At 47.5% G+C, this 143,412-nt stretch overlaps 2 protein-coding genes and 2 long non-coding RNA genes across 5 annotated transcripts; all 4 read right to left on the bottom strand.

Annotated features, from left to right (window-relative positions):
• Positions 1-22,401: 22,401 nt before the first annotated feature.
• Positions 22,402-129,807, bottom strand: LOC136639112 (tripartite motif-containing protein 10-like). Its single transcript, XM_066613131.1, has 6 exons — positions 129,748-129,807; positions 126,321-126,775; positions 125,787-125,882; positions 125,105-125,335; positions 123,421-123,443; positions 22,402-22,534 (listed from the first exon to the last, which is right to left on the bottom strand). The coding sequence occupies exons 2-6, from the start codon at positions 126,729-126,731 to the stop codon at positions 22,402-22,404; spliced, it is 894 nt and encodes a 297-aa protein (XP_066469228.1). The 5' UTR covers positions 126,732-126,775; positions 129,748-129,807.
• LOC136639306 (uncharacterized) lies at positions 24,031-26,283 on the bottom strand. Its single transcript, XR_010793667.1, has 3 exons — positions 26,104-26,283; positions 25,578-25,673; positions 24,031-24,063 (listed from the first exon to the last, which is right to left on the bottom strand). It is a non-coding gene; the product is annotated as an uncharacterized lncRNA (long non-coding RNA).
• LOC136641377 (uncharacterized) lies at positions 48,700-79,546 on the bottom strand. 2 transcript variants are annotated; one of them, XR_010793864.1, is made up of 4 exons: positions 79,412-79,546; positions 52,703-52,860; positions 50,371-50,478; positions 48,700-50,218 (listed from the first exon to the last, which is right to left on the bottom strand). It is a non-coding gene; the product is annotated as an uncharacterized lncRNA (long non-coding RNA). The 2 variants fall into 2 exon arrangements; XR_010793865.1 differs by lacking the exon at positions 79,412-79,546 and adding an exon at positions 56,344-56,948.
• LOC136641959 (tripartite motif-containing protein 10-like) lies at positions 100,050-111,908 on the bottom strand. The gene is made up of 7 exons (XM_066618098.1): positions 111,519-111,908; positions 110,977-111,072; positions 108,484-108,714; positions 106,627-106,649; positions 102,489-102,604; positions 100,524-100,858; positions 100,050-100,491 (listed from the first exon to the last, which is right to left on the bottom strand). Exons 1-7 carry the CDS (start codon positions 111,906-111,908, stop codon positions 100,312-100,314), a joined length of 1,371 nt encoding a protein of 456 aa, XP_066474195.1. The 3' UTR covers positions 100,050-100,311.
• Positions 129,808-143,412: the final 13,605 nt, after the last annotated feature.

The following is a 143,412-nucleotide window of genomic DNA, read 5'->3' as shown; positions in this document are numbered from 1 at the left end:
CCCCCCCCACTCATTCACTACCAAAATGCCCTAGCAAAAATCAGGAATGTGTGAGACCAATCTGTTGCACTAACAAGTTCCGAAACTGCATTGGATGTGTTTGAGTATATACATAGGAAGCCTAGCAAAGCAAGAGCCGGTTGTGTAGCTCTTCTATTTGCCTTAACCCAGAGTATGGGGACTTTCCATCCTATCGTGCGGGTGAAAACTTAGTTTCCATCTGCAGATCATTTCCCCCTCAAAGAACCAAAGAAGAGAAGCCAGACCTGGAAGAGTAAGTTCCTCTTGAGTAGCCTCAGTCGGCCGCTCTGACTCAGGGCCTTCTGCAGAAATGCACAGTTCCTGCTCACCTCTTGACTGAAACAGCCCGGTCAGTTATAGGCTGCACAAGTTTGTTAAGACTCCTTTTGATTATGAGGATATTTTCTGTTGTATCTTTAGTGGATTTCTTGCTAAATAGCACTGACTTCCTGAGAAATCAGTCAAGTGAAACAGAAGAAGGTATATAATCTTCTGATTAGCTTAACCCTTTGCTCCCAGGCCTTGCTGATGGATGCGAGAGGCTGCATCTCTGTTATGGTATTTTGTGTTTTAATATATGTGGTGGTGGTGGTGGTGGTGGTGGTGGAGGAGGAGGAGGAGGAGGAGGAGGAGGAGGAGAAGGAGAAGAAGAAGGAGAGGAGAAGAAGAAGAAGAAGAAGAAGAAGAAGAAGGGCCCCTTATGCTACAGACCCTGCACTCACTTTATCCAGCCCATCACTCAGTCCACTCAGATTGAGTTTTAAGTTCTTTCCAGTTGCTGCTCCCTCCTTAAACTGTGAAGGGAAAATAGGTCCAGGAGAAAGTCCACCTTCTGAATCATTACTGACAGCCCTGGAAATGATGGGTTGATCACGAGCAATGTGGAGAAGTTCTTCCCCTCTCTCGCATGCAGAATTCGCAACTGCAGCATCGACGAGAAATAGCCACCCAGAGCAGGAGACCTGCCAAAGAACATCAGAACGGAATGCCCACGAGCTGAGCCTGAGTGCTGCCAGGGGCTTCGGCTTCTGGCTGGGACTTGCAAAGTGCTTTTGGCTTCCTCGGAGCAAGTCCCAGCGTGGTCTTCCCTTCAGTTGTGATGCTTGCGGCCCAGTCTGAGGTTGGGCGTGCTGATGCCTCCACAATAAGCTCTGCAGCACCAGCTCCCGGCCTTGGTCCGCGAGCATCACTGCTGCTGCCACCGCCATGATGAGCACCAACTGAAGCGGCTGCCATTTGGTTGCGGCACTCTGTTGGTGAATAAATGAGGGTGTGGACACAAAATAAAGCACCCCTGTTACAGCTAATTTGAAATGTCTCCGGCAAATTGGCTTCCCAGCTTCTTTCTGACTCCCAGAGGAGCCCTGTGGAAATGCCAGCAGCCCAGAGGTTTGCCAGGGGTTTGTTCAGCATTTTTAACCAGCAGAAGAAATCCCAGTGAAAATGAATGTCATTTTTCCAGACGCATCTCATGCTCAGACTTTCCCTGTCCCATTTGTCCGATTTCCCTGCAAGGCAACATCCTCAGCTCTTTCCACCCAAGTCCTGTGAGTGGGGCCCTGTCTCCTGGGCTCTAGACCTGGGGCCCCAGGCAGCTGAGATGAAGCCAACCCTCTTCTGGGGGCTTCTCCTGGTATCTGCCTCCTGCAGGAACCTGAGCCAATAAGCAGGCACCAAATGCAGAATGGGAGAAGCTGCTATGGTCCACCCAGCAGGACTGAATCCCCTAATAGAGACCTGCTTCTGATCCCAAAACAGGCCCCTTACTAGAAAGCAACATGAATCATTGTGAATAAGTAGAGCCCTGTGTTCTTGCTAACTGTGCAGGGCTGTTTTCAATCTCAGAAGTGCTTCTTTGCTCTCCTACAACTCCTGAGGGCTGCAGCTTGTCTCCAAGCCAAGACTGCGTACATCAGGTTTCTTAAGAGAGGAGCAAAATAAAAAATTGCCCAAATTCAAACATTGTTTGACTGCCACAGGCATATCTAGATTACCAGATACATTACCCTGGCAGGATACCACAAATTCTGCACTGAAATCCTAGCCAGGGGTGCGTGGCCATCAGGGGATGTCCTTGCAGAAACCCCTGCTGGAGTAAACACAAGATTATTTTCTTAATGGTATGCATTGAAAAGAAATGATTAATTAATATTCAACGGCTGAAAAAACTTTTACTTTCGTTTTCCTAGCAAGAGGCCTGGAATCAAGCCTGGATTTAATCCATAAATTCTTTCTCTTCTTGAGACAGCTTGCTCCCTGAACGTTTCCTCTTTTTCCTTCCTTAACATTCTTAATTGTTATATTGACAGTTGCTTCTTCCATCTCCTGTCTCATTTCAAAATACTCCACTTCTTTAATTTCACCCGACATTTGATCCATTCTTTTTTCTTGTCTATTATTTGTGATCTGTTCCTGCATGCTTATCAGGGAGGAGTGTGTTTGCTTCATTTGTTCAGATACTTTCCTGACCTGTTGTTCCATTTCTCTTCTAAAATCCATCAAGAAATCCATTAATAAGGTCTGGCTTTTACAAACATCCTTTACATTTTTAAATGCCATTTTAGTCAATTTGAAAAACAACAGAATGAAGAAAAAGAAAGAAATAGAGAGAGGGACTAAGAAATTCAAGAGATTTAAGAAGAAAAAGAAGAAATGGAAGGAGCAGTGGGAGGAGTAAGAAGGAACACTGATAAGACAGAGAACAAAGCAAGCGCTAAGACAGAAAGTTAAAATGGCTGAACAACAAGTAGATCTTTTTTTTCTTTTTAATTATATTAAATCAAAGTAGATGTAAATGAAAATTTGAAATATAAGTATTGTGAAAATTAAGTGGTATTAAGATAAATAAGGGTTATTTTTTTAAAAGAGAAGTTATATAAAATAATTGATAGATGGTATTTTATTTTAGAGGAAATAGTAAAAGTGTAGTCTGAACTATTAAATAAATGTTGGATGAGTAAAGAATTGAGGGAATTTTTTTATTATGTGGGGTGGAATGGCAAAAAAATAAAGAAATTTTGGAAAATGATATATAACATAAGAGATACTGAAGTCTGTATTACCATTTCAATTGGAGATATTCCTCTTAAATGTGATGTTAGAAATTAAGAATCAGATAAGAAAAACCTTATTTTAAATATTAGTTTCAGTTTCAGTAGACCTTTATTGGCATAAAATACAGAGAAAGAACAAAACAAAACAAAAATATACAAAGACACCACAACATAGACATCAGTCTTTTCCTCACATACTGCCCAGAGTTCCAGAGCTCTGCCTGGCAATTACCCCAGATAAAAAGGCAGCGACCCTATCAAGGGTCTCAGAGTCAGATGTGGAAAGGAGAGACTGAAGCATGATTGAGTCCTCCCAGCCCTGCATCCTAGTTAGCAAAGGGCCTAGATATTTCTTGCGTGAGACATCATGAAGTGGGCAGTAGAAAAGGGTATGTGTTATGGTCTCAATACAATCCCTACCACACTTGCATTTCCTCTCCGAGTAGGGAATACCACTGAACCTGCCCGATAACACGGCTGATGGAAGAGCATTACATCTTGCAAGTGTGAATGCTCTCCGAGCCTGTGGGCACTCCAGGTGATAAAAGAAGGAGGCCAGTTTCCCGAAACTGATTGGAACATGGAGATAGAGTGGAGAGCATGTGGTTCTGGCGGCACTAAACAGCTCTTGTTGTTCGATGTCAAGAATTCTTTCTTTGACGATTCTGTAAGCAGCATCACAACCAATCATGCCTAGCTCTGCAGTGTCCAGCTCTATTGACTTGAGCTTGGTTAGAAGATCAGTGATCTCTAATGGCAGGACTGAATCCGACAATAATTGGAGCATTAGACCAGAGGAGGTAGGGTTAAATAAAGTCCTAAACCAAAATTTCAGTAATCTAAGCCAAGCAGTCGTCTTTAGCCGAATTAACCCCACCTCAAGACACAGAACCGAGTAGGGAACGCACCTGGGTAAACCCAAAATCTTCCGCAGAAAGGAGGCTTGAATGCGTTCTAATGGTTGGGTAATAGCCTTATACCAGACGGGAGAGCCATAAAGGACCAGGGAAAGAATCTTTCCCTTAAACGCCTCCAGAGCAGCTGGAACATAACCATTGCCGCAGGTAAAAAAGAAACGGGAAATAGCTGAGGACTCCAGTTTGGATGCGTTCTGCACTGCCTTACGATGAAAAGCCCAAGTGAGCCTGTAATGGAAGTTGATTCCCAGGTACTTGAAATGCTTAACCTGCTCCATTTTATTGCCATTACAAGACCACTTAAAAGCCTTCCATCTATTGGCAAATATCATTATCTTAGATTTAGCATAGTTGATTTGCAATTTGTTGAACAGAAGATACTCTTCAGTGCGATTCAGCAGACGTTTTAGGCCAATCCTAGTACGGGATATCAGTACTGCATCATCCGCATACAGAAGTAGCGGCACTTGGCTTGCGCCAAGCTTCGGGCAATGGCTATCTACTTCCTTCAGGGATGGGGCAAAGTCATTTAGAAACAGATTGAAAAGCATGGGGGACAAGACACAGCCCTGTTTGACCCCTTTGTTGGTAGCGATGGAATGAGTTAGATTCCCACTCCAGGAGCATCTAACCCTGCATGAAGTATTTAGATGGAGGGACCTAATCAGCAGCAACAATCTTTTATCAATCCCCATGTTTTCCAACTTGGACCAAAGAAGCTCCCTATCCACAGAATCGAAGGCACCTTTCAGATCAAGGAAGGCTACATAAAGGCGAACCTTGCATATCCTAACCTGCTTATGGGCCAAATGAGATAGGATCAAGCAATTGTCCAAAGTTGATTTGCCCCGACAGAAGCCAGATTGCTCGGGGCCTAAGATGCCTTGCGAAGTAACCCAGAGAGTAAGTTTATTGCATAGATATTTAGCATAAATCTTACCTATTACAGAAAGCAAACTAACGGGCCGAAAATTTCCTGGTGTGGTAGGGTCACCCTTTTTATGGATAGGAATAACTGTCGCTGTAAGCCAGACATTAGGCAATAGGCCAGAACTGTCAATCACTGTAAAGACGTGGGCAAGTAACTGGGCCCACCATTCCCGATCGCCTTTTAAAAGCTCAGGTGGTATTTCATCTGGACCTGCAGCCTTCCCTGGCTTCAACTGCATAATTAGTTCTTTAATTTCCTCAGGGGTCACAGGAGGCCAGATAGGCAGATCCACAGAGGTAAAGTCAGGGTAGGCATCTGGGGATTTGCTCTTATCGTAAAAAATGTCTGTGAAGTGTTGAACCCATGTAGATGATGGAATAATAGCAGGGTCGTATGTTTCTGATCTACACGAACCTGCTACAACCGCCCAAAATTGTTTATTATTTTTTGGTTGAATTGCTTGATGCAGCTTGAAAACAAACCTTTTCTTTTTCTCTGTCAATAAAACACTTAGTTGTTTTTTAAGGATAGAGTATTTAACCAAACACTCATTGTACTTTCTAAAATCTAAATAAGAAGCCCTAATACACACCTTAAGATTCCTACATTCACTGTCAAACCAATCCTTTTTGTCAAATGCACCACAGGATTTAACCAACTTAGGCTTCGTACTCAAAACCTTAAAAACGTGACCAATAAAACCTTCAAAGGATTTTATTTGAACAAGGGGATCCGGATCCTGTAGAATGGCCGATAAAAAATCTCTGCTTGCTGGTTCCGTACTTAGACGATGGAAATTTGGGGAAAGGGCGCTGTTAGCCACAATTTTATACCTACACTCTGGATTTGTATCCATCTCAGCTTGTGATGGAACACTCCCAGAATGGAGGTCAAGGACCAAGATTAAAGGTAGATGGTCACTAAGGGTTAGGTCCCCAATGGCAAAATCTTTCACATGATGTTTCATTTTAGTGGAAACTAAAATGTAATCCACAACACTGGCACCACGAGAGGATACAAAAGTAAATTCATCAGCGTTGGGGAACTCTCTTAGACCATTGAGCCAGATCATGTTAGAGCTGATGGAAAACTTAGCAAGGGCCATACCATTAGCATTATAGTATGCATCTTTGGACCGCCTGCTTAGTGCGCAAATGGGGGGGAGGGAGCTGTCATCAACCACATCCCAGGCTCTGCGAAAGATATCTGCTGAATTTCCCACCCTGGCATTTAAATCGCCCAGCAAAAGAATTTCAGCATGGGGGTGGGCCCTCTTAAGGTCATTCATACATGATGATAGATCATTCCAGAGCTGGGTCCTTTGTAAACTATTAAGCAAAGGAGGGATATAAGTGTTGATGCAGATTAAGTCAATGTCTGCAAAAGACACCCTCAGTGCTTGTATCTTGCAACAGCCTGGAATGATGTCTAGAGGGCATGACTTAAACTGCTTCAGTACAAGGCTGGCTAAACCCACCAAAGGACGACCATTAGAGGTGGATTTAGTTGCAGGTACTACAAAAGCCTTGTAGCCAGGAATATACAGATGGTCCAAAGCCCATGTCTCCTGCAACAGAATAATGTCAAAGGTTCTAAGATAGCTTAAGAAGCCACTGTCATTTTTCTTATTCTTCCACCCTGCAATGTTCCAGGAAAGAATTTTTAGTTGGGAAGAAGTAGCAGGGGCTGGAGAAGCATTAATTAGTCAATCTTTGCTTCCTGATGGACACTCAGCACCAGAAGGATGATGAGACATGCAGCTACTCAGGGATAAGTTGGTCACTGGAGATGGTGTAAAATCCCTGGAATAAGGGATGAGAATTGCCTCAGTGGCTACTTCTAAAGCAGATTGATGAGCAGATGCTGGCACTGGAAGGGTCAGAGAATGGATTTCATAGGTCGAAGTTTCCGTATTATAATTGAGAAGTTCTGCTTTAACCCTGTCCAGGGATCTGATAATATTTATTTGTTCTGGTCTTGTGAGTTCCTTAAAGGCGCTGATGGCACCCTCCACAATGTCATCCCCCTCCAGCTGTAATTCCATTATCAGATCTTTAGCCACCAATGCAGGAGGATCTGCCCTAGGGCCTTGTTCCGTTGACAAGGGGCCTTTGGGGGCTGGGAGCGCCCTTGCAATGAGTGAATGGTCGTCAGTAGGTAAATGCATTGGGAGGGCAGTAGTAATTGAGTTAGCTGAACCTGAATTTTGGTCATTCACTTCTATGTCCCCAAGGAACCTGGAGGGTAGGTGGGAGCCAGGAATCTTTGGCAAAGCTTTACAGGACACAAGAGCTGATTCCAATTCCTCATCGCAGGGAGCAGCAGATGTTGCCCCTGATGGTACCCCATCCAGGGCTTTAGATAAGGAGTTCATGTTAGGCTGTGATGAGCTTGGGGAAGATGACAAGACCTGGGCTGAGTCTCTAGGCAATTGTTGGATAGCCACAACATGATGCAGGACCTCCTCCGAGTTAGTTGAATGGCACTGCAAACCCACTCCATTGAGATAGTCCACCTCACTGGCCGATTCATTCATCAGCACAGGCTTAAAGGCTTCAGAAGGAGAGCTATCCATAGACTTATCTGCTCCGGTTAGGGGGGGTATGCAGACAGAGGGTGACTGAGCTCCCATCATCTCAGATATCAACGAAGAATGTGCCTGGTCTGGTGCTTGAGGTTCGGTGCCAGCGCCAGAAGGCTGGACCTGCCATTTGCTATTAGAAGCTGCACCAGTTGAACAGCCAATTGTTGAATTAACTGGCTGGGAGAAAGCAAAAGCCTGTGGCTTGTGCAGTGAAGACTTCAAGTGAAGCAAAGCATTTCCCAGAGAGTCAGTGGCAGCCCTTAACTCATTAGCACAAGGCAGCACCAAGGGGCTTGAATCAGGAGAAAAGCAATTGGCAACTCCCACGCTCTGGGTACGATTATCTCTCCTCCAGCGACTGGGCACAGAGCCAGCCTGCACAAGGCTGGATGGAAGGAGAAGAGGGGGAGGCTGCATTTTGTACCTTGGGAGCAGAGGTTTAATAATCAAGTCGGTAAACACCCTCCGCAAGAAAATGCCAAAGGACCGAAGAAACAAACTCTTCCCATGCAGCTGGCCTGGGATCCAAGAAGTGCCAAACTTCAAAAGAAGCTGGGTCCAGTTTGGAGACTGGGGAATCCAAGGGAGTTTTATGATTTCCTGCAGATCAACACAGTCAGCCTGAGATGGATCAAGGTATAATAATCTGCATAGAGAGTCTTTTGACCTCAGTTTATTGGCCCAGCGCCCCTTATGAATGGGAGAGTCCTGGAATTCCAGCAGTATCTGATTTTTCAACAAACAATAGGCAGCTTCTCCACAATCCAGATTCTCACGCAGCCCCAGCAGTTCAGCTTCCCCTGGCTTGTTAAAGTTCAGACCCAAAGCTTGAGCAGAGAGGGAAGGTAAAGGCGGTTGAATGGCCTTGTGAAGTGAGTCCAGCTGGGCAAGAATAGTATTAAGCTGTTTACATACAAAAAGGAGCGTGTTTCCAATGATAATATTGTAATCGCCCAACAAGGTCAAGAAGCAGTTACTGGGATCGTTCTGCTGAGATAATGACTGCTTATCCTGTGGAGAGGGAGCTGAAAGGGTGGGTGAGGGAGGGCAGGCTGACGCTGTGCCAGTATGACTGAGGGGAGACTGATAATTCCTCTCTGCCTCTGATTTGGAAACATGAAGAGCTGCATATCTGTTGGGAGAAGCGAGGTTCATGAGCTCACCTACTGTGTCTGACCATGCTGGGAGATCCTCCAGATGTAGCTGCTTGGCTGACTTGGTAGGAGAGTTGCCCTGTCCAGGGGAGTGTTTATGCCTTCTCCTCTTCCCCATTGAAGCAGCTTTTTAAAATCCAGTGTAATCCAAAGACAAGGGTGCAAACTGGAAACAACTGGTAGTGTTGCTTTGCTCTACCAGGACTCAGGAAGCATCCAGAGGAGGAAAAAGAATCAAAGGATCCAACTAAAGAGAAATATCAGGGCATAAAGCAGGAGCACAGTAGCAGGGATCCTACCAGGTGGCCATCTTCCTTTTAAATATTAGTTTAGTGGCATGAAGATTGTATGAGTAAAAGTTTGAAGCCTTTTTATAATTGGATAGATAATTTTAGAGAAAAAATATTGATTGTTTAGTAAAATTATTAATTAGTAGATTAATAAATATGATAATTTTTGTATTCATGAATAATTTAGTTTGGACTAGTGTATGTTGTAATCGATGGCCAATACCCTCATGTGTAACCTGTGTAGTCCCAGCCCTAAGTTTATCCAATGTTCCTTACCTGTATCTGTAATAAATAAATAAAGTATTGCAAAAAAAAAAAAAGAAAAAAAGGGGGATATCAACAGATGATAGATAGATAGATAGATAGATAGATAGATAGATAGATAGATAGATAGATAGATAGATAGAGGGCTTTTTTTCTAATAGAACGCACCAGAACTGTGTTCCGGCACCTTTTCTATGCAGACTCCATGCCTTTTTGAACTGGGACAGAGTCCTTCCCGCCCCCCCTCGCCCCGCGCTGATTCTGCTCCTCTTTGGGGCCTGCAACGAGGCTGCACGGCGCTGCTCCGCTTCCCCATATCCACCCCATCCCCAACCCCGGGCGAGGAGGGGATCGCGCGCGCCTCCCCTCTCCTCTCCGCTCCGCTGTCCCCGCGCTCAGCTCTCACCTTTTTCTTGGCATGCAGCAGGCGCGTCAGCGCAGAGAGCTCCTGGCGCAGCTGCGGAGTGCACTGGGGGGCGGCGAGGGGAGGCTGCGAAGGTCTCCGCGAGGGATGCGCTGCCGCCACCTTCCCCAGCTCCATGAGGAATCCTCACAGAGCTCGGGCTGCCAGGGGAGCACAGCACCCAGCAGGCAAGGTGGGAGCGCAGGGAAGCCCCGAGCCTGCCTGGAGATGCCCAGCCTTCGGGGTGCGCTGCTCGCCTCCCTCCAGCTCTGCTTGGGCTTCCCCACCTCTGCACCCCCTTCCCTGGCCTGGCTTCAGCACCCTGGGGATGGGGCTGTCATCGTCCAGGGCTCCCCCTTGCCTTCCCTTCCCTTGCCCTCCCCTCCCCCCTGGTGGCTGGGACAAAACTTGGGGGGGGGGGAAGAAAGGGGCGACAACATTATGGATAGAGGGGATCATAGAGGGATGTTCTTTTCCCTCTCACACAACACCACAACCAGGGGATAACCATCAAAATTGGGAGAGTTCAGACAGACTAAAGAAAATATTAATCGGGGGAACCCCTTGCTACATGATAAGGGGGAGACATTATGGATGGGGTGGATAGAGGGATGTTCTTTCCCCTCTCACACAACACCACAATCAGGGCACATCCATTAAAATTGAGTGTCAGGAGACTTAGGACAGACTAACGAAAATATTAATTGGTGGAACTCCTTGCCACATGATAAGGGGGAAGACATTACACATGGGATGCATAGAGTGGATAGGGGGCATGCTCTTTTCCCTCTCTAACAACACCATAACCAGGGGACATCCATTAAAATGGAGCATTGGGAGAGTTAGGACAACCTAAAGAAAATATTAATCCCTGGAACTCCTTGCCACATGATAAAGGGGAAGACATTATGCATGGGATGGATAGAGTGGATAGGGGGTGTTCTTTTTCCTCTCACACGACACCATAACCAGGGGACATCTATTAAGTGTCAGGAGAGTTAGGCAGAATAAAGAAAATATTAATTGGTGGAAATCCATGCCACATTATAAGGGGAAAGAAATTATGCTTGGGATGGATGGAGTGGATAGGGGGATGTTATTTTCCTTCTCACACAACACCATAACCAGGGGCAGCCATTAAAACTGAGCATTGAGAGAGTTAGGACAGATTAAAGAAATTATTAATCAGTGGAACACCTTGCCACACAACAGTGGGAAAGACATTATGCATGCGATGGATAGGGGGAAGTTCTTTTCTCTCTCATCCAACGCCACAACCAGGGGACATTCACTCACACTGAATGTTGGGAGAGTTAGAACAGACCAAAGAATATTGTTCTTACCCAGCGTGTCATTAACCTTGGGAACTCCTTGCCACAGGATGTGGTTATAGTGTCTGACCTTAATGCCTTTAAAAGGGGACTGGGCAAATTTCTGGATGGAAAGTCCATCACAGGTTACAAGCCATGATGGCTATGTGCAACCTTCTGATTTTTGAAGTGAGCTACCTCAGAATTCCAGATGTAAGGGAGTGGCACTGGGATGCAGGTCTCTTGATGTCTTGTGTGCTCCCTGAGGCATCTGGTGGGCCACTGGTTGGTACAGGAAGCTGGATTAGATGGGCCTTTGGCCTGATTCAGTGGGGTTCTTCTGATGTTCTTATGCCACTCTTGGGAGATGGTGGTGCCTAGGATGAGCCTTTCATGTGGGAATGTGAGAAAAGGGGACACCTATTATGCTTGCTGGGACTGTTGCATACTGGTAGAAGGTGTACCTCTTCAAAAGAAGAGAAATTCAATTGACCTGGAGCCCTAGCTTGCCTCCTCTGTACGTGTTAATCACATGTTGTCTAGTTGTATCTTATTACTTATTTCTCCAATAAAAAATGGTTTATAAATAAATAAATAAATAAATAAATAAATAAATAAATAAATAAATAAATAAAGATTAACAAGTTGTGAGTTCCTGCACGTTTTTTTTACAATAAAAGTGATAGATAGATAGATAGATAGATAGATAGATAGATAGATAGATAGATAGATAGATAGATAGATAGATAGATAGATAGATAGATAGATAGATAGATAGATAGATAGATAGATAGATATTGGAAGGTCTACAAATAGAGACTCACCAAACTGATCAGCAGAACCCACCTGACCTTGTCTTCTTCTTCCAGAAGTTTGGGATGAGGCAAAGCTCTGAGCTGCAAGCCTTATATACCCCCCTGCAGGTGGGATGAACCAGGGGTCCTGCCAAGCTGTGTGTTGCAAGGTGATTGCCTCATTCTAGGTAGACTAATTCACTGGATGGACACCAAGTCGCTCACTTTTTTGGTGAGTCAAAATGTGACAAGTCTGATGCTTGGCCCAAGTTCTCCATGCCAAAAGGTGGAGGAAACTCAACTGTACCGTCTCACCCAGGCTGGAAGACGTTTGAGGTCTGTTTTGCAATTCAAGTCAGATGACCAGCGTCCTTGAGACTGGCACCACGTAGGAATTTTTGCAGGTCCCTGCTCTAGCCCTGCTTGCAGCAGGGTCCACACCAAAATCCTACCCCTCCTCCCTGGTCCACACCATACCTGGACAAGCAGCTGAGCTGTCTAATAGGAACAAACTCAAAAAACCCCAAAGAAAAGTAGCCATCCATAGCAAGTGAAATAACCTTTGATTGAGGCCAAGAAAAGACAGAGAGAGAGAGAGAGAGAGAGAGAGAGAGAGAGAGAGAGAGAGAGAGAGAGAGGGAGGGAGGGAGGGAGGGAGGGAGAGGAGGAAGGCTGAGACCTGAGATCAAAATAGGAACACATGTTTGTATATATATACACACACCCTTTCCTGGGAGTAAGTCTGCTTCCACACCATGAGACTTGCTTCTGAGTAGACCTGCATAGGATTATATTAAAAGGCAAGACTCAGACAGGGAAGAAAATGCACAGCCAGTTCCGAAACCAACCAGATTTCTGAACTGGGGCTGTGCAGGAATAGAAGCACAGGCAGACCCTGACGCTCATCCAAGTCTTGGCAGGGCAAGAATGACAAATGGGGAGGTCTGAGGAAGGGGAGCTAAAGGAGAGGGAAGCCAAAAGAAAGGCAAGAGGGAGAAAGGCAAAGGGAATGAGTCTGCTCCCCTTCTTTTGCTCAAGTTTGCGTTCACCTGGCGAGCAGAAAGGAAAAAAAAACCAGGTGTCTCTTTTGCCAGGCATTGGGGGGTTTGCACAAAATAATTGTACGTTTCCTACATGCTTTGGAAGGCAGAAAGGGGCACTCTAATCGGTCAGGCAGGCCAGAAGGAAGGAAGGGGTATCTGGGGGTGTAAATGTAGGGCTAGAGGCAGAGTTCTTTAAAAGACTGGAAGGGGCAAGAGTCTCCCTGAGCCAGGAAGATGTGTCTGTACCATTGGCCTCCAGACCGCCTGAAATTGGAGGACAGAGGGAACCCAGCACAGATTGACTCTCTTGATAATCACTGAGCATCAGGAAATTACTCTTTTAATAAGGAGAATATTCCCTCCCTCATCACCTTGATCCAAAAGCCAATTAACGGGGTATACAGTGGACTGTGTGAAATGGCAGTGCCAACGCCTCGCATAAGTGAAGACCACCCACACATCTTCAGCTTGCCTTGGCAGAGATGGGCTGCATCACTCCTGAATGTATGTCCATGAGTTTCCAATGCTTCTGGATGTGGAAAGGTGCCCTTGCCAACTTGATCAGTTTCTCAGCAAGTAGTCCTGACTTGACCCACCTTCCTGCTTCCTCAATGAAATGAACAAGGAAACTGCCCAGTGCTGCTCCCCTCCCCTCCTTGGCAAGGGCACATTTTCTGCCTGTCCCAGTGTCACTCAAGGCAAGAAGACCATCTCTGCCCCTGATTGGGTGCTTGGAGGGAGGGAGGGGGGAGAGTCCAACCTGCTTCAATATTCAGTCTCTCTCTCCAGGGAACTCTGGTCCCTGCATTTCTGTGTCAGGGCTGGCGGGGAGATGGGACGCTGCTCAGGGTGGCTTTTATCTCACCCAGGGTGGGCACATTGGCCACAGAACAGCTGTGCTCGCTGTATCACTATGGAACATGGTATAGTATCACTATGGAACATGGGAGCACTGGGGTATTGTTGCTGCATGTGGACTATGACAAGGAAGAAGAGGAGAGTCTCAGAGTCTTCAGGTTGGCGCAGGGCAGTACTGACTAGTGATTAGCACACTGACATCCTTCATGCTTCCCCCAGTCGCCAATGTTTGCACACACAGCTGAGTGGGGGAAATTTATAGTAGATTGTGCCTGCTGGCAGCAGCCTAGGTTTTCAGACCAGGCAGATGAAGGCTGCTAGGTACCCACCATCCCAGAAAGGATGTAACAACAGGGGCCCCTATCAGTTTGAGGAGATTTGTCAGTCTTCTGTATGTCCGAACCAGGAAACAGACAGCCATGGTTGAAAATACAATCCATTTATGGAAAGATTAAACAGGGTTTTAAAAAGGCCATTGGGGAAGTGAGGGATGCGAAGGGTTCGATGAACAGCAGTCATTCTCAACCAGTGATACGGGCAGCACCAATGGTATTTAAGGTGGTGCCTACTGGACCCCTGGATGAATGAAGGGGGAAGAGGTCCATCGCCTTTATTTTTCTCCACCTGTCCTTTCTTTTCCCTCTTTTTTCAGGCCATTCAGGGGTCTGTATCCATGGTAGATGTGTGGGTTCAGAAGAGACCAGTTTGATGGGCTGGATCCATGGCAGGGGTGTGGGTTCAGAAGAGACCATTGTTTAAAAACAACATAATAAATTGTCATACTTCATTATAATAATTATTATTCCTAATAATTTAGCACACCAAAGATTCAATGCAAGTTCAGCTTTAATGAGAAGGAAAGGGCAGGGGGCTGGAAATTATCCTTTAGCCCCAGGAGGAATAAGCAAAGCAAGACAGTCCTGGTGAGGAACTCCTTATTTACTCAGTGAAGTCTACATTCTTCATCTCCAAGGAGTTATTAAGCAGGATCCCTTCAGAAGTGGGAGTAGCAGAGAACAAGGGTATAGGAGGGAACATAGGTGACATTTGGACCCAGAGGTAAAAGATAAAGATAATTGGATCTGTGTCATGGTGGCCATTTCCTACTTGTTCAAAATTGCATTTGCCTCTCCAGAGGTCACCCAGATCTTAGTGGCATTTCTAGAAAATTCCTGATCATTTCCTCTTCAGTGCCAAGGGGTCTTGAGGGTGTTTGATGCAAGAAAGGCATCAAAACAGGGGCTGATGGTGGGCCCTCCTGGAAAGTCTCCCGGACAGACGCAGCAAGGCTTCCAGTTGTTTTTGCAAGACCCCCGTCAGGGTCAGTGCTGGGAGATGAGCCCCTTCCCACTGCTGGCCTGGAGGCATCCGCTAGAACGGTGTAGAATCGGTCACGATCAGCCATGCTCTGGGTGTTGGCCTGAGCCTGAAACAGACCATCAGGGAAGAGCTGTTTCAATGGGGACAATGAAAGCCCAACTCCTTGTCCGTGGCTGAACCCAGCAGGTCAAAGGACTCCTGGTTGCTAGACCAGAAGCACCCCAAAAGCTGAGCGATTGGAGTCTGGGCCTGATGACATCACAAGAAGACCACCAAGCCTTGAGCATGGGGCAGGAGGGTCTGCGACCAGGACGGGACTGAACTGGAGGGTGAAGGTGTGCAGGAGTTGCCCATTTCGCATTAAGGCCATTAACAGCTGGAGAAACATTTGGGTCAAATGGGCAGCCCTCCCTGATATCCCCCAATGGGGAGTTGATGCTTTTTTTGCTGGGGGCATTCCAAGTTGTAAGCAGGTCTTCCACTCAAGCCACCCCCCACACACCAGACTCTTAGTATCGGCCCCAACTCCATACGAAGAAGGAGCCATTTGATCCCGTCTCACCTTCAACCCATTTGGGAGCTCCTTGGTGTTCAGCCTGCTCATCTCACCCTGGCTGGAGAAACGAGGAGGAGTTCATATTTCTATATCTCTAACAACAAATTTTTTGAAGTGTTTGAAGAGAATTTCCAGTGCTTCTTCAAACATGTTGAGCTGGTCGGGAACTAGTGCCTTCAAAACCAGTGGTGGCTTCTAAAACTTTACACCTTTTCATGTATACCCATACATACATACAGACATACATCCTGGTGCCCTCCCTGTGAGCTAGCTGGCTCACAGCTAGCAGAGAGAACTGGTCCAGGGATGGTTACCAGGGAGGTGGCCGGCTGGATGAGGGTGGGAGCTGACTTACACCGGAGGGGATGACAACAGGGACGGCTCCAAGGCTTCCACCACCACCGAGACCACTGAAGCCTCCACCAAGTCTGCCTTGGCCAGGTTCAGCTAAGCAGCCAAAGCCTGTTTGGGCACCAACGTTTCCACCTAAATTCAGTGTCTGTTGGCAGTGAGCCCCATGGACTATGGTGGGGCTGGCTTCCAGGTAGACGTGCTTGGGCCGCAGTCCCATTGGGCTTGCCTGGGAGAAGGCCTCATTGACTATGGTGGGACTTGCTTCTGAGTGGACATGCATAGCATAGAGCTCTCAGGTGCTCTCTGACTGGGTGCAGGTGCAGGGATGATTGCCATGCTGGGGCTTAAAGAATGGTGAGCTGCCTTATCTTCAGGCTTGCATTCCCTTTGGGTCCCCCCTTTGCCTCTCTCTTTACCAGGGGCCTCTGTCTCCCTGGCTGGGGGGGTGACAGTCCTCTGCTCAGTCCCTGCTGCTCACTGGGTGACATTCAGACAAACATAGTGGTTCTACTGGTACTACTGGACCAACCTGGATTGGCCAAGCAGAAGTAGACAGACCAAGTGGTCTGACTCAGTATGTGGCAGCTCCTAGTTTCGCTCTGCTGGGTGGCGTCTGAGCTTGTGGGCAGCCTCTGGTGTGTTTGTCTGGGTTTTAGACAACTATAGGGGGTGGTTGCCCCCTCTCCTGTTTGTGTTTGACTAGGCCTAAGAAAACTCAGAAGTTGGGAGGAAGGCTCCCAAGCCCCCTGCCCCTTGCATACTGGAGCTCACTTTTTCCTCTGAGGTTGGTAATGAAACAGGGGAGGTGATGGCTCTTATGGCCCAAGCTGAGATGATTATGAAGAGGAGGCTGCCTGCAGGGCTGGAAAAGGGAAGGTGTGGGGCGTCCAATGAAGGTCCACAAAGAGGCCGGACAAGCCCCAACTAGACTGAGGCTCAAGAGCACCAGATGGCCAATGAAGGCCCAGGAGAACAAACATATTAAACGTACTTTAATATGCCGCCCTGGGTCCCTTTTAGGGAGAAGGGCGGGATGCAAATAAAGTTTATTATTTATTATTATTACTTCCTGATGTAAGACTGAATTTACAATGACCCACCTGTAGTTTCCCAGATCCCCCCTGCTTCCTTTTTTAAAGATTGGTGTGACATTAGCTGTCCTCCAGTCCTCTGGCACAGCGGCCCTTTTAACAAACAAGTAGCACATTTTTCTCAAAATTTCTGCAAATTCTTTCATTCTTCTTGAGTTGGTGCCTTCTGCATCTGGTGACTTACTGATATTTAGTTTGTCAAATGTCTGAAACGTCTTCTCCTTTACCCTCTATCTGACTTACAGGCCAATCCTATGCTTCCCTATCACCAAAAATGGCCACCGCTGTATCCAGTGGTCTCCTGGGGGTTTCATGGGGGTAAGGAAACAACTTTCACTTACTGTATATTGAGCAATGGCAGCCCCAATGGGTCTTCCTGGATCTGCACCCACTATTGAGGGGGCCTTTTGGGCAGCAGTATCTGCCCAAGGTCTTCTGCCATGAAGACAGATGCAAATACAGAGGTCCTCCTGAGCTGGAAGGTGGCTATGCTGGTATTAGTCCCACAACATGCTCTGGATGGGAGTCCTCCTGGACCCACAACTGTCCCTGGATGCTCAGGTGGCAGCTGTGGCCAGGGGGGCTTTTGCCCAGCTTCAGCAGGTGCGCCGACTGCAGCCCTACCTGTGCCAGTTGGACCTGGCCTTGGTGGTCCATGCCCTAGTGACATCTTGGTTAGACTACTGTAATGCCCTCGACATGGGGCTGCCCCTGAAAACGGTTCAGAAGTTGCAGCTGGTGAAGAATGCAGAAGCTTGGTTGGTGGCTGGGGCTCGGCATGTGGAATCTGCTATGCCATTGCTCCAGGGGCTTCACTGGCTGCCCAGTCCTTTCCAAGGTGCTGTTTAAAGCTCTGTAAGGCATAGGATCAGGCTACCTCAGGGACTGCCTGCCTTTCCCCACACATTCCTGCGCATCCCCTGTGGTCATCAGAGAGGGCTCTTCTCAGGATACCGCTGCCATCTGAAGCCAGAGGGATGGAGGCAAGCTGCAGAGCCTTCTCAGATGTGGCACCACAGCTCTGGAACCAGCTGCCAGAAGATCTGAGAGCAGCTTCTTCAGTACATGGTTTCCGGCAGGGTTTGACGACTTCTCTGTTTCACCTGCCTTTGGGGAGGGAGGTGCTCCTTAGGGACCCCTTAATTTTTTTGGCCTTTATGCTGCTTTATATTTATATTATATATAAATATATGGCCTTTGGCCTTTATGCTGCTTTATATATATATATATATATATATATATATATATATATATATATATATATATATATTTCTCAGGCAGGGAAAACCACCAAACGAAACCAGGGAACATGGCGTTGGCTTTGCGGTCAGAAATACCCTGCTGAAATCCATCATCCCACCTACTGTGGGAAGTGAAAGAATTTTTTCCCTGCAGCTCCAGTCATCAGCACGACCTATCACTCTCATCAGTGCTTATGCACCGACTCTGTCGTCTCCAGCAGAAGCCAAAGACAAATTCTATGATGACCTGGCCACCACTGTCAAGAAAATCCCTGTAAAAGAGCCATTGTTCATCCTCGGCGATTTCAATGCTAGAGTTGGTGCTGATAACAGTTCATGGCCCACTTGCTTAGGTCAGTTTGGCACTGGGAGGATGAACGAAAATGGCCAACGCCTGCTAGAGTTTTGCTGTCATCACGGTCTCTGTGTCAGCAACACATTCTTCAACACAAAGCCCCAACATAGAGTCTCTTGGAGACATCCAAGATCAAAGCACTGGCACCAGCTCGACCTGATCCTCACCAGACGCTCCAGCCTTCCCAGCATCAAGATCACACGCAGTTATCATGGTGCTGCCTGCGACACTGACCACTCCCTGGTGTGCAGCAGAGTGAAACTGCAAACAAAGCGACTGTATCACACGAAAAAGGAAGGAAGACCTCGCATTGATACCAGCAAGACCCGGGATCAGAGAAAAGTGGAGGAATTTGCACAAGCGCTCGAGGAATCTCTTCCAGGCCCGGCCGACGCAAACGCATCCAACAGATGGGAACATTTCAAGAATACCGTTTACAACACCGCCTTGTCCATATTCGGCAAGAAGACCAACAAGGCAGCAGACTGGTTTGAAGCCCACTCTGAGGAGTTAACACCAGTCATTGAGGAAAAGAGGAGCGCTCATGCAGCATACAAGGCCTGTCCCAGTGAGCGCAACCTGCAGGTCCTCCGAACTGCTCGCAGCAAAGTCCAACAGACTGCCAGGAGATGTGCTAACGACTACTGGCTCCAGCTCTGTTCCGAGATACAGATAGCAGCTGACACGGGCAACATCAAGGGGATGTATGATGGTATCAAGCAGGCCCTAGGTCCAACACAGAAGAAAATTGCCCCTCTGAAGTCTGCCACAGGCGAGGTCATCCAGGATCGGGCGCAGCAGATGGAACGCTGGGTGCAGCACTACTCTGAGCTATATTCCAGAGAAAATGTAGTCACCGAAGAAGCACTGAACAACATTGAGTGCCTGCCTGTGCTGGAAGAGCTTGACAGTGAACCAACCCTAGAAGAACTTCACGTGGCCCTGGACTCCCTTGCCTTTGGCAAGGCACCTGGAAAAGACAGCATGCCTGCTGAAGTCCTAAAATGCTGCAAAGAGATCATCATCACTGAGCTGCATGAAATCCTCTGTCTCTGCTGGAGAGAAGGTGGAGTACCTCAAGACATGAGGGATGCAAACATCATCACGCTGTACAACAACAAAGGTGACAGGGGTGACTGCAACAACTACTGTGGCATCTCTCTCCTTAGCGTTGTAGGAAAGCTGTTTGCCCGAGTTGTACTAAAGAGGCTCCAGGTACTTGCAGAGAGCGTCTATCCTAGAATCGCAGTGTGGATTCCGAGCCAACAGGTCCACCACTGATATGGTATTCTCCCTTAGACAACTGCAGGAGAAATGCAGGGAACAACAACAGCCACTCTTTATAGCCTTCATAGATCTCACAAAGGCTTTCGACCTGGTCAGCAGAGACGGCCTCTTCAAGATTCTCCCCAAGATTGGATGTCCACCCAGGCTCCTCAGCATCATCAGATCTTTCCACAAGGACATGAAGGGCACTGTTGTCTTCGATGGCTCCACATCAGACCCTTTTGACATCCGAAGCGGAGTGAAGCAGGGCTGTGTTCTTGCACCAACCTTGTTTGGGATCTTCTTCGCTGTCCTGCTGAAGCAGGCCTTTGGAACTGCAACAGAAGGCATCTATCTCCGGACCAGATCAGACGGAAAGCTCTTCAACCTCTCCAGACTGAGAGCAAAATCCAAAGTCCAGCTGAAATGTCTGCGTGACTTCCTCTTTGCCAACGATGCAGCTGTCACTACCCACTCTGCCAAAGATCTCCAGCAGCTCATGGATCGTTTTAGCAAGGCCTGCCAAGATTTTGGACTGACAATCAGCCTGAAGAAAACACAGGTCATGGTTCAGGATGTGGACTCACCTCCCTGCATTACAATCTCTGAGCATGAACTGGAGGTTGTCCATGACTTTGTGTACCTTGGCTCAACGATCTCCGACACTCATTCTCTCGATACCGAGCTAAACAAGCGCATCGGTAAAGCAGCTACCACGTTTTCCAGACTCACAAAGAGAGTCTGGTCCAACAAGAAGCTGACGGAACATACCAAGATCCAGGTCTACAGAGCTTGCGTCCTGAGTACACTTCTGTACTGCAGCGAGTCATGGACTCTTCGCTCACAACAGGAGAGGAAACTGAGCGCTTTCCACATGCGCTGCCTCCGACGCATCCTCGGCATCACCTGGCAGGACAAAGTTCCAAACAACACAGTCCTGGAACGTGCTGGAATCCCTAGCATGTATTCACTGCTGAAACAGAGATGCCTGCGTTGGCTTGGTCATGTCGTGAGAATGGATGATGGCCGGATCCCAAAGGATCTCCTCTATGGAGAACTCGTGCAAGGAAAGCGCCCTACAGGTAGACCACAGCTGCGATACAAGGACATCTGCAAGAGGGATCTGAAGGCCTTAGGGATGCACCTCAACAAGTGGGAAACCCTGGCCTCTGAGCGGCCCGCTTGGAGGCAGGCTGTGCAGCATGGCCTTTCCCAGTTTGAAGAGACACTTTGCCAACAGTCTGAGGCTAAGAGGCAAAGAAGGAAGGCCCATAGCCAGGGAGACAGACCAGGGACAGACTGCACTTGCTCCCGGTGTGGAAAGGATTGTCACTCCCGGATTGGCCTTTTCAGCCACACTAGACGCTGTGCCAGAACCACCTTTCAGAGCGCGATACCATAGTCTTTCGAGACTGAAGGTTGCCAATACAATACTATATGCTGCTTTATATTATTTATTTCCTATCTGCTCATTTATTCTTGTTGTTTAAATTGTTTAATGGTTTTTGATCTTAATAATTTATTTTGACAGTCTTTTGTATTTACGCTTCACTGTAAACCAGTTTGGATGTTTAGAAGAGCGGTATAAAAATCTTTTAAACAAATATATAAATAAATAACTCATTCATTTAATTTCTCTGCCACCCCATGTCCCCTTTTATCTCCCCTTTCCCTGCTTCACCACCCAGCAGGCCAACCACTTTTCTGGCAGATTTCCTGCTTCTATCAGATTTGAAAAGGTGTTTATTATTCTCCTTAACGCTGTTGGCCATTCACTCCTCAAAGTATTTCTTGGCCTCTCATATCAACATCTTACATTTCTTTTGCAAGAGTTTGCAATCCTTTTCATTCTCCTCATTAGGGCATGACTTCCATTTCCAGACGGAAGCTTCCCAGCCTCTCTACCTTAGCCATGCTGGCATCCTCCTGCATTTAGTCGAGCCCTTCTTTTCCAGTATACGTTTCATCTGGGCCTCTATCACTACCGTTTTAAACAGACTGTATTCACACTGGAGATACTGGTCTCTTTTTACCTTCTCTTCCATTTTCTTTCTAACTAGTATCCTCAATTAAGGGAAGTCCGCCCTTTGGAATTCAAGGGCTTTTGTGCTGGATTTGCTTGGCAGTCTCCCCCCACCATGCATGGTAGAGTGGCTTATCCTAGGCTACCTTGGGTGTGTGATTGGGAGAAATTGGTCCAATTGGCTTGAAGCTGGTCCAATTGGCTTGAAGCCATCCCTGCCTCAAGGAATGACTGACTTCATGCTATGGGTCAGAGCTTATGGATTGAAGTCTTGCATGTTGGATGATCAGGAGGAGAGAGAGCAAGAGGAAGCCAATTAGGGACACAGATGAGGGGGACAAAGTCAAGGTCTGAGTGAGACAAGGAGCCTCTGAGTCACCTGCTTCCAGGACAATACGCTGCCCCCAGTGTCCTGCAAGTGACATTACACCCATTTCCCAATAGGGGTTTTTGTTTGACACTCACTGATGATTGTTGAGTCCATTTTCTAGGATTCCCCCCCCCCCGTTCCTGTCAGCCCTCACACCATGGCAAGTCCTGTCCAAACCTGCCCAATATATGCATTGTTGCACATCATTCTTGATTACCTGGGAATTGCTCCATGACACCCACCAGCAGCTGTTTTACATCATAGAATTCCCTGATTCTGCAGGTCAGCTCAGGAGGAAAAGCCACGGGATTCCCAGATGCTTCCTTCTTCTCATACCTAATGTGGAGGAGGAAAATATCTGATCTCATAATCCATCCAATTGGAATTCCTGACTGGAGTAAAAGGACAGCACGGAGGAGAAGAGCAGGAAGCCTGGAGGCAGGACAAGAGCAGATGGGGCGTGTTCAGGAGAGGAGGCTTCTCTAGCTATGGCAAGGCAAATGGATAGAAAATACGGCCCGTACCAGTGTAGCTGAGCAAAGGGGACAGAGGTCTGGCATGTTCAAGTGGAACGTTGTAAAGAGAGGCCCTGAGTGGAACACTGGAAGGTGGAGATTCCTGCATTCTCTCCCCAAGAGCCATGAAAGAGCTACGTCCTTCACAGACCATTCCCAGCATCAGGTGACAAGGAGGGAAATGAGTGGGATCCATGTACCTCTGCAAGGTCCTTCTAATATCCTGTGGGGGTAAAGAGAAGAAAAATAGATCAGAGCCTGCCCAGGCAAGTCAGTTTTTTCACACCCTGCACAGAGACCTGCTCTCTAGAGTTCCATGTAGAGTTGGCAGTGATCCATCTTGCACTGATGGATATCAGTGAGCCAATCCAAGGGCAACCCCAGAGGCATTCTGAGGGCCAGGGAAGTTGCGGATGTCTTTCTAAGTGCCAGAAATAGTCACTTCAGGGAAAGCTGCAGGTGGCTTATTTGGCTCTTAATAAGTGACTATTTGGCTCTTAAGTGACTATTATTTGGCTCTTAAGTGACTATTAATAGTCACTTCAGGGAAAGCTGCAGGGGGAGGCAGTGTGTGCGGGGGATGGCACCTCCAGCTGGGGGGTGGCACCCCTGAAAGTGTAATCCCAGTTACCACAGTGGCTATGAACACCTCTGAGGAAAGGGGTCTGCTGGAGCTTTCCTTGGTGTTGTTGAAACCAAGTCGCTCTGGTCCATGCTTCCTAGTCACTCTTATCTTCCTCAGAGGGAAACTGAGATATGTGCAGGCTTCTAGCATTATGCATTCCAGATGCCCTATGACTCTCTCTGCACAGACACCAGATGATGTGCACTGGAACACCACAGAAGCCCATTAGTGGGGTGTTAGGGTAGCAGGACAGAACTGAGCAGAATGGGGAGAGATCAGTTGTCAGGAAGGAGACATGAGAACAGATTCCAAGATCTTTGGGACCTCCAGGCCTCAGTGAAATAAAATGAACTTCCTTGTTTCCTGTTCATAAGAGAGGTCTTTGTCTGCACCACACACCGAGTCCCTTCATTCTTGTGTAGGCCAAGGAAGCACAGAGCAGTTGCTTTCCTTCCCCTGGTGAGGAACCTGGGCTATTTCTACCACCCTCTCACCTGCAGGAGTTCACTTGCTGGCTGCTGGGATTTCTCCTCCATCTGCTGGATGAGATCTTCAAGAGAGGACAGTTCCTCCTTGAGTATGGCCATGTGCTCCTCTCTTCTGGTTGCAATTTCTTTCTCCAGCTCTTCCAACTGCGAGAGGAGAGACATCTTTTGATCTTCCAGAAACTGGTGCATTTGGTTGAAAGCAGCCACTGTGCTTGTCTTCTTCTCTTCTATTTGGCCCTAAAACAGGCAGATGTAAAGCGGAGAAAAGGAGAGAAATGTCAGGAATATTGTCAGCCTTTGCGGGGAGGTGGGGGGAAATCTCTAGTCAGAAACATGGCAGGAAGAGATTCTCAAGGAGCTGGAGGGAAGTGGACCTGACATGACTAGGGAGTTCTGTTGTCTCTTCTGTCTTTTCTATGACAGTGGACAGTGAACAAATATCAGGAATGTTGTCAGTCCATCACCGCCACATAATAGGTAAGTGAGTTGGTTCACCTATGGCTCAAACCTATCTATACAGTGCACCATTATAGTAGTGGTCAGGAGGCTGCACACTGCTGATAGACCCCACAGATTAGCCATTGACATGCTAGGAATGGATCGAAACCGGAATCAGGCTGGGGTGGGGGCAAATCAAGTGCAGATCTCAACCGCACTGACATATATACCAAATCCAGAACCCCTGTGCCAGCCCAGACATGCCCACAGAAGGCTCTTCAAGATTCCTTTGAGAAGTCCCATTGGGGATCAGGTGGTGGCCAAGGAGGTAAGTAAAATCTTCCTTAATTTACCTTTCCTGGCCAGCTGGGTCCCCACGCGGGCACTGTGTCAGAGAGGAGAAAAGGAGAGAAATGTCAGGAATATCGTCAGCCTTTGCAGGGAGGTGGTGGGAAATCTCTAGTCAGAAACATGGCAGAAAGAGATTCTCGAGGAGCTGGAGGGAAGTGGACCTGCCATGACTGGGTGGTTCTGTTGTCTCTTCTGTCTTTTCTATGACAGTGGACAGTGAACAAATGTCAGGAATATTGTCGGCCTTTGGAAGTAGGTGGTGGGAGATCTCTGGTCAGAAGCATGTTGGGAAGCTGGAGGAGCTGGAGGGAGGCGGATCTGCCAGGGTCTCCTCCATCACTGTACCGTCACCACCGCCAGGTAACATGCGAGTGAATTGGTCCTCCTATGGCCCAGTCCTACCCATGCAGTGCAGCATTGCAGCAGGGCCCAGAAGGCTGCACTCGCCACAGATCGGCCACTAACAGAGTTCTGCTGGTGCTAGGGATGTGTCGAAGCAGAGATCAGGGGAAAATCGGACATATGTACCAAATCCAGAACCCCTGTTCCAGCCCCAGAAGGCTCTTCAAGACTCCTTTGAGGAGTGCTGTTGGGGATCAGGTGGTGGGCAAGGAAGTAAGTAAAATTGTCCCTTATTTATCTTTCCCAGCCAGCTTGGTCTCCACCCGGACACTGTGCAAGCAGCCTGGCACCATTCAGGCCAGCCCAAAATAGGGTTGGGCTGCTAATATTTGGCTCAGGACTGATGAGAGGGCCAGCCCTGCAAGGAAGGCACTTCTGACTTCTTGCAGGGATCAAAAAACTGTGAGCAGCACAAAACAGACAAGACTCCACCTTGAGAACGGCCTTTCACAAACATTTTTGGAGACATGAGGCTCTTTTGACTCTTCCGTGTTTCATGCTGCAGGTTTACAGAGATGGCTTCTAGTGGCTCTCACTTCCAGTGCAACAGGGACACTTACGAGCAGGTCTCGGCTTTCCTCTTCTGTTCCTGCTTGACTTGCCAGAATTCTCTCTCTCTCCTTCCTCAGGACTTCCAGGCGGCTGCACAACTGGTCCTGAAGCAAAGAGAAAAGAAAAGTTTCTGGTTGGTCTATCTTTTATCTTTTGGGGGTGGGGTTACTACATAATGTTGCTCCATAAGCATGAGAAAGCAGTTGCTGTCTCTCCTGGCCTCCCATCTCAGTGCATTCCACAGGTCTCTGGGCTTACAAGGAATTTTACATGAGCACAAACAGATTGAATGGACTCTAAGATCCAAGTGCAATTTGTGTTGAGCCCTTCCTGAGGTGAAGGGAAAGAATATCCTTCACCCTTCCCTTGTGTCCAACCCAACATCAGGACTGCTGCTTTTAGAGCAGTGTCGTATCCTAGAGCAGGCAAACCCTTTTCCTGCTCTGGGGCTTAAGCACTTCCCTCAATGGCTTCTCTCCAAAGCAAGCTGCATGTTACACCCATCATTAATCCTGAAGGTTTGAAACCACTTACCTTGAATTCCCTGGCAGCCTCTTCCACAAGAAGGACTGTATTCGATTGATGTTCTGGGGATCCCTCACAAATCAACTCCTTGTCTTCCTTGCAGAACAGATGGAGATTTTCCTGGTGTCTCACACATAAATCCTCTTTTCCCAGATTGAGGGATAGACATTTAATTTTTTCTACTACATTTGCCAGTTTGGCCGGAAATTCCCTTTCTTGATTCTGGCTTTGCAGAGGGGACACTCCAAGTCCCCCAGATCTTCCCACACCTCACAGTAGTTGGTGATGCAGCCCCTGCAGAAGTTGTGACCGCAGTCCAGGGTCACCAGGTCTGTCAGGTACTCCATGCAGATGGGACACTTGAGTTCCTCCTCTACCTCCATGGTTGGTGAGGCTGAGGCCATGGCTGATGAAGACTCCAGGGATGAATTCAGGCAGCTTCTGAGACCTGTACAGCAGGTGGGTGTGGGTGAGCGACAGAAGAAATACCATATGGGGAATTTCACAGGCTGCACATTGCAGAAGATCTGTGAATTTTCCACTGTGGTGCCCAGTTTGTGGGACTAATAACTAGACGTGTTTGTTTTTGTTGATAACAACATAAATGCACAAAACACCACATTGTGGTCTTTAAGAGATCCAAATAAAAAGAGAAAACGCCTTATTTTAGTGTTTAAGGTATTTTCCAAAAAAGAGAGATTAGTTTTCCAGTAAGAAATCACACCATGGCCGTGTCTGCTGACACTATATCACTTACTGAGTACACTTTTAAAGCATTTAAAAATAATAAATTGAGAACTTTGTAGGAGAATGTGGAATAAAAACATAAAATCGCTTTCTGGGACAAAGCAAACAAAGGAGGTCCTTTGTTGATGCCATCCTGTTCAATAAAGACAGAAGTCTTGCTTGTCTGACAAACTGCATAAGAAGCACAGAAAGGACACCATAGAACTGAATCCCGCCTGCTGGGAGAAAGGCAGAAAGGGAGGCTGGTGCCTCAGGACTCTGGGTCTGACCCTGCGGGATCATCCGCCCTACTATGATCCTCACAATAGCCCCAAGAGGACTAAACTGAAGGGTCAGCCAGGGAGCTTCACGTGCGACTGGGGATGGGAACCTCGACTCCAGCACTTGATCCTCTGTACCAGTTTCTTAACCAGTGGCACACATACCAGTGGTGGTGCTTGAGGTGGTGACAAGTGGAATGCACAGAATCCCCGGACACCCACCACCCGGCATTGAGATCAGCAACGTAATGTCTCAAGCAGTGGTAGGAGGTTTGGGTCAGTGGGCAGAGCTCCAGAGCGCACTTTTCACAAACTTGAGAAAGCCTCCCACCCACGCTAAGCCTCTTCCTGGTGTTTGTCACATTCCTGGTGTTTGTCACATTGCATCTGCCCTCCCAACTCAGAAGAACCTGGTTATGATATTAATTCCAGTGGGCCTTCCCAAAGGTGGACCATGCAAAGTGGTGCAGTGGGGGACAAACGTTGAGGAATGCTACTCTGTTCCAGTGTTCTTCAACCTGTGGGAAGCAACCCCAATGGGGTCGTGAAGCTTCATATGGGGTTGTGGCAACCTTTCAAAACCTGCCTCTTACAATGGTCGGAGCAACCTGCGGGAGGGCCTGGAACGGCACCAGCATGCTCACAAATTACCAGACCTGGAAGGGGTGGGATGAGATGCTGCAGTCAGTGGCTTCATTTCAGGACAGGGGACTACTGGGAGGGGATGGCCAGAGCAGGTGGCTTCCTCACTGAAGGATAAGCTTCCACTGTCCCAGGGGGAGAAAGAGGGAAGGAGCCTGTTAAAGCTGGGCAGGCACCTGCAATCCTGGCCACGACTACCTTCTGTGGTCCCTGACATCAGGCAGTGCAGAAGGCGGTGCAGAGCCAAGCAGCTGGCAAGAGAATAGTCTGGAAGTGACGCGAAGCTGGAAGGTGAGGACTGGCTGCTGAGAGGTGGGTTGCCAGCCTCATATTCATTCATTCATTCATTCATTCATTCATTCATTCATTCATTGGGGGACATGACGTGAAAAAGATTGAAGACCACTGGCCCTTGTTACATACACCTTCTTTCCCGAACACGTGTGTAGTTCAAATGGACTTCATCGTGGTTTCAGAGCTGGGCAGAACCCCTCCCCTGCTCTGCGAAAGGGGAATGTGCCAGAGGACTGGAGGATAGCAAATATCACATCGATTTTTAGGGGAAGGAAAGGATTTTTAGGGGGATCTGGGAAATTACAGGTTGGTCATCAAAACATCCGTTCCAGACAAGATGGTACAATGCCTCATCAAAGATAGAATCTCAAAACACATAGACAAATAAGCCTTGCTGAGGGAGAATCAGCAGGGCTAAGTCTTGACTGATGAAAGCTCCACAGTCAGGGAATTAGAAGGCAGGTCCTATTCTGAATTAGGAACTGGTTGAAGACCAGGAAGCAGAGAGTGGGTGTCAATGGGCATTTTTCACAATGGGGAGAGGTGAAAAGCGGAGTGCCCCAAGGATCTGTTGCGGACTGGTGCTTTTCAACCTATTCATAAATGACCTGGAGACAGGGTTCAGCAGCAAGGTGGCCAAGTCTGCAGATGACACCAAACTTTTCTGAGTGGTGAAGACCAGAAGAGATTGTGAAGAGCTCCAGAAGGATCTCTCCAAACTGGGAGACTGGGCAGCAAAATAGCAGATGCGTTTCAATGTCAGTAAGTGTAAAGTCATGCACATTGGGGCAAAAAATCCAAACTTTACATATAGGCTAATGGGTTCTGAGCTGTCTGTGACAGATCAGGAGAGACATCTTGGTTTTAGAGGCAAGCTGCCTCTGATTGCCAGTTGCATGGGAGGGCACCGGGACGCACATTGTGTCTGTTGTCTTGGGTGCTCCCTGGGGCATCCAGTGGGCCACTGTTAGATACAGGAAGCTGGACTAGATGAGCCTTTAGCCTGATCCAGCGGGGCTTCTTCTCCTTAAATAGTGCTACTGTGTTTCTTTTTCTTCTACCTCAGCAAAGTCCTCATTTGCTCTTTCTACTTCTAATGCAGGAACATCCAAGGACTGGCTTTCACCATCTCCCTAATTACTATGCGGTAACTTTGAAACAAACCCTGGTGAAACAAACTTGCCTGGTCTTTTGTTTTCCTCTTTTTCTTTTCTGTGCTCCAGACTTATATTTGTGCAACACCACACTGTTAATTTCACCTTTGAACCTTGCCAAAACACATGCAGACATGATCCAAGGCCACATTTTCTATCTAGACACACACTAAACTATGACAAGAGGTGGAGGTGACTATAGGAGCCTGGGAATTATGTGAACTACCTCTGGGACCTAGAAGTTCTGGCCTGAAGGCGTAAGTTGTACCTTCCTGTGATTGAATTGCACTAATACACACTGATGCTTACGGAGCAGACCTGGGCTGCATTTCCACTATAGATTTCATCCACTTTCTACTTCCCGAATGCAGGGTGACCAGATACAATGGAGGGCAGCGTGTCTACACCTTGTATACAAGAGGGAATTTTGGTAGGTGCAGTTCAACATGGAAGGGCTTTTAAAGCTACACTGGTCAAAATGCCCTCTTCTCTGTCCTCCATCATATCTGGTCACCCTTGTTGGGAAAATGTGGGTTAACCCGGAATAGATGGGCATGTGAGAGAGGTAGAGATTTACTCCAAGACGAGAACTGCACTGTGCTCAGGTGAACAACAAGAGATGGGAGAATTTCTTATCCAGAAAAAAAGATTTTAAGAACTTTAGCACAGAAAAGAGCAGAAAAACAGGACAGTAGATTAGATACAATCTCAAAAGAGGGTCTCAGCTATGCTGGCTACAAGCTGTCCTCTGCATTGCCTTCCCTCCAGCAGCTGCCCGGGATGAAGCTGTAGAACAGGCAAGCAGAGCCAGGAAGAGAGTGGTGCAGCTCAGGCAGTGAGGAGCCTTGCTGAAAGGCTGGAGTGGAAGCTGGATCTCAGGTTCTTTCTCTCAAGGTGGAAAGTATATCAGCTCTTTAGGACCCTAGTTCAGCTCTCTCGTCCAGATCTGCCACTCAACAGCTCCTCAGGCTGGACCTGAGGACCTTTTATAGGCCTTGCAAGGCCTCTTGCTGAACCTGAGAAACCCAGTCTTCAGTCAGGTCTGGGACTGAATGCAGTTACTGGTTAGTGCACAAGCTCTAGAACTCTTTCCGAACACCCTGCCCGAATGCGTTCTGGGGCCAGTAGTTTGTGGAGGTATCTGAGAGCTGTTAGGGCTCCCCTTAACAAATGGCAGTCTCTAGAAAACATTGGGGGAACAGACGTGCATTGGAAGTGGTAAAGCAACCCGGAATAAATTTCTTTTGCACTGTCCAGTTTGTGTTGTCATGACCCTGGCCCCCTGGAGGCCCAGGCCCCAGGGATTTTGCCCCTCTGCCCCCCTCCTCCTCAGGCCTGCCACTGCCCCAAGAGAAGAGCCAGGGAAGCGGCTTGTTAAGGGAAGCGGCTTGCACCTGCAGTCTCAGCCACAGCCATCTCCTGTGACCCCTGACGTGGGGAGCCAGCAGCTGGCAAGAGGGCAGACTGGAAATGAAGTGCCGCTGAGGCTGGGCGGGGCAGTGCTGGTTGCTGCGAGGTGGTTGCCATTCTCCTGTGTGTTTATTGGGTGCTGTGGCACAAAAAAGTTTCAAGACCACTGGCCCTCTCTTTGAAGGCAAAGCAATGGAAGAACATACTCTTGCTTGACTGTGTTGGTGGGGAGAAATCAGCACATGACTTGACGTTCAGTCTAAGAACTGAAGAAGTTACTGAGAACTGAGAGCAGGAAGATCTTCACAACCCTCCCTGTCCTTCTCCCTGGTCCAGCCCTCTCTGCAACCCGCCCTCTTCAATCCCCTGCCCATAAATCCTGGATCATTCTCTCCTTCTTTACGGGCAAGCACAGGTTGAGGCAAATTCTTACTTTTGCCGTGAATAGTTCCAGCATTACAGGAAAGGGCAGTTTCAGGTCTCCTGGCAGCAGGCACCCCACACTCCTGACACTCCCTTTGGCTTCTTCTGGGAGAAAGAGCTGCCGCTTCCTCGTCACGCCTGCCAATGCATGTCAGTGCATCATAAGTTAGGACAAACCATTTGATAGATAAGCCACATTTCCTCACACATGTAATAAACTTATGAGTCCAAAGTCTGATCAGAAGCTAATAATATACGGCATTGCCCCCACTGTAGACCATCTGTGGCACACCAGTGTTCCACAGCACAGTGGTTGAAAATTGCTGGTCTGAAGTGTACACAATTCACAGAACAACAAAGCGCTGAAAATGCTTGTCTGTTTCTCAGCAAGGACATCCATGAAAAGACTAGGAGCCCATCTGTGTTACCTACGAAGGCCACTGATGCTGCAATCCGATGAACACTTACCTGTTGTACTCAGTGGGACTTACTTCTCAGCAGACATCCACAGGACTGTGTTACACTTTTCAGATAAAGTGCTTTCCCCACTTGGCAGAGCACAGGGGGATAGAGGAACAAGGGGAAAAGGGCGTTTCAAAGGTTGAAGGGCAACGAGATGCAAGAGGTATAGTCGGTTGCTCTTATTTTGAAGATCTAAAATGTAAGTTGTATGAACTCTTAGGATGCATAACAGCAGCAATACGAGCTGAAGCTGTTTTCTGAGTGATACTCCTGGAGAGTTTGGAAACCACAGCTCTACCTGCTCACGCAGAGGCACTGCAAGGCAGGGGAGGGCAGGGCGGGACAGGGGAAAGCATGTTCCCCTGACTTGGCAGAGCATAGGGGGATAGAGGAACATGGGAAAAAGGACATTGCAGAGGCCCAAGAGTGACAAGATGCAAGTCAGTTGCTCTTCTTTTGTAGATTTAAAATGTTATTATAATTATTATACAGTATTTATATACCGCTTTTCAACAAAAAAAGTTCACAAAGTGGTTTACAGAGAAAAATCAAGTCTCCAGTGGCTCCCTGTCCCCAAAGGGCTCATCATCTAAACAGCTGCAGAAGAACAGCAGCAGGCAGCCACTAGAAGAGCCACTGCTGGGCTGAGGTGGGCCAGTTACTCTCCCCCTGCAAAAAGAGGAGCACCCACTTGAAAAAGAGCCTCTTACCCGGTTAGCAGGAGCACCACACGGACTCTTATGATGCATAACAGCAGCTGTGGCGTCACCAGGGTCCGCATCACACGTGTGGGAGGCCTGCGCGTCACCCCATGCAGTGGGCACGGCAACGTCCCAGGTGGAGGGTGTGGTGATGTACCATCGCCCCGCCCCCACTGGTCTTCTGGCTGTGCCTTTCGCTAGAACACAGATATTTCAATGGGGTTTGTTTCACTGCATTCTGCATGGAACAACGCATTGATTGATATATAACATGATGGTCTTATTCTTACAAACGGTGATTTTAGTGATTTCGGTCACTTGTGGTGTCACACACACACACACACACACACACCTGGGTGTCAGCTTACTAACAACTTTCTGCAGCAGTTCTCAAACTTTTAATACCAGGACCCACTTTTTAGAATGACAATCTGTCCAGGACCCATTGGAAGTGATGTCATGGCCAGAAGTGACATCATCAAGCAAATTAAAATAATTATAAATAATTAAAGTAAAATAAATAAGGGGGAGTCAGCACTGTTCCACCAAGTGAATTTTCTCTGTATCCTGCCTGCAAAACCCCTCCCATGATGTGTACGTGAAACCTCCTGATTTTAGAAATGGGCTATGTCAGAATGCCAATGCAAGGGAGGGCACCAGGATGCAGTTCTCTTGTTATCTAGTGTGCTCCCAGGGGCATTTGGTGGGCCGCTGTGAGATACCGGAAGGTGGACAAGATGGGCCTATGTGACAAGATGGGCCTATGGCCTGATCTAGTGGGGCTGTTCTTATGACATAAGGGCAATGCAGCTCCTAGGTAAGGAAAGAAACATTCCCTTACTTTGGGGAGGCCTCTGTGAGTGCCACCCAACTGCAGGATACAGCAAACATCCCATTGCCACTACTACGCTAGTACTGGAAAGTGGGTTAGGATTTGGGTCTAGGGGAGGTTGAAGGGCATACTTTCTGCTCAATTCTGTCCTGCTACCATCATGCCCCTCCCATTGGGCTTCTGGGGAGGTCCAGTGCAGCCTCATTGTCCACTGTCTGGTGGCTGCGCAGGGAAAGAGAGTCCCAGGGCATCTGGAATGCATGTGCTGGAAGCCTGATAATGGAGGGCAGTCCCTGCCTGGGTAATCGCCCCCACCCCGGAAGACAAGGGTGAATGGAAGCATGGGTCAGAGTGTCTGCCCTGGACTGCTGGTCAGCAAAGAATTTTTAAGGGGGGAGGGTCATATCTCCAGTTGAGCAAGGGAGAGGGGCATGACAGGGGAGCAGTTTCTTCTCCACTCTCCAGCAAATGATGCCCTCTGTCTCTCTTCCTTCTCATATATGGTATCAATACCACCAATGGAAAGCTGCAGCAGAGCCCTCCCCTCAGTGTGTTTCTAGCCACTGTGGGGCTTTTGGCCACACCTTCAAGGGTGCTGTTCCCCCACCTGGAGATGCTGTCTTCTGCACCCACTGCCTCACCCTCTCCCCCACGGTGGTGCTCCAAGGGCCAGAGAGGGTGCTTGTGACGTCCCTGGAAGTGAAAGTGATTTTCAGCACTGAGAAGGCTGTGCACGGCTTCCCAAACCCTCAGAATGCTTTTGGGGGGAGACCAGATAGGTGTGCTGATACTATCGGTGCCCAACTGAGTACCGCTAGGAGGGCAGTGCGGAGAGAGTGGATGGCATCATGGCACCGCCCCCCAAGCTTGGTGCCCGGAGGTGCCACCTTGTCAGGTATGCCACCCCTCCTGTTTTATAGTGATTGGGACCCCCAGGCTGTGGACAGAGCCTGGGGCTGTTAGCTGGGTCTAATAAGACATCAGGTAGTGTGGTACAGAATTGATGGATCAGGACGAGCAGAAGCAACCCAAAATATTTCTTGACCCAGCACATCCTTCATCTGTGGAGCTGCCCCCTCAGTCTCTGAGTGGAGCGTTCAAGGCAGATCACTGCCAACTGGACTGTGGAGGATGAGAGAGCATCTCTGTGCTGCGCCTGAAAAGACTGACTTGCCTGTGGCAGGCACTGAGGTCTTTTTCTCTTCTTTTCCCCCCAGGATAAGAGGACATTGCAGAGGTGTGTGGAGTCCACTCATTTCTCTTCCATTTGCACACCCATCAAGGCTGCCAGACCTCTCTTCCCTCACCTGCACAGGTGCTTCTGTACCTCCTGAATTTTATATCTTTTTATACTGCCTTAGCGACAGAAGCCTCCTACCCAGAGCATCCCCAGGTCTTCCCTTGCCCCTGCCTCCAGGCTTTCTGTTCTTTTCTTCCCTTCCATGCTGTCTGTTTGCTTCAGACAGTAATTCCCGATTGGACACTTTTTGGGATCAGATTTTTTTTAACCCTACTAGGTCTGAAAAGAAGGAAGCATTTGGGAATCCTGTGGTTTTTCCTCCTGTGCTGACCTGCAGAATCAGGGGATTCCATGATGTAAAACCCCTTCTGGAGGGAGTCATGAAGCAATTCCCAGGTAATGAAGAATGATGCGCAAGATGCATATGATGGGAAGGTTTGGACAGGAGTTTCCCATGTTGCAGGGGGCTGAAAGTAAGGGGGAGAGAAATGCCTCGAAAATGGGCTACACAATCAGTGAGTGGAAAATAAACACACTGTTGGGAAATGGGTGCCATGTCACCTGAAGGACACTGGGGGCAGCATATTGTCCAGGAAGCAGGTGACTCAGAAACTCCCTGTGGCAGACCTTGTCCACTTCACCTGTGGAAGAGTGTCCCTACTTGGCTCACTTTTTCCCTCTTGCTCTCTCCCTTCCTGATCATCCAACATGCAAGACTTTGCTCCATGAGCTCTGACCAGCAGTATGAAGTCAGCCATTCCTTGAGGCAGGGCTGGCTTCAAGCCATTTGAATCAATTTCTCCCAATTCCATGCCCAAGGTAGCCTAGGGCAATCTACTCTACCATGCAGGTGGGGGGAAGATTGCCAAGCAAATCCAAAGCACAACCCTTGACCTCCAAAGGGCAGACTTCCCTTAAAGGAGGAGAGTAGTTAGAAAGATGAAAGGGGAAAGGGAAGGTAAAAAGAAACCAGTATCTCCCGTGTGAATGGCGTCTGTTTAAAACTGCAGTAATAGAGGCCCAGAGGAAATGTATACTGCAAAAAAAGGACTGGATTAAATCCATGAGGGTGCCAGCATGGCTAACAAGCAAAGTTACAGAGGCTGTTGAAGGCAGGGAAACTTCCTTCTGGAAACGGATGTCTTGATCCTTATAGAGTGTCATTTTGAAAAGGTGGGTCCAGGTGCTGAAAAGTTTGGAACCTCTGCTTTAGTATAATCAAATATGAAGCATGATACAAAAACAACATAGAAGAAAAACTGTATTCTCAAGAACCTGCTTGGCAGAACTGAGACACCGTCATTGTCCCTGAAAGTCAGAAGTGGTCAGTTTGCACAGGAAGTGTCAAGGAAGCATCAGCCATTTTCTCTCCTGCCTTCCGTACAACATTTACCAGCCAAGGAATATAGTATGTGTCTTAGGGGTGTTTTGGCTTCTTTTAAGCTGCCTGGAAGAACAGGAAAGGCAGGATACACTTAAAGTATAAAATATGGGCACAATTGTGAGGAGGATATTCTTTCTATCTCTGGGGCTCAAGTATTTATTAAGGCAGTTAGTAATTCACTTCTTTTTGCTCCTCTTCCTCCACCCCAACAGCCAGTGTGATTCTGGATCCAGACACGGCTCATTCCTGGCTCACCCTGACTAAGGATCACAAAAGCGTGAGCTGGGGACACAGCCGTCAAGATCTGCCCAACAATCCTGAGAGATTGGACTATTGGACTTGTGTGCTGGGCCGGGAGGGATTCACATCAAGTAGATACTTCTGGGAGGTCACTGTGGGACGTGAGGGAGGGTGGGCTGTGGGGGTTGCCAGAACGTCTGTGAGGAGAAAGGGTGAGTTTGACTGTAGTCCTGAAGAGGGATCTGGGCTGTGGGAAAGTGGGAAGGAGAGTACAGAGCTGTCAGTTCCCTGGTTACCACCCCCTATCCTTGGCTGTGAGGAAGAGCGTATGCCTGGACAGAGTTCTTAATCCCCGCAATTACATTCCTCTATCCTTCAGACAGGAGCTCAAGAGGATCCGAGTGACTCTGAATTGCACTGACGGGCAGGTGGCCTTTTTCAATGCTGAAACAGGAGCTCGGCTCTACACTTACTCAGAAGCCACATTCCGCAGAGAGATTATCCACCCCTTCTTTTATGTGTCTAGTAAAGCTGACCTGAAACTTTCTCCTTGAGCAGTTGTGGGATGTTCTTCATGGGCTCTGCTGGTTTTTCTCTCCAGATTAGAGAGAAATGATACCTGAAACAGAGATGTTACGAATGTGCAACACCCGTTGTTAAGAACGTCATTTCCTTACTACTGTCCAGGGTGCTGACATATACTGTGGATTCTTGCCTATAAGTTTGCTCTCACAGATAAGGCGAGGGCAGGTTTCCAGTCATAAATCCCGAAATGTTTATGACCCTCAGATAAGGTGAAGGCAAACTTGGGGAAGGTGCACGTGAGGAAGAGCTGCAGCTTGCCCTGGAGCCTGATTGAAAGGGGGCAAAAAATCTGAACTGTGCCACTGTTTCTGAAGACATTAAGGAGGTCACATGCCGGCAAAGCCTCTCCCTGCAGGAGGGAGCTGTTGAGAGAAGCAAAGTAAGGCCAGCCGGAGCTGAGCTTGTGCCTGCCACTTCTTTGAGCTTCTCCTGACTACTGCAATGCCCCTGAACTGCCCTGACCCCCTGAGTGACCCACAGAGAAGAAGGTCTATGCTGGAGTTTTGGGGTAAAATGTCTTGCCTTATAGGCTAGTATCTATGGTAACAAGAAATTGATTTAGCAGCCAAAGCCTCTTTTCCAGCTCTGCAGAGGCCTCGAAACACAGGCATTTATCAGAACTGAATGACATGAAATCTGCTTTTCCGTCTGTGGCCCAGAATTCCCTCTTCCTCCTTCAACTTGTTTCTGGAAGAGACAATCACACACTCATGGCAACAAATAATAACTAGGGCAAGTCTAAAATGGTAAAAATGCAAAATTGGGCTTATAAAACAATTAAATGCAATATCCTGCTCAATCAATGTAATACCACCAACATGTAGGGGGGCAGCAGGTCTGGTCTAGAGGGTAGAGCCTCCGTTTGCCTGAAGAGAACAACTGAAGGTCACCAGTTTGAGGCCACTGGCACCCTGAATGGTGAGACCTTGAAGCAGCCGACAAGCCGAGCTGAGTTATTCCACCTGCTCTTTAGTGTGAGCAAAGAAGCATCTTGGCTGCTCTCCATGTGAGAGACGAAGGAGCTGCTTGTCAGCTTGCATGGGAGGCAACTGGAGGCCAGAATGTGAGACCAGATCAGAAAGATCCATCTGAAATGTTGTGGTTCTTGAAAGACAGAGCCTTTCTTCGATTGTAAAAATCCCTATGGGGATTTAGAACAGCCTGCCTTTGTAAACCGCCTTGAATAAAGTCTGAGGAGAAATCTGACGACCAAGAAAGGCGGTATATAAACACCTGTATTATTATTAGTAGTAGTAGTAGTAGTATGATGATGATGATGTACCTATTGAAGTGGCTGTGGAGCATCTGTGGCTTGTTCTGAGTGCTTCTGACTGTTTCTAAGCCCCCAACCCCTTTGGAACTTCACTTTTCCTCGTCCTCTCTGCCCCCTTTTGTTTTTGCAATCTAGAGAATGGAGAATGGAGGAGCAGTGGAGCCAACAAGCTGGCTAGAGAGCAGCCCTCCCCCCCCCACTAATCTGCTGCCTCGTAGGGCAGCTTCATGGTTGTTGTATGGAAGGGCCAGCCCTGCATGTGACATTGCTTTACTGCAATGTGAAGTAATTATACAAAAGACTCTTATGGCCCCTGAAAGTGCATTTTTGCACTGCGATAGTAACGTGCAGAGCAATCCTATCTTGCACTGGAACAGGCAGGCCAGGAGGCTTGCGCTGAATCCAGCACCAGATAGTGGCTCAGCTAAAGTGAAGGGGAAACTCTTTGGCTGATGTTACATAGATTACTTTTCACATGCCCCCTTCTATGTTATTGCTCAGCAGTCTTAAAGAGTGGCCATCCTGTCAGTCTAACCCAGAAGATAAAAGAGAGATGGTCAACTGGGAATTTCATCAGAAGTGGCACTAAAAGGGTCACCAAAGCAGTTTGTCATCCTAGGTTTAAAAAAATGAGAAAGTGAAAATGAGAATAGAAGAACACACAAGTCTTTCTCAGATGGGAACAGCACTGGGAATAAATTTCAGGAATACACTAAATTCTTCCATCTTTTTAATTTTCCCGTTTTATACAGAGCCCCAGGAGGTTCTGCATCTCCAGTGTACTGATTGTGTCATGTGCCCGGCCTGCCTGCATTTCGATTACAAGGGTTTCCCGGGATTGAGTGCCAGGAACAGCTGCAGCAACACAGGATCTGAATCTATTCACCTAAAAGGGTACATTTTATGCACTGAAAGAGGACACAGTGAGAATTAGATGGTAGCAACTATTCCCCAAGTAGCACATGGGCAGCCTTTGTCACTCTACCTCATACTACAACCCCCCTGTGTGTGTGTTGCAAAAAGTTTCCACAAGCTGCTCAGGGCCTTCTGGGGCCCTACAAGGCCTCCGGTCACATGCTGCATCTATCAGAGACTGCAGTTTTCAGTGAAGTGGCCAGAGGGGGAGAGAAGTGCAGGGGTGAGTTCAAACACTGGCCAGAGGATTCCTCACTGATTCTCCATCAGGTCACTCTGCTCCAGGCTGCCTCAGCCCCCCTGTGGCTCTCAGCAGCAACCACCTTCCCAAGCAGCAGAGGGGCACTGGAGCTTGCTAGAGCTCAGCCCCAGAGTCTTTGGGGAAAGAAGAAGAGTATCTTTGAGCATGTGCAGTGTGTTTTCCCTGTGTTGGTGTGTTCTTTCTGCCACAATAGGAATGACTGACTTCTATGGTTTGTTTCCTAGCCTGTCCAATTATGGGTATATTTCATATTATTAAATATTGTTTGGCAGTAAGATTGCACAGTGCCATGTTACAGCAGGAATGTTGGGTAAGAGAGTGGTTTGACCCGACAACGATGAAAGGTTGAACTGGATCCGAGAAGCATCAAGGACATCCGGGAAACCAGCAATGGGCAATATTCTTATATGTGTGGGTTATTCAAGACAAAGGAATATGGAGAACAGGTTTCAGAAGTCAGGATAGTAGCAGAGCAATAAGCAAAAGGGTTATCAATAATAATAATAATAATAATAATAATAATAATAATAATAATAATAATAATAATAATAATAGAAACACTGTATTCTTTATTGAAATTTTAAAATTATGTTCAAATAACTCAGAGAAAGAAGGAAGAAAAAGTGAGAACAAAACACTAGGAAGCAAAGTAGAAGGAATGGGGGAGGGAAGAAGGCTTGTAATATTGACTGTATCCTGAGGCACCCATATTTTAGGATGGGGACAAAAGACTGTTTTAAAACAGCACCTTTCATAAATCTCTACCTCAGTCAGGAAACTGAAATACTTTTCATTCTCTGCCCTCCCCCCCTCGCCCCATGCATAACTTTGTGCTTAGTCTCTTTCGAGAGATTTCTCTCCTTTGTAAAATATAAGATCAGAGGAGGCTGCAGGCAACAGGGCTGGACGGAAAGAGGATACGGGGTCATTGAAGCAGGAAGCGGGAGCAGCGTCCAGCCAGTCTCCCATGTCACACTGGGGAGCCTGAACCAGAAAACTCACACGTCCAGGGGAGCCCTGCTCTCCTCAGGCACCCTTCCTGCCCACCCACTCCCCTGCTTACGGCAACTGGATCACAGCAATTCAAATACAGTAAAGTCATTGGAACATTAATTTTTTTTCAAACTGGGAAAGGCCATGCTGCACAGCCTGCCTCCAAGCGGACCGCTCAGAGGCCAGGGTTTCCCACCTGTTGAGGTCCATTCGTAAGGCCTTCAGATCCCTCTTGCAGATATCCTTGTAGCGCAGCTGCGGTCTACCCATAGGGCGCTTTCCCTGCACGAGTTCTCCATAGAGGAGATCCTTTGGGATCCGACCATCGCGCATTCTCACGACATGACCGAGCCAACGCAGGCGTCTCTGTTTCAGCAGTGTATACATACTGGGGATTCCAGCACATTCCAGGACTTTGTTGTTTGGAACTTTGTCCTGCCAGGTGATGCCAAGGATGCATTGGAGGCAACACATGTGGAAAGTGTTCAGCTTCTTCTCCTGTTGTGTGCAAAAAGTCCATGACTCACTGCAGTACAGAAGTGTACTCAGGACGCAAGCTCTGTAGACCTGGATCTTGGTATGTTCCATTAGCTTCTTGTTGGACCAGACTCTCTTTGCGAGTCTGGAAAACGTGGTAGCTGCTTTGCCGATGCATCTGTTTAGCTCGGTATTGAGAGAAAGAGTTTTGGAGATCGTTGAGCCAATGTACACAAAGTCATGGACAACCTCCAGTTCTTTCCCAGTTTGAAGAGACACTTTGCCAACAGACTGAGGCAAAGAGGCAAAGAAGAAAGGCCCATAGCCAGGGAGACAGACCAGGAACAGAATGCACTTGCTCCCAGTGTGGAAGGGATTGTCACTCCCGAATCAGCCTTTTCAGCCACACTAGACGCTGTTCCAGAACCACCATTCAGAGCGCGATACCATAGTCTTTTGAGACTGAAGGTTGCCAACCTGGAAACCATCAATCGAAATATTATATCCATAATTTTTTGCCTATAACACCATTGAGTCACTACTTCATCTTCCATCTTTATCTCAAGAAGAAAACTATACATTTTCTTAATATATTTTCCATCATCAATCAAGAATATTTTATCAAAACTTATATCTTCTTCATAGATGCCTATTTTAAAATCTTTTGGGTAAACACTTTCATGGAGCTGTCCACCACCACCCCAAGATCTGATCTGTCACAGACAGCTCAGAACCCATTAGCCTATATTGTATATTTGGCTGTGGAATAACATCCCGTCCTTATGAAAACCCTACTCAGGTAAGTGTTAAGCCTCCGCTTAGTGGCATCCAATCTATTGGGATTCCTAACCCCTCTCCAAACCTAGGGGGCAAACAGAACCAGAGGATAGAATCCCCAAGACACTATCGCATTCAAATCTTGCTGGACCTGAAGCCTCCAGGACAACGATGTACTCTGGCTGAGCTTGTTTTCACCTAGATGAAGGACTACCTGGGGAGATGGATGGGAATTCAGATATTCAGCAAATGCTGGTAGCAGTTGGTTCTATTTCATGCCCTTCTTTGCTTCCCAGTCAACGCAGGTTGTCCAGGCCAAGCTGGGTGCTGAAGCCATGCGAAATTGCTTATTTCTGTGCCCCTCACAAGACGGAGTTTCCGCAAAGGAGCACCTGCACTGAATATGCCCAATCAGGACCTGCCAAAAGAAACAAGAGTGATCGACTGTCCTAACAAATGAGGAGCAATCACAAATAACCTCATTTAACTACCCCAAAATGGATCAATGAAGGCCCAAAATACCTAGGAACCCTTACGGCACCAACGAAGGCAAAATGGATGCACCCGCAGATACCCTAAGACCACCAGACCAATGAAGGTCAACTGGACCCACCAACAGTTGGACCAAGAAACTGTAAAAACCAGCACCAATGAAGGCGTGACAGGGTAATATCCCCCAAATTTTGACCAGTAACAGCAAAAAAGAGGGGTCCCCTCAGGGACAAACAGCAAAACAAAGAAGGGGTGGGGGTGCTGCTCCTCTTTTCTAATGTAATACTTAAGCACCCCAGACTGCCTCCTGTAAATCCTCTGAATGGCCTCCCGTGAAAGCCCCAAACTGGCCGCTGTAGAGGCTGCTCCGATCTGTAGCAAAAGGAACCCATAATCATCAGGGGCAGACCATATATATATATACAGGGCTTTTTTTCTAATGGAACATGGGGGGATGGAGTTCCAGCACCTTTTTGCAGGGGCCCCTCCCCTTTGGAGGCATTCCAGGAGGCGGGGAGCAATATAGAGGCATTCGCTTGGTGGGTGCTGGGGGGTGCAGGGTGGGTGGGCTCCTGGCCCCTGCCTCACCACACAACAACCCCCTCCTGCCCCCATCTCCAAGCTCTCGCCTGAGCCCAGCCTGCCTCCCCTCCCCCCGCACTCTGCTTCCCAGCACAGCTTCCAAGCTGGTGGAGGGTGCGGGGGACATGCGCTGACGCCGAGGAGGAGGACGGATAGCCAGCCAGCCAGGGAGACGGGCTACGGCACCCACGGAACGCCCAAGTACTGGCTTTGTGGAGGAGGGGAAGGAAACTGGCTGGTGCAGCCCTGTGCCAATCTGCAGCATGAGCCTAGGCATGTCTACTCAGAAGTATGTCTCATTGTGCTCAATGGGGCTTGCTCCTGGGAAAGGGTGCATAGCCTTGCAGCCTGAGAGCCCAAGCATGTCTACTCAGAAGTAAGTTCCCCTGTGTTCAATGGGGCTTACTCCCGGGAAAGTGTCATAGCCTTGCAGCCTGAGTAGACAAGCAGAGGAGGGGCTCTGTGGCTGCAGTCCTCTCCACACTTTCCTGGGAGGAAGCCCCACTGCCTCTAGTGGGACTGACTTCTGAGTAGACAGGCAGAGGAGGGGCTCTGTGGCTGCAGTCCTCTCCACACCTTCCTGGGAGGAAGCCCCACTGCCTCTAATGGGACTGACTTCTGAGGACACAGGCACAGGATTGGGCCCTGAGGCTGCCATCCTATCCACAGTAAGCCCCATTCACTAAAGTGGACTTCTGAGTAGACATGCATAGGATTGGGCTCTTAGGCTGCAATCCTAGGCACTTTCCTGGGAGTAAGCTCCAATGACTAGAACAAGACTTATTTCAGAGTAGACATACCTAGGATTGGGCTCTTAATCCTGGCAGAGATATATATCTGCACCCGTTTTCACATGCTAAGGGCAGGTGAAAAGGGATTCTCCATGTGTACAACGTGCTGTCCAGCCTTGCCAAAGATCCTCCTCATCCTTCCCCCACAAGCATGCCCTCCGCCAGCCAGCATTTGCAGCTCCTCTCCAGCAATGCGCAGCAGCTGCTCAGGGCAGCAGAGAACATACAATTGCATGCCAAGCGCCTTCCCAAAGACACAGAATATTCTGATACATGAATTAAACCATATTTAATTGTTTGTTTGCAAACGTAGCTGTTTCTATGTGCACCTAAGGACAGAATTCCTTTTTTGTTCTTACTCCCACAGTTGCTTAGAGTAATTTTACTACATGGAACTTTTCAGAATCCATTCACTGCTTGAAGTAGTGCCACACTACATACTACACGCTACAAGTGCACCTGTACATTATTTTTCCCCATGTGTAGAAAAAATAGTTAGGGGGAAGAGACTGACTGTGGAGATTGACAGCCCAATCCTATGCATGTCTACTCAGAAGTAAGTTCATCTTTAGGGGGGAAGCACATAAAAAATATTTTATTTCTCCAATAAAAATAGTTTATAAATAAATAAATAAATAAATAAATAAATAAATAAATAAATAAATAAAAGATTAACAAGTTGTGAGTTCCTGCACCTTTTTAGTTACAAAAAAGCACTATACACACACACACACACACACACACACACACACACACACACACACACACAGTGGTGCCTCGCATAGCAAAATTAATCCGTTCCGCGAGTCCTTTCGTTATGCGAGTCCTTTCGTTATGCGAGTTTTTCATTTTGCGAAGCGCGTTTTCCCATAGGAATGCATTGAAGTTTAATTAATGCGTTCCTATGGGCAAGAAAAGTCAGAACAAAGTCAAATTTGGTTTACAAAGTATTTATTAAGTGATCTTTAAAGGCATACATACTGTACTGAGGATTTCAAAAACGGGGGGGGGATGCTGAGTGGGGAGCTTGAAGGCTGTAATCCTGTGCACACTTTCCTGGGAGCAAGCACAATGGGACTTACTTACATAAACTGACATGAAGATCCTCCCCTTACTAGGGTGGACGGGATCATACATGAAGATCCTCCCCTTACTAGGGTGGACGGGATCATAAACTGACATGAAGATCCTCCCCTTACTAGGGTGAACGGGTTCATAAACTGACATGAAGATCCCCCCCTTAAGACAAACCAAAGCAAAAAAAAAAATTCGTCTTGCGAAGCACGGGTCATAAAAATTCGTTGTGCAAGTTACCAAACTTCGCAAAACGCTTTCATTCTGTGAGCTTATTGGTTCGCGAGGCATTCGTTATGCGAGGTACCACTGTGTGTGTGTGTGTGTGTGTGTGTGTGTGTGTGTGTGTGTATGTATATATATATATATATATATATATATATATATATATATATATATATATATATATATATATATATATATATATATATATATATATATATATATATATAGACGCACCCCCCTCTGATCAGTCTTAGGCTTGCGGATCGTAATACTCAAACTACTGGGCACAAAATGCAGGTCACCTACCTGCAGCGCCCGCCCTGAAGTATCGGATTTCAAAGGACTCAGCACTTTGCCTGGCCTAAAATCCCCAAAGAACGTTAACAGGCAGGCAGTTTGAAATAAAGCACCTTCCATGGTGAAGCACACAGGAAATCAAAAGCTCTGTGCAGACCTAATAAAATCCAGGGGGGTGACTGAGGTCTGCAGGGAAGTAGACTGTCTCAAGGCCTGAACACGCTCACTTGCTTTCTACCTGACTCCACTTCTCCAATGGCCTCAGAATGCTCTTGTCCTTCAGAGCATCTCCTCACCAGCAGCTAAAGATGTGACTAGTTCCAATTCCTCTTCCAGTTCCATGATATCCTCCCAGCAGCCTTAAGGAATTCATTTTGCAGAAAACCAAATATACACACCACTATCCAGAGGGGCACATGCCAAGTTCTGGTCCCAATCCCTGCTAAGTTCTGGTTCCAACCCCTGGCCAACCACTGGGGGATGCCTGTTTAAGACTCAGTTCAGCTGTGAGTTGCTCAGCAGCCTCTTGACCTCTGTATTCCCCTGGCATCCTTATGTTCCAGTTAGGAAGCCCCAATAGCACCTTTCCATTGCCCCACAGGAATTCAGTCATTCAAAAGCTACGAATGTTTGATCCATCTGAGGAAGAAGTGACACTGTGATGCCCACTCCATTGGCTTGGCTGAAATCAATGGCAGTTTGGCTCCTTCCTTCCAGAATGGTCTGCATCTGAGAGAGGGGAAGGCAGCAAGGCTCATGCCATCCACTGTCCTTTGGTTCCTCCCCCTCTCAGAACTGACACCCTCACTGGACATTCCATCTGGGCATGAGAACAATTGTGTTGCATCCTATATGAACGTAAACTTGAATTTGCCTGCTTCCACATCAGGCAGGCCGAGGAAGGCATACAAGACTTCTTAACACAGTGTCAATCTGGGAGGAAACTGGCCTGCTACAGTAGCTCTTTGGCTTGTGGATCTGCTTACCATGAAGGAGTGTAGAGGAACTGTGGGCACAGTTGCAGGGCTACAGCAACTGCAGAACTTAGTGGGTAAAGGACTGAAGCATCCAGTCCAAGTCCACAGTCTCTAGAGTACAGTCCAGTCTTCCCAGTTCAGTCTTCTGCAGCAGAGTCCCTCCTCTGTGTCCTCTCCAGCAGATTGTCTCCTTCAGCAGGGTCCTCCAGCAGAGTCCTGGCAGTCCCCTTCTCCCGTAGGTCCTGGTTTGTCCCTGTCCCATAGGTCTGGGTGGGACTTTTGCTCCTTCTGAAGCTGCCTTTTATCTTTGGATGTTCCATCATCCAAAATGCAGCTCAGCTGTGAGCTGCCATGTTAGCCCATGACCATTCAAAGTCCCATCAAGGTCAAATGAAGCTCAAGTGTCCATCAGAGTCTCCATTGGCCTTGGATTACAGCTGTACAACCAGCCCTTCCCTTCCCAGAGTTGTCAAACAGCTGTCAAAACATGGGAATCACTGTCATCCACCTGATGATCTTCTGATCTTCCATTGCAATGACCTGCCAACAGATCCCAACCCACAGTTTGGGAACCACTGCCTTAGCACATCACTTCTGGTTTTTCGGGCAAAACAGGAAGCAACATATTAAGACCTTCTCAGGCTGCACGCAGCATCCCTGAGTCTCAAACACCCTCCAGACATGACCAGAGCACAGCTCCAGTCACGTTCTGGGGGCTGATTGCTGCAGGAGCATCATTGCCACCCCCCCAGACTTAGCCCAGAAGCACAGCATCTCCTGCTCTGTCCCAGCTACAGAGATAGCCTGTTTTTGACATACAAAAGGGGCATTCAAGAGTCAGTGGTTCAGGAAGAGGCTCATTAGCTTGTCCTGTAGAAAACGCTGTGATGAGGGTGACAGAATTTATTGTAGCTTTGAACACACAAAGGCTCAGGCAATTCAGTTACTGGCCTAGATGGCGTTTGTTTTGCAGTTAGCGAGGAAATGTCTTTGGGCGCAATCCTGCCCTTCACTTAGGCTGGTGCAAGTCCCTTGTGCTGGCCCAGGAGGGTCGCAAACGTCGCAAAGCACCTCCTTAGGAGGAAGCCGTGCTCAAAGAAGCGGGGGTACCGCGGGTGATGGGCGGCCCCGGGGGGGGATGGAGAGCGGTCCATGGACCACACTTTGAGCACCCCTGATCTATGTGAGCTTGCAAACTAAATTAGAAACTACTTCATTCTTCTTTTGAACTTGCCTCCAGTCTCAACCCCTCAGATAGATTTGGGGAAGGCATCAAAGCTTTTTCATTCATTAGGAAAGGATTTGTGTGAACTATCCTGTTAGAAATGGTCAACATGAAGGAAATAATCAGGGGACCTTACCCGGACCTTACCCTTTGTGCTTATGGGACAAAGGCCAGTGAGCACACTCACCCCCTCGGGGCACACTCCGGGTTGAAACCTGGGTCACAGGGCAGACTGGGTGAGGTCTAAGTCAGGAAGCAGACTAGGTGATGCCCGAGCTCCGGTCTGGGTGATGCCTGAGTTCAGAAGCAGACTGAGTAAACAGGCTGAATCCACAAAGTGCCAAATCCCTTGAGGAACTTGCATTGTTCCCAGACTGACTAGGCTAGAATGTAGCTGAGGAACAGTGTGTACCTAATGGACTTTGTACTGGGCTGAGAGGGAGGTGAATAAAAGAAGGTCAGGAGGCTGGGTGGTTGTGTGAGTCCCTGAAGCTCGCCAGTCTGTCTTACTCCCTTCATGAACCCTAAACATGTGAGTGTGTCTTGATTGCTTCATTGCTTCACAATGTTTATGCATACAAGTTCTGAGCATATTTTCAGAAGTTCTTGTTAGACAATGAGGGCGCAATCCTAACCAGGTCTACTGAGAACTATGTCCTATTTTGTTGAATGGGGTTTACTCTAAGGGAAATGTGGATAGGATTGCAGCCTGAGTTGGGCAATTATGCCTTATTTAAGAAGACAGTTCAAATCAGCTCAGAATCCAGGCAGAGCATGTAAGGCCCAAATTCAGAGACTTAAAGGAAAAAAATAAAATATAGCTCAGTGTACTCCATGCTTCAAGAATCCTTTCTTTCAATGATCAGCTTTCAAGGCAGAAAGCAGAGTTTGCTACTCCATACCTCTATGGCCAAAGCTTTTGGGGATTAATAGCCCCACAGGAAAAGGTAGGAAGCAGTGACGATTCTGGCTCCTGTGCTGCCAGGGATCAGGATTAAAAAATGCTGGTTGCATCTGGAGGCCTTCTGAGGATCTGAAAATATCACTTCCAGTTTTCCAAGAAACCAAAAGTGATGTTTTAAGGCCCTCTGGAGTGCAGCCTTGCCGGCCCTCAGAAGGCCTCCAGATGGAGAGGCAAGTGGAACTTGGTGACCCTTGGGGCAGCACAGCTTGGGGGGCTGCACTGCCTCAGCCGGAAACACTTGCACCCGTGGACCCTTGTTTAGCTCCCACGTCCCCTGGCAGGCACATGATTGGAAAAAGACAAGGTCTACTGCAGGAATCTTTCAGATGCGGAAACACCACAGAAGTCTCCAGGGGATCAAAGTGCCCCAAACCAGAGAAGAACGGGCAGGAAATGGCAGAGAGAGCTTAGCCTCCACTGTGATGATGCAGGTGCTGTGGCATCTGAGTAGTCTGTGGCTTCTGGTCGCCCAACACGGAGGCTCTTGATTCTACGCTAACCTTTGAGTTGCCATAGAATCAAGTAGCCCCATTGTGGGACTCCTCGCTTTACCCAGGGGAAGGGGATGAAAGTGCCATGGCCAACCTCTTGTTCCCTGAAAGCCTCTGGCCCACTCATCTGAACATGACCAGAACTGTGCTCTGATTGTGTCTGGAGGGTGTTCTGAGGGCCAGAGAGGTTGAATGAATGAGCCCATTCATTTATTCACTCATCTAAGTTCCATCTCTAATTTATTGATTTAAATTTTATATTTAAAAATTTTTCCGGCCCTACACACCATGCCAGATATTTGATGCGGCCCTTTGGCAAAACGTTTGGAGACCCCTGCTTTAGAGTAAACCATAGTAGAACAGGAGAATCTAGGAGGCATAGCAGTGCACCCCTTCTGAATGAACCAGGCAAGAAAAACAGTCAAAACTAGGTTTATTGAAGAGCGGAGGAAACAAAGTAATAAGCAGAGGGAGTGCAAAGGATCCAAGAGAGGCATTTATCCAAAGCCAAACATTTGGGGGGTGGTTCAGGGATTATCCCCCCACAGTCAGCTTCCAGTTCCATCTTCCACAATTAGCACCTCTGCTGTGCTGGTCATTTTCACACCACATTCTTTTCAGAACTTGCTTCCGGATGGAGAGTAAAGGGCGCAGGTGTTTGCAGGATAGCAAAAGCAAGCAGAAAAACACAAACCACCTTGTAAAAACCACCTCAGTCGCACTTCACCTCCACTTTTCACTACAAAACACCTTGCACATCTCTGTTGAGCCATGATAGCCACCTATTTGCTCACCACTGATAAAATCATGGGCCTCCTGCTCCTCTTTTGAACATACAGCAAACTTGAAGTGCAATCCCAGGCATGTAGGCAGGTCTATTCAAAAGGCGTCCCCAGAGTTTAATGCGTCTCCCCCAAGGACTAGTATAGGATGGCAGTCTCAGTGTTTGCTGACAGTGTGTTAGGCACTGAGCATAACTTAGAAGTGAGTGACACAAACCCTCCTTAGGAGGTCATGGTTCTAACGAGGAAAAACCAGAAAATACTGTAGGAAAACAGCCAATGGTTTCTAGTGCGACTAGATGGAACCAGGATCTCCAAAGATGCTTAGGAGTTTCCACTATCTAGAAGTAGTTTTTACTAGTTGGAATAATTAGTAATGCTGATTTTTGGTTGTTATTGCAATGCGTGTGTGTGTATACATATACACACACACTCTTTTATTATTATTATTATTATTATTATTATTATTATTATTATTTCAAATCACAGAGTGTTACAGGAGGAAGAGGCATATGGGAGCAAATGGGAAATTGCGGGCCTCTTTTTGCGGTATGTGCTCCGTGAAACACCTGGTGGGACACCAGCACAATAGCCTGTGGCAAGGCATTCCATGGATTAATTAAATAATTGGGTAAAGAAATAGTTTCTTTTGTCTGTTCTAATTCTCCCAACAGTCAGTTGTAGTGGATGTCCCCTGGTTCTGTTGTTTAGGGAGAGGGAAAAGAACATTCCTCTACCCACTCTATCCACCCACTGCATAATTTACATCTCAGTCATGTCCCCCCCTCCCCTCAGGAACTTTTTTGGTAGACTGAAGAGCTTTTAAGGTATGTAAAAATCAGGAAGCAGATCAGCAAGATATCAGCCACACAGTTCCTCAAGCTAGTTACAGGAGAGTGTATTTGGAAGGAGCGGGGAATGCATCAGAGTACAGTTGGGTTAGACACGGCATGTTTTGTTTCTTGTCCAGACAGGGCCCTTTTGAAAGACTGGCTTATTCACTAGTAGTAATAAGGGGGACTGTTTGCATTACAGTTGTCAGTGTTGCAGCACTTGGTAACCTCTGCAGTATTCCAATCCGTCACTGTTTTGTTACATTCATTGATATCAATCATCCGAGTGCAGCCAGCCTCCCAGGATGAGCGCTTTCTAGCTGAATGGGAAAAGAAAGCAATTGGAAATGAGGGGATTAGTAAACATCACAGAAGGGAGTTGGAAGAAGGGAGGGCAGCCCCATCTAAGTCCCAACCCAGCTATCCCAGTTGACTCAGTTAAGCCTGCTGATTGGGGGTAACAAGAGCTTACCTCTGTAGGATGCCTTTCTGTAACATTGTTCTTGTCCACAGGCATAGCAATCACTATAATACTCTCCTGGAATCTCATCCGTGGTGTCACGGCACCAAAGACCCTGTGCTGAAAGAAAGAGAGAGAGTGTCATGACAGAATGGAAATGTGAGCATCTCCTGGATTTTGCTTTTTTTGTATTATGCTTCCAAATGACTAAAGAAGAATACAAAATGGCCCAAGCCAGCCTGCCACCCTTACTGGTTTAGCAAGGCCTTTCTCTGCAGGTTTGGGGGGCCTCATTCATAAGTGACCTGACACTCCTTTTATTCTCTTCCTCTTGATTTTTCTAGGGAAGGAGCCCTACCCTGAAAAGTCAAATCAGACACTGAGGATTCCAGGCAAGAGTGCAGGTGGGGTCTGGTCACTCATATGCCAAAGACGCACTTTCCCAAAGGGGTTCACCTCTGTGCCTGGCCACCCCTCACCTGGCCTGCTGCTGTTGCTCCTACGCCCTCCCCCCACCCATGACTCTGTAGGCATCCTGTGATGAACCAGATGATCAGGTACGGAACAAGACCAGCTTGTACTCCTCCTTGCTGGGCCATTCCTGAGTGCCTGGCCCTGAGCCAGCCAAAGGGAGGAAGGAGCTGCAGCCACAGTGGACGGTGGACTCCCTGGCACTCCTGCAACAGCCACACAAAGGAAAACTCCTCTCTGTCTTGTTGGGTACATGGGGGGAGGCAAAGCTGTCAAGCAGGTTAAGAAAAGCATATGGTTTTTGCACAAGGATCACCAGAAAGCTGCTGGAAATGTTAAATAATTATACTATCAAGGCAGACACAACAACACAACACAACTCTGGTATCGCTGATGGTGTCTTTCAGTAGGATGTGCTTACAGCAACTGCACTCGCTTACACTGACATTTTACACCTGAGAAACTCACCATCTATTTTGAACAGATTGCACAAGAAGGACAAGACAACAGCTATTCACTAGAATTGGGATGAGAGTTAAGGGGCAAGGCTGAAGGTCTGGAGGGGGTGAGCAAACATGGTATCAAACAGCAGAAAAAAATGCATGGTAATGGATTTTCTTTTTTAAAAAAAGCTGTTTTCTCTGCCATTTCTTTCTTTCTTTCTTTCTTTCTTTCTTTCTTTCTTTCTTTCTTTCTTTCTTTCTTTCTTTCTTTCTTTCTTTTTAATTAGCACACACAGACATACAAACATATAACATACATTTAGGAGTGCTAAATACCATATACCATTACTCATTAATCATACTATATCTCCTAATCTACTGCTCATCTACTTCTGCCTCTTATTAGTTTCTCCATTTATTTATATAATATAAGCTATCTTAGGGGTTTATGATTCAAACTTTACATTAGACAGTAATTATACGTTGTAATTGCTTTAAAAGTGTACTAGGTAGGTGAAATAGGTGGTATAGTGTCAGCAGATGAAGCCACAGCCATTGCCCAGGCACCCTACCAATCAAAACAAATTAAACCATTTTTCCCCAGCGTTGTATATGCACAACAGGGATCAAATGTGTGGCCTACGGCCTGGGCAAAAATGGGTTAAAATGATTTTATTTTTTCACAGATTTCAGGTTTTTGTTGTTTTTTTAACAAAAATGAGAAGTACAGAAAGTGTTGTTATGCGTTTTTATTTCGTTCTCATCCACCTCACCCAATTGCTGCCAATTGGGCCCTGTGCCTAAGGGGGTCCTGTGCTAGGGTCATATACTCTAGTCCGGTGATTTTCAGCCTTTTTCAGCTCACGGCACACTGACAAAATTGTCAAGGCACACCCTCAGATTTTTGACAATTGACAAGGCACACTGCGCTGCTGCTGGGGGACTCGCATCCCCCAATGGAACTATTAATAAATTACCCTCCCCCAAACTCCGAAGGGATTCTTACGAACCATTCGCAGCACACCAATGGTTGAAAATGGCTGTCTTACCTGCAATTTTATATTTAAAATGTACTTAGATCAATTTGGTCCATTGAATCACATGCACTTTTTAAGCATGCATTTTAACTGCATTCCATTCTACCACAGAGATATAAAGGCTAGAATAAATATTGTTTCTATCTCTAAGATTACACAGACCTCAGCTGTGAACCCGGGGCTCTGCCACAAATGTTTCCAGTTGGGCCTGCAGCTCCTAAGACTGGCCCTGAGCCTCAGGGTTAACTCAGTACTCTTTGCCACCCTCCCAACACAATCTTCTCTCATAGGAAACATGTTCTGAAGCATCTTTTGATCTGGAAATGCTTTGCAGACACATCTGGACTATTCCAGGCATGACCTGCTTTTCCCTGCCCCCCCCCATTTACTCACCCACAACACCAAAAAGCAGAGCAGAGAAGCCCAGGAGAACAATCTTATTCATCTTCTCCAATTGCAGAGGTGGGATTGTCCAGGAGAATCAGGCAGGACTCTAGTCTCTCTGAAGGTCCCAGGTGCCTCTAGGCAGGTGCAGGATTCCAATTTATCCTCTAAAGGGAACAGGTAATGCATGCAAGGTGAGGGCGGGCGTGGGAATTCTTCTGGGAAGAAGCACAGTGTGATGATCGCAATGTATCTGATTTGTCAGCAAATACACAATGCTCCTTCTGGAAAGAGCAGCAGAATAATAAATAGTTCTTTGTGAAACACAATATTGCACCATACCCAGCCAGGGAACTGGCCAAGTGCAAGTCAGGTCTCCAAGGAGTTGTGCTCACTGTCCACCAACCCCACTGAACAGTGGAGACAAGTCCAAGGAAGACCCCATCCCCACTGAATATTCATTTCTGGTTTTCTTGCCAGAAACGCTGTCCCCAGAGACATTCCTGTACTAGCCCTGCCACTTGCTACCTATTTCAAAACAAAGTCAAAATACAACTTTGACACAGGATTTTAATTTCTTTATTCATCTGCTTTCCCACCAAAGATGCATCCAAAGTGGCATACAATGAGAAATGAAGTGAGTGGGGCAAGATTTGGACAATCTGTCTACTTATTCAAGACATCATCCACAGAATCCATGGGAAGAAGCACTGAGAACAAAATCCAGGGCAAGAGAACAACAGGGAGGGGGAAGTGATTCAACAGCAAAGGCCAACCAATAGGAAGGTCTTTCACTGAAGAACAAAGTTCCTGACAGGTGGGGGCCGAAGGGAGGGAGTTCCAGCATAATGTACAACATTCCACCCCTATTCAATGTTAAGTAGAAACGACCCCTACCATGCTGGCTCCAAAGGGCAAACTCACACTGAAGGAAAAATTCCTTCTTGGCTCCTGCGGGTGACCCACTAATAATAATAACTCGGTATTTATATGCTGCCTTTCTGGTCATCAGATTACTCCTCTACATAAGAACATAAGAACAGCCCCACTGGATCAGGCCATAGGCCCATCTAGTCCAGCTTCCTGTATCTCACAGCGGCCCACCAAATGCCCCAGGGAGCACACCAGATAACAACAGCCCTCATTCTGGTGCCCTCCCTTGCATCTGGCAGATCCTTGGGGCACACCGCTTTTCACTTCTCTCCATTGTGAAAATTGCCCATTGACACCCACTCTCTGTTTCCTGGTCTTCAACCAGTTCTCAGTCCACGAGAGGGCCTGTCCTCTAATTCCCTGACTGTATAGTTTTTTCAGTAGCCTTTGGTGAGGGACCGTGTCGAACGCCTTCAGAAAGTCCAAATATATAATGTCTACAGGTTCTCCTGCATCCACATGCCTGTTTACCTTTTCAAAGAATTCCATAAGGTTTGTGAGGCAAGACTTACCCTTACAGAAGTCATGCTGATTCTCCCTCAGCAAGGCCTGTTTGTCTATGTGTTTTGGGATTCCATCTTTGATGAGGCATTCCACCATCTTACCTGGTATAGATGTTAGGCTGACTGGCCTATAGTTTCCTGGGTCCCCCCTCTTTCTCTTTTTAAAGATAGGCATGATATTTAATATCCTCCAATCTTCTGGCACTGTGGCCATTTTGAGGAAAAAGTTGCATATTTTAGTCAAGAGATCAGCAACTTCATTCTTCAATTCCTTAATAACTCTTGGGTAGATGCCAGCAGGGCCTGGTGACTTATTGATCTTTAATTCATCAATGAGATCTGAAACATCTTCTCTTTTAACCTTTACCTAACTTAATTTCTCGGTCAGGAGGGGTCATGCACTGGAGAGATTGGACTCTTTTTACCTTCCCTTTCAACCTCCTTCTAACCAGCCTCCTCATTTGAGAGAAGTCCGCCCGTCGGAAGTCAAGGGTTTTTGTGAGAGATTTGCCTGGTATTCTTCCCCCCACGTGCATGTTGAAACGGATCGCAGTATGATCACTGTTCCCCAACGGCTCCATAACATTGGCATCTCTAACCAGGTCCTGAGTACTGCACAATATTAAATCCAGAGTCACCTGTCCTCTGGTGGGCTCCATGTCTAGCTGCTCAAAGGCACAGTCATTTAGCATGTTGAGGAATCCAGTTTCCTTTTCGTTACCGGAACACAAATTGACCCAGTCTATATGAGGATAATTGAAGTCCCCCATGATTACAACCCTGTCCCTCCTTGTCACCCCCCTGATCTGTTTCCTCATTTCAAGGTCCCCTTCTGATTTCTGGTCTGGAGGATGATAGTACGCCCCCAGGATTACATCACTCCACAGGCCTGGTAATTTAACCCCGAGAGATTCTACAGTGGAGTCAGACCCACCTACAAACTCTACTCTGCTGGATTCTATCCCTTCCTTAACATAAACAGCCACCCCACCTCAAACACGCCCCTGCCTGTCTCCCCTGTAGAGTTTATAGCCCGGGATTGCGGTATCCCACTAATCCTCCACATTCCACCAGGTTTACGTTATGCCCACTATGTCAATGTTTTCCATTGTCACTGGTAGAAGGTGGAAGGGTACTTATTTGCAGTACAGCTGGGAGGAGGGTGGGCTATGACAACAGCTCAGAACCGCTTCCCATTGGTTCAAACTGCATGAAATTTGTTCAGACTGCGGTCAGCCTTCACCATCTGTCAGTCTTCTCTTCCAGGAACTAGAGAATTGCTACTCACCACATACTTGGTGGATACCATAGTGCCATTGGCCATCTGCTTCTTCCTCTACCCTAAGAGATTCCCACGTTTCTGTTCAACCAGATTTGCAATACCTGCACTGTTACTGATTCATGTGTTCTTTTTAGAGGGTGTCATTCTGCTTTTTCAATTTTTTGAAATAAAGCAGGACGATGGTCTATCTATAGGTTTCCAGTACAGCAATATCTTAATACATCATGTAAAGGGCAGATGCTAAAGGTTGATGTGGAGTATGTCAATCATTTGAGTATGTCAATCATTTGAGAAGACACAATGTTCTCAACATGAGAGTCCTCCGTCCAAGAGAAAGGCGTCTTCAGAGAACTGTGTGATAAAACTTCCTGCTATTATGAGAACTAAACAACTCTTTTGCCAACTAATTAAGTCTGAACTCTTTTCATTTTACGTGATGGGAACTTACACCACTGTGTGCTGACAAGCAAGCACAGACTCTGCGCCCAGGTGCCCTCCATATGGAGAAAGCTGCCTTTGGAAGAAAGTGGATACGTGAACGGGTGCAGTTTTTGTCCCTTCTCTGGCACCAGATCCAGAACTACACATCAGGCCTCCCGACCCGAGGCGGGCCTTTCTACTCTTTGCTGGCTAAAAAGACAGCTCAAACTTGAGTAGTCCCATTGTGGGGCCTGCTCCCTTACCCAGGGGAAGGGGACAAATGTCCCCTTTTCCTGATGAGCAGTCGGAGGCTGCCCAGCGCACTCAGGTTGTAGCCGTTGCCATTTTGGTACCACTGCTCCTCTGGTCATAGGGTAGCTCAGGACTGGGCTGTAACACTCCAATGTCTGAATTATCTCTTGATGGTTTCTATTTCAATACAAACCATCAGAATCTGCCAGCTTTTATATAGTATAAAACAGCTTCCCAGACTTTTTAGCTCCAGGACCCACCTTTTAAAATGAAAATCCATCGCAACTCACTGGTTCTGAAAAAGAAAGAAAACCTGGAGAGAATTCATAGTGCGGGTCTTTTGGCCCCAAGGCTGCTAGAGACCTTACGTGTAGTACGTGTGTGTGTGTGGGTGGGTGGTATTTGCTAGACCAGCGGTGCTCAACTTGCATCCGCTGCATGCCCAGAATGCAGTCCCTGGCATGACTGGCACTTTCAGCTCCTGAGCGCTGCAGGAATTCTTGTCCCCAGATTGGCTGGTCTGGCCAGTCACATCTGTGGTGCAATGCCCCAGCAGGCATTGCACACAGATGTCCACCAAGATGCGACTTGCCAGAGCATCACCTTGTCCCGATCTGGGGACATGAAATCCTGCTGCACTCTGGAATGGTGAGTGCCAGTCACGGGAGGAATGGATTTGGCTGAATGCCAGATCAGGCCCATGGAACACGGTTTGTGCAGCACTGTACTCGACCCTCTCTAGAAATGGAGTTCAAGGACTCAGACCTTTACCGTCATTCCAGGGTACCCAGGAGGCTGGACTGAAGAGCAAGATGTTTGATGAGGGACTTCCAGGCCACAAAAAAAGGCTGAAACTGGGTTCACATGCCAATTACTAGAGAAAATAGGGAAATGAGACATTTTAATTTGGGGGTGTGAAGATTACCTCATATCACAGGTTAGCATTTCAGCTATTATTTTTCCTGTAAACCAGACACGGGTGCTTGCAAAGCTGGTTTTTTAAAAAAGTTTCCAAAACTTTTTGCGACCCACCAAGAATTGGCTTGTGACCCACCAGTGGGTCCCAACACACAGTTTGAGAAACACTGCTATAAAAGATCACGCTTGTCCATATGCATGTGTTGTACAATAAGAAATGCCATCAAACCCCAACAGAGGCATATGAAGGTGATTCGTCACCCGGGGCCCATAAATATTTGGCACCCCCATACTACACTTAGGGCTCAACCCTATAAAGTGCACGTCAGCTTACTGCCAGCACGCACTGTCACAAATACGCTGTAAGACACATGTGCGGCCCTCAGCGCTGGTGCTAGCGTTCCAGGACGGGGAGGAGGGGGATGGTGGGGAGGAGGTGTACTGGGTAGGTAGTGGGGCAGGAGGGCCAGCGGCCCAACACGGAGGCTCTTGATTCTACGCCAACCCTTGGGTCGCCATAGAATCGACTAGCCCCATTGCAGGGCGACTCGCCTTACCTGGGGGAAGAGAATGAAAGTCCTCTTCTCCTGAGGTGCTGCTGTTGCTGTCCAGGTTGCACCCAGGATGCAGTGGTAGCTCTTTTCGGTGCCATTACAGCCCTGGGCACCAGGCAGCTCTGGATTGGGCTGCCTGGCTGCAATCCTATCCACAACTACGTGGGAGTAAGCCCCTTTGACTATAATGGAACTTGCTTCTGAGCAGACACGCACCGGATTAGGCTTTTACTTTGGAGAAAGTTTTATTGAAGGCAGTGGGACTTCTGAGCGGACATGAGTAGGATTGTACTGCAAGTCCTTTGGGCTTTACTACCTAGTTTAGTAGCATGGCTGTTTCAGAGGGTCGAGAAAGAAAACCAAAGACCATGCTAAAAACCACAAAACCCAAAGAGAAGACACTCTTGCCTGCACACAGCACAACTCCCCCCCAAACTGATCAAATCCTGGAAGGCTTTTCCCCACTTTCCCTCTGAGCTGCCAACCTGATCAGTTAGAAAGCACAAGATATCCAAAGAGGTTGACTACTGGACCCTTTGGCAACATCCCAGGTCATGGAGAACCATTCAAAGGCTTCACCTTATTCTGTGAGCCTGTAGCTTCAACCCTTATAACTACCAATCAAAATAAAACTATTTCTTCAAGACACACGTCTGCATTTCTCTTTTTGATACTATTTGGCCACTTGGCTCACTATGTAGTTTTGGATTTGGAAGAATATTGCTTATTTACTTTCCTCTTTCTGGGAATTAGTTGGGGTTCCACTTTGGCTCTTGCTACATTGATACCAAATTATGTTGACAGAATAAGCTTCCGATATCCTGCTGATGTCTCTATGCCAGTTTAGACGTGTTCAGGAATCTATGTTATAGATAGAACACCAATGGTGATCCCTATTTTTCTTTGAACTTGCTTCAAGTTATTTTGAGAACCAGATTTGACCATTTTGACCCCATTTCTCAGTTAGGACGTTTTAGACTCTTGTGCCAGTTGGAGAACTGGTGAGCAGTTCGGGCTGACACCATTGCACTGGTCTGTGTCGTACAGTTCATGCTCCTCATCATTACTCAGGCTTTTGAAAGGTGTAAGCAGATACAGGATGTTCCATACCTGCTATACTCCCAACGCTTTCATTGTTTATGCAGCATTTCATTATTTAAATGTGTTTTTTAAGCTCATAGTGTTTTGAAATGTCTCAACATTTTTATATTCATTTTAGCATTCACCTTTTATTATGACTAAACCAAAATATCTACCAACCAAAATATCACTTTGAATTTAATTTTTATTTATCTGCTTTCCCACCAAAGATGCCTCCAAAGTGGCATGCAGTAAATAATGAAGGCATTAGGGCAAGATACACCAATACGTGCCATAAGAAATGAAGCACACACTCAAATGGACTCCATTCCCCCACCCCACACCATGTACAGGTTCAGGAGTAAATACCTCAGAATCAGCACGTCACAGGCCACACTCAGAGGGCCAGGGAGGCCTCGCTGACCCTCAAAAGCCTTCTAAGAGCTTCAGAAGACCCCAAAAGGGCACCTTTGGTTTTTAGCCACCCTGGGTCCCGTTAGGGAGAAGGGCGGGATAAAAATAAAGTTTTATTATTATTATTATTATTATTATTATTATTATTATTATTATTATTATTATTATTATTTAGGGAGAACCGGAAGAGATGTTTTCAGGCATTCTGAGGGCCAGGGAGGGAAACTTCAGATGAGCCTCTTCCCTCGCAAAGGGAGTTTGCAACTCATTTGACAAATGCCAGATCTCTCTCCAGCATTTTTGGTGTTCTTGGCCACGCTACGAACATTAATCTGCACCAGGTTTCTTTTAAGGACATAAGAACAGCCCACTGGATCAGGCCATAGGTCCATCTAGTCCAGCTTCCTGTATCTCACAGCGGCCCACCAAATGCCCCAGGGAGCACACCAGATAACAAGAGACCTCATTCTGGCGCCCTCCCTTGCATCTGGCATTCTGACATAGCCCATTTCTAAAACCAGGAGGTTGCACATTCACATCATGGCTTGTAACCCGTAATGGATTTTTCCTCCAGAAACTTGTCCAATCCCCTTTTAAAGGCGTCCAGGCCAGACACCATCACCACATCCTGTGGCAAGGAGTTCCACAGACCAACCACACGCTGAGTAAAGAAATATTTTCTTTTGTCTGTTCTTGAGAGTTTTGCTTTAGAGTACTTGAGAGTTTTTGAGTACTTGAGTATTTGACAGTTTTTGAGAGTATTGAAAGTTTTTGAGTACTTGAGAGTTTTTGAGTTTGAGAGTACTTGAGAGTCTTACTTGAGAGTACCCATAGCAACAAAGAATTAAAGGAGCTGCAGCAGGCCAGCCCCCTCCCTGATCAGGATGTGGGGGATGAAGGAAAGCAGACTTTTTTGCAAGGATCAAGAAAGAGGAAATAGCGTTGCTGTTCATCACACCGCACTTGTCACAGCTCTCCCTCTCCTTGTGTGTGGCACTGAAGATGCTACCTCTGCCCCTTGCTTGCACTGAGTAGGAGAGACAGCAGCAAAAGCTGTCTGCTTTTGTTTCCTCTTCTGCTGCATCTGCCTAGGATGTGGGGGAGGGAAGAAGAAAGGCAATGCCATGGGTGGGGGGGAGATGTCCACTATATATATTCTGCTTTGTGTGCCTACTCAGAAGAGAGTCCCAGAGCATAGAATAGGGCATGCTCCCAGAAAAGTGTGCATAGGATTGCAGACCAAGACACAAGGAAGGAGGCTCACAATCTGAACTGCAAATTCCTGCTGCAGTCTTCATGCCTGCACTGTATTATCTGCGCTCTTCTATTTTATTTAGCATATGGCAAATAATGCATGGACTTGTATGACAATGAAACTAGATCAAATGTCAATGTCCAGTTCGTCCAGCCATTCAAGGACAGAGTTACCTTCGTTGAAAAAGTCAGACCATGGGCCAGTATACGCCCTCAGTTTGCAGTCAGATACCATGTGGTATATGGTTTGACAGAAGAACCCGCAATCACACTGTGGGGTAGATGCTAGCCCACATTTAGTCATTAAGTCCTGACAAACGCCATGAAGGGTACGGATCCTATTCAAAGTTTTCCATCAGTCCTAATGCTGATGTTCTGAGAGTAGTGGCTGAAGCTCCCCATCTTGTTCCTATCAATTTCTGGAGTATGTTGTTCCTGGTATTGATTTTTGCGGCCGTGTTCTCGAGGTGTGACTTATAAGAGAGAGTCCAGCCCAAAGTTACTCCCAGATATTTTGGATGGGGATTTTAAGGGAGAAGGTTGTTATTTAGATAGAGCTTCGGGGCTGCATTAGCTAGTTTATTATCAAGGTGGAAGCATGTAGTCACCATTTTGCTGATACTGGGCATTAACTTCCAGTCAGTAAAATATTTTCCGAAGATCTTAAGGTCTTCTGAGAGGAGGCCATCCAACAGGTAAGGAAGGCTACACCTGGAGAATTGTGTCCAGTTCTGGTTGCTGCATATCAAAAAAGACATAGTGGAAATGGAAAAGGTGCAAAAGAGAGCAACTAAGATGATTTCTGGGCTAGGGCACCTTCCTTATGAGGAAAGGCTGTGGCGTTTGGGCCTCTTCAGCCTAGAAAAGAGATGCCTGAGTCGGGACATGATTGAGACATACAAAATTATGCAGGGGATGGACAGAGTGGCTAGAGAGATACTCTTTACACTCTCACATAACACCAGAACCAGAGGATATCCACTAAAATTGAGTGTTGGGCGGGTTAGGACAGACAAAAGAAAATATTTCTTTACTCAGTGTGTGGTCGATCTGTGGAACTCCTTGCCACAGGATGTGGTGATGGCGTCTAGCCTGGACGCCTTTAAAAGGGGATTGGTTAGGTTTCTTGAGGAAAAATCCATTACGGGGTACAACCCATAATGTGTATGCGCAACCTCCTGATTTTAGAAATGGGTTATATCAGAATTCCAGATGCAAGGAAGGGCACCAGGATGAGGTCTCTTGTTATCTGGTGTGCTCCTTGGGGCATTTGGTGGGCTGTTGTGAGATACAGGAAGCTGGACTAGATGGGCCTATGGCCTGATCTAGTGGGGCTGTTCTTTTGTTCTTATGTAGGGATGTGCTGGAGTCACGGAGCCCGAATTGCGCAGCCATTGTGACTCATCCCAAGCCACATGTGCAGCGCAATTCTATATTGTGCTGGAATAGGCAGGCCAGGAGACTTGCATTTATCCTGCGCAAGATAGGGCTCCAAACTGGCTCAGCCAAAGGTAAGGGTTTCCTCAGACTTCAGACTTATGCCACCTAATGAAAGAAAGAAAGAAAGAAAGAAAGAAAGAAAGAAAGAAAGAAAGAAAGAAAGAAAGAAAGAAAGAAAGAAAGAAAACCTTCTGGAACCTACCCTCCTCCCACCACATCTTCTGCTGCCATCCTTCTCAATGCCAGTTTCAGGATCTCCCACAAGGACTTTGGTATGGTGTGGAATTGGCAAAGAAAGTAAGCCAGAACACACACAAGATAGGGATTCGGGGTAGTACTCATTTGGAGTCCCATGGCCCTGACTCGTGAGTGGAATCGGGGTCAGCAACATCCCTAACTCAAATCAAAACAAGTCATGAGAAAACAGCATTTTCACAACTCGGCCTGGGTGCCCACCCCTGGGTGCTGCTGGGCTTCTTTACTGCCTGTGCAGAGAGAATTAAATCTTCAGAATAAATAGCTCCCCCGACTCTCCTAGCAGACAGAAAACAACTTCCGCCTCTTTGCAGCACCCGCATGGGAAGACGTTCTCTGCTTGTGTGTCAGCACAAGTTCTCCTTGTGCAAAACGAGTCTGATGATGAGAAAACATTTCAGAATAATTAAGTTTCTGGTTCTCAAGATATCAGGGAGTACCATCACACTTGTTCCCCGAAGCCGCCTTCCTCTGGGACGGAGGAATCACATTTGAGAACATTGTGTCTTTTCACATGAACTTAATCTTCTGTCCTCATCCTTTAGCCTGTCTCTTTAGCAAATAAATTGAGATCTGGCTGCACTTGGAACCTATAGATAGGCCAGAGTCCTGCTACTTTGTACTTCTTTGCACCTGTGAAAGCACAGAAGATGACTAAGATTCTTCTCCTTGGGTTATCTGTCCTGCTTCTCTGTGTTGTGGGTGAGTAACTAAAGGCATATATCGGTGGAAGGAGGTTATATCTAGGAATGCAAATGGTTCTGGGAGCAGCGTGTATCTTGACCCAAAGTATCTAGAAAGTCTGTTCTCAAGGCACAGGGCACAGATGCCAAGAAAAAGCTGGTGGGTTGGTACTGAGGTTGGTCCAGAACCTACCAGACTCCAGAACTGAATGTTGCTGTGATAGAAGGGGCCCAAGATGTTCAGAGTGCATGGGGGGGGGGGATGTTGCTTGTTTATGATGTTATCTCACTGGTCAGTCAAAGCTTGGCTCCAGAAACATTCACTGCAATTCTCATCCAATTGGAATAAGAACTAAGGGCAAGGGAGAGGGATCCTCCACAGAAGCTGGGTGAAGGCACAAGATGCTGGGGATCCCATTGTCAGATTTCCTCTGGATGTTGTGTATGGCAACAGCCCCCAAGGCAGAAGGTGTTTCAAGAGTGGAAGGGGAGGATCCTGGTGGCAGCTGCACACACCACAATCCCCCCTTTCCCCACCCCAATGTGCCCCTGACTGTCTTCAGAATTACGCAGAGGAGACCCATCAGAGGCCAGGGAGGATCTCCTCCAACCAGAGCATGCAGCATATGCTCTCTCAGTGGGGCTGCATGCTATGCACTAGCAGGGGATGTGAGTGTGATACCTAATAATGCTTTGAATTTGCATAGTACTTTGAGTGTTACTGGCACTTGCATGATTATTGCAATCTGTACAACACCACCTTGAAGTAAGGCAATCCTGTACATACTAACCCAGAAGAAAGTCCCATTGAACTTGACTGGAGGGGGGTTATTTATTGCGCCTCCTCAGGAGTAAGTCTCCGTGTGCCAAAACACAGAGGCTGAATCCAGCCTCCGCAGTGGCTTACTCTGTGAGCCTTGCATTGGCCCAGCTGGGCTGATGCCAAGCTCTGGGGTGGGCGGGAGGGAGGTGGGAGGGAATTGTTCTTGTGGGGGGAGGGTGGGGAGCGGGAGGGTGGGATGGGATCCCGCAGTTATGCCGGATTCCCAACCCCGTTCCCGGGGAGAGCGGAGCAACTTCAAGCCGCTCTGCTCTCCTCTGACTTATGGCACCTCAGGAGGTGGCGCAAGTCAAAGAAGACCCATTGGGGCCAGGACGCCTTACCCAGGGTTAAGGGGAAAAGTTTCCTCTTGCCTCTGGCTGAGCCACCTTGCGCCCCTATCCTGCGCTGGATAAAGCACAAGCCTCTTGGCTTGCCTGTTTCAGCACAGGGTAGGACTTCACCCTTAGATGTGCATAGGATTGCAGTGTTAGTGTTAATTTTTAAAATACATACATACATAGCCATCTGCTTATTTGCATCATGCCACTCTATTGACTATCATGGAACTTGGTTGTGAGAAGACATGCATAGGATTGGGTTCTCCTATCCAAGTCTCCAGCATCAATGCAGCCCCAAGTTGTTGCAGGAACAAATGTTTCTTTACCTTGAGAACATCTCTGGGACTACTCCCCCCACCACAGGATGCAGCACATGCCCCACTGGCAGGGCTGCATCAGTGCTGGAAAGTTGGATAGGATCGAGCCCTCACTCTCCTAAACATGGCACTACAGTGCACTAATCTTCTCCTTGACCCGAGTTCATATTTTATTTCGGTATTTGATGCTGGCCAGTCTTCCTTGGAATTTAATTGTGTTTTATTTTTGTTATATATTTCTTAAGATATATAGTGGGATACTTTGCAGTATTTAAAATTGAAAGCATCAGGAGAAAACAAAATGCCCACAGTCCTTGATTTCCAAATGTTTGAGATCAAAATTTCACTTTTAAAATGGCACATTTGAATTGAAGTGGAACAAATAAATGGAGATATGACGTGTGTTTTGTACATTTGAATTTCTCTCTTTCCACTTTCTGTATTTTTCTCTTAGTGCAAGGACTTCTGTGCAAAAACTGCCCTTTCTTAAGCCCTGTGAACTGTGAACAATCACGTGAAAAATCATGCGAGACTGACCTTTCTTGTTACTCAATATCAGTCTACAATCGTAAGTAGACACACAATCATAGGGAGGTTCGAACCATGATCCACAGTGATTTGTAGAAATGTCTCCGCATTACTGTCATTCAGAGTCCTCCTCAGACTACGTCCCATCGGCTTTCACAATGTCTGCAGTTGCTTAAAAGCTCAGTCCTATTTCTTGCCACCACTGCTGATGCAGCCACACCAGGGAGACAGGCACTGTATCCTATGGTGAGGGGACAAACAGAAGCCTCCTCTGGGTAAGGGGCATTTTGTTCTCTTACCCCAGATAAGCCCTCTGCCACCCTATGGGTCTTTGCAGTGACACACAAGTCTGGAAACGAGGGGACATGGCAAAGCCGGGCAGGGAGTACAGCACATTGGTGGTACCACTGCCACGGATAACAACCCACTGCCCACCCAGCGATGCCTCCTGGCAGCCCCACTCCCTGCCCCATTTCTCCCCTGCTCCTTTGAGCCTCCTCCCTGCCCACTGCCCTACGCCCGTGCTGGCTTATCTGCACTGGGGCAGGTTGTGGGCTGCAGCACAAGGCCCCCAATGACTGTTGCCACTTCGTAACAGTGGCTCAAAAACGGCTACCAGTGGTGAGTGCTGATCTCTGACCGTGAGAGAGTGCCCCAATGAATAGGATTGGCCATAAGCAAAGCAGGCAGAGAGATAAATACACAAGTAGCTATGGGGAGGGAAGCTGTGAAGCTGTGAGGGCTGAGAGGCAGGTGGCCAGAGAAGGAGGCTGAGAGTCACTCACAGTAGCAAATATTACAGTAACAAATAAACAGGGTAGGAGAAGAAATTGGGAAAGGTAGGGTGATGGGATGTGATAGACGGTTTGGCACAATGAGAGGATGCGGAGACAAAGGAGCGAATAAGCAGCCCATCCTGGGGCATTCCGTGTATAAATGCTTTTATGCGAATGCCCGAAGTCTACGAGCAAAGGTGGGAGAACTGGAATGTCTGGTGACAAGGGAAAATATTGACATAGTGGGCATAACGGAAACCTGGTGGAATGCGGAGAATCAGTGGGATACCGCAATCCCGGGCTATAAACTCTAGAGGAGGGACAGGCAGGGGCGTGTTGGAGGTGGGGTGGCCCTTTATGTTAAGGAAGGGATAGAATCCAGCAAAGTAGAGATTGAAGGTGGGTCCGACTCCACCGTAGAATCTCTGTGGGTTAAATTACCAGGCTTGTGCAGCGATGTAATACTGGGGGTGTGCTATCGTCCTCCAGACCAGAAATCTGATGGGGACCTTGAAATGAGGACACAGATCAGGGAGGTGACAAGGAGGGACAGGGTTGTAATCATGGGGGACTTCAATTATCCTCATATTGACTGGGTCAATTTGTGTTCTGGTCACGATAAGGAAACCGGATTTCTTGACGTGCTAAATGACTGTGGCTTAGATCAGCTAGTCACGGAGCCCACCAGAGGACAGGTGACTCTGGATTTAATTTTGTGCGGTACGCAGGACCTGGTTAGAGATGTAAACGTTACTGAGCCATTGGGGAACAGTGATCATGCTGTGATCCGTTTTGACGTGCACGTTGGGGGAAGAATACCAGGCAAATCTCTAACAAAAACCCTTGACTTCCGACAGGCGGACTTCCCTCAAATGAGGAGGCTGGTTAGAAGGAGGTTGAAAGGGAGGGTAAAAAGAGTCCAAACTCTCCAGAGTGCATGGAGGCTGCTTAAAACAACAGTAATAGAGGCCCAGCAGAGGTGTATACCGCAAAGAAAGAAGGGTTCCACTAAATCCAGGAGGGTGCCCGCATAGCTAACCAGCCAAGTTAGAGAGGCTGTGAAGGGCAAGGAAGCTTCCTTCCGTAAATGGAAGTCTTGCCCTAATGAGGAGAATAAAAAGGAACATAAACTGTGGCAAAAGAAATGTAAGAAGGTCATATGGGAGGCCAATCGAGACTATGAGGAACGCATGGCCAGCAACATTAAGGGGAACAATAAAAGCTTCTTCAAATATGTTAGAAGCAGGAAACCCGCCAGAGAAGCAGTTGGCCCTCTGGATGGTGAGGGAGGGAAAGGGGAGATAAAAGGAGACTTAGAGATGGCAGAGAAATTAAATGAGTTCTTTGCATCTGTCTTCACGGCAGAAGACCTCGGGCAGATACCGCTGCCCGAACGGCCCCTCCTGACCGAGGAGTTAAGTCAGATAGAGGTTAAAAGAGAAGATGTTTCAGACCTCATTGATAAATTAAAGATCAATAAGTCACCGGGCCCTGATGGCATCCACCCAAGGGTTATTAAGGAATTGAAGAATGAAGTTGCAGATCTCTTGACTAAGGTATGCAACTTGTCCCTCAAAATGGCCATGGTGCCAGAAGATTGGAGGATAGCAAATGTCACGCCTATTTTTAAAAAGGGAAAGAGGGGGGACCCGGGAAACTATAGGCTGGTCAGCCTAACATCCATACCGGGTAAGATGGTGGAATGCCTCATCAAAGATAGGATCTCAAAACACATAGACGAACAGGGCTTGCTGAGGGAGAGTCAGCATGGCTTCTGTAAGGGTAAGTCTTGCCTCACGAACCTTATAGAATTCTTTGAAAAGGTCAACAGGCATGTGGATGCGGGAGAACCCGTGGACATTATATATCTGGACTTTCAAAAGGCGTTTGACACGGTCCCTCACCAAAGGCTACTGAAAAAACTCCACAGTCAGGGAATTAGAGGACAGGTCCTCTCGTGGATTGAGAACTGGTTGGAGGCCAGGAAGCAGAGAGTGGGTGTCAATGGGCAATTTTCACAATGGAGAGAGGTGAAAAGCGGTGTACCCCAAGGATCTGTCCTGGGACCGGTGCTTTTCAACCTCTTCATAAATGACCTGGAGACAGGGTTGAGCAGTGAAGTGGCTATGTTTGCAGATGACACCAAACTTTTCCGAGTGGTAAAGACCAGAAGTGATTGTGAGGAGCTCCAGAAGGATCTCTCCAGACTGGCAGAATGGGCAGCAAAATGGCAGATGCGCTTCAATGTCAGTAAGTGTAAAGTCATGCACATTGGGGCAAAAAATCAAAACTTTAGATATAGGCTGATGGGTTCTGAGCTGTCTGTGATAGATCAGGAGAGAGATCTTGGGGTGGTGGTGGACAGGTCGATGAAAGTGTCGACCCAATGTGCGGCGGCAGTGAAGAAGGCCAATTCTATGCTTGGGATCATTAGGAAGGGTATTGAGAACAAAATGGCTAGTATTATAATGCCATTGTACAAATCTATGGTAAGGCCACACCTGGAGTATTGTGTCCAGTTCTGGTCGCCGCATCTCAAAAAAGACATAGTGGAAATGGAAAAGGTGCAAAAGAGAGCGACTAAGATGATTACGGGGCTGGGGCACCTTCCTTATGAGGAAAGGCTACGGCGTTTGGGCCTCTTCAGCCTAGAAAAGAGACGCTTGAGGGGGGACATGATTGAGACATACAAAATTATGCAGGGAATGGACAGAGTGGATAGGGAGATGCTCTTTACACTCTCACATAATACCAGAACCAGGGGACATCCACTAAAATTGAGTGTTGGGCGGGTTAGGACAGACAAAAGAAAATATTTCTTTACTCAGCGCGTGATCGGTCTGTGGAACTCCTTGCAACAGGATGTGGTGCTGGTGTCTAGCCTAGACGCCTTTAAAAGGGGATTGGATGAGTTTCTGGAGGAAAAATCCATTATGGGGTACAAGCCATGATGAGTATGCGCAACCTCCTGATTTTAGGAATGGGTTAAGTCAGAATGCCAGATGTAGGGGAGGGCACCAGGATGAGGTCTCTCGTTATCTGGTGTGCTCCCTGGGGCATTTGGTGGGCCGCTGTGAGATACAGGAAGCTGGACTAGATGGGCCTATGGCCTGATCCAGTGGGGCTGTTCTTATGTTCTTATGTATTCAGAGGAATATGCACCTGAACTTCCATTTAGCCATCCTGACTCATAGTGATAGGCCGATCCTCCATTAAGTGGTCAAACCTCCTTTTGAAGCCACCCCGCATCTTGTGGCAGCAAATGCCACCAATTCATTGCCTGTTGTATGAAGGCATATTAAGCTTGGAATCTGCAGCCAGTCACTTTCACTGGGTGACTTTTGGCTGCAGCCTGAAGACTGTGGGAGCCTTATGTCCTTCCATCCTCTGTCTGGACGCTGGGCTTGATTTGTTCTAAGTCTAAATCCCCCTCAGTCATCACTTTTGAAAGTAGATCCAAACTCTCCGAGGACCTTCCCAGGATCGTGGCTCCTGCATTTGATTAGCCAGGTTGTGTTTTCAGGGGCTTTGGCATCACGTTCCTCTGGGAGGCGGGAAATGTCCAAAAATAGCCCCCACAGGGGAAAACACAGAGGGGAAACATGAGAGGAAACACGGGAAAACATGAGAGGTCACACACGGCTTCTGTGCTGGTTTTGGATGTCACCTGTTACTGAATCAGGCACACCTTGACTCTCACTGTTGTTTTTCTTTAGTAAATGGAACTTTTGCTGGCGTGATGTATGGATGCGTCGATTATCCACCTGGAGAAGAATTCTGTCACACCACTTATAGGTCCAAAGGGGAAATTAAAGTTAGAACCTGTTGCAACACTGACCGGTGCAATGGAAAACATGCGCCGTTCCCTCCTCCTGAATGTGAGAGCCCTCCCTTGGCAGCAAGAGTGGGTGGAAGAAGCCGCAGGCTCCAGCTCCCCCTGCCTTCTTTTCCGTGAAGAGAGATCCAGACAGTGGCCATCACTTGATCCTGTTGGTCCTTTGCTTCCACTGTCTCTGTCTTATAATTTGTGCCCAGACATTTGATCTGTCAAGAAGTGCAAGGAGGAAGAATAAACCTGCACCCTGACGCACCCTGTCCTTTCTCTCCTCTCGCTTGACATGAAATCTTTCTCAGTCAGCAGTTTGGTTGAAGGTGTGGAAGTCTCTGTAACGGTGATGGTGGTTTTTCCTAGTTGGAGCATCTGTGAGGCACCTGTGCCTTTGCAGTTGGGCTGTTTCTCATACATTCCATGGGCACAGTCCAACCGTAGCTCAGCACCTGCTGGTTCCTCTGATTTCATGAGTTTTTAGACAAAAGGTTTGAAGACCCTGCAGGTCAAGCTCTTAGCCAGAGAAAGAAATATGCCACCCCTGGTCTCTTTGGATGATCGATGTGCTTTTGCTAAAGAGTAGTTTGTCTTTCCCTTGGACTCTAAATGGTGCACTCCTAAGCCATCAGTTGCAGGAAGCCAATGTATAATCCATTCATGCCTTCTTGGAAGGGCTTCTGTCATCTTGGGGTGTGTGTAGATAGCGCCATTAAAACATCAGCACATGGTGTGGCTGCTGTGAAGAAGACAAATTCCAAGCTAGGGTCATTAGGAAAGGGATGGAAAATAAGATTACTTGTATTATATTGCCCCCATAGAAACTTGAGTTGTGGACACGTCTGCTGGAGCACAGACTCAGTTAGTAAGAGTTTATGGACTTAAATAAAAGAAACCATGGGGAATTCACAGGAGAGAAGCTCTGACTGCAGCCTCTTTCCTTTCACAGCTACATCTCCTTTCCCCCCACTACTCAAGCAATTTTTGAGCCAGTTAACACTCGGCTTCCCCAAAATGGGTCACCAAAAGATTTGATTCATGAACTTCTCTTGCAGTTGGGAGTTGCGTTTTCATGCAGGAATCACTGAGACACACCCAGGGCTGGTGTCAGGCTACTTTGTGCCCTATACAAGGCTACACACACACACACACACACACACACACACACACACACGAAGATATGGAAATGGTTCCTCAGACTCTAAATGGTGCACTCCTAAGCCATCAGCTGCAGGAAGCCAATGTATAATCCATTCATGCCTTCTCGGAAGGGCTTCTGTCATCTTGGGGTGTGTGTAGATAGCACAATTAAAACATCAGCACGTGGTGTGGCTGCTGTGAAGAAGACAAATTCCAAGCTAGGGTCATTAGGAAAGGGATGGAAAATAAGATTACTTGTATTATATTGCCCCCATAGAAACCTGAGTTGTGGACACGTCTGCTGGAGCACAGACTCAGTCAGCAAGAGTTTATGGACTTAAAGAAAAGAAACCATGGGGAATTCACAGGAAAGAAGCTCTGACTGCAGCCTCTTTCCTTTCACAGCTACATCTCCTTTCCCCCCACTACTCAAGCAATTTTTGAGCCAGTTAACACTCAGCTTCCCCAAAATGGGTCTCCAAAAGATTTGATTCATGAACTTCTCTTGCAGTTGGGAGTTGCGTTTCATGCAGGAATCACTGAGACACACCCAGGGCTGGTGTCAGGCTACTTTGTGCCCTATACAAGGCTACACACACACACACACACACACACACACACACACAAAGATATGGAAATGGTGGATACAGGAGACACTATTCAAATACTGAAGCAGCCTCCCCGCCTCCCCATGCCCATTTCATTTTCTTGGGCTCCCCAAGACTCGTAAATTCTAAAAGTAAAGCTAAGCAAAGACGTTCCTTCTCCCCTAAATTGGTATCCTTTCATTAGATGTTGGACTCAATATCCACAGATTGAAGTTGCTGGCATTTGATTTTAGCCAATGAATGTTAAAAGAGACTGTGCTATGAACAAAACAGCCAAGTGAGCATTTTGCTCTGTGTCAAGAAACACAGAGATGAAACCCATAGATAACAAATGTGCATAGAGAAATCTGTGGGGCATAGAGAAATCATAGCAGCCCTTTTTTAAAAGTTAGGAACTAGACTTGGTAGAGACAGTGGGAAGTATCCTAAGGGTGAGATTTCAAGGGGGGAACCTTGGGTGAAGACACCTTAACATAAGAACATAAGAACATAAGAACAGCCCCACTGGATCAGGCCATAGGCCCATCTAGTCCAGCTTCCTGTATCTCACAGCGGCCCACCAAATGCCCCAGGGAGCACACCAGATAACAAGAGACCTCATCCTGGTGCCCTCCCCTGCATCTGGCATTCTGACATAACCCATTTCTTTAATCAGGAGGTTGCGCATACACATCATGGCTTGTACCCCATAATGGATTTTTCCTCCAGAAACTTGTCCTTGGCATTACAGGGTCGGGAGCAGCTTAGCTGAAGGAGTGCCACCCCAGGGCACATCTTCCAGGGCTGTCCCCTGATGTGGGCAACCCTGTACTCTGAATGTGACTGCCCACACACGGCCTCCCTGGGTCTCAGAAGGCCTTCCAAGGCCTCAGCACCGTGGTTCCCAAACATTTTAGCACGGGACCCACTTTTTATAATCTCTACCAAGACCCACCTAGCTTTATAAGGCTGCAATTCTACACACTTTCCTGAGAGTAAGCCCCATTGTACAAAATAGGACTTACTTCTGAGTAGACCTGGTTAGGCTTGTGCCCTAAGACTTTTTTAAAAAGAGAAATAGAAAGAAGTAACAACCACCCTTAAACATGTATCTCCCTATATTTAGACCTGCTTACAAACTGCAGGAGCTGAGCTCTTTGCAGGATAGTTTGAAGCTACAGTGTCTGAGTTTTCAATAGCATCAGGGCTTGAGGCAGTTATTTGATCTTTCTATCACCCTTTGGCAACCCACCAAACATCAGGTCATGACCTACCAATAGATCCCAACCCACAGTTTGGGAACCACTGCCTTAGCACGTCACTTCTGGTTTTTCGGGCAAAACAGGAAGCAACATATTAAGACCTTCTGAGGCCACATGCAGCATCCCTTGGCCTCAAAACACCCTCCGGACATGACCAGAGCACAGCTCCAGTCACGTTCTGGGGGCTGATTGCTGCAGGAGCATCATTACCACCACCACCCCAGACTTAGCCCAGAAGCACAGCATCTCCTGCTCTGTCCCAGCTACAGAGATAGCCTGTTTTTGACATACAAAAGGGGCATTCAAGAGTAAGTGGTTCAGGAAGAGGCTCATTAGCTTGTCCTGTAGAAAAGGCTGGGATGAGGGTGACAGAATTTATTGTAGCTTTGAACACACAAAGGCTCAGGCAATTCAGTTACTGGCCTAGATGGTGTTTGTTTTGCAGTTAGCGAGGAAATGTCTTTGGGCTCAATCCTGCCCTTCACTTAGGCTGGTGCAAGTCCCTTGCGCTGGCCCAGGAGGGTCGCAAATATCGCAAAGCACCTCCTTAGGAGGAAGCTGGGCTCAAAGAAGCAGGGGGGTGGTGGCAAGTGATTGGTGACCCTGGGGGAGGGCGGGTGGCTGGGGAGCGGACCATGGACCACACTTTGAGCAACCCTGATCTATGTGAGCTTGGAAACTAAGCTAGAAACGACTTTATTCTTCTTTTGAACTTGCCTCCAGTCTCAACCCCTCATATAGATTTGGGGAAGGCATCAAAGCTTTTTCATTCATTAGGAAAGGATTTATGTGAACTATCCTGTTAGAAACGGTCAACGTTTATGCATACAAGTTCTGAGCATATTTTCAGATGTTCTTCTTAGACAATGTAAGACAATGAGGGCACAATCCTAACCAGGTCTACTGAGAAGCAAATCCTATTTTGTTCAATGGGGTTTACTCTAAGGAAAGTGTGGTTAGGATTGCAGCCTGAGTTGGGCAATTATGCCTTATTTAAGGAGACAGTTCAACTCACCTCAGAATCCAGGCAGAGCATATAAGGCCCACATTCAGAGGCTGAAAGGAAAAAAATAAAGTATAGCCCAGTGTACTCCATGCTTTAAGAATCCTTTCTTTCTTTGATCAGCTTTCAAGGTAGAAAGCAGATTTTGCTACTCCATACCTCTATGGCCAAAGCTTTGTGGGATTAATAGCCCCATGGGAAAAAGTAGGAAGCAGTGATGATTCTGGCTCCTGTGCTGCCTGGGGTCAGGACTAAAAAATGCTGGTCACATCTGGAGGCCTTCTGAGGATCTGAAAATATCACTTCCAGTTTTCCAAGAAACTGAAAGTGATATTTTAAGGCCCTCTGGAGTGCAGCCTCTCCTGCCCTTAGAAGGCCTCCAGATGGCGAGGCAGTGGAATGTGGGTGACACTTAGGGCAGCGTGGCTTGGGGGCAGCACCCCCTTAGCCATGCCCTCAGGAAAATTTGCACCCATGGACCCACTCCTCAGGTACGCCACTGAGTCTATCACATCTTCCAGCAAAGCAAGTTCACAGAGCTCTCCTCCCTGGGGTAAGTCAATTCTCACAATAACTTGTCATGTGCCTGGGTGGAGAAATTTTGGACAGATCAGAATATACCGGATAAGAACCTCTGTTCTCTTTTGAGTGATCCGTTAACATCTTGTACTGGAGAAGTTATGTCGTGTTCTCTGATGCAAAGGTAGGAATCATCTAGTAAGATAACAAGCAATGAAAAAAATCACTATTTTTATTCAATAATTATATAATAGAAGAACTTCATCTCCGACACTCTTTCTCTCGATACCGAGCTAAACAAGCGCATCGGTAAAGCAGCTACCACGTTTTCCAGACTCACAAAGAGAGTCTGGTCCAACAAGAAGCTGACGGAACATACCAAGATCCAGGTCTACAGAGCTTGCGTCCTGAGTACACTTCTGTACTGCAGAGAGTCATGGACTCTTCGCTCACAACAGGAGGGGAAACTGAACGCTTTCCACATGCGATGCCTCCAACGCATCCTCGGCATCACCTGGCAGGACAAAGTTCCAAACAACACAATCCTGGAACGTGCTGGAATCCCTAGCATGTATTCACTGCTGAAACAGAGACGCCTGCGTTGGCTTGGTCATGTTGTGAGAATGGATGATGGCCGGATCCCAAAGGATCTCCTCTATGGAGAACTCGTGCAAGGAAAGCGCCCTACAGGTAGACCACAGCTGCGATACAAGGACATCTGCAAGAGGGATCTGAAGGCCTTAGGGATGGACCTCAACAAGTGGGAAACCCTGGCCTCTGAGCGGCCCGCTTGGAGGCAGGCTGTGCAGCATGGCCTTTCCCAGTTTGAAGAGACACTTTGCCAACAGTCTGAGGCTAAGAGGCAAAGAAGGAAGGCCCATAGCCAGGGAGACAGACCAGGGACAGACTGCACTTGCTCCCGGTGTGGAAGGGATTGTCACTCCCGGATTGGCCTTTTCAGCCACACTAGACGCTGTGCCAGAACCACCTTTCAGAGCGCGATACCATAGTCTTTCGAGACTGAAGGTTGCCAATACAAAAAATAATATATAATAGAATAATTTCCATTTGTATCCAGAGCACAGCTGTCCATTTGTCCACAACACTGTTGCTAACTTTGAGAGAAGGTCAACTTGAGAAGCAAGAAGATTGTGTGATGCTGCAACGGTTGTCCTTGCAGGACTAATAATTCTGGAGGAATATGCTGTTGAAAGTGTCCATTCAATTGCTGAACTGATTGCTGGTCAAATGCGAATGAATTCTCTTCTGTAATCCCTCTGTGCCTTTCTTGAACTGGACCAGACGAGTCAATGTTACCATAAAGATGCTGGTCACATGGACGTGCTGTACATTTTCTCTCGCTCATCTCCTGCTCATGGACCTTTCCAAGAAAGAGGTGAGGGTGGAAGCAGCCAGAGACTGCTTGGACTGCCATCCTTGATGTCGTCCAGCTGGAGCAATGGTGGCCACCCTATAAGAATGCTGTATGGCAGGCAAGGGAGAGTTAGGTACGCAGGGCAAGAATCTGTAGGGCTGGCAGGCCTGGCTGTGTTTGCCTCTGTCCGGGAAAAGTGCCAGAGTCTAAATAGACACAAACTCCTCCCCACAGATGCAGCAAGGAGTCCACGAAAACAGCAGAACCCTCTGTCTCCACACAGGAAGACGGAGAAAGGTATGAAAATGGGACACATGATAGTAGTTTTCACAGTTTTCACAGCCGCCTTGAGTCCCTTCGGGGAGAAAGGCGGGGTAGAAATAAAGTTATTATTATTATTATTATTATTATTATTATTTGCTTCTGACTTTTCTTTTCTGTCATAGTTTTTGTTTAGAAAGAATTGAAAATTTCAAGATCGGTTAAGTTTCTCTGCATATAAAAATGTCCTCACTTTCTTTTCCTCCCCTTCCACTCTCCTATCCCTTCCTCAGATTACAAACAGATCTGAGTTTGTTATCCTTCTTCTGACCTCTGCCTCAGTTTCCCCTAAGACCCCTTCCTTGCTTCCTCAAGGTTCTCCTCTCACCCTCCCTTGCACGGTTTGTGACCATCTACCTCTGTTTTATTCCTCCCCTTCCATTTCCCTCCATCTCTCTCTTATTCCCTCTTCCTTCATGATGAAACCTTTCTACCGCTTGACTCCTTTAGAGCGCAATCCTAGGTGCTCACTGGGCTGGCATAAGCCCCTTGCGCCACCCCAGGAGTGTTGCGGACATGCCGAAAGGCACATCTGCACCTTCTGGTGAGTTGGCTGGGCCAGAGCGAGTTCGGGTGCTGGCCTGCGGAGGTCAGATCCAGCCTCTGTGCCTACACAGCCAGGTAAGTTTGGGTCGGCCTCCCTTGGTCAGCACGGGGTTTGGGGTGGGTACGGGGAGGGCAGAGCAGTAGGTAGACCAACCTGGAGAGGAGGGTGGGACCAGCATCCAGCACCCTGGCCCCGGCCCAGTTGGCCTTACTCAGGCAGGCTGGCACAGTGATTTTGCTGGCACTAATCTGAGTAACCCCATAGGGCTGGCTGGGGTGTTTCCTGGGGTGACACAAGCTCCTTACTCCAAGTTGTGCCCCAGCCCGCACCTCAGCTGCGCTGGATACAGCACAGGCCAGTCCGCCTACCTGTTCCCGCACAGGTGAAGATTGTGCTGCCCTTCCCTTTCCCTCCTTCCCTTCCTCTCCTTTCCAGCCTCCTCCCTAAATTCACCACCATCATCCTCTTTTCTTCTTCCTTCCCTCTTCAGTTTGGGTGAACTGCATTTGGCCGCACTGAGCTCTCCTCCTTCAGCATTTTCTTTCTCACACTCTTTGGCTCCATATGCCACCACATCCTGCTCTTGTCTTCCTTTCTTTCTCAACCACAGAGCTCTCCCCTGCTTCCCCCCTACATTCTGAGGCTCAGGCAGTCCACAGAGCTCTCTTTTATCATTTTCTTTTCTCATGTTACCTTTAGAGACGGGCTGCAGGTGGTGGAGGGAAATGGTGAATTTTGTTTGTTTGTTTTGGCTTTAAACTTGCAGGGTTGCAGAAGTAACAACTTTTGCAAAAGTAACAATATGAGCTGGGTGGGTACTCCCTGCGAGGGTCCTGCAGGTGTACGGAACACGGGGGAGAGGGGGCTTCTTCTTGTCCCCCGGGCCATGCATGGGACGGAGGATGTGTGTCTGGGAGAGGGAGGGGGAAGGAGGAGTCATTTTTCGCCATAGGGACAAGTAGGTTTTGCAAGTGGGGGTGCTGGAGGAGGGGAGGGGAAGCAGGGGGGAGGCAGTTCCTGGAGGGATAGAAAAACAGCCACCCATGGCTCGCATGCGCATTGTGTCACTCGCTCCCACGCAGCAAGCAACAGTTCTGTCTGTGCTCTCTCTCTCTCTCTCTCTCTCTCTCTCGTGTTCCCAGCAAAGCGGCCATCCAGGCAGGCAGCGCCCATAGTTTTTGGCTAGGCAGGCAGGTGGGGTGTCGTTGGGATATTCTGCTGCTGCAGCAGCGCCTTTATTTTTTGGGGTGCTTCTTATCCTAATCAGGCAGGGTTGCTTTCTTCTGCTCAGGTTTTTGCTTTAATGGTACACGCAGCAATGCACAGTGTTTCCCAACAATATTTCCATTTGCAGCCCGGTAGCTTCAACTTCTGTCTGTTGTGTTCCTGGCATCAACTCAGCCAACCTGGGCAACAATATATGACTTTCTTTTAGAGACTGCATTAGGCAGCCAAATGAGCATTTACTAGTCTCCTGTCAGCTCCAACAGGCAGTGATCTGCTGTGCTTTACTGCAGCACAGAAAGGGCAGGCTCTCTCTCTCTCTCTCTCTCTCTCTCCCCCCTTCCCCGATTGTGGGTAAGGGGTGAAGACGCTAAAGCTCCGCTTCTCTCCACCAGCCAAGACAAGCATTCTGTTTTTTGGGGGTGCAGAGGAGTCAAGACACAGGCTCTCACACTCCATGCTGATGATTAGTTTAGAATATTGATTGCTAATTATTGATTAGTGCCAGAGGCTAGGGGTTCAAATCCCTATGCAGAAGAATTTTTTTTTTTTAGGTGGGGAGGTGCTCCATGGCTGCAAAATATAAAGGTTGGTTGCCTGTTGCCAAAAGGGGGGCCAGTTGAGGCTGCAAAACTCCTCAAAGTTCAGTCCCAGGCAGGCATTTTTTAAACCTTTTTTTAAAGTCCCAGGTAGGACTTAACCCACAGTTAAGCTCCTGGAGTGAGCCCCCTGCTGGAGGCTGTGGGTTAAGTCCTACCTGGGACAGATTACAGAACTAAATATTAAGAAACGCACAGATGAGATATCACTTGATTTGGACAGATGGGCCTCTCTGAATCTGTCATTATGGGGTAAAGTAAATACTATACTGGTTGAAAATGGCTGCCTGAGACTCTATAGTGCAGCCATTTTCAACCCCTGTGCCGTGGCACACTGGTGTGCCATGAATGGTACCTAGGTGTGCCGTGGGAATTTGGGAGAGGGTCATTTATTAGTAGGGCCAGTGGGGATGTGAGCCCCCCATTGACAGCACAGTGTGCCTTGTCAATTGTCAAAAAGCTGATGGTGTGCCTTGACCATTTTAATACCTTGCCAGTGTCCCGTAAAATGAAAAAGGGTGAAAATCACTGCTTTAGGTGTTGGTTTCAGGCAAAAAAGGTTATTTCTCTTCTACCCAGGCTGCTTGCAATCCAAGGCACAAAAACTCAAACCCCAAAAATTTAAGACCAAAGGCAGTTTACTCACAATCTGATGCAGACTTACACAAACATTTTTCTCACATCAAAGTTCTTAAAACTAGAAGACCAGGAGCCCTAAATAGCTGCCCCTGGATGCATGTAAGGATGATAAAACAATGTTTAAAAACAGAGATTAAAATACACTCTCTGGTTCTACTAAAGTCAACAGACAAGAAGCTACATATAGACAAAGAGGAATCAGCAAAGGGACACACCCTTTAGAAAGAGCATTAAAGGGACCACATACCATTTCTTCTTTAAAGAACTAGATACTCAACTGATAACTACTACTCAGTGTTGTTATTCCCCAACAATAGTGGCACAAGTTCAACTTGGCTCTTGAAGGCGAATCAGGCGGGTGCCACTGCTGCCGAAACCGCCCCCTTCCCAGGCCTAATCTGCCTACCCTGCCCCATCTCCTCCTGGATCTGCCTGTCTGCTGCTCCATTCCACCCCCCTGCCTCCCTCCCAGCCCCTGCTTGGCCTAACATGGTAGGTAGGCCTGGTCCATCCTCGGGTGCAGTAGCAGCCAGGCCACACACGCTTTCTCTCCCTTGCTCTTGTTGGACCTCTGCCAGCAGAATGGCTGGCATAGATCCAAGGAGATCAGGCCGGGGGGGGGGCAAAATCCCTGGAGTCCAGGCTTCCGGGTGTGGGTGGGGCAGTGGCAAAACAAAGTGGGAAGGGGGCGGACATTAATCTTGCCCAGCGACTAATACCAGTTCTCAGCGGCCCTTGGGGGGACCCACTTGGTCAGCAGAGTCTTGCCTCGGGGTCAGGGAACAAACATTGCCTTGCCTTGAGGAGACCTCCATGACTGCCTCCACCTCCACCCCCACCCCCACCCCCGCGGAATGCATCTTGCAGGGCACCTAACACTCTGAGCACTACACAGCTTTCCTTTACCTCTTCACAAGGCAGAGCCAGACTGAATCCTGCAGCAAACTTGTCCTGGAGCCTCCTGGTCCTGCTGGGAGGGGCCGAGCCTCCGTTCCGGACTCCTGTTTTCTGGGCTCTGGCACTTAGTGGAGAGCAGAAACCTCCCCCCTCCCTCCAGGGTGACAAACCGAAAGTCAGTGCTCTTGGTCAATCAGGCCTCCCTCCCTCCCTCCCTCCATTTCCTCCCTCTGTCATCACTGGAGCATTTCCTCTGGAAAAATCAGTGAGGGTGATAGAGACTGAACACTGCTAGAGACTGAACAGCTGCCGTGGCCAAGAAGGGAATCTGAGCTGCGAGCTCTGGATGAGATGGACACTCCTTCCTTCTGGGCTGCTGTTTCTGTGAAAAGAGCAGTGGAAGGTGTCCTCTTCCTGTAGCAATGCCAACCTTGAGATCTCTGTCCAGTTCTTCTCCTTCTCCTCTTCCAAGTCTTCCACACCTTAGGAGGGTGTGCACATTGTATGAAGAAAGGACATGAAAACTCACCATCAAATACAGGGTGGAGCGAGCAGGCAGGTTACCTTGTCTCCTGCTAACCATATTAAGCCTTATTACGTATTATTAAGAGAAATTAAGCCTCCTGCCTCTCCTCTTGCATTTGATGGTCCGTGTTCTTTGCCCTCTTCCACGCGTGGGGAGGATTGCCCTGCATACACCCGATGAAGGCGACTAGTCAATGAAAGCCAACACACTAATAAAAGTGTTCATCTTCAAGGCTGTTTTCACTACCACAAGATTCTGTGTGGTTTTGGATTCCAAGCAGGGGACAGTGCGAGGCCAGCAGGGAGTGGAGACATTCAGAGGTCCACATTGTCACTAACCCCTCAACATCAGAGCTCTACACTAGCCCTGTGAGATTCACACCTGCAAGGGTTGTCCTCCCGAATTCTCAGTAGACTGAATTAGCAAATGGTGTCAATAATCAATCATGGAGAAAATGTGTAGTATAGAATATACTTTGGCTAATGTTACATCAATCACTTTTTCCTGCCACCTCCTATATTATTGCTCAGGGATCTTAAGAGTTGTCATCCTGTCAGGCTAACCGAGGTGATGAAAGAGAGTTTGCCAACTGGGAATTTCCCCAGAAGTGGCACTAAAAAGGTCATCAGCGCAGTTTGTCATCATACGTTAAAAAAAGAAAGGGAAAATGAGAATTGAAGAACACACAAGTGATTGTCAAACACACCAGATGGGAACAGCACTGGGACAAAATTTCCAGGAATACGTTCAATTCTTCCATCTTTTAAATTTTCCATTTTTGTACAGAGCCCCAGAACGTTCTGCGTCTCAGATGTACTGATTGGGTCGTGTGCCTGGCAGGTCTGCATTGGGATTCCACTGAAACAGGAACAGCTACAGCAACACCCGCTCTGAGTCTATTCACCTGCAAGGATACACGTTTACACACTAAACAGAACACAGTGAGAATTAGGTTGTAGCAACTATTCTCTAAGAAGCACATGGGCAGCCTTTGTCACTCTACCACGTACCACAACCCTCTGTGTGCAAAAAATCAAAACTTTAGATATAGGCTGATGGGTTCTGAGCTGTCTGTGACAGATCAGGAGAGAGATCTTGGGGTGGTGGTGGACAGGTCGATGAAAGTGTCGACCCAATGTGCGGCGGCAGTGAAGAAGGCCAATTCTATGCTTGGGATCATTAGGAAGGGTATTGAGAACAAAACGGTTAGTATTATAATGCCGTTGTACAAATCTATGGTAAGGCCACACCTGGAGTATTGTGTCCAGTTCTGGTCGCCGCATCTCAAAAAAGACATAGTGGAAATGGAAAAGGTGCAAAAGAGAGCGACTAAGATGATTACGGGGCTGGGGCACCTTCCTTATGAGGAAAGGCTCCGGCGTTTGGGCCTCTTCAGCCTAGAAAAGAGACGCTTGAGGGGGGACATGATTGAGACATACAAAATTATGCAGGGGATGGACAGAGTGGATAGGGAGATGCTCTTTACACTCTCACATAATACCAGAACCAGGGGACATCCACTAAAATTGAGTGTTGGGCGGGTTAGGACAGACAAGAGAAAATATTTCTTTACTCAGCGCGTGGTCGGTCTGTGGAACTCCTTGCCACAGGATGTAGTGCTGGCGTCTAGCCTAGACGCCTTTAAAAGGGGATTGGACGAGTTTCTGGAGGAAAAATCCATTATGGGGTACAAGCCATGATGTGTATGCGCAACCTCCTGATTTTAGGAATGGGTTAAGTCAGAATGCCAGATGTAGGGGAGAGCACCAGGATGAGGTCTCTTGTTATCTGGTGTGCTCCCTGGGGCATTTGGTGGGCCGCTGTGAGATACAGGAAGCTGGACTAGATGGGCCTATGGCCTGATCCAGTGGGGCTGTTCTTATGTTCTTATGTTCTTATGTGTGTGTGTGTGTGTGTTGCATCAAGTTTCCACAAGCTGCTCAGGGCCTTCTGGGGCCCTGCAAGGCCCCCCACCAATGTTTCCTTTAATCCCCCCCCCCCCCAGAATGTGTGGAGGCCAACTGTGGTGGTGTGGATACAGCTGTGGAGCACTCAGCAAGATCATCATCATCGGCAAGCTCCAAAGTGCAGAGAGGAAACACACTCACACACACTCACACTCACTCACACACTCCTGCTCACACACTGAGCTCAGGTAGCTGATAGCTTGTCCCTTGTTACAACCCTCTACACTCAGTAAATCCCCTGAAGCTTTGAAGGTGCTTCCTGGTCAGTCTCTTGCCTTGATTCCCACAGGCACTAGTCTCTGCTACATGTCCAGGATCCCTCCTTTAACTGGCTGCATCTATAGGGAAGGTCAAGGCTGCAGAGGTCTTACTGCCTCAATTGTTCGGAAGCTGACCCCTCTCTCTTGGAATAATTGCGAGCACAATGCGGACTTCAAATAACCCTGCAATAGACACGCTTTTTTTTTTGTTTTAAGCTTGCTCAGGAAGGGCTCTGGGCACTTCAATGCTGACTGTCAGCATATTGAACACAAATTGATCCAGCCCCAGTGCTACCTCACCATTAAAGAAGAAGAGGCTGTGATCAGGGGGGGGGGGGTAATCAAATGGGATTCATTCTAGCTGCCATGTGTGCTTACATGTCAGCAGCCCTGGCGTGAAGCTGGCCAGCTAAGAACCTTTCCTGAAAGGCTTTTTGATCTGAAAGTTCTCAACCACAGGCAAAATGGTCAGATGCTGCCACCTAGTGGTTTGTTGAGGACAAGCATTGAGCTGATATCCCCTCTTTCTACTCCCTGCAAATGTGTGAAGGAAGAAATTTCCCTTATTGGGTGGTTCGGATGATGACTGGTCCATCTGGCTCAATACTTCTCTGGCTGCAGCTGACAGCAGCAGTTTCATTAATGACCCTCTAGCAACCCTACCTGGACACGCCAGGGATTGAATGAGGGACCTTCTGCATGGAAAGAAGCTGCCCTACCCCTGTGTTCCGGCACCCCCTGCTAAGCGCCTTCCTTGCGCTCTGTCTAGCAGAGAGAGCAGTTTTCAGTGAAGCAGCCAGAGGGGGAGAGAACTGCAGGCACAAGTTCAAACACTGGCCAGAGGATTCCTTGCTTATTCTCCATCAGGCCTCTCTGCTCCAGGCTGCATTGGCCCCCTGCAGCTCTCAGCAGCAACCACCTTCCCAAACAGCAGAGATGCCCTGGAGCCAAAACATGCCCTATGCAGTCCATAGGTGTGAACAACTGGCAAAGTGGGCCTGAATGCAACCAGAAGGGATGAGGCTTGGGGGGCATCTCACTGGCCAGTTCCCAACTGCAGGCCTTCCAAGGCACTGCAGGAATCTTCTGGGGTGGTGGAAGATGTGATGAATCTCTGTCTTGTGTTCTCCAAGATTGTATATCACGTCAGCCCTGAAAGTGTGCGGGGGGGGGGGGGCATTATGGCCATCTGTAAATGTGTGTGTGTTGTGTCTATGCCTGTGTGTGCATGTGTGTTTGTGCAGAAAATAGAGCTGCCCGGGGTGGACTGGCTGAGTGGACAGGGAGGGTGGCATTGGCATTCTGACATAGCCCATTTCTAAAATCAGGAGTTTGCACATACACATCATGGCTTGTACCCTGTAAAGGATTTTTCCTCCAGAAACTTGTCCAATCCCCTTTTAATGGCATCCAGGGCAGATGCCGTCACCACATCCTGTGGCTAGGAGTTCCACAGACCAACCACACGCTGAGTAAAGAAATATTTTGTCTGTTCTAACTCTCCCAACACTCAATTTTAGTGAATGTCCCTGGTTCTGGTGTTATGTGAGAGTGTAAAGAGCATCTCCTTATCCACTCTGTCCATCCCCGGCATAATTTTGTATGTCTCAATCATGTCCCCCCTCAGGCATCTCTTTTCTAGGCTGAAGAGGCCCATCAAGAGGGGGAAGAGACTTCAAACTGGCTGTCAGCATTTTGAACACAAATTGATCCAGCCCAGTTGATCCAGCCCAATTTTAGGCTACCTCAGAATGCCAGATGCATGGGAGGGTACCAGGATGCAGGTCTTTAGTTGCATTGTGTGCTTCCTGAGGTATTTGGTGGGCCACTGTGAGATACAGAAAACTGGACCAGATGGGACCTTGGCCTGAGCCAGCAGGGCTCTTATTATGTTCTTAAGTGCCAACTCCCTATTTAATAAGAGGCTGTGGTCATGGGGATAATCAAAAGGGATTCATTCTGGTTGCTGTATGTGCTTAAATGTCAGCAGCCCTGATGTGAAGGTGGCCAGCTAAGAACCCTTCCTGAAAGCCTTTTTGATCTGAAAGTCCTCAACCATAGGTCCTTTCCAGTAACTCATCACAGGCAAAATGGTAAGATGCTGCCACCTAGTGATTTGCTAATGATAAGCATTGAACTGATATCCCCTCTCTCTGCTCATTGCAAATGCATGAATGAAGAAACTTGCCTTTGTGCAGGGGTGCTCACACTTTTTTGGCTCAAGAGCTACTTTGAAACCCAGCGAGGCCCGGAGATCTACCAGAGTTTTTTTTTTACAATGTTCGTGCCCCTTTTGCAGGCACTACAACTGCATCCTGTGGCAGAGAGTTCCACTGCCCAACCGTATGCTGGGTAAAGCATTTTCTGCCCTCTTGACCCTGCGAGGGGCAGCCCCCTGCCCATTTGACCCCCAGACGCCTGGCCCAGTGTGTCCCTGTGGAGTTGGAGAGCCGCAGGCCTTCCGCACCTCGGAGAAGTTGACGGCCAGGGGGATGATGCCAGCCACGTAGCAGCCCACCAGCATGGCCAGGGACAGCAGGCCGATGGACAGGAAGTCGTCCATGGCTGGGGAGCAGCGGGGCACCTTGGCTCAGGCAGGGCTTCCCGACCTCCCCCCACAGCCGCCCACCATCAGGGGCCGCCCCGCCACCTGGAACCAGCCGCAGCGGCCCTGAGCACCCCCACCTGCGCTGATGCCGCAGCCAGGCAGCCCCCTGCAGGCGCAACCCGCTCTCTCAGGCTCTGGCCTCGAGGGGGCTTCGCCTCAACTCACCTTGCCTCAAGTGGCGGCTCCTCACAGGCAGGCCCGGCAGGAAGGCCCTCGGCAGCTACATCTGGCTCTGAGGGGGGGAGGAAGGCCAAGTGGTAGCTCCTCACTCACTTCCGCCTGCCCCATCCACATCTGGGACACTCGGCAGTGCCAGGCCAATCAGGAAGCTCCAGGGCTCTTTCCCGCCCCTTTCAACATGGCGGGCCAATCAGGAAGCTCTGGGGCTCTTTCCTGCCTCTTTCAACATGGCGGACGGGAGGCTCGACGTGCTATCGACCGGATTTTGCTTCGTGATCAACCGGTCGATCGCGATTGACATTTTGAGCACGCCTGCCTTAGTGGGTGATTCAGATGATTGACTGGCCCATTTGGCTCAATACTGTCTACACTGGCTGGCAGCAGCTCCCATGGGTTTCAGAAATGACTCTCCACTAGCCCTACCTGGGCACGCCAGGGATTGAACCAGGGACCTTCTGCATGGGAAGAAATTGCGCTACCTCTATGCTACAGCGTCCCCTGATAAGCACCTTCTTCATGCTCCGTCGGCCAGAGACAGCAGGTTTCAGTGAAGTGGTCAGAAGGGGAGAGAACTGCAGGGGCAAGTTCAAACACTGGCCAGAGGATTCTTGGCTTATTCTTGATCAGGCCACTCTGCTCCAGGCTGCATTGGCCCCCTGCTGCTCTCAGCAGCAACACACTTACTGAGTAGCAGAGAGGCACTGGAGCCTAAGCTCACCAGAATTCAGCCCCAGAGCCTTTGGGGGAAGAAGTAGAATTTCTCTGAGCATATGCAGTGTGTTTTCCCCATATTGGAGCATTCTTTCTTCCATAATAGGAATTGTTTTCCAGTCGGCCTTTGCCACAAGCAGATCCAAGTAGGGAGCGTTGTTAAGTGTTGGCTTCACAACAGTGCTGCGAAGTAGGCGAGGCTGGGAAATAGGAATTTGTTCAATGAGCTTCATAATCAAGAACAGGAATTTTTCCACCACTGGCTATCCTGGAGGAGGAGCTCAAAGATGATGTTTCTTCAGGCTACAGGCCAGTGGTGTAAAGAGGCCCCCCTTCCTTGCCTTCAGAGCCAGTCTTGATTGCAGAAGCTTTTGCAGTCCGTAGGTGTGAACAACTGACAAAACAGACCTGAATGCAACCAGAAGGAATAAGGTTTGGGGTAATCTCATCCCCCCCCCCCGGTTCCCAACTGCAGGCGTACAAGGCGTTGCAGGAATCTTCTGGGGTGGTGGAGGATGTGATGAGTCTCTGTGTTGATAGAGATTTTAAAGGGTTAACTTATTTTCTCTTGTTTAAGAAAAATAACTGAAATTGGAGCCAAGAGAATGACTGTTGTTCCCCTTAAAAACAGGATAGGAGGGTCATTATGTCAAAGTGACCTAAAGAGATCATGATTGGCAGAACATGTAGATCATAACTTTCCCAAAGGGAGAATTCCAGGATCTTGTATGATCAAAGTTGTGGGCCAGGAACATTTTGAAATGCAGGGCAGAATGACCTCCTAATTAAAGCTAGGATCATGCACCAAACTTGTCATAATATGCCCAATAAGGAGTGGAAGTGACATACAGTGTCACATGGGTAACTTGTTTATCTCATGTTATTTAATGTGATTTTTGGGGTGTGGTTCTTTGAGAAACAAGATGGGTTTCTCAAGAAGGGTGAACCTTTGTATCCAAACTGAATCAATTGGCCTGTGTAACTTACTGTTGTGGAAATCAAGCCTCCAAACCCTTTTAAAAAGTCTGTGACTGTTTGGCATTGCGTCAGTGAAAAGAATCTGAAAATCTTTCCAACAGTGTTCCCCAAGATTTCCTGTTCCATTCCGTGTAGTTTCTGAGCAGTTTTCAGCTCCCCAGCAGCTTCTGTGGAGTCAGGGCTGGGAGCTGCTGGCTGGCAGCTGGAGTGTTCCTGTGTTTTACCAAGGCCACCATGCCCCACTGGAGAGAAAGCCTCTCTCTTCCTTCTGAAACAGTTAAGATGGAGTCAGGTATGAGCTGGATGATTGGCTCAGGTTCCTGCCAGTTCCCCTCCAGGAGGGGAGGAGGTAGAAATCAGGGAACTCAGTGACACTATTCCAGCCAAGCAGGAAAACTTCCCAGGCAGATGGAAGTCAGGGCATCTTGTTGCAGCTGCCCGAAACTTTGAGCTACTGGGAGAGAGACCACTCAGAGTGGGTGAATGAAAAGTGAGAGTAACAAGTTGGAGCTTCAAAAGCACCAGTTCCAAATCCATGGTCCACAAGACTCTGAGAAGTAATCCCCAAGGTCTGCAAAATTATAATTTACCTTTGATTGCTTCCAGGGTCTTGCCAAGTGATAGCTCCCCACCACAGATCACCAGAGAGGGTGGAGAAGGGACTGTCCGCAGTACTAGCCAGCAACAAAACCAGCCACCCACAGAACTTCTCTATGAATATTAAATCTAATAAGTACAGTATTACAAATTTAATTGTATTTTTTGTGTGTGGGCGGGTGGAGGTGGCAAACTGCATGTGGTCCATGATGATTTGTGTTTTTTAAAAGGCTTCAGAAAACTGGAGCTTCCACACTTGCCTGGGAGTAAGTCCCTTTGACTCTAATGGAACCAACTTCTGAGTAGACATGGATAGGATTGAGCTGTCAGACAGCTATAAAGGTGCTTTGAAACTTCCTTTCCTTTTTCCACTTCCTTTGCTCTCCTTCCAACCCCTCCTTTCCCCACCTCAAGCTTAGGGGCTGGGATGAGAGTTTAGGGCTCCCCGAAACCTGGAAATGATTCTCCTTTTCCATTCCTCTGGTGCATGAATTTCAAGCTCACTCAACATAAACCAGGTATATTTTACACATGTGTACAATTGCTTTTGACTGACTCCTGGTGTCTCGCCAAGCAAGCACTCCCCACCACAGACCACCACACAGTGGAGAATGGACTGCCGGCAACGGCAGCTGGCAACAAAAGCAGCCATCCACAAATCTTCTCTATGGACAACAAAACTAATAAATCTTCTCTAATTACAGTATTTCCAATGTTTTGTGTGTAGGGGGTGGAGGTGGCAGGTTGCATGCGATCCACAATGATTCCCATTTTGCCTCAGTGGTCCGTTGGCTCCTAAAGTGGTGAGGAACCACTGTCCCAAAGGCTCAGGAAATTCAGACAGGACATTGAACTACTCTAATCTGTCAGGCGACTGTTATTTTTTGGCTGGCTGTAATTTTCCCAGCATGCCTATGGAGGGTGTGCAAAGTCTCCTGTTTAACTTGCAGCCATTCTGATTTAACGCCCTCACATGAGGTCCCGCAGCCCCTTCACACCATCTACTGACGGCAAGCATTAGTGCATCTCTTTGCTTTCATTCTAAAACTTTCTTCGCTTTTCTTGCTCATTCTGTTTCTCCCTTTTTAAAATTAGACTTTTAATTAACTCGTCATATTTTAACCTTGTCTCTGTCACACCTTCTTCACTCTGCAGGCACTACTATGTGAGTAATTTTGAAAGGAACCCCTGAGGTTCAGTATTTTCCTAGGATGGGGGTTTTGCCCAGGGAATCCTTCTGACCAGCCTGATCTCCTGGGTTGGTGGCAGTGGATTCATTCAACCAAGGAGTTTCCCCATTCAGCTGCATGTCCATATGGGAGAGAGAGGGCAGCAGGAAGGAAGTGAGTACCCTAACCACTAGGCACTACTTCCCACAGGTGCTGGAGGGCCTTCCCTCTATCCCGACAAAAAAGTGCTTCCAAGCAGGTACATCTTAAGGGAAGGAGACGATTCTCAGACTATAGACAGCAAAGGACACTACTGCTCTGGATAAGCCCATGGCTGCTGAAACCCCCTGACAGAGGAGTGTGTTGCCAAGCAGATACATCTGAAGGGGAGAGGACAATACTCAGGCTATAGGCAGCAATGGGCAGACACATCAGGACAAAAGAGGGTCTGTCAGTGTGTCTATAATCAGAGCTGGAGCAACCATGGACTGTCCAGGGCAGGTGCACAGACCCCACTTGGCTGCAGCAGCCTGAACTAATGATTTGCATGTGTGAATGCACATCTCAGTTGAAACACGGCATAGACACATCCTCCACACTGCCTCACAGGCAGTGTTTTTCCATGCAAAGATTCTCAACCATTTGACACCAGGAGCCACTTTTTAGAATGAGAATCTGTGGGGACCCACCAGAGGTGATGGCATGACTGGAAGTGACATCATCAAGCAGGGAAATTTTTAACAATCCTAGGCTGCAATCCGACCCACACTTACCCAGGAGTAAGTCCCATTGACTGTCATTGTTAAAAGCATCTACATAGTAGTCTGTTAAAAGTACAGATCTGCAACATTTCCCCAAATGCAGTCACATACCATGGTAGCATCAAGTCTAATACATTAAAAATAAAATATTGAAATGAATGGGCACCCACCTGAAATTGGCTCAGTACCTTATCTAGTGGCTCCCGACCCACAGTATGAGAAGCACTTAGTGGTTTGACTCTGTCAGACTGCTGCTTCAGTGGTTACAAGGGTCAACCCCTGCTAACTGGTTAAGAGGCACTTTTTCAAGTGGGTGCTCCTCTTTTATTTAGCAGGGGGAGAGTAACTGGCCCACCTCACCCCAGCAGTGTCTTTTCTAGTGGCTGTCTGCTGGTGTCGCATCTTTTTAGATTGTGAGCCCTTTTGGGACAGGGAGCCATTAGATATTTGATTTTCCTGTAAACCGCTTTGTGAACTTTTTGTTGAAAAGCGGAATATAAATACTGTTGTTGTTGTTGTTGTTGTTGTTGTTGTTACAAGGGCTGCTGGTTCATTTCTGGGCCCAACTGAAGGTGCTGGCTTGGGACCAGTGTATCTGAGGGACCACGTTCTACTGTACAGTCTGGTTTGTTCTCTTCAGTCATCTCAGAGGGCTTTTTTTTGGTTGTGCCGCCATTAAGACAGGTCGGGGGATGTCGGTCAGAAATAGGGCCTTCTTGGTGGTGGTACCTCTACTATGCAGTTGCCTCCTCATTGGACCAAGAGCAGCTCCCTCATTATTAATCTTCCAGTGAAGCCTGAAGATATTTTTATGCCAAAAAGTACCCTGTAAGATCTAAGGAGATGATGGACACAGACTGGCCCCTGCTTTTCACAGCCCAATCCTGAGTTCTCGTGGCATGCAGCTTCGGTGGCACTGAAAACAGCTACCACCCGACCCTGTGCGCTATGGGCTACTGCGGGCGGCACCTCAGGAGAAGAGGACTTTTGTCCCCTTTTCCCAGGTAAGGGAAGTAGCCCTGCAATGGGACTACTCAAGTGTGGTAAAGGCATTCGTGTAGGGCACCAAGCTCCACACGAATGAACAGGATAGCAGAGCTCCACCGGACCTGCCCCCCTCCCTCCCCGCTCCCTCCCCCTGCACGGCTCCCGCCCGCCCCCTCTCAGCCTCCCGCCTTCCCGTCACGACTCCTCCCCACCCTCTCTCTGCGCTGGGCTAGCACAGGCACAGGCCCGGCCGTAAGGCTTGCTAATGTGCCTTATGGCTTGTTTGCAACAGTGTGCGGCAGCAGTAAGCCGGCACGCACCATTCAAGATTGGGCTCTTAATGTCTTATGATTGTTGGTTTTTTTATGCTGCTGCTGGCTGGCTTTTAAGGGGTATTTTACAGTAGTTTTATGTGCATTTTATAAGTTATGTATTTGACATATTTTAATTGGTTGTTAGCTGCCTTGGGTGTCCTTTGGGGAAAAAAGCAAGGTAAAAATTGAATGAATGAATGAATGAGAGCCCAATCCTGAGCTCGGCTGGGCTAGTGCTGGGCTAGCACTGGGCAAGTGCAGGGTGGGCGCCCAGCCTCCGCCGCTCAGTGGTCTCACAGACTGCTGAGCCACAACAAGGTAAGCGGGGGTGGGGAGGAGGCGTTTTGGGGAGGGTGGAGGCTGTCAGGGGGCGGAGAGAGGGCGGGGGAAGGCGTGACGGGGAGGCGGGGGCAGGGAGAGGGTGGGTGGGAGGCATGCGGAGGGGAAAGAGCGGGGAGGCAGGAGGATCCTGTCCATTCGTGGAGGGCTCAGCACTTTACATGAACACCTTTACTTTAAGGCCAAGCTTTTGGTTGGTGGTAAAGTGAATAGCCCCATTGCGGGGCTGCTTACCTTAGCCGGGAGAAAGGATGAAAGTCCCCTTCTCCTGAGGTGCAGCCCGCGGCAGGCTGAGGTGTGTAGAATGTGGCAGCAGCCGTTTTCGGTGCCACCAAACCTAAGCACACCAGGCAGCTCAGGACTGGGCTGTGAATGAGCTTGTGTTGTCCTTAAAAATAATAAACCAGAATCATGAATATTACCTCTTTTAAAGACGCTTGAACCACCATCACATCTGTTGGTAAGAGCTGTATCAATAATTCCTTTAGCTGAAATGATCAGAAATTTAATTTTATATTAAATGGTTATAAATGTGCAATAAAAAAAGGGGAGCAATAACAGAATTTTTACCTCTTTTGAATAGGGCTGGAGATGATTCTCCTTCAAAAAAGAAATAAAACAGTAAAAATAATTATGGATTATGTAGGATACCCAGTTTCTTGATTTTTAAATAAAATATGAAGTAAAGTAACACAAACCAGAACTGGGTGCTGAGTATAAGCCATCAGAACTGGGGGGGGGGGGGTAATCTGGTACTTGAAGTAAGTCCTACAGTTAAAAAAAGAAAAATAAGGAGGGTCACTTTACTTATTTTTTTAAAAGAGACTCAGGAAACTTAATTAAAAAATAGGCTCAGTTTTACCTTTTCGAAATATGAAAGGCTTTTTCTTGCAGTCTGAATTGTCGCCTGACTGCATAGGGGGATCTGAAAAAAAAAAGAACCATTTTGTTCATTTTGCTCAGTATTCACAGGAAATGGAAAATAAAAATTCAACTGTGCAAAAATAATAAAAAATTATTAGGAAACTGCTATTTTTTTTATTCAAAGTACCATCAGATTCCTGTGAAATAATTGGCTCATCTGCCTATGACATTCCACCACTGATCAGTCAAACAATTTTTTTTTTTTTGCACTGTACACCTGAAAAAAAGACAGACTTTTTTTTCCCTAATGGACAAAATTTCAAGACAGTCCCCCCGACCCTTGAATAAAACCCTGCATAATTATTGAACTCTGACAAACAGTCACACCTAGAAGGGGGGGAGAGAGGTAGGGATTTTTACTCCTGTCATAAAAATACCCCCTGAGCATGCACAGAATAAAAAAAAGATTCACTCTGGACAAAAATCCAGACATTTTGTCCTAATGAACAAAATTTCAAGACAGTCCCCCCGACCCTTGAATAAAACCCTGCATAATTATTGAACTCTGACAAACAGTCACACCTAGAAGGGGGAAGAGAGGTAGGGATTTTTACTCGTCATAAAAATACCCCCTGAGCATGCACAGAATAAAAAAAAGATTCACTCTGAACAAAAATCCAGACCAGAAAGAGAGAGAGCTAGGATTTTTTTTTAAAAAAACTCCTGTCAATACTAACCCCTGAGCATGCACAGAATAAAAAAAGATTCACTCTGAACAAAATTCCAGACATTTTTTATGCCCCTATGGTCAAAATTCAAGACAGCCCCCTCAACAATTTGACACAAGGAGGCAGTCAAATCCCATGAAAAGACCAAAAAGAGAGAGAGAGCTAGGATTTTTTTTAAAAAAACTCCTGTCAATACTAACCCCTGAGCATGCACAGAATAAAAAAAAAGATTCACTTTGAACAAAAATCCAGACATTTTGTCCTAATGGACAAAATTTCAAGACAGTCCCCCCAACCCTTGAATAAAACCCTACATAATTATTGAACTCTGACAAACAGTCACACCTAGAAGGGGGGAGAGAGATAGGGATTTTTACTCCTGTCATAAAAATACCCCCTGAGCATGCACAGAATAAAAAAAAGACATCAATCCCACAAAAAGATTCACCCTGAACAAAAATCCAGACATTTTTTTTTTTTTTGCCCTATGGTCAAAATTCAAGACAGCCCCCTCAACAGTTTGACACAAGGAGGCAGTCAAATCCCATGAAAAGACCAGAAAGAGAGAGAGCTAGGATTTTTTTAAAAAAACTCCTGTCAATACTAACCCCTGAGCATGCACAGAATAAAAAAAGATTCACTCTGAACAAAAATCCAGACCACAAAGAGAGCTAGGATTTTTTTAAAAAGCTCCTGTCAATACTAACCCCTGAGCAAGCACAGAATAAAAAAGAAAGACATCAGACCCCACAAAAATCCAGACATTTTGTCCTAATGGACAAAATTTCAAGACATGCTTCCTAATAGGATCATACACACACACACATCATACATAACCCATGATCAGAGAATAATATACTCACCAAAATCTGCAGCCTTCTTTCTTTTTGGAAAGGTGTGGTGTGGCAAAAAAAGATGTGTCCTGCTTTTATAGGGAAAATCTCACATCTGTGCATACCAGATAGATTCTGTTCCCATGTCAAAAAGTTTGAAAAATTTCCAAGTTATTGGAATGCAATAGTCCTGGATTAACCCCAGTTTTGACCTGTGTCTGGTTTTTCACATGCAAAAATCCAGATACAGAATCTGATTCCCATGTCAAAAAGTTTGAAAAATTTCCAAGTTATTGGAATGCAATAGTCCTGGATTAACCTGATAAACTATCCATTCTGTGTCTGGATTTTTGCACGTGCAAAAAACCAGACACCAAATTCTATTCCCAGTCTCATGGATTGATAAAATAGCTGAAATTGTTTTCCCATATAGAAAAGAAATGTGCTTGATCAGCTTCTGATTTTCAGTCCTTTTTTTTTTTTTTTTGGTGTAACCCCTATGTGAGCAGGTTCTATTCTCCCATGCCCCCAAGCCCATGTCTTCTAAAATTCAATTGAAATAAAGCCCCCCTGTAAGCAACAGAACAGTCAAAAGTTCATATAAAGAATATAATTTTTATTCCTAAACATGCACATTTTAATAAGCAACCCCTCCCTCACATCCCTCATGTCTTCTACATTATGTTCATTTTCCCTAGCATGCAAGACCTGTATTTTATTTCATACAATCAGATATTAATAAATCAGCCCCACCCGCTCATCTCAGATAAAACCAAAAAGATTTGGCTTTGACCACTCTTTCAACAGAAATCAAAAATACGCGATCTTCATATTTGATCATTTTCTCATTTGATTTGATTGGCTCAGAATCAGATTGGATTTGCTCAAGCATGCGCATAAGGATTACTGGAAAATCCTGCTTTATTTCCGGACACCCCAGTGAAAACGCAATGCAGAGGGCGGTATGCACCAGGCATGCAATATCAATTCTATTCATAACTCTGCACATTTTCTCTCTTATGAAGTCCTGAGTCCATTTCATACATTCATGAGCACCCTGGGCTGGATCATAAGAACATAAGAACATAAGAACATAAGAACAGCCCCACTGGATCAGGCCATAGGCCCATCTAGTCCAGCTTCCTGTATCTCACAGCGGCCTACCAAATGCCCCAGGGAGCACACCAGATAACAAGAGACCTCATCCTGGTGCTCTCCCCTACATCTGGCATTCTGACTTAACCCATTCCTAAAATCAGGAGGTTGCGCATACACATCATGCCTTGTACCCCATAATGGATTTTTCCTCCAGAAACTCGTCCAATCCCCTTTTAAAGGCGTCTAGGCTAGACGCCAGCACCACATCCTGTGGCAAGGAGTTCCACAGACCGACCACACGCTGAGTAAAGAAATATTTTCTTTTGTCTGTCCTAACCCGCCCAACACTCAATTTTAGTGGATGTCCCCTGGTTCTGGTATTATGTGAGAGTGTAAAGAGCATCTCCCTATCCACTCTGTCCATCCCCTGCATAATTTTGTATGTCTCAATCATGTCCCCCCTCAGGCGTCTCTTTTCTAGGCTGAAGAGGCCCAAACGCCGTAGCCTTTCCTCATAAGGAAGGTGCCCCAGCCCCGTAATCATCTTAGTCGCTCTCTTTTGCACCTTTTCCATTTCCACTATGTCTTTTTTGAGATGCGGCGACCAGAACTGGACACAATACTCCAGGTGTGGCCTTACCATCGATTTGTACAACGGCATTATAATACTAGCCGTTTTGTTCTCAATACCCTTCCTAATGATCCCAAGCATAGAATTGGCCTTCTTCACTGCCGCCGCACATTGGGTCGACACTTTCATCGACCTGTCCACCACCACCCCAAGATCTCTCTCCTGATCTGTCACAGACAGCTCAGAACCCATCAGCCTATATCTAAAGTTTTGATTTTTTTTTTAAAGTTTTGATCCTTTTTTCTACATCCGTCACACAAATTTTCTAGAAAGTTGCTCACACAATACTTCACAATGGCGTACAGGGTTGCTCTCAGCAAACTTTTCGTGACTCTTTGTTGTGTTTGTGATGTCAGATTTTTGTTCTGTCTGTCCAGCGGGAGAACCCCTAAAATGTTTCGTAACATTTTGAAAGCGTCTTGCTTCACATCCTTCTTTGGAATAGCCTACAGAAAAAAAAAAAAACACAAATAAGTATTTTTGATTTTACATTTCAGGCAACACACTCACGTATGCACTCAAGCACAATGATTTACCTCTGCTTCAGTTTCTCTAGGTACAGGTGGTTCTTCCATTGCAAATTGGTAAACCAGGTTCAAAGATGGAAACAGTAACACGTCATCCTCCTCCTCATCTTCATAACGCCTACATTTTTGCTTCTTCTTCATAGGTGCCTGCAGTAGGCTTTGAGAATCAGTGGGTCTGTCTGGGGTCTCCGGCTCATCGCAGCTCTCCATCTTGAACAGTTTGCGAACATAGTTTTGAGAATCCATGGGTCTGACCGGGGTCTCCCCTCCCTCAGAAGGCAGCACGTTCTCCTTCTCCTCGGGGCTCTCCATCTTGACCAACACCATAGTGTGATTTTCACTCTCCTCCCCGGCAGGCGATGTGGGAGAGCTTTTCAGAGGGGAGGCCATGGCAGAAACAGCAGCAACAGCAAAGGCTGAACGGGTTTCTCCCTCCCCCGAAAGGCCCTGGGCCTTAAATACAAGGACATGTCTGGACCTGTTCCCACTCCCCCCTTTTTTGCTGTTTGTGCAGTGTGCTATTTGTGCAGTGTGTAAGCCTCTTGCTCTGTAAGCCAGTCCCGAACATGTTTTTGAGACAGAGATTTACTTTGCTTTTTGGCCTCTCGAAAGAGCGTGTTTACCCCTCCAAAGCTCCTGACCGCTCCAGGTGTATAATATATATTTTTTAAAAATTTCCTCATGCTTTTCCATGGCTCCAGTTAGCACAGAAATGTGCACAATCAGATAACGTAATTCTATTTTATTTTCTTCTTCACAGTTATTTTCATTCCTCCTCCAGCTTTTTAGGGAAGCAGGAACAGCCTAACGGCTCACTGAGAGTCATGCGCCCAAAATCCTTTTCAATTTCCTAGACAAGACAAAAAAATCATGTCTCACACATTTTTTTTTTTCTCAGTGATTGAGGTGTCTAGTTATATTTCAGACCCCCCCCCCCCATAAAATTTTACATACAGACATGCACGGACACTGGGGATTTGTCTTCTTTGGGACTTTCCAGATATCTTCACTGGTATCCCCATCAGCCGACCAGTCTGATTTTTTTTTAAAAAGAAATTTGCAAACTATTTCCACTCCACCCCATGTACCTGATATCGAAACCATCCCATACTCTCCCCCCCAAAAAAAAAAACAAACATTTTTTTTTTTGCTTACCATGGATTGCGTCCAATAGGGTGCTGAATCCACTTCACTTTCCTGGCTGTCAGGCAGAGAACTACCCCTGTATAAAACCCCTTCTGGAGGTCCAATACAGGGCTCTGGTTCTTCACTCTCAAGGGGGACCTTCCTTTCCAATTGAATCATCCATGTGTGTACCCCATTCAAGTGAATTACTACGGGGATCCACAGCGTTATAAAAATTGATAGTTGTACCCAAACACTGCCCGTCTACAGTCTCCATTTTTATTTTTAATTTTTTTACACTCGGGCCGGGGTCTTAAATACAGGGGCATGCCCTGGCATGCCCGGACATGTTCCTGAAAGCCAATTCCTATTGGTCAACAGTGATGGGACGAGCTGTTTAAGGGGTCATATAAACCCCTTTCCAACACTTTATTGGCAGGCTCCTTTTCCGGCCAAACCAATTGTCGGGGTGCTACAAATCCCTTCCCTAGTGGTCAAGGGGAAAGGAGAATGTTGTTTGAGGGGTCACATGAACCCCTTTCCAACACTTTATTGTGGGGCTCCTTTTCTCACCAAACCAAATGTCGGGGTGCTACAAAACCCCTCCCTAGTGGTCGACAGTCTTGGGGGCAGTTGTTTGAGGGGTCACTTGAACCCCCTTAGGGGGCGGAATTTCTGGTAAAAAGGGGCGGGACTTCAGCCGTCAAAGTTAGTTTGACATAAAGTATGTACATCCTACTACTTGTGGAGACCAGAACTGGACACAATACTCCAGGTGTGGCCTTACCATCGATTTGTACAAAGGCATTATAACATTAGCCATCTTATTCTCAATATCTTTTCTAATGATCTCAAGCCTGGAATTAGCCTTCTTCAGTGCCGCCGCACTTTGGGTTGACACTTTCATTGAGTTGTCCACAAGCACTCTAAGATCTCTCTCCTGATCTGTCTCAGATAGCTCAGAATCCATTAGCCTATATTTAAAGTTTTGCTTCTTTGCCCCTATGTGCATGACTTTATATTTACTTACATTGAAAAGCATCTGCCATTTTGCAGCCCATTCTCCCAGTTTGGAGTGATCCTTTTGGAGCTCTTCACAATCTCTTCTGGTCTTTACCACTTGGAAAAGTTTGGTGTCACCTGCAAACTTGGCCACCTCACCTCACCTGGACCTGTCTGCAGGTCATTGTTGTCCACAATTGTTGAAAGCAGAGGCAGAAGCAGTTTCCAGTCAGTCTCCCATATCAGGCTTAAGAGCCTGAACTAGAAAACTCACCTGTCCTGGGGAGCCCTGCTCTCCTCAGGCACCTTTCTGCCCACCCACTCCCCGGCCTTTTGCAACTGGATCAGAGCAACTTTCATTCTTCACCCCTGTCTGTGGGACTCCTTCATGCAAACTGACATGCAAGGGGCACAAGAGATGGCAGATGACCTACAGTCAGTTTTATTTATATCTGCGAGGGGTAGAATTGCCACCTACCTCTCCTTATCTGCAATTATATTCTTGTTATCCACTAATACTGGGCTGGAGCCGCATCAAACAGGCATGGGTTGGCCCATGGAGAATAGTTGGACACATCTGTGTCTGCTCCCAGACTATGCCCACCATCTTGGGCATTCCAGCTGAACATTCACAACCCTGGTGATGATGGGAGGTCTTTGGAAGACTACCTAAGGTTTGTTTTCGGGCTGGGGCAAACCAAGGGAAGGAGCCAAGAGACAGGTGGGGGAGGAGGACTGGTGAAGCAATGCCCCCCCCCCCACTGAAATCTGAGGCCTTGTTGTTGGGCCAGCAACCTTCAATGAATCCAGGGTTAGCAAGCACAGAAAAATCATCGCCACAACATTCAGCGCACTGAGGGAATCTAACCCATTTTTCCCCATAGGCTCAATGATTCAGGACTCACTAATTTGATATTCTTTAGGTTTTCCAAGAAGCTCTAATGGAAATGCACAAGATCCCTGGAGGAGATAGGATGCCAAGAGTGGTGGTGTCAACAGTGGTCCCTTACTTTGGCAGGCAAGCATAAGGTGAATCTCAGGGCTCTAACTAGTAGAGGGTGTGCTGAACAGCTGCAGCCACTAGAGGCAACCAGGTTATTAAGGAATAAAAGCAGCACCTGATGAAGGGAGCGCTTGTTGGGAAGTAGGAGGAGAAAACCTTGAAGGAAGGAACTGAACTGAAGGAAAGGACAGGATTAATGGACTGAGGAACTAATGACTGATGAACAACTGGAACTACTGATGGACTAACTGACTAAAGGACAGGTGGGTGAATGGACTTTGGAGACTGGTGTGTGGCTGCTGAACCAAAGACCTGCTGATGACCAAGGTGCTGCTGTAGTAGCAGGAGGAGCTGCTGGCAGGAGAGAGGAGGAAGGAGGACCTCTGCAGGTGGAACAGGCCAGGTGCCCTGGTAGTGGGGTTCAGCAGTGCTGCAGGGCAGAACTAGGGGGAAAGAAGGGGAGCTAATTAGCTTAAAGTGGACTTAGGTTCTCTAAGCGGAGCTTGGCCTTGCAATCTGGCAAAAGAGTAGCTAACTGTAGCAGATAATTATTAGTATTAACTAGAACTAGGGGGAAAAAGGGGAGCTAATTAGCTGAAAGTGGAAATCGGTTCTCTAAGCAAAGCTTGGCCTTGGAATCTGGCAAAACAGTAGCTAACTGTAGCAGGTAACAAGAACTGATGGTATTTGTCATTAATTTATTGTAGGGCTAAACCACTGCCTTCTTTGCCTAAAGGCTCCGTCCTGAACACTCCTACCTGGGAATAATTGCCATTGAAACAAATGGGACTTACTTCTGAGTAAACGTGCCAAAGATGGTCTCTCCTTCTCTGTGACTTTGCCCAGCCTTCAGTGCTCCACTACAGGAGAGGCGCAGACCAGCCCCAGCCTCCCCCTGCACTTCTGTCGCCACTTCTGAAGCCGCTTCTCATCAAGATGCCTGCTTGCAACAGTGACACAGGGAGACCAGAAGTGTCTCTGCGAGTCCCTCCATGTGCAGAACCAGGTGGGGGGCCTGAGTTGCCCTCCCCAAGGGACAGGCCTGCCTAGTGGAACACCCATTTCTGCCTCAGATTAGGCTATCATTAGAAGTGTCCAAAATGGTTTAATTTTTCATGGATGGTGGTGTTATCTAAAAAAAAAAAAAAAAAAGGAACTGGAAGTGGTGTTATGTGTTTTTATTCCAAATTCCAACCTTACAGCATTTTTATCCGGTGTAATCACTGTCATAGAAGTGGCACATATGTATCCTATGCTTGTGGCTGTCAGCAGACATAGTCACAGGAGCAAAACAGGCAGAAGACACATTATTCCCCTCCCAACACACAGACTGGGATTAAACTTACAAGATCCATTTAAGATTTGCAGGCTACTTGTATGAACAACTATACTGGGCAGTCCAATCCTATCCACACTTTCTTGGAAACAAACTGGTTTTAAAGTGCAGGGGAAAAAAGTCACAGCAGCATAGCAAGCAACCATTAAACATTGCCTACTTGTGAGTAAATGTGAATTGGAGTAGCTGTTTCCCTTTCCACATTGATCAGCTTGCAGGGAGATGGTTTGCCAGCATGTGACTCCACAGGCAGGCAGGCAGCTGCTGGGTCTTGAAGTATCTACATAGGAGAGCAGCTGTGGTAAAATAGGGGTGATCTTGAGAGCAAAGCCAGCAGAGCCTGAGAAGAAGATCCTGCGACTGCCTCAGGGAGAGAGTCTCAGGTGGGCTTTATCATCCATCCAAAAGAAGGGGAGGAGGGTCTCTCCACAGAAGGAGGCTCCTGAGTGAGTGTAGAGATGGACTCCTATGTCAGCATCAAAAAAGGCCACCTGCTCCCCAGCACAGTCCAGAGTCACTCGGATCCTCTTGTGCTCCTCTTGTCCCTGAGCTCCTCTTGTGCTCCTGGCTCAGGGACAGAGGGGGGTATTTGGGGGGGATTAAGAACTCTGTACTGACGTCCCCACTTACCCACAGCCCAGATCCCTTCCTCAGGACTAATATCAGACATGCCCTTTCTCCTCACGCACTTCTTGGCAACCCCCACAGCCCTCACTCCAAAATCTCCCACAATGACCTCCCAGAAGTGTCTGCCTTCTGTGAAGCCCTCACGGTCCAGCACACAAAACACAAACTCAAATCTCTCAGGATTGTTGGGCAGATCTTGACATTCAGCTCCACATCTCACACTTTTGTGATCCTCAGACAGGACGAGCCAGGGATGAGCCGTGTCTGGATCCAGAGTCACATTTTCTGTAGGAATGAAGGGGAGGAGGAGAGAGAAGCAGAATCAGGAGAGTCATCGGGAGCCACAGCGACAGGAAGGGCTGTGGGGTGGTGACCAGTCAGGTATGGGGCAGAGGTGGGAGGTGATGGGCAGCTGATTGGCTGCCTGGCTGTTGCTGGGCAACATGGAGGAGCAGACTGAGGGGGCCGTGACTTACCCTCTGTGATTGGGAGGGAGAGGGCAAAGCAGTCCCTTGGGGGCCTGAGTGTGGCCAACAGAGCCCGTTTGCTGGATGGACTCACTCCCCATAGACTATGGTGGGGCTGGCTTCTGAGCAGAGATGCATTGCTTTGGGCTCAGGCTGCAGTCCTAACCATGTTCCCTGGGAGTAGCCCCATAGACTATGCTGGGGCTGGCTTCCAGATAGATGTGCTTGGGCTTGGGCTGCAATCCCATCTGAGTAGGTCTCATTGACTATGGTGGGACTCAGTGGCAGAGCTAATGATCGTGTAGCCCTGTGCCAAGTTCAAAATGATGCCCCGGAAGTGATATCACACCCATGTTTTTTAAAAAGTGAAAATTGAGGAAAAACCTGGCTCCTTTCCCAGAAGCTCGCCACCTACTTGCTCTGCCGCCACCCCTCAGGCAGTGGCATAGCTAATGCATCTATCTACTACCTGCGGTCAAAGAAGATTTTGTAGCCCCCTCCCCACGACAAAATCAAATTTAACTAAATTGAAAGTGTGCCCCTTATTGGTTAGAGACACTGTGCTGGGCTGAAGAGGGACAGTAATTCTCCTCCTGCTCAATATAAGAGATGCTCCACTTGAAAAAGTGCCTCTTTACCCGGTTAGCAGGGTGACTGAATTATGATACATGGAAATGAGAGCAGACTCATATGAACACCGTCTTGGTTCCATGTTGTATCATATAACGTCTCATTGGCTCTCAGAACAATCAGTCTCATAGGTCAGTTTTGAGTTACGAAAAATCCACTTTCTGTTCCATAAGGCTATTGCGTTTTCATTTTCTGGTTAATTGGTCATAACTTTTGATAGAATACAGATATTCCAATGAAGTTTGTTTCATTGCATTCTGCATTAAATTACCTTTCCAATGATATATAACATGGTGGTATTATTCGTACCTATCAAGCTTTTCACAATTTTGGCCACTAGTATCAAACTCAGCTTCTTGCCCCCCTAAAACTAGATGCCTGGTGCAACTGCCACACCCTGCACCCCCTTAGCTACACAACTGGTGGGACTTGCTTCTGAGTGGACATGCATAGCATAGGGCTCTCAGGTGCTCTCTGAATTGGATGCAGGTGCAGGGAAGTTTGCTGTGCTGGGACTTAAAGAATGGTGAGCTAACTTATTTTCAGGCTTGCATTCCCTTTGGGTCCCCCCCTTGCCTCTATCTTTACCAGGGGCCTCTGTCTCCCTGGTTGGGGGGAGGCGGTCCTCTGCTCAGTCCCTGCTGCTCACTGGCTGACATTCAGGCAAACACAGTTGTTCTACTAATAATATTGCAAAAAGAAAAATCTGTTCTTGAACCTTGATGAGCTCTCCCCACCTTCCTCTCAGCCCTTGCACCATGGGAAGTCCTATCAAAACCTGCCCATCATATGCATCCTTGTACATCATTCTTGATTACCTGGGAATTGTTCCATGACACCCTTCAAAAGGGGTTTTACATCAAAGAATCCCCAGATTCTGCAGGTCAGTTCAGGAGGAAAAGCCACAGGATTCCAAAATGCTTTCTTCTCATACCTAATGTGGAGGAGGAAAATATCTGATCTCACACTCCACACAACTGGAATTCCTGACTGGAGTAAAAGGATGACATGCAGGAGAAGAAAAGAGCAGAAACCCTGATGGGCAAGAACTGATGGGAGGTGTTCAGGTGAGGAAGATTCTCTAGCAATGGCAGTATACAAGTGCTTTTATGCTAATACCCAAAGTCTATGAGCAAAGATGGAGGAACTGGAATATTTGGTGACTAGGGAAATCATTGATATAGTGGGCATAACGCAAACATGGTGGAATGCGGAGAAACAGTGGGATACCGCAATCCCGGGCTATAAACTCTACAGGAGGGACAGAGAGGGGTGTGTTGGTGGTGGGGTGGCCATTTGTGTTAAAGAAGAGGTGGAGTCCAGCAAAGTAGATATTGAAGGCAGGTCTGACTCCACCATACAATCTCTGTGGGTTAAATTATCAGGTTTGAGGAGCGATGTAATAGTGGGGGCATGCTATCGTCCTCCGGACCAGAAACCAGTAGAGGACCTTGAAATGAGGAAACAGATCAGGGAGGTGTCGAGGAGGGACAGGGTGGTAATCATGGGGGACTTCAATTATCTTCACGTCGACTTGATCAATTCGTGCTCTGGTCATGAAAGAGAAACCAGTTTTCTTGACATGCTAAATGACTGTGGTTTAGAGAAACTAGTCATGGAGCCCACCAGAGGACAGGCGACTCTGGATTTAATATTGTGTGGCACACAGAACCTGGTTAGAGAGCTGTTGGGGAACAGTGACCATGCTGCAATTAGTTTCACCATGAATGTCGGGGAAGAGTGCCAAACAAATCTGACACAAAAACCCTTGACTTCCGAAGGGCGGACTTCCCTCAAATGAGGATACTGGTTAGGAAGAAGTTGAAAGGGAAGGTAAAGAGGATCCAATCTCTCCAGAGTGCATTGAAGCTGTTTAAATCAACAGTAATAAAGGCCCAGCAGAAGTGTATACCGCAAAGGAAGAAGGGCTTGACTAAGTCCAGGAGCGTGTCCACATGGCTAACAAGTCAAGACGGAGAGGCTGTAAAGGACAAGGAAACTTCCTTCCATAAATGGAAGTCTTGCCCTAATAAGGAGAATAAAAAGCAACATAAACTGTGGCAAAAGAAATGTCAGAAGGTGCTACGGGAGGCCAAGAGAGACTATGAGGAACGCATGGCCAGTAACATTAAGGGGAATAATAAAAACTTCTTCAAATATGTTAGAAGCAAGAAACCCACCAGAGAAGCAGTTGGCCCCCCGGATGGTGAGGGAGAGAAAGGGGAGGTAAAAGGAGACTTAGAAATAGCTGAGAAATTAAATGAGTTCTTTGCATCTGTCTTCACGACGGAACACCTTGGGCAGATACCGCCACCTGAACAGCCCCTCTTGACCAAGGAATTAAGTCGGGTAGAAGTTAAAAGAGAAGATGTTTCAGATCTAATTGACAAATTAAAGACCAATTCCATTAATTATATTAAATCAAAGTAAATGGAAACTTGGAACACAAATATTGTGAAGACTAAAGTGGTATTAAGGTAACTAAAAGGGTTATGCTTTAAAAAAGAAATTATATAAAATATTTTATAGATGGTATTTAATTCCAGAGAAAATCGTAAAAATGTACCCTGGGTCATCAAACAAATGTTGGTTAAGTAAAAAATTGAGGGAATTTTTTATTATATATGGTGGATATGCAAAAAAGCAAAGAAATATTGGAAAATGATATATAAACTGTTACAAGAGATATTGAAGTGTGTATTACCATTTAAACTGGAAACATTCCTCTTAAATGCAACATCAGAAATTAAGAGTCAGATAAGAAATATTTTATTTTAAATTTTAGTTTAGTGACAAGAGCGTATAAGTAAAAATGTGAAGTCTTTTTATGATTGAATAGATAATTTTAGATAAAAAATATTGATTGTTTAGTTAAGTTATTAATCAGTAGATTAACAAATATGATAATTTTAGTATTGATGAATAACCTGTTTATAGACATGATCAATTTTTTCTTCTCTTTTTTTTGGACTTATGTATGTTGTAATCGATGGCCTCATCTGTAACCTGTGTAGTCCCAGCCTTAACCGATTTTCCTTACCTGTATCTGTAATAGACAAATTAGAGATCAATAAGTCACCAGGCCCTGATGGCATCCACCCAAGAGTTATTAAGGAACTGAAGAATGAAGATGCTGATCTCTTGACTAAAATATACAACTTATCCCTGGAAACAGCCATGGTGCCATAAGATTGAAGGACAGCAAATATCACACCAATCTTTAAAAAGGGAAGGAGGGGGAGGCCCGGGAAAGTATAGACCGGTCAGCCTAATGTCTGTTCCAGGTAAGATGGTGGAATGCCTCATCAAAGATAAAATCTTAAAACACATAGACGAACAAGCCTTGCTGAGGGAGAATCAGCCTGACTTCTGTAAGGGTAAGTCTTGCCTCTCAAACCCTTTAGAATTTTTTGAAAAGTTCAACAGGCATGTGGATGCGGGAGAACCTGTGGACATTATATATCTGGACATTCAGAAAGCGTTTGACACGGTCCCTCACCAAAGACTGCTGAGAAAGCTCCACAGTCAGGGAATTAGAAGGCAGGTCCTATCCTGGATTAGGAACTGGTTGGGGTTCAGGAAGCAGGGAGTGGATGTCAATGGGCAGTTTTCACAGTGGAAAGAGGTGTGCCCCAAGGATCTGTCCTGGGACCGGTGCTCTTCAACCTGTTCATAAATGACCTGGAGGCAGGGCTAAGCAGCGAGGTGGCCAAGTTTGCAGATGACACCAAACTTTTCCAAGTGGTGAAGACCAGAAGAGATTGTGAAGAGCTCCGGAAGGATCTCTCCAAACTGGGAGACTGGGCAGCAAAATGGCAGATGCGTTTCAATGTAAATAAATGTAAAGTCATGCACATTGGGGCAAAGAATCAAAACTCTACATATAGGCTAATGGGTTCTGAGCTGTCTGTGACAATTCAGGAGAGAGCTCTTGGGGTGCTGGTGGACAGCTCTATGAAAGTGTCGACCCAATGTGCGGTGGCAGCGAAGAGGGCTAATTCCATGCTTGGGATCATTAGGAAAGGCACTGATAATAAGATGGCTAATATTGTAATGCCGTTGTACAAATCAATGGTTAGGCCACACCTGGGGTATTGTGTCTAGTTCTCGTAGCCACATCTCAAAAAGGATATAGTGGAGTTGGAAAAGGTGCAAAAGAGAGCAACTGAAATGATTACTGGGCTGGGGCACCTTCCCTATGAGGAAAGGCTACAGCGTTTGGGACTCTTCAGTCTAGAAAACAGGTGCCTGAGGCGCATGATTGAGACATACCAAATCATGCAGGGGGTGAACAGAGTGGATAGAGAGACGCTTTTTTCCCTCTCGCATAACACTAGAACCAGAGGACATCCACGAAAATTGAGTGTTGGGAGAGTTAGGACAGACAGAAGAAAATATTCCTTTACCCAGCATGTAATTAGTTTGTGGAACACCTTACCACAAGAAGTGGTTATGGCATCTTGCCTGGATGCCTTTAAGAGGGGATTGGACAAATTTCTGGAGGAGAAGTTCAATACAGTTTACAAGTCATAGTAGGTATGTGCAAGCTCTTGGTTTTGGAGACAGGCTGCCTCTGATAGCCAGATGCAGGGGAGGGCATCAGGCCACAGGTTGTGTCTGGTGTCTTGTGTGCTCCCTGGGGCCACTGTGAGATACAGGAAGTTGGACTAGATGGGCCTTTGGCCTGATCCAGTGGGGCTCTTCTTATGTTCTTGGTGTAAATGGATATAAAATACAACAGGTACAGCAGGCACCTTTGTAGCTGAGGGAAGGGGACAGATGTCTGGCAGCCCTGATGGATTTGCAGATGGAATGTTGTAAAGAGAGGCCCTGAGTGGAGCACTGGAGGGTGGGGAGTCCTGCATTCTCTCCCCAAGAGCCATGAGAGAACCACGTTCTTAACAGACCATTCCCAGCATCAGGTGACAAGAAGGGAAACGAGTGGGATCCACGTACCTCTGCAAGGTCTTCCTAATATCCTGGGGGAAAAAAAGAAAAAGATCTCAGCGCCTGCCACAAGCAAGTCAGACTTTTCACACCCTGCACAGAGGTGCTCTCTGGTCCTCCACTGTCCAGTTGGTAGTGATCCATCTTCCACACTCCACTCAAGGACTGAGGTGCAGCTCCACAGAATAATCACAAGCTGGGCAAAGAAAAGTTTCCTTTTTCTTGTCCTGATCCATCAATTCTGTGTCACACCTCCTGATCTATTGTCAGACCCAGCTAATGGCCTTGACCTCTGTCCGTAACCTGGGATCTCCATCAGTATAAGATAGAAGGGGAGGCAGAGGCATATCTTCAGGGAGCAAGGGGGTCAAATACCCCAGACACCACGCTTGCCGTGCATCCATCCATTGCCCCCTTCCATGGCACTCAGTTGGTTGCTGATAAGGATCAGTCTGCCAATCTGAGGGCTGCCCCCTGAGGGCTCCCTCCCACAGATATTCTGAGGGCCAGGGAAGCCACGCGTGGCCTTCTAAATCCCAAAAATAGTCACTTCCAAGGAAACTGCAGGCGGCATATCTGGCTCTCAGAACGGTTCCGGCGGGATGCAGTGGGCATGGGGTTTGGCACCTCCAGGTGGGGGTAGCACCCCTGGAGGTGTGGCCCCAGGAGCCACAGTGGTTTGGAACACCGCCAAGGGGAGGGCTCTGCTTGAGCTTCCCCTGCTGTTGTTGAAACCAAGTATGAGAAAGAAGAGAGACCCAGGACATCTTCTGCTGAGTGTGGAGATGACACTGCTGCCCTTTCATGTCCCTCTCCCTTGCTCAGCTAGAGATAGGACACCCCCCCCCCCATAAATCCTTTGGTGACCAGCAATCCAGGGCAGTCACTCAGGCCCATGCTTCCCATTCATTCTTGTCTTCTTCAGGGTGAGATTGGGGCATGCCCAGGCAGGGATTCCCCTCCATTATCAGGCTTCCAGCACATGCATTCCAGATGCCCCGGGTCTCTCTTTCTCTGCACAGATCCTGGACAGTGGGTGAGGCTCCACTGGAGCACCACAGAAGCCCATTAGCGGGGCTTGAGAGCAGCAGAACTGAGCAGAGCTGGAGGGAAAACAGTGGTCAGGAAGTAGCCATGAGAACAGATTCCAGAATCTTGGGAACCTGCAGGCCACACTGAAATAAAATGAACTGACTGATTTCTCTTGAGTGCGCATGTACCTAAGAGAGGTCTTTCAGCCCAGGCCTGAGCTGCCTGGCGTGTGGGACTGACGGGGTGCTGAAAACAGCTGATGCAGCATCCTGAGCACCACAGGGCAGCTTCTGGTGGCTCCTCCAGGGAAGGGGATGTTTGTTCCCTTTCTCCAGGTAAGGAAAGTGGCCCCACAATGGGGTTTTGCAGTAGCTCTGGAGTGTTCCATCTCAGACCATGCAGCCCGACAAGGAGTTCAGGATCTGGTAGAGCTGAGTTCCGCAGGTCCTGCCCTTCCCCCACCCGGCCCCCTCCCCAGCACAAAATCTCCCCACCCCTCTCCCCACCTCCCCTCGCCCTGAGACGCTGCCTCACCGCTCCCCCCATGTCCCCACCTACCTCTCCACTGCCCTGGGGTTCAGATGATCACAAAGCGGCAGAGCAGCAGCTTTCCACCAGTGCAAGCCCAGCTCTGGTTCATGCTGAACTAGCTCTGGTGCTCGGCTGGTGCTAAGCCCTGACAGTGCACACTGGTGGTAAGCCGGCATGCGTATCTCCAGATTAGGCTCTTCAGCAGCACAACACGCTGAGTCCTTCATTCTTGTGTAGGTCAAGGAAGCACAGAGCAGTTTCTTCCCCTGGGGAGGAACCTGAGCTATTTCTACCCCCTCTCACCTTCAGGAGCTCGCTTGCTGGCTGCTGGCATTTCTCCTCCATCTGCTGGATGAGACCTTCAAGGGCGGACAGTTCCTCCACCCGTCTGGCCATGTGCTCCTCTCTTCTGGTTGCAATTTCCTTCTCCAGCTCTTCCAACTGCGAGAGGAGAAACGTCTTTTGTTTTTCCAGAAACTGGTGTAGTTGGTTGAAAACAGCCTCTGTCGTTGTCTTCTTTTCTTCTATTTGTCCCTGCAACAAGTAGTTGTAAAGAGGAAAGGAGAGAAATGTCAGGAATATTTAGGCTATTGGGTAGGAAGCTTAAATCCAGGACCCCAAAGGTAGCGTTAAGAACATAAGAGCCCCACTGGATCAGGCCAAAGGTCCATCTAGTCCAGCTTTCTGTATCTCACAGTGGTCCACCAAATGCCCCAGGGAGCACACCCCAGTGCCCTCCCCTGCATCTGGCACTCAGAGGCAGCCTACCTATAAAACCAAGAATTTGCACATACCTACCATGACTTGTATCCTGTAATGAACTTTTCCTCCAGAAATTTCTCCAATTCTCGGAAGTGCCTCCTGTTCTACATGCAGGGCCAGCTAGGCAGGCCAAGATCAGGGGTCTCAATGCGTGGATTGGACAGTGGTATAAAGAGGAGGGGTTTAGATTTGTTAGGCACTGGGGAACATTTTCGACAATCAGGGCCTGTACAAGAGGGACAGGCTTCACTTGAACCAGAATGGAACCAGACTGCTGGCACATAACGTTAAAAAGCTGGCAAAAGAGCTTCTAAACTGTATTGTATTGGTAACCTCCAGTCTCGAAAGACTATGGTATCGCGCTCTGAAAGGTGGTTCTGGCACAGCGTCTAGTGTGGCTGAAAAGGCCAATCCGGGAGTGACAATCCCTTCCACACTGGGAGCAAGTGCAGTCTGTCCCTGGTCTGTCTCCCTGACTATGGGCCTTCCTTCTTTGCCTCTTTGCCTCAGACTGTTGGCAAAGTGTCTCTTCAAACTGGGAAAGGCCATGCTGCACAGCCTGCCTCCAAGCGGGCCGCTCAGAGGCCAGGGTTTCCCACTTGTTGAGGTCCATCCCTAAGGCCTTCAGATCCCTCTTGCAGATGTCCTTGTATCGCAGCTGTGGTCTACCTGTAGGGCGCTTTCCTTGTACGAGTTCTCCATAGAGGAGATCCTTTGGGATCCGCCCATCATCCATTCTCACAACATGACCGAGCCAACGCAGGCGTCTCTGTTTCAGCAGTGAATACATGCTAGGGATTCTAGCACGTTCCAGGACTGTGTTGTTTGGAACTTTGTCCTGCCAGGTGATGCCGAGGATGCGTTGGAGGCATCGCATGTGGAAAGCGTTCAGTTTCCCCTCCTGTTGTGAGCGAAGAGTCCATGACTCTCTGCAGTACAGAAGTGTACTCAGGACGCAAGCTCTGTAGACCTGGATCTTGGTATGTTCCGTTAGCTTCTTGTTGGACCAGGCTCTCTTTGTGAGTCTGGAAAACATGGTAGCTGCTTTACCGATGCGCTTGTTTAGCTCGGTATCGAGAGAAAGAGTGTCAGAGATCGTTGAGCCAAGGTACACAAAGTCATGGACATGGCTGTCTAAACATGGACATGGCAAGTCTAAACTGACCCATGAGGGAAACCCAACAGGAGCTGAGGGGCATCCGGTTTGGAACTCCTCATCACTATGGGATGAGGATAGGGAGGTTAGAGAACAAAAAGCTAGTGACAGTAGCAGTAGGAAATGGGAATGGAAGCATGAATGGGATCTGATAGAGAGTTCGGCACAGTGAGAGGCTGCAGGGATAGAGGAGCTAATAAGCAGCCCATTTGGGGGAACTTCGTATACAAGGGCTTTTATGCTAATGCCACTGCTTTTTGTTTCATGTCTGTGATGCAGTAGCGGCAGCAAAGGAAAGGCCAGCATTGTTTTGTGCAAGGCCTTTTATAGACCTTGAGCTATTGCAAGACATTCATTCATTCATATAAGTTCATCTTTAATATATTCATTTATATAAACTTATGCAAATTTATTCAGATTTTTCCCCTGCCCCCGACACAGTGTCAGAAAGCTCATGCGGCCCTCCTGCCAAACACTTTGGACACCCTTGGTCTAGAGGGCAGAGCCTCCGTTTGCCTGAAGATAACATCTGCAGGTCGCCAGTTCGAGGCCACTGGCACCGTGTGACCTTGAAGCAGCTGACAAGCTGAGCCGAGTTATTCCAACTGCTCTGAGCATGGGAGGATGGAGGCCAGAATGTGAAACCAGATCAGAAAGAAACATCTGAATGTTGTGGTTCTTGAAAGATAGAACCTTCTTTCAGTTGTAAAAATCCCTGCGGGGATTCAAATAGCCTGCCTATGTAAACGGCCTTGAATAAAGTCTGAGGAGAAATCTGACGACCAAGAAAGGCGGTATATAAATACCTGTATTATTATTACTATTTACAGATATGGGTTCTAGTAGCTGTTCACTTCCAATGCAACAGGAACACTTACGAGCAGGTCTCGGCTTTCCTTTTCTGATCCTGCTTTGCTTGCCAGAATTATCCCTCGCTCCTGCCTCAGATCTTCCAGACAGCTACACAATTGGTCCTGCAGCAAAGAGAAACGTTTCTGTTTGGATTCTTTTTCAGGGGAGGGAAGGGGGTTTACTATCTAAAGGAGTGTTTGAACTCTGCATAAGAATGGGAAAGCAGTTGAGGTGTATGCTTGTTCCTTGCATTTCAGTGCCTTCTGGGCAGGTCTCTGGACTTGGTGTCTGATAATGGTATCTTACATGCACAGAAGGAGATTGCAGTTGGGACTAGTCAATTAGTGTTTATCCCTGAGAGGGAGATGGGAAAGAATGCCCTTCAACCTCCCCTTGTGTCCAATCCTGACATCAGGAGCACTGATTCTAAAGATGTGTCATAACCTGGAGCAGGCAAACCCTTTTCCTGCTGTGGGCCTCCATGTTACAAGTCTTCCCACAAGGACTTCTCTCCAACCAAGCTGCATGTTACACCCATCACTGGCCCTTGAGATTTAAAGTCACTCACCTTGCATTCCTTGGCAGCCTCTTCCAAAAGCAGGACTGTATGTGATCGATGTTCTGGGGATCTCTCACAAATCAGACACAACAACTCCTGGTCTTCTTTGCAGAACAGGTGGAGTTTTTCCTTGTGTCTCAAACATAAATGCTCTTTTCCCCAGTAAAATGACAGACATTTAATTTTTTCTTCTATATTTGCCAGTTGCCAGTTTGGCTGGAAATTTCCTCTCTTGATTTTAGCTTTGCAAAGGGCACACTTCAAGTTCCCCAGATCTTTCCACTTCTCACAGTAGTTGGTGATGCAGTCCTTGCAGAAGTTGTGGCCACAGTCCACGGACACAGGGTCTGTCAGGTACTCCAAGCAGATGGGACACTTGACTTCTTCCTCTACATCCATGGATGGTGAGACTGAGACCATGGCTGATCAAGACTCCGTGGATGGATTCAGGCAGCTTCTGAGACCTGTACAAGAACAGCAGGTGGGTGTCGGTGAGCAACAGAAGAAATACCACCTGAGGAATAACTATTTCACAGACTGCCCATTGCAGAAGATCTGTGAATTTTCCACCGTGGTGCCCAGTTTGTAGGACTAATAATGGGAGGTGTTTGTTTTTGTTGATAATCACATAAACACATAAAACACCACATTTTGGTCTTTAAGAGATCAAAATGAAAACAGAAAACCCTCAGTGTTCAAGAAATTTTCCAGTAATTAATACCTGTAGATAACTTTTCTAGTTAGAAGGAATACCAGGGCCACATCTCCTGACACTCTGTCACCTGCCTGGTGCACTTTTAAAGAATTTAAAATTAATAAAATTGAGAACTTTGGAATAAAACTTTCTGTCTGTTTCATTGTTTCAAATCATGAAACCTGTGAAAAAATAAATCCATTTTCAAACACCTTGTGAAGTCCATATCGAGGGCGGATCCCCGGGGTATTGGTTCTGCTGTACCGTCTAGACCTGCCCAGTCTCTCCCTGGCCAGTGCAAATAACGGGGTGCCGAAAAAAGGGGTTTGTTTACCTTCTTTACTTTAGTTGCGGCTTTTACATTCACGGAGGGGTCCTGTTCCCTCACAAGACCCCAGTACCCCCTAGGTACAGTTTCAGTTACAGTCTTTCCAGTTTCCTGAAATCAAGGGGTCAGTTGCCCCACTGACCTTTCTCCCACAGTCCTCACCAGGAAAGGTGTCAGGCACGTGGTGTTCTCTGCAGGTAGGTTCTGGCGTCAGTGTAGTCTCTTTGGAAAGGGCTGGGTCAGGCTGGTGCCCTCCTCTCCTTTTTGCTCTCACCGGTTTGTAGGTCTAGCTTAGAGGTGCTCCTTGAGTCCTCTGTACTTGGGGATCTCCCAAAGCCCTTGGGAAGCTCTTTCCTCAAGGAGCCAGAGTCTTGGACCTCTGCCAGCCCCTGGCTGTCTCCCCGCTTTGTTTGCCTCTCCTCTACTAGATGCCATGCCATGCTTATGGAGCTCAGGAAGGTGCTTCCTCCCTCCTTGGCTGTCTCCTCTCCTTTTATCCTCCTGGGCATTCCTCCTAGCCCCTCCTCTTCCTGGCCCCACCTGGGGCTAAGATCTCGTGAGATCTCCCATCCTCTTCCTGCAGGTCCCACCCTTTCTGTTAGAAGGGGCAGTTGCACCTGGGCTGTCCTGTCTTTGAGGAGGCCTCTGCCCCACCCCAGAGGTGAGGAGGCTGACTGCAGCAAAGACTTAGGAGCCTCGCCCTCTTGGGCTGGCTCCTTGCCTTCCAGGACATTCCTTGGAGAGTTCCCTGTATCCCGATACCCCTGCTTGCCCCCTTTTGTCCTCCTGTTTCCCCGCTGGGGATTGCTGCCCAGGGTAAGCCCCTGGGTGACACACCTCTATGAATAACCAAAGGAGACTGTAGAAGAAAGACAGTAAGGAGATTCCCACCCTGGGTACTGTGGCCAAGGGGAAGAGGAGACGTGCTGGATCAGGCCAAAGGCCCATCTAGTCCAGCTTTCTGTATCTCACAGTGGCCCACGAGATGCCTCAGGGAGCAAAAAGACAACCAGATACCTCTATCCTGTTGCCACTCCCTTGTGTCTGGCATTTCGGAGGGAGGCTACTCCTAAAACACGGAGGTTGCATACAGTCCTCATGGCTTGTAAACTATGGTGAACTTTTCCTATATCAATTTGCCCAATACCCTTTCAAAGACATCCAGGCCTGCTGCCTTCACAACATCCTGGCACAGGGAGTTCCACAGATTCATTATTCACGTGGTAAAGAAGTTTGCCCTTTCCTCTGTTCTGACTCCAGCCATCAATTTGGTTGTTCATATTGGTGCTTCTCTTTTTCCTGAAAGAGTTGGAGGCATGCAAATCAACCCCTATGCACGTGCACACAAAGACACACACTATCCAGTTCGGAAACAGAAGTTACTACTAGAAGTAGTTTTAGAAGTAGCCTATCTCTGCATGCCAGGCTGGGCCTGCCCAAGATCCTGTGACCCCTGGGGTGGCATGCCAATTGCTGCCCCTCCTTCCCAGCCATGTGCCAGCCTCTGTTCCTCTCACTCGCCAAAGTATTCACTCAGCGCTCCCCTCCCCTCCACATTACCTCTTCCCCTCTTCCTTTTCCAATGTAGGGAATGGAAAGGGAATGAAAAGAAGAGAAGCAGAGAAGACCCCCCACTCACTAATCTGTGACCTCATAGGACAGCTTCAGTTGGCCACATGGATGGGCCAGCCCTGCCTGGGACCTTGTTTTGCTGCAGGGTGAAGCAACTACACACAGAAAGCCAAAGGATGGGGGAGGGGCTTGTTTCAGTCTGCAGTTTGCAAACTCTATAGATGGAGTTTGGGGACATTATGCAGATTGGGACGTATGACTATGTCAATCTCCTAAAATGTTTATTATCCAAGATTTATTATCCATTCAGATGGGACACTTTACTTCTGCTGCATCCATGGATGGTGAGGCTGAGGCCACAGCTGATGATGAAGACTCCAAGGATCGAGTCCTATGACATTCTCTTGCTATCCATTTTGGTGTCTCTCTGTCTCCTTCAACCTTTCATGTATGTCTAGAAATGTGTCAGACCCACTTAGCGAGGACAGCAGGCTACAGCCCCACCCACTCCACTTAAAGTCATGATGGATGGATGGATGGATGGAATAAGAATATTCAGAATATAAGAATATTCAGAGGCATCATGTAACTCAATACTGCCTGCTGAGAAAAAGGCAATAAGGGAGGCTGGTGCCTTGGGACTCTTGGTGTGACCCTGCAGGATCATCCTCTCCACTTTGATCCTCACAGTAGCCCCAAGAGGACTAAGCTGAAACAAAGGGTAAGCCAGGGAGCCTCCTATCTGACTGGGGATGGGAACCTCAAGTCCAGCACTTGATCCTCTGTACCAGTGTTTCTCAGCCAGTGGTACACATACCACTGCGGTACTTGAGGTGATCTGTATCTGTCCATTTATATTCTTTTGTGTAAAGGTTAAACTGTTTGCTCTTCAACCTCTCCAGACTGAGAGCAAAGTCCAAAGTCCAGCTGAAATGTCTGCGTGACTTCCTCTTTGCCGACGATGCAGCTATCACTACCCACTCTGCCAAAGATCTCCAGCAGCTCATGGATCTCCAGCAGCTCCAGAAACTTGTCCAATCCCCTTTTAAAGGAATCTAGGCCAGATGCTGTCATCACATCCTGTGGCAAGGAGTTCCACAGACCAAACACATGCTGAGTAAAGAAATATTTTCTTTTGCTTGTCGTAACTCTCCCAGCACTCAACACAGCCTCCAGCAGGGGGCTCACTCCAGGAGCTTAACTGTGGGTTAAGTCCTAACTGGAACTTAAAAAAAGAAAAGGTCAAAAAAGAGCCTGCCTAGGACTGAACTTTGAGGAGTTTTGCAGCCTCAACTGGCCCCCCTTTTGGCAACTGGCAACCAACCTTTATATTTTGCAGCCATGGAGCACCTTCAATATATATATATATATATATTCCTCAGTGGGATTTGAACCCCGAGCCTCAACAGACCTATAGTTTAACCACTGAGCCACCAGAGAGACCTTATATATTAGTTCTGAACACTTTGACAATAGGCTTTCCTATAGCCCAATGGAGAGAGTGCTGGGCTGTGGAGCACAAGGTTGGAGGTTCAAATCCCTCCCTAGCCAGCAGTGCAGAGCGGGGTGGTGCAGGCAGGGGAAAAAAGGTGGGGGCAAGGAGGAGGGGAAAAAGGGGTGGGGGGTGCAGGCAGGGGGGGAAAAGGTGGGGGCAGAGAAGAGGGGGGAAAAGGTGCCAGAATGTTGTTCCAGTGCGTTCCATTACAAAAAAAGCCCTGCCCCAATCTCATAATTGCAGTTAGCACCTCTCCTACTACCCCTCCCTCACTGGTCTGCACCTTCCAAAGGTCCAGAATCACTTGCCTCACATTCTCTCCCTTCCATTGCCAATTGCCTGCTACTGTATTTCAGAAAAAAGTGTGGCCAAAAGCCCAATCCTAGGCAGGTCTACTCAGAAGTAAGTCCCATTATAGTCAATAGGGCTTAGTCCCAGGAAAGTGGGACTTACTTCCCCAAGAGTCTGACAGCTCAATCCTATCCACACTTTCCTGGGAGTAACTCTAATGGGACTTACTTCTGAGTAGACATGTGTTGCAGGAGGTTTGGGTCTGTGTAGGAGTCTCCAGCAGAGCAAAATCAAACGGCAGCACAACAGAAACTCGAGGCTGATGTCCAAGGCAATCTCTCAGAAGGCAAAGAGGCACTTGACACGAGAGTTAGGTTCCATCACCAAGATATATTATATACAAGGATATTTACAGCAACACTGGTCAATCATACAGCAACACACATTACGGCATCCTGATTCCTATTCCTTAACACTCACCACCCTACACGCTCACCCTCACTCACCGAGGAGTGATTGTCTGTGGCCTTGGTATATGCACAAGGCACACCCACAATCAGCTGCACAGAGTCAGCAATCAGGAACAGCTGCTCCCTGTTACTTGCTACAAACTGACTGTTCACCACAGCATTTGTTGCATTCCCTCCTGTGCACAGGACCTGAGTGATTTCCTGGGTTCAGACCTCAACAACATGCATAGGATTGGGTTGTGAGAAGGAAAGAAGCCCAAATTCAAATGCAAGGCAGTTGTGGGAAGTGCCCAAATGAATTGTACAAATAGATGGTAAGGCCACACCTGGAGTATTGCGTCCAGTTCTAGTCGCCACATCTCAAAAAGGACATAGTGGAAATGGAAAAATTGCAAAAGAGAGCAACTAAGATGATTACTGGGCTGGGGCACCTTCCTTATGAGGAAAGGCTATGGCGTTTGGGCCTCTTCAGCCTAGAAAAGAGGTGCCTGAGGGGGGACATGTTTGAGACATACAAAATTATGCACGGGAAGGATAAAGTGGATAGAGAGATGCTCTTTATACTCTCACATAGCACCAGAACCAGGGGACATCCACTAAAATTGAATGTTGGCAGAGTTAGGACAGACAAAAGAAAATATTTCTTTACTCAGCGTATGCTTGGTCTGTGGAACTCCTTGCCACAGGATGTGGTGATGGCATATGGCCTGGACGCCTTTAAAAGGAGACTGGACAAGTTTCTGGAGGAAAAATCCATTACGGGTTACAAGCCATGATGTGTATGTGCAACCTCCTGATTTTAGAAATGGGCTATGTCAGAATGCCAGATGCAAGGGAGGGCACCAGGATGAGATCTCTTGTTATCTGGTGTGCTCCCTGGGGCATTTGGTGGGCTGCTGTGAGATACAGGAAGCTGGACTAGATGGGCCTATGGCCTGATTCAGTGGGGCTGTTCTTATGTTCTTATGAAATTCTGCCCAATGCCTCAATCTGCAGCAGGAAGGCTTGAAAGATGCCACAACAGGGCTGACAAGTGGAGAGGAAGCTGCACTGGAGACAGAAGGGGACAATGTGAATTTTTCTCCTTGGAAGAAGGGGAAGGGAGTTAAGTCCCCAGCCAAGGCTCCTCCTGCCAACCTCCACACAAATCCTGTCCTTCATGCAAGTCCTCCTGGGAATTGGATGCACCACCACCATCAAAGGACCACTCTCCTCTATTGAATCCAGTGCTCCTAAGTTGAAAGACGTCAGCAAGGCCTGCAGATCCTTTCAGTTTAAGAGCCCAAAACGCACCTGCGAAAGGGCACCACATCACCGTCCACAGCCAGAGCATCCTCCTTTTCGCCAGGCATGTTTCCAAATGAGGAGAGTCTAGCGAAGATGTTCTGAGTGACTTGCTGCAGAAGCCACAAATCCCCTTCTTGACTCAGCTTCCCCTTTCGGGGACATGTGGCAGAAAGAAGAACATGCACAAGAATTGTGATGGGTGGATGAAGATAGGCGTGCCTGAGGCAGCTTCCTCAGTTAACCGCGCATAGGAGCCAGCCCTGAGGGTTGAATGCTGTTGCAGGACAGGAGACTTTTTTAAGTGTGAATTGTAGAACTGCAGGTTGTACTGTATTTACAGTCTACTCAACATGCATTCGGAGTTGACTTGGGGAGGGGGATTGCAGGTCACTCTTGAGTGGGCTGCCCTGTGGACACTCTCAGCTCCCCTCTTGTTTTAAAACAATGTCCGTGCACCTGCCAAAGAGTCAGTGGAGGAGGAGCGGAGGAGGCTCCTCAAGGCAAAATCCTCAGGGTGGAGGGGATATCTCTCTCCTTGCACCAGCTCCCGTCAGGTTGCCTGCAGCCTTCTGAGTTCCACAGACCAGTCCCCAGAGGGTGGGGGACAGGGCTAGCCCAAGCCCTCCTTATCCCTGAGGCATGCCAAGTGCTGCCCCCCTTCCCTGGTGATGAGCCAGCCTCTCCTCCCCCCACTCTCCAGTGCTCTGGCTCAGTACTCCCCATTCATTTCAATGTGTATTTTATTTTTAATATACGAGACTTGCTGCTACCGCGGTATGTGACTGCATTTGGGGAAATGTTACAGACCTGAACTTTTCACAGGCTACTCTGTATATGCTTTTAGCAATGCTAATCAATGGGGCTTAGTCCTGGGTAAGAGTGGGCAGGATTGCAGCCTTTGGGATGTTTGGGGAATTTTTTTTAACTAGATCAGCAACTGCTTGGGCAGGTTAGGAGGATTTTTCCGTATTTTAGATGAATTTTTAAGCTTATACTTTTTGCAAACTTCTAATTTACTTACTTAATTTGATTTTGTCATATGGGGGTGTTGAAAATGTTCCTGTTTGATGATGTCACTTCTAGCCATGACATCACTTGCAGGTGAATGACATCACTTCCAACAAATTATCATTCTATAAAGTGGGTTCCGGTGCTAAAAGGTTTGAGAGCCACTGATCTATATTGTACTTTTTGTAATTTCTGCCTTAAGCTGATCCGTTGCTTCCAATTGTTCTCTGTGTGTTTCCTGGTCTAAGGTCCAGCCAGGATCACAACTCTGCTCACCAAGCATCCTCTCACATCTTCCAGTTCTTCTCCCTGTAGAAATCTCATACATTTTGGGCATCTGCAGAGCTTCCTCAGATGCCTTTGACACTAGAAAGTCACATTTTTCCTGGCAAAATACAGCCAATGCTTTCAATCTTTGCACACATTGATCAAGCGCAAGTCCTTCTTGCTGCAGGTAGATCTGAGCATCATTCACTTCTGTTAGTACTGGGCTCCAAAAATGCAAGCACAAGAAAAAAGGGTAGGTTATGACACAAACTTACAGACTTCCTGCATCACCCTTGGTCAGGGCGACCAGATACCATAACCGCAAAAGAGGACAAGAACCCCAAAATGTAGGACATCCAAGAAAAATGTAGGACATGTAACTAAAAGCTAAAAACAATTGTATATTGAGTTCATGGGGTTAATTTAAACACCATATAATAATAATAATAATAATAATAATAATAATAATAATAATAATAGCAATAAAAAAACTTTATTTTTATCCTGCCCTTCTCCCCAGAGGGACCCAGGGCGGCTAACAACATATAAAACAGATTAAAACATAATTTCACAAACAGATAAAAACATATTAAAAAACACATTAGCAGAACCCATAAAAACAGTAGTCAGAAAAGTCAGAATAAAAGAGCATAAAACAGCAGTTCTTAGAGGAATCGGGCCTGTAAAAAAGCAACTAAAAGATGTATAAAAGATGTTAAAAAGGCCATAAAGTCAGAAGGCTTGGTTAAACAACAAGGTCTTCAGGCCTCGCCGAAAGGTCTCAAGAGAGGGAGCCATTCTCAAGTCAAGGGGAAGGGAGTTCCACAACGTTGGTGCCACTACTGAGAAGGCCCTATTTCTTGCCGCCGCCCCACGTACCTCCTTAGGCAGCGGCACTTGTAAAAAGGCCTTCTCTGATGACCTGATATTAATATTATTTATTAAATTTAAAACTATGTTACATATAATTTATTCATTTATTAATAATTTTTTCATTCCAAGAAGGCTGTGCGCTGCCTGCTCACAGGGAAAAGGAGGACATTAAGTTCATTTCCAGGACAAGACACTAAGAAAGATAACATGTCCCTGGTCACCCTGCCCCTGATTTCAGAGGTTTCTTCTGGTCCATCTCTCAACACTTCCAAAGCGTCTATTATTTCCTTAGTGAGCTCAGCAAGTATATGTACAGCCTCATGATTTGAACTCCATCTTCTGTCACATGATCACTTCAAGTGAATTGGTACATGTTCCTTAAGAACATTCCACCTATGGGTGGAGCTTGATAAGAACGCATACACCTTCTCCACAGGACCAGAGAGTCACAGACTGTGTTCCACCATCAACTGCATGCACACCAGCAAGACTGAGTGGGTGATTGTTACAGGCACAAACACAGCTTTGAGGTTCATATCCAAAATAAACACCACTAATCTGTCCAGCCATATTTGTGGCATTGTTTTATCCCTGGTCTTAGCAATGCTCCAGCTTCAGGCCATCTGCTTGCAACTTGTCACAAATTTCTTTTGCCTTAGTGGTCTGCGGACTCGCAAAAGTTGAGAACAATGCTGTATCTGAAAGTCTTCAACCGCAAGCCCTTCTAAGCACCACAGACACTCACCTATAAGTCGATCCCACAGCTAAGTTGAGGGCAAGTTTGTACAATAGCATTATAATATTAGCCGTTTTGTTCTCAATACCTTTTCTAATGATCCCAAGCATAGAATTGGCCTTCTTTATTGCCGCCGCACAGTGGGTTGACACTTTCATCGACCTGTCCACCACCACCCCAAGATCTCTCTCCTGATCTGTCATAGACATCTCAGAACCCATTAGCCTATATGTGAAGTTTTGTTTTTTTGCCCCAATGTGCATGATTTTACACTTATTTACATTGAAACGCATCTGCCATTTTGCTGCCCATTCTGCCAGCGTGGAGAGATCCTTCTGGAGCTCCTCACAATCACTTCTGGTCTTCACCACTCGGGAAAGTTTGGTGTCATCTGCAAACTTTGCCACCTCACTGCTCACCCCTGTCTCCAGGTCATTTATGAAGAGGTTGAAGAGCACCGGTCCCAGGACAGATCCTTGGGGTACACCGCTTTTCACCTCTCTCCATTGTGAAAATTGCCCATTGACACCCACTCTCTGCTTCCTGGTCTTCAACCAGGTCTCAACCCAGGAGAGGACCTGCCCTCTAATTAATCTGCCTAGTAGAGCTGAATTCTCATATCTTTCTGAGAATTAGAGGTGAATTCAGTGTGTCTATTGGGGGGGGGGGCTTGAGCACTACCTTCAGAGCCCAGGTCAACCAGGCAGGTAGACCTGGGCTCCAACCTGGACTTGAGCTTATACCCTCTGTGGCTATTTGTTGGGTGGGTAGACCTGGGCTCCTATTCCCAGGGAAAAGATGGAGGGCACCAGAGAGCATGTGCAGCTCAGCAGGCTCTTCCTGCCCTCCTCTGCCGTGTCCTGTGACTATCAGGGGATTGCTATGACTGACCCTAAACTGGGTTACTAGGAAACAGGGGCCTGAGTGATTGGAGGGAGCTACCTGCAGAAGGGGCTGAGCTGTCAAGGGAAAAGAAGCCTGAAAAGAAGGATGTTTTGGAGGATAAGAGGCTGAGAAAGAGGACATGTCTGGACGAACGTGCAGTCTGTCAGGGAAAGAGGCTCAGGTGGGCTTCAGCAGACACATGAAAGATGGGGAGGAGGGTCTCTCCACAGAATGAGGCTCCTGAGTAAGTGTAGAGATGGACTCCTGTGTCAGCATCAGAAAAGGCCACCTGTCCCCCAGCACAGTCCAGAGTCACCCGGATCCTCTGGAGCTCCTGGCTCAGGGACAGAGGGGTGTATTTGTGAAGATTAAAAACGCTGTATTGACCTTCCCACTTACCCACAGCCCAGATCCCTTCCTCAGGACTAAGATCAAACACGCCCTTTCTGCTCACAGACTTTCTGGCCACCCCCACAGCCCATCTTCCCTCCCCTCCCACAGTGACCTCCCAGAAGTGCCTGCCTGCAGTGAAGCCCTCACAGCCCAGCACACAAGACCACCACTCAAATCTCTCGGGATTGTCGGGCAGATCTTGATGCCTGCGTCCCCATCGCACACTTTTGTGGTCCTCAGACAGGACGAGTTGGGGATGGGCCGTGTCTGGATCCAGAGTCACATTCGCTGTGGGGCAGGAGGGAGAGCAGAAGAAAGAATTATCAGGAGACTCATCCACAGCCACAGGGACAGGAAGGGCTGTAGGGTGGTGACCAGATCTGCCCCCCACGATAAGGCGCAGGGCAGAGGCAGGAGACTATGGGCAGCTGACTGGCTGCCTGGCTGTTGCTGGGCGGGGCACGAGGAGCGGACTGAGGGGACCAACCCTAACTTCACCCCCACGATTGGGAGGGGAGGCCAAAGCAACCCCTTGGGTGCTGGAACACTACTGAGGGAGCCCGTTTATTGGGGGGACATGCCCCTGAGACCCTTCCTTCCTGGCCACTGTGCTCCTTGCCACTTCTGGGTCTGGCTGCTGGTTGTGGACCTCATGGGGTCTTTTAATTCTCATGAGAGTGTCTGTTGGGCTGCAGTCCAGTGAGTGAGCCCCAGAGCTACATGGTTTTGGGCTCAGGCTGCAGTCCTGTCCACGCTTGCCTGGGAGTAGGCCCCATTGACTATGGTGGGGCTGGCTTCCAGGTAGACATGCTTGGGCTGCAGTCCCATTTGGGCTTGCCTGGGAGTAATCCCCATTGACTATAATGGGGCTTGCTCAGGCACCTCTTTTCTAGGCTGAAGAGGCCCAAAGCTGCCCACAATATCATGCAAGTGTCATTCCACCCATTTCCCAACCGGGTTTTTTGTTTTCCACTCACTGAAGTTTGTGGCGCCCATTTTCTAGGAATTTCTCCCCCCCCACCTCCATTTTAGCCTCCACATCATGGCAAGTCCTGTCCAAACATGCCCAACATGCATCCTTGCACATCATTCTTGACTACCTGAAAATTGCTTCACTACTCCCTCCAGAAGGGGTTTTACATCAAAGAATCCCCTGATTCTGCAGGTCAGCTCAGGAGGAAAAGCCACAGAATTCCCAAACGCTTCATTCTTCTCATACCTAAAGTGGAGGAGGAAAATATTTGACCTCACAATCCATCCAGCTGGAATTCCTGACTGAAGTAAAAGGACGGCTTGGAGGAGAAAAGCAGAAAGCCTGGAGACAATGGGCAGATGGGGATGTTCAGGGGAGGAGGCTTCTCTAGCTAGGGTAGTGTAAATGGATATAAAATACGGCAGGTATAGAAGCACCTGTGTAGCTGAGGGAGGGGGACAGAGGTCTGGCAGCCCTGATGGATGTGCAGATGGAATGTTGTAAAGAGAGGCCCTGAGTGGAGCCCTGGAGAGTGGGGAGACCTGCCTTCTCCCCCCAAGAACCACGAAAGAGCCATGTTCTTCATAGTCCATTTCCAGCATCAGGTGACAAGAAGGGAAATGAGTGGGATTCACCTACCTCTGCAAGGTCCTTCTAATATCCTGGGGGGGAAAAGAAGGGAAAAAAGGCTCAGAGCCTGCCCAGGCAAGTCAGTGTTTTCAGACCCTGCAGAGAGATGCTCTCCAGCCCTCCACTGTCCAGTTGGCAGTGATCCGTCTTGCACACTCCACTCAAGGACTGAAGGAAGTATTTCCTTTTGCTTGTGCTTGTCCTGATCCATCAATTCTGTGTCACACGTCCTGATCTATTATCAGACCCAGCTAATGGCCTTGACCTCTGTCCACAGCCTATGATCCCAATCACGATAAAATAGAAGGGGAGACAGAGGCATACCAGAAGGGGGAGGAGGGGTCAAATGCCCCAGGCACTTATGCCCCAGGGGTTATACATCCACTCCCCCTGCATCACTTCCCTGCAGCACTCAGTTGGCCACCGATAGTATCAGTGAGCCGATCTGAGGGCAACCCCCCAGAGGCATTCTGAGGGTCAGGGAAACTGGATGACCTTCTAAGTACCTAAAATAGTCAGGTCAGGAAAAGCTGCAGGTGGCCAATATGGGACTCAGAACACCTTTGGGAAGAGGCAGTGGGAGTGGGGGATGACACCTCCAGGTAGGGGGTGGCTACGAACACCACTGAGGAGAGGGCTCTGCTGGAGCTTCCCTTGTTGTTGTTGAAACCAAGGGCCCAATCCAAACCGAGTCTTGGGTTAACGTATGTTCGTTTTGCTGGCCCAAGGTAGTTGCGAAAGTACCGTAAAGCACTTTCATGGCAACCTAAGTGGAGTTAGGCCAGCACACAGACATGTGCCAACCTCCGCACGCCCCGTGGGAGTACCATGAGCTACGTAGGTTGCGTAGGCCAAGCTCGGCCAATGCAGCGGTCTGGGGGAAACATGGGCAGGGTGTGGAGGAGGCGGGGAGGTGGTGTTTTGGGGTGGGGGGAGGGAGGGCAGCCAATGTTTCTGGGGGAGGGCACACAGGGAGCAGGATGCGGGGCCAGGATCCGGGAGATATGCTGGAGCCTAACTCTGTTCTCGGGCAGTCCAGGGCAGTCCCAGACTACTCTGATTTGCGCTACCGCTTGAGATGGCACAGATCCGAGTAGTCCCATTGGGGCTACTGCAGCTATACCTGGGGTAAGGGGAAGCAATTCTCCTTGCCCCGGGTTGAATCACTTGCAACCCCAATCCTGCCTTGGATGCAGCGCAGGGCAGGTTTGGATTGCACCCTAAGTCGCTCTGGTTCGTGCTTCCTATTCATTCTTATCTTCCTCAGAGGGAAACTGAGGCATGCCCAAGCAGGGGTTGCCCTCCATTATCAGACTTCCAGCATTATGCATTCCAGATGCCATAGGAATCTCCCTGCACAGCCACCACACAGTGGACTACGAGACTACACTGGACCACAACAGAAGCCCATTAGTGTGGTATGCAGCTAGCAGGGCAGAATTGAGCAGAATTGGGGGGGGGGGGAGAGATCAGTGGTCAGGAAGGAAACATGAGAACATATTCCAGGATCTTTGGGACCTCCAGGCCACAGTGATAAGAACTGAAATTTCTCTTGGGTGCTCCTGTACATAAGATAGGCCTTTGTCAGCACCACACACTGAGTCCCTTCATTCTTGCGTAAGCCAAGGAAGCACAGAGCAGTTTCTTTGCTTCCCCTGCTGAAGAACCTGGGCTATTCCTACCACCCTTTTACCTGCAGGAGTTCACTTGCTGGCTGCTGGCATTTCTCCTCCATATGCTGGATGAGACCTTCAAGAGAGGACAGTTTCTTCACCAGTCTGGCCATGTGCTCCTCTCTTCTGGTTGCAATTTCCTTCTCCAGCTCTTCCAACTGCGAGAGGAGAAGCATCTTTTGCTCTTCCAGAAACTGGTGTAGTTGCTGGAAAACAGCCACTGCCCTTGTCTTCTTCTCTTCTATTTGGCCCTAAAACAGGCAGATGGAAAGAGGAGAAAAGGAGAGAAATGTCAGGAATATTGTCAGCCTTTGCAGGGAGGTGGTGGGAAATCTCTAGTAATGAAAATGGCAGGAAAAGACTCTGGAGGAGCTGGAGGGAGGCAGATCTTCCAGGGTCTCCTTCAACACCACAGCATCACTACTGCCATGTAACAGGTGAGTGAGCTTGTTCTCCTAATGTGAAGATATGCACCCACTGGGACTCATTAGAGCGCCAGCCCTGCCAGGAAGGGCACTTTTGACTTTTCCCAGAGATGAAATCAGCTGTGAGCAGCGGAAAACAGACACGACTCCACCTTTCTAATGGCCTTTAATGAACTTGACTGGGGTGTTCTGGCCATCTTCACTCTTCTGCTTTTTAGATGACACTTTTACAGATATGGGTTCAAGTGTTCACTTCCAATTCCACAGGGACACTTACGAGCAGGTCTTGGCTTTCCTTTTCTGTTCCTGCTTTACTTGCCAGAATTCTCTCTTGTTCCTTCCTCAGATCTTCCAGACAGCTACACAATTGATCCTGAAGCAAAGAGAAGAGTTTCTGTTTGGATTATTTTTCAGGGAGGGGATGCGGTTTACTATCTAAAGGTGCATTAGAGCTCTCCATAGGAATGAGAAAGCAGTTGAGGTATCTGCTTGCTCCTTGCATTTCAGTACCTTCTAGGCAGGTCTCTTCTTGGGATCCAACAGTGGTATCTTACTTGAGCAGAAGGAGATTGCAGCTGAAGTCCATTCAGTTTGTGTTTAGCCCTTCCTGAGATGGAGAAGTGAAAGTACGCCCTTCAACCTCCCCTTGTGTCCAACCCTAATATCAGGAGGGCTGCTTCTAGAGAGTTGTCATCTCCTGCAGTAGGCAAACCCCTTTCTGCTCTGGGGCTCAAAGCCTTCCCTCAATGGTTACTCTCCAACCAAGCTACGTTACACCCATCACTGGCTCTGGAGATTTGTATCCACTTACCTTGCATTCCTTGGCAGCCTCTTCCAAAAGCAGGACTGTATGAGATCGATGTTCTGGGGATCTCTCACAAATCAGACACACTAATTCCTGATCTTCTTTGCAGAACAGGTTGAGTTTCTCCTTGTGTCTTATACATAAATGCTCTTTTCCCTGATTGAGTGATAGACATTTAATTTTTTCTACTACATTTGCCAGTTGCCAGTTTGGTCGAAAATTCCCTTTCTTGATTCTGGCTTTGCAGAGGGGACACTCCAAGTCCCCCAGATCTTCCCACTTCTCACAGTAGTTGGTGATGCAGTCCCTGCAGAAGTTGTGGCCGCAGTCCAGGGTCACCAGGTCTGTCAGGTACTCCATGCAGATGGGACACTTGACTTCTTCCTCTACATCCATGGCTGATGATGCTGAGGCCATGGCTGATCAAGACTCCATGGATGAATTCAGGCCGCTTCTGAGACCTGTACAGGGACAGCAGGTGGGTGTGGGTGAGTGACAGAGCTCAGGATTGGGCTCACAGTAAGGACATCCCCCACCCACAGGCACTGTGGCAGAGGTGGCAGAGGAGCCCAGCTTGATCAGATCAAAGGCCCGTCTAGTTCAGCTTTCTGCATCTCACAGTGGCCCCCCAGATGCCTCAGGGAGCAAGAAGACAACAAGATACCTCCTCCTGTTGCCACTCCCTTGTATCTGGCATTGTAGAGGTTGGCTACTTCTTAAACATGGAGGTTGTATATGGCCCTCATGTCTTATAACCTGTGGTGGACTTTTCCTATATCTATCTAAGACATTCAGACGAGCTGCCCTCACAACATCCTGCTACGAGGAGTTCCACAGATTAATTCTACACATGGTGAAGAAATATGTCCTTTTATTTCTGTTCTGACTCCAACCCATCCATTTCAGTGGTTGTCTCTTGAAGCTGAAAGAAAACAAGTTCCATCTCTTGACTCTGCCCACCCCATGCATAATTTTATGTCTCAGTCATGTCCCACCCCTTACAGGAACGTTTTTTCTTTGCTGAAGAGCCCCAACACTGCAGCCTTTCATCGCAAGGAAGGTGCCCTAATCCACAAATCATTTTGGTTCTTCTCTTTTTCTTGAAAGAGCTGGAGGCATGCAAATCAACCCCCGTGCGTGTGCGCACACAAAGACACACACTACCCAGTTCTGAATTGTTTTCAGAATCCAGCAGGAGTTCCTACTCCTGGTTTTAGAAGTAGCCTATCTCTGAATGCCAGGCTGAGCCTGCCCAAGATCCTGTGACCCCTGGGCTGGCATGCCAAATGCTGTCCCTCTTCCCCAGCCATGTACCAGCCTCTGCTCCTCTCACTCGCCAAAGTAGCCACTCTCTGTCCCCTCTTCCTTTTCCAACGTAAGGAATGGAAAGAGGAGGAGAAAAAGTGGAGGCCGGAAGGTGGACAGAGGAGAGCCCTCCTCACTAATCCGCTGCCTCATAGGACAGCTTCAGTTGGCCACATGGATGGGCCAGCCCTGCCTGGGACCTTGTTTTGCTGCAGAGTGAAGCAACTACACAAAGAAAACCAAAGGACAGAGGAGGGGCTTGTTTCAGTCTGCAGTTTGCAAACTCTATAGATGGAGTTTGGGGACATCATGCAGATTGGGACACATGACTATGTCAATCTCCTATAATGTTTATTGTCCAAGATTTATTATCCATTCAGATGGGACACTTTACTTCTTCTGCATCCATGGATGATGAGGCTGAGGCCATAGCTGATGAAGACTCCAAGGATTGAGTCCTATGACATTCTCTTGCTATCCATTTTGGTGTCTCTCTGTCACCTTCAACCTTTCATGTATGCTACGAAAGCACTGTCTAGAAATGTGTTGTCGGGGCCCCTTCCAGATGCCCTGACCCCCGACTTACCCAGGAGCAGGCACCCCATGCCCAGGGTGGGGAGGCTTCACTGCCCTTGAAGGGGGCAAAGCAGGTTGGCTCATCTCAACCAGCCAGAGGGGGCTGGCAGGGCCAACAAGGAACACTACAGGAAACAAGCCAGGAACAGGAAAGGCCTTTTCTGCCCCACCTGGAGATGAGAGGCAGTCAGTGTGAAGCGGGGAGCTGTTAGGTCAACAGCTCCTGGGCCAGGTTTGGCAGCTCTGCTAGGGAGGAGGACAAGGGTGCTGGAACCCCCTCCCCCTCCAGCCAATTTGAGGCCTCCTGGGGAGGAACAAGCCTGTTCCAGGCCCCTCCAGGGGAAGGCCCCTACATGTGTCAGACCCACTTAGCGAGGACATCTGGCTACAGCCCCCCCCACTCCACTTAAAGTCATGATGGATGGATGGATGGATGGATGGAATAAGAATGTTCAGAGGCATCATACAGCTGAATAGTGCCTGCTGGGAGAAAGGCAAAAAGGGAGGCTTGGGCCTCTGGGCTCTTGGTCTGACCCTGCAGGATCATCCTCCCCACTTTGATCCTCACAATAGCCACAAGAGGACTAAGCTGAAACAAAGGGTCAGTCAGGGAGCTTCATATCTGACTGGGTATGGGAACCCCCTGTCGTTGGAGCCATTCTGGGAGGTGAAATCAATGCCGAGGAGACCCCTGTGCATTGCTTTCACCTCCTGGAGTGGCTCTGACAACAAGGGGGAGGGCGGCTCACAGGCTGCGATGAGGCGCCCTGCAAAACATAGTGCTGCCCCCCCACTCTGGGAACGCCACTGCCAATTAATTCAAGAGATTCAAGAGTTGTGAGGGAGGGAGGGAATCTATTCCCTTTCTTCACAGCATATCTGATTTTGTGCACCTCAGTTGTGCCTGCATTTTCCCCATCCCCCCCTTCTCTAGACTCTGTAGTGTCACAAGTTCACATTGGCCCTTGAAGGCGAATCAGGCGGGCACCGAAACCACCCCCTTCCCAGGCCTAATCTGCCCACCCTGCCCCATCTCTTCCTGGATCTGCCTGTCTGCTGCTCCATTCCACCACCACCCCCCGCCTCCCTCTCAGCCCCTGCTTGGCCTAACCTGGTGGGTTGGCCTGGTCCATCCTCGGGTAGACCGAGCCGCTTGCAGTAGCAGCCAGGCCACACATGCTTCCTCTCCCTTGCTCTTGTTGGACCTCTGCCAGCAGAATGGCTGGCATAGATCCAAGGAGACCAGGCTGGGTGGGGGGGGGGAATCCCTGGAGTCCAGGCTTCTGGGGGTGGGCAGGGCAGTGGCAAAACAAACTACGCAGTGCAAAACAAGCAGTAGGAAGGGGGGCACAGGCATCTTGCCCCGGGTGTAATACCAGCTCTCAGGGGCCCTTGGGGAGACCCACTTGGTCAGCAGAGTCTTGCCTCGGGGTCAGGGAACAAATATTTTCTTGCCTTGAGGAGACCTCCATGACTACCTCCACCACCCACCCCCACCGGATGCATCTTGCAGGGCACCTACCACTCTGAGCACTAAACCGCTTTCTTTTACCTCTTCACAAGGCAGAGCCAGACAGAAACCTGCAGCTAACTTGCCTGGAGCCTCCTTGTCCTGCTGGGAGTGGCCAAGCCTCAGTTCCGGGCTCCTGTTTTCTGGTTTTTCGCACTAAGTGGATAGCAGAAGCCTTTCCCCCTCCCCTGCAGGATGAGAAACCAAAAGTCAGTGTGTTTTGTCAATCAGGCCTTCCTCCCTCCATTTCCTCCCTCGGTCATAGCATTTCCTCTGGTGAAATCAGTGAGGGTGAATTCAGCAACGCTGCTGGAGAATGAAAAGCCGCCGTGGCCACAAAGGGACTCTGAGCTGCAAACTCTGAATGGGAGGGAAGCTCCTTCCTTCTGGGCTGCTGCTTTTGCAACAAGAGCAGTGGCAGGTGCCCTCTTCCTGTAGCAGCACCAACCTTGAGATCTCTGGGCAGTTCTCCAACCTCAGTTCTTAGGAGGGTGCGTGCATTGCATGAAGCAAGGACATGAAAACTCACCATCAGATACAGGGTGAAACAAGTAATACAGGGTTTTGCAAAGCTAGGATTATGGTGCAAAAGTGTTTAAAAGTTTTACATTATTAATTAAAATCTCATGAACAAATGCTTGGCAGTTTAGCAGAAGAACATATGAAATCTACAATAGTGGAAATCCACACGGGTTCTTTGACCAAAAGTGCAAACAAACAAGTCTACAAGATTTATGAGGCTGTAAACTAATTCCTAACACATACCAGAAAGACAGATAAGGGGAAGAACCAGTATCAAAGTCTGCATGTTAAAAGTTCTTTAAAGTCTTCAGAATAATAAGTTCTAGTAATTATAGCTTGATTATAAATTACAAAGAAATAATTAATTTTAAGATGTTTTAGCCATGTAGGAGTTTGACAAAACAACCTACAGGAGAGGAACAGCCTTGAGACTTAAGAGAGGAAACTAATAAATTAGGCAAAGCTGTGTCTTAAGCAGCAGAAATGGTACTAAGTGAAACCAGATAACAAAAGATAAACAGAGCAATCTGATTTACAACTAGGCTCAGACATATGCCAGATGCCAAATTAAGTTTATTCTTGAAGAAAGAAAGAAAATTTAAAATTAAACAATTAGTACTTGTTTTAAAATAGTTAGTATTTGTTTTAAATTACATAACTAATATAAGTAGAATAAGAAAAAATAGATTTTAAGGAAGTAAAGCAAGATTAACAGATGTGCAGGATACCACACCAATTATAATATGCTTATCTTAACAACAGAGAGTGGTACCAGGCATTCCTTTGTAACAACACAAGGTCAAGCTAGAACAAACAAAGAAGCTGAAATAAAAGTATTTTTATTAGGAGCCCCTTCTATGATCAGATTGAATAAAGTTGTTTTGAAGTACACAGATTGAATAAAGTTGTTTTGAAGTAAAGAAAGTTTATGAAAGTATATGAAAAAAAGAAGGAAAAGCCCAAAGAAAGTTTTAAGGTACAAAATGTAGAAGGCCAAAGAAGTGCTGGAAAGTAGGGATTAAAGTTATAGAGCCTTCAATATAAGTAGAGTTGTCAAGGCAATAAGAAATTTTAAAAAAGTCACAAAATGTGAAGAAAGGATAGAGAGAAGTTAAGGAAAATTATAACTTTTAAGAAAGTATGTTAAATCCATGGGAAAAATGTCTACCTGTATGTACTCATTCAAGTAATTATCTATATATTATAGCATTTGTATGTATCTCAATAAAAGAGTATTTAAACTTTTAAGAATTAATACATGTATGTAAATGAAAAAGAAACAGCGCACCCAACTAGTTTTAAGAATGTATGAGATAAAGTTTTAAAATGTAACTCCTCCCATGCACAAATGGAAAGTCAACCAAAATTGTGTGATCCACCCCTTTTCCTATTTGTATGCAAATGTATTATGCAATTGTGCACCGCTTATGACGTAAAAAGTTTAACCAATAAGAGATTTAAATTTCAAACAAAGAGCTGTGAACTATAAATATTCTGAGCACTGCCAAACTTGTTACCCAGCTTTGGTGACATTAGTCCCTGGGTCAAATTGTACAATTTCAATAAACCTTATCACTCTGACTGTGCTGTTTAGGGATGGCCTCTTGGCCTCGCAACACAAGCAGGTGTGTTCCCTTGTCTACTGTTAACCTTATCTTGAAATCAAGCCTCTCCTCTTGCATTTGATGGTCCATGTTCTTTGCTCGCTTCCCATGCGTGGGGAGGAATTCCCTGCATGCGCCTGATGAAGGTGACGAGTCAACGAAAGCCAATGCACTAATAAATGTGTTCGTCTTCAAGGCCATTTTCACAACCACAAGACTGCGTGGTTTTGGATTCCAAGCAGGGGAGGGTGCAAAGCTAGCAAGGGGTGGAGACATGCAGAGGTTCATGTTGTCACTGACCCCTCAACATTAGAGCTCCAAACTAGTCACTAGCCCTGTGCAACTCACACCTGCAAGGGTTGTCCTCCCTTTGCATTGGAGGCTTGCAAAAAGTGATAAATTTGAACTAGGAAAAAAAAAGTGGGAGCACAATGCAGAAAGCACAGGAAGGTAAAGATGCGGGTGAATAGCATATGAATAGCATATGAATTCTCAGTAGACTGAATTTGCAAACGGTGTCAGTAATCAATAATGGAGGAAAAAGTGTAGTTTAGAATATATTTTGGCTGCTGTCACAGTAATTACTTTTTACATCCATCTCCTATATTATTGCTCAGTGATCTTAAGGGTTGTCATCCTGTCAGTTGAACCCAGAAGATAAGAGAGAGATGGTCAACCCCTGCTAATTGGGTAAGAGGCACTTTTTCAAGTTGGTGCTCCTTTTTTTAGCAGGGAGAGAGTAACTGGCCCATTTCACCCCAGCAGTGTCTGTTCTAGTGGCTGTCTGCTGGTATTCATTTGCATCTTTTTAGATTGTGAGCCCTTTTGGGACAGGGAGCCATTTAGTTATTTGATTTTTCTCTGTAAACTGCTTTGTGAACTTTTAGTTGAAAAGCGGTATATAAATACTGTTAATAATAATTAATAATAATAACTGGGAATTTCCCCAGAAGTGGCACTCAAAAGCAGTTTGTTAACCTAGGCAGAGAGAGAGAGAGAGAGAGAGAGAGAGAGAGTGAAAATGTAGAACACATATTCTCAAACACACTGGATGGGAACAGCACTAGGAACACATTTCAGGAATTAACCAAGTTACCACCAAGTAAGAAGGCAATAGAATGCAAATGGGTCTTTAAGGCCAAAACAGATGCAAAGGGACAAATAGAGCACTACAAAGCAAGACTAGTAGCCAAAGGTTACTCCCAGAAATATGGAGAAGATTTTGATGAGGTTTTCGCACCCATAGTGAAACACACTACTATAAGACTGCTCCTGAGCATAGCTGCTTCAAGGAAAATTCGTATATGCCATTTGGATGTTAAAACTGCATTTCTCCAAGGAGAAATTAAAGAGGAGCTTCATATGAAACGACCACCAGGTTTCACAGACAGCAAGGAAGCTCACCTTGTTTGCAAGCTCTGGAAGGGGCTGTATGGCTTAAGACAATCATCCAAAGCTTGGAATGAAAAACTGGACCAGATGTTAATGCAACAACACTTCACATAAGGTGCAGCAGACCAGTGTTTGTACGCAAAACAAAAGGATGGAAAATGGACATATCTCTTGGTTTATGTAGATGACTTGTTGTGTTTTTATGAGAGGGAACAACACTACAGAGACATAGTAAATCACCTGAACAAAGAGGTGAAAGTTAAGAGCTAGGAGATGTCACTTATTACTTGGGAATGCAAGTGGAGAGAGAGGAAGATGGAAATTTTCTTCTCAACCAGAAAACAAAGATTTTGGACTTATTGGAGTCACTGGGACTCAAAGATGCATACCCAACAGATCATCGTCACTGAGCTGCATGAAATCCTCTGTCTCTGCTGGAGAGAAGGTGGAGTACCTCAAGACATGAGGGATGCAAACATCATCACGCTGTACAAGAACAAAGGTGACAGGGGTGACTGCAACAACTACCGCGGCATCTCTCTCCTTAGCGTTGTAGGAAAGCTGTTTGCCCGAGTTGTACTAAAGAGGCTCCAGGTACTTGCAGAGAGCGTCTATCCAGAATCACAGTGTGGATTCCGAGCCAACAGGTCCACCACTGATATGGTATTCTCCCTTAGACAACTGCAGGAGAAATGCAGGGAACAACAACAGCCACTCTTTATAGCCTTCATAGATCTCACAAAGGCTTTCGACCTGGTCAGCAGAGACGGCCTCTTCAAGATTCTCCCCAAGATTGGATGTCCACCCAGGCTCCTCAGCATCATCAGATCTTTCCACAAGGACATGAATGGCACTGTTGTCTTCGATGGCTCCACATCAGACCCTTTTGACATCCGAAGCGGAGTGAAGCAGGGCTGTGTTCTTGCACCAACCTTGTTTGGGATTTTCTTCGCTGTCTTGCTGAACCAGGCCTTTGGAACTGCAACAGAAGGCATCTATCTCCAGACCAGATCAGACGGAAAGCTCTTCAACCTCTCCAGACTGAGAGCAAAATCCAAAGTCCAGCTGAAATGTCTGCGTGACTTCCTCTTTGCCGACGATGCAGCTGTCACTACCCACTCTGCCAAAGATCTCCAGCAGCTCATGGATCGTTTTAGCAAGGCCTGCCAAGATTTTGGACTGACAATCAGCCTGAAGAAAACACAGGTCATGGTTCAGGATGTGGACTCACCTCCCTGCATTACAATCTCTGAGCATGAACTGGAGGTTGTCCATGACTTTGTGTACCTTGGCTCAACGATCTCCGACACTCTTTCTCTCGATACCGAGCTAAACAAGCACATCGGTAAAGCAGCTACCACGTTTTCCAGACTCACAAAGAGAGTCTGGTCCAACAAGAAGCTGACGGAACATACCAAGATCCAGGTCTACAGAGCTTGCGTCCTGAGTACACTTCTGTACTGCAGTGAGTCATGGACTCTTCGCTCACAACAGGAGAGGAAACTGAGCGCTTTCCACATGCGCTGCCTCTGACGCATCCTCGGCATCACCTGGCAGGACAAAGTTCCAAACAACACAGTCCTGGAACGTGCTGGAATCCCTAGCATGTATTCACTGCTGAAACAGAGATGCCTGCGTTGGCTTGGTCATGTTGTGAGAATGGATGATGGGCGGATCCCAAAGGATCTCCTCTATGGAGAACTCATGCAAGGAAAGCGCCCTACAGGTAGACCACAGCTGCGATACAAGGACATCTGCAAGAGGGATCTGAAGGCCTTAGGGATGGACCTCAACAAGTGGGAAACCCTGGCCTCTGAGCGGCCCGCTTGGAGGCAGGCTGTGCAGCATGGCCTTTCCCAGTTTGAAGAGACACTTTGCCAACAGTCTGAGGCTAAGAGGCAAAGAAGGAAGGCCCATAGCCAGGGAGACAGACCAGGGACAGACTGCACTTGCTCCCGGTGTGGAAGGGATTGTCACTCCTGGATTGGCCTTTTCAGCCACACTAGACGCTGTGCCAGAACCACCTTTCGGAGCGCGATACCATAGTCTTTTGAGACTGAAGGTTGCCAATACAATACACCAATGGAGACCAACTTTCTTAAACAAAAAGATGAAAGTGAACCTCTCCAAAACAATACACAATACAGAGAAGCAGTGGGCCGGTTGCTTTACCTATCCAACACAACCAGGCCAGACATTGCTACTATTGTAGGGATTCTGAGTAGAAAAACTAATTCTCCCACAAAATGGGACTGGCTTAGAGTTAAAAGGATTGCAAGATACCTAAAAGGCACCCTAAACTAAAGTTGCCAGCCAGTGAAAAGCCTCAATTAGTAGTCTACACTCACTCAGATTGGGGAGAAGACAGAGCTGAACGAAAGTCAACCAGTGGACATATGGCTCTGTATGGAGGTGGAGCAATCAGCTGGGTAAGCAGGAAACAAACCTCTGTTGCTCTTTCTTCCACAGAGGCCGAATACATATCTGCATCAGAAACATGCAGAGAATTAATGTGGCTTTGTCAGTTGTTTAAGTGATTTGGGCACAGATGAACAAAAGCCAGTCCAAGTGTTTGAAGACAAACAGAGTTGTATCAGATTGGCACAGTCAGAAAGCCAAAAGGCATGCACTAAGCACATAGATATCAGAAATCACTTTGTGTGTGACATGATCGAGGACTTGTCAGGATGGACTACTGTCCAACCCAAGAAATGATAGCAGACATCCTGACTAAGCCACTAGCAAAAGATAAATTCCAGAGTCTACGAGAAAGTATGAATCTGCTAGACTCGTGCATCCAGAGTTGAGAAGGGGTGTTGGAGTTGGTGCAACACCATCTGCTATCCAGAGGGGGCAGGTCAAGCTATGGCCCAGTGACTCTGACCTTTCTACCTGTTCTCTCTGTGATCCTTGTGGGGTGTGGCCCTAACCCTTTATCCTTCCCTTCTCCTCTGAGCACTTCCTCTTGTCCTCTGACCACCGACCTGTTAAGATGTGCACACCAAGGGCTCTGATGCCCAGGCCATCTTGAGCACAAGGCATGCAGGGTGAGGCAGCTCCAGGGCCTTGCTATCTCTAAGTGTTAGCTGAACCTCTGATCCTAATCAGATGCTGTAAATATACACTCAGTGGACTGTAAGTAAATAACTTCTTTTTTGCAACTTTAACAAGCCATTGCTTCTTTGTCTTTTTTATTGATTAGCAGTCAGCTGGGTGAGGGAGGTTCCCTGGGTGACACCCAAAGGGGGGTCCTGCTGCTTAAGCTATTCTGCTTCCCCCCAAAGAGGAAACTATTTTTAATTTCCTCCAACATGTTCTAGCTCAGCACGCTCCTCCCCTCCACACTTCCTCTTCCTCTCTGTCCCCCTCTTCCTTTTCCAATGCAGGGAGGAGACAGAGGGGCAGTGGGGCAAGTTGGTGGACCACCCTGTGAAAATTAAGCTGAGAGAAAAGGTCATCCAGGGATCTTCATGATGGGAACTCTCCTGGCTCCAAGCCTGACACCCCACCCACTACACAACACTGGCCCTTTCTTGGAAGGCAGAGGCTTGATGGAAAGTCAAAGAATAAACTTCCAACCTTGAATGAGTCAGAAACATCAGATAACTGGATACAGCTTCTGGGAGAAAAAGAAGAAGGGAGGACAGGTGCCTTGGACTCTGTCTGATGATCCGCAGGATCTTCCTCCCCACCTTTATCCTCACAACAACTCCATGGGGATTGAAAGAAATGGTCAGCATGGAAGCATCATGTCCAACAGGGGGTGGAAGCCCAGCTCTGCCTGCCTCATGCAGCCCACCACACCACCCCACACCGGCCCTCTCTGGGAAGGCAAATGCTTAAACTAAGGAAAGGCATAGAATCTACTTTCCCTCAGCTGTGTTGGTTGCCAGAAATCAGCACAGGACATTCGGTGTTAAATACTGAAGAAGGTACTGCAAGATCTGGGAGCAGGAAGCTCTTCACAGCCCTCCCTGCCCCTCGCCCTGGTCCAGCCCTCTCTGCAGCCCACATTCCCTGCCCACAGATCTTTCTTTCATTCTTGCTCTTCTTCTTCTTAACAGGCACACACAAGCTACGCCAAGTTCTTACTTTTGCTGTGCCAAGTCCCAGGCTTACAGGAAAGGGCCAATTTCAGGTCTCCCAGAGGCTGGCACCCCACACCTCTGTGGCTCCCTTTGGTTTCTTATGGGAGAATGAGCTGGGAAGAACTGCCACTTCCTTGTCACGCCTGCCAATGCACACCAGTGTATCGGTTAGTTAGCAAAAGTCATTTCATAACCGAGAAGTAGCATTTCCCTGCACAGGTAATAAATTTATGAGTCCAAAGTCTGATCTGAAGCATAAAGTCCCAAGCACTGCAGATGAGACCCAGGCTGGATTCAGGAGAAGCTTTCTACCTGTGGAGAGCAGTGGTGTCGCTAGGGAGGTGTGGGGGGTGCAGGTCACAGTGAGTGACACACCCAGGGGGCTGATACCACTACTGGCCAAAATTTTTTAAATCTTGGTGTTTTTGACTAATACCACCATGTTGTATATCATTTGATATGTAATTTCATGCAGAATGCAATGAAACAAACTGTGTTGAAATATCTCTATTCTATCCAAAGTTTTAGCCAAAAAAGAGTGAGGTCAGGGCAATGGTACATCACCATGCCCATTGCCCAGGGTGTTGCCCCTCCCACTGCATGGTAGGAGTTTATCATGGGGGGGGGGACACGCTGGCCTCCTGCACCAGGTGATGCAAACCCTCGTGACGCTACTGGTGCAGATTCAACATTTGTTTTGTTTGGCCGTTTCCATGTCTGAAGTGTACATAATTCTCAGAATAAATGAGTACAGGTGCTTGCCCGGTGTTTGGGCTCACAAACATGCCTTACGGCACATTTGCGACAGTACGGCTGGTGGTAAGCCAGAATGCAGAGCTCAGGATTGGGTTCTCAGGCTGGAATCCATGTAGATGGGACACTTGACTTCTTCCTCTACATCCAGGGATGGTGAGGCTGAGGCCATGGCTGATGAAGACTCCATGGATGGATTCAGGCAGCTTCTGAGACCTGTACAAGGACAGCAGGGTGGGTGTGGATGAGCAACAGAAGAAATACCACATGTAGAATGACTGTTTCACAGATTCCGCGTTGCAGAAGATCTGTGAATTTTCCACTGTGGTGCCCAGTTTGTGGGACTAATAACTAGAGGTGTTTGTTTTAGTTGATAGTGACATAAAAACACAAAGCACTACATTTTGGTGTTTAAGAGATCAAAATAAAAAGAGAAATCACTTTATTTTGATGTTTAAGATATTTTCCAGAAATTAAAATGGATTACATTTCCAGTTATAGATAATACAATTTCCACATCTGCTGATACTGTATCACCCACCTAGTACACTTTCAAAACATATAAAATTAATAAATTGAGACTTTGAAGAGAACTTGGAATAAAAACACATCACTTTCTGCCATTTTCATTTTTTCAATTCACTAAACCTGTGGGCAAAAAAAACATCTATTTTCAAACACCTGTACAAAGAACCAAAAGAGTCACCAACTGGTTTTCCCTGAAACTCAAGACTTTCCTATAAGAACATTTTGGCTATGACTTGAAAACTTGCATCTGGCATTTCAGAGATAGGCTACCTCTATAACATGGATGTTGCATATAGTCTGCTTGGCTTGTAACTGTGGTGAACTTTTCCTATGTCAATCTGTTCAATCCCCTTTCAGAGGCATCCAGGCCAGCTACCATCACAACATCCTGGCACAAGGAGTACCGCAGATTCATTATACATAAGAGAAAGAAATATGTCCTCTCTTCTGTTCTGACTCCGGCCTGTCAATTTTAGTGACTGTCCCTTGGTTCTGGAGTTTTGCCAGAGAAAAAAGCATTTCCCTCTCTCTACTCTGTCCATCCCATGCAGAATTTTATGTCTCAATCATGCTCCCCATTATAGGAACCGTTTTTCTAGACTGAAAAGCCCCAAACACGGTAGCCTTTCATCACAAGGAAGGTGCCCTAGTCCACAAATCCTTTTCTTGAAAAAGTTGGAGGAATGCAGATCAACCCCCATGTGTGCATGCACACGTGCACACACGAGTGCACACACACATGCACACGCGCGCGCGCACACACACACACACAGTGTTCTTCAAGCTGTGGGTAGCAACCCCAGTGGGGTTGCAAAGTCTCATATAGGGGTTGTGGCAACCTTTCACAACCTGCTTCTTATAATGGCCAGAGGAGGCTGTGGGGCAGCCCCAGCATGCTTGTGATTACTGGACCCCAGAAGGGGCGGGACCAGATGCTGCAGCCACTGGCTTCATTTCAGGCCAGGGTGCTGCTGGGATGGCCAGAGTGAGTGACTGCAGGAGAAGCTGCCACTGCCCCAGGAGAAGAGCCAGGGAAGCAGCTTGTTAAAAGCTGGGCGAAGGTTTAAAGGAAAGTCAAAGAATACACTTTTGTCCCCTTCTCCCAGGTCAGGGAAGTAGCCCTGCAATGGGGCTACTCAAGGCATTCGTGTAGGGCTCCACCGGACCCGCCTCCCTCCCTGCTCCCTCCCGCCGCCACGCCTCACGCCCACCCCCTCTCAGCCTCCCGCCTTCCTGTCACGCCTCCTCCCCACTCTCTTTCTGCCCTCTGCCAGCAGACATAAGGAGTTAGGATTGTGCCCAAAGGAGAATAAAAAGGGCAAGAGGCTTGTAATATGGAATGTATCCTGAGGCACCCATGTTTTATGATGGGTACAAAATACTGTTTTAAAACAGCACCTTTCATAAATCTCTGTCACAGTCAGGAAACGGAAATACTTTGCACCCCTCCCACCCAATGCACTTTGTCCTTAGCCTCTTTGGAGAGATTTCTCTCTTTAGAAAAACAGAGGCAGAGGAGGCTGCAGGCAACAAGACTGGATGGAAAGATGACACAGGGTTGATATAAGAACATAAGAAGAGCCCCGCTGGATCAGGCCAAAGGCCCAGCTAGTCCAGCTTCCTGTATCTCACCATGGCCCACCAATGCTTCAGGGAGCACACAAGACAACCTGCATCCTGGTGCCCTCCTCTGCTTCTGGCAGTCAGAGGCAGCCTACCTCTAAAACCAGGAGCTTGCACATACATACCATGACTTGTAACCCTTGATGGACGTTTCCTCCAGAAATTTGTCCAATCTCTTCTTTAAGGCATCTAGGCAAGATGTGAAGGAGGCAAGGAGTTCCACAGACTCATTAAACCCTGGGTAAAGAAATATTTTCTTCTGTCCGTCCTAACTCTTCCAACACTCCATTTCAGTGGATGTTCCCTGGTTCTGGTGTTATGTGAGAGAGAAAAGAGTGTCTCTCTATCCACTGTATCCATCCCCTGCATAACTATGTACTATCAATCATGTTCCCCCTCAGGGCCTCTTTTCTAGACTGAAGAGCCCCAAATGCTATAGCCTTTCCTCATAAGGAAGGTGCCCCAGCCCAGTAATCTTTTTGGTGGCTCTCTTTTGCAACTTTTCCATTTCCACTGTGTCCTTTTTGAGATGTGGTGACCAGAACTGGACACAATTCTCCAGGTGTGGCCTTACCATCAATTTGAACAAAGGCATTATAACATTAGCCATCTTATTCTCTGTATCTTTTCTAATGATCTCAAGCCTGGAATTAGCCCTCTTCACCGCCGCCACACATTGGGTTGACACTTTCATTGAGTTGTCCACAAGCACTCCAAGATCTCTCTCCTGATCTGTCTCAGACAGCTCAGAATCCATTAGCCTATATTTAAAGTTTTGATTCTTTGCCCCTGTGTGCTTGATTCATATTTACTTACATTGAAAAGCATCTGCCATTTTGCAGCCCATTCTCCCAGTTTGGAGTGATCCTCCTGGAGCTCTTCACAATCTCTTCTGGTCTTTACCACTTGGAAAAGTTTGGTGTCACCTGCAAACTTGGCCACCTCACCTCACCTGGACCTGTCTCCAGGTCATTGTTGTCCACAGTTGTTGAAAGCAGAGGCAGAAGCAGTTTCCAGTCAGTCTCCCATACCCTGCTTAAAAGCCTGAATAGAAAACTCCCCTGTCCTGGGGAACCCTGCTCTCCTCAGGCACCTTCCTGCCCACCTACTCCCATGCTTGTGGCAACTGGATCAGAGCAACTCTCATTCTTCACCCTGTCTGTGGGACTCCTTCATGCAAACTGACATGCAAGGGGCACAAGAGGTGGCAGATGACTTACAGTCAGTTTTATTTATATCTGCGAGGGGTAGAATTGCCACCTACTTCTCCTTATCTGCAATTATATTCTTGTCATCCACTAATACTGGACTGGATCCGCATCAAGCAGGCATGGGTTGGCCCATGGAGAATAGTTGGACACATCTGTGTCTGCTTGCAGACTATGCCCACCTTCTTGGGCACCATCTTGGGCATTCCAGCTAAACATTCACAACCCTGGTGATGATGGGAGGTCTTTGGAAGACTACCTAAGGTTTGTTCTGGGGCTGGGACCAACCAAGGGAAGGAGCCAAGAGACAGGTGGGGGAGGAGGAATGGTGATGCAACTCCTCCCCCTGCTGAAATCTGAGGTCTTGTTGTTGGGCCAGCAACCTTCAATGAATCCAGGGTTTGCAAGCACAGAAAAATCATCGCCACAACGTTCAGCGCACTGAGGGAATCTAACCCATTTTTCCCCATAGGCTCAATGATTCAGGATTCTCTTTTCTTTAGGTTTTCCAAGAAGCTCTAATGGAAATGCACAAGATCCCTGGAGGAGATAGGATGCCAACAGTGGTGGTGTCAACAGTGGTCCCTTACTTTGGCAGGCAAGCATAAGGTGAATCTCAGGGCTCTAACTAGTAGAGGGTGTGCTGCACAGCTGCAGCCTCTAGAGGCCACTAGGTTATTAAGGGATAAAAGCAGCACCTGATGAAGGGAGAATTTGTTGGGTAGGAGGAGGAGAAAAACTTGAAGGAAGGAACTGAACTAAAGGGAAGGATTAATGGACTGAGGAACTAATGGCTGATGAAGGACTGGAACTACTGATGGACTAACTGACTAAAGGACAGGTTTGGAGGCTGGTGTGTGGCTGCCACACCCAAGACCTGCTGATGACCAAGGTGCTGCTGTAGTGGCAGGAGGAGCTGCTGGCAGGAGAGAGGAGGAAGGAGGACCCCTGCAGGTGGAACAGGTGAGGTGCCCTGGTAGTGGGGTTCAGCAGTGCTGCAGGGCAGAACTAGGGCCATCTTTGGGGAAAGAAGGGGAGCTAATTAGCTTAAAGTGAACATCGGTTCTCTAAGCAGCCTTCTGAATAAACAATCCAAAGACTGTCTCTCCTTCTCTGACTTTGCCCAGCCTTCAGTGCTCCACTACAGGAGAGGGCACAGACCAGCCAAGGCCTCTCCCTGCACATCTGTCACCACTTCTGAAGCCGCTTCTCACCAAGATGCCTGCTTGCACAGGGAGACCAGGAGTGTCTCTGCGAATCCCTCCATGTGCAGAACCAGGTGGGGGGCCTTATTTGCCCTCACAAGGGACAGGCCTGCCTAGTGGAACACCCATTTCTGCCTCAGATTAGGCTATCATTAGAAGTGTCCAAAATGGTTTAATTTTTTATGGATGGTGGTGTTACCTTAAAAAAGAAAGGGAACTGAAAGTGGTGTGATGTGTTTTTATTCCAAATTCCATCCTTAAAGCATTTTTATCAGGTGTAATCACTGCCATAGAAGTGGCAGGTATGTGTTTTATGCTTATGGCTGTCAGCAGACATAGTCACAGGAGCAAAACAGACATAAGACACATTATTCCCTTACCCACAAACAGACTGGGATTAAATTTACAAGATCCATTTGAGATTTGCAGGCTACTGGTATGAACAACTATACTGGACAGCCCAATTCTATCTACACTTTCCTGGGAGTAAGCCCCGTTGACTCTAATGGGAGTTACCTCTGAATAGGTATGCATAGCATTGGGCTCTTAATTTTTAATCTACACACTGATTTGTGTTTCTGCCACTGAGAACATAACAACTTTGACCAACAGAATTGAACACAGCATTGAATTTCTATGGAAACAAACAGGTTTTAAAGTGCAGGGGGGAAAAGTCACAGCAACACAGCAAGCAGCCATGAAACATTGTCTACTTGTGAGTAAATGTGAACGTGAGTAGCTGTTTCCCTTTCCACATTGATCAGCTTGCAGGGAGATGGTTTGC

This window comes from Tiliqua scincoides, chromosome 2, assembly GCF_035046505.1.
Source record: "Tiliqua scincoides isolate rTilSci1 chromosome 2, rTilSci1.hap2, whole genome shotgun sequence".
NCBI classification, from domain to species: Eukaryota; Metazoa; Chordata; class Lepidosauria; order Squamata; family Scincidae; genus Tiliqua; species Tiliqua scincoides.
The sequence above is the reverse complement of the archived record's forward strand: the minus strand, read 5'-3'. Positions and strand labels throughout refer to the sequence as shown.

What these genes read in the sequence shown, in the direction of transcription:
- LOC136641959 (XM_066618098.1), bottom strand. Translation starts at nt 111,908, where the DNA reads ATGGATGTAGAGGAAGAAGTCAAGTGTCCCATCTGCTTGGAGTACCTG. An exon ending in CAGCAAGCGAGCTCCTGAAG is followed by an intron (nt 106,650 to 108,483) that starts GTGAGAGGGGGT and finishes TTTTTCCCCCAG; the next exon opens with GATATTAGGAAGACCTTGCA. An exon ending in CCCCCCAAATACCCCCCTCT is followed by an intron (nt 100,492 to 100,523) that starts GTCCCTGAGCCA and finishes AGAGGAGCTCAG; the next exon opens with GGACAAGAGGAGCACAAGAG.
- LOC136639112 (XM_066613131.1), bottom strand. Translation starts at nt 126,731, where the DNA reads ATGGCCTCAGCATCATCAGCCATGGATGTAGAGGAAGAAGTCAAGTGT. An exon ending in CAGCAAGTGAACTCCTGCAG is followed by an intron (nt 123,444 to 125,104) that starts GTAAAAGGGTGG and finishes TTTCCCCCCCAG; the next exon opens with GATATTAGAAGGACCTTGCA. An exon ending in ATTAGAAGGACCTTGCAGAG is followed by an intron (nt 22,535 to 123,420) that starts GTAGGTGAATCC and finishes CCTCCACATTAG; the next exon opens with GTATGAGAAGAAGGAAGCAT.